Here is a 144179-nt window from a genome sequence, read left to right on the forward strand (position 1 = left end):
CCCTGTTTCACAATCATGGGAGGGGGGTATGCACATCTCTGGTAACGCCCACAATAAAACATTTATATATCTTCGGGCACTACCACAAGCATGCCAGACCCGGCCTTCCTCCCAGCAGCCCCTGGGGCATCCTCGGGTGGGGTCTAGAGAGACCCTCCCTCGGCACTATCTGGAGGTCACAGGCCTTCACCTTCATATTGTGACATACAAACCTACAAATGCATCATCTGACACATGTATGCTGTGGGCATGTATGCTGCTATGACCTCCACCCGGATCCAGCAAGTTTGAGTGACCCTCGAAGACTGGGAGTGGATGAATTCAGAGCGCACGCGTCGAATTTTAACTATGGAGGGGTCTTCAGAAGGGGAACCAGGTGGTATTTTTTTGGGGGGGGGCAGGGGGGGGGTTCTCCTGGAGTCCACAACCCCACCCTGGCTCTTGATGCTAAAGTGTGTGACCTGTGACATGGGACAATGAGACAAGGGGGGCCTGAGAGGGGAGAGAGGCCTGCCTGCTGCGCGTGCGCCCGCTGTTTGGAGCTTAAAGGGGCGATCCGGAGAATGACGTCACAAGGCAGCTGAAACCAAGCTGACGTCATGAAACAAAGAGAGACAGCTGCTGCAACAGCTGTTGCTGTGTTTGTGAGGAGATGCAGAACTAGACAACGAGAGCTGCCTTCTCTTCACCGGAGCCCCTTCATGTTTTCACGAGACCCTCGCAGGTGGGGGCCAGCAGCCCCCTTGCACCAGGCCAGACACCGGCGTGGCGTGGGCGCTTTAAACTCACGTCTATGCATTCTCAGTTTTGGTGAATTTGATGTAGCCATGACCTTATGCATTTTAATATACCAGATGAACAGGAACCCTATGACGTAGGCCCCGATAACACAGTCAATTTTGTGTTGACCTTTTAAAAATAATCAATAATAATTTATTTTGCTTAAATTCATGTGAAAACCAACTTAAGTCAGATAACCCTTAATGTCACTTTCGTTTTTTTTTCTTCAGTGAACATGCGCTGCCACCGGGCATTAGAGAAATGTTTTAGATAGATAGATAGTTTCAAAACCAAACATCAAATTAGGGCCCCGGGGGCTCGTTTGGAGCCCGGCTGCTGGTGCCTGGAGCCCCCGCAGGGCAGGAGGCGCCTCAAGGCACTGATGCCTTTCTTTGATGCACCGCCTGTCACGTGATTTTGTTTTCACAAAACACAATACCAAAGGCCTTGACTTGCAGGCGTTTCCCTCCCTGAGCATGGTGGCTGTTGTGCAGTTTTCCTGCCCTGTTCTGCTGTGTAAAACCTGGAGCTCCTGGACAGGAGAAACGAGTGACAGCTGCCCACTGTAAAGTGTGCAGGGTGAGTGGCGCTGTGATCTGGTTAACTTATGCAGATGGAGCCAAGTGAAGGCTTTGCAGCTGTACATCCAGAGGCATATTTATGCTGGTTGGTTGGTTGGTTGATAGCTTTATTTCGATATGCAAATATCATAAAAGCATTACAAAGGAAATATATAAAACAGCACATCGTAAAGGACTGTACATTTAAGAACATGACAAATAAAACTTGCAATTTTATCAGGAATAAATTAGTTAAAAGTGGATTAAATTGATATAGACAGTCTTTTTAAGCGGATCAACCATGCCCATTTAAAAAATTTGGATACAGCACAAACTATGGGAGAGGATGTATCAGTTAATAAAATCCGTAAGGCCGCCATATACTGGTGAGTTCCCAGTTGTCTACAGAGAGGTTTGAGCCAGTGGGTTCTTGGGCGGATGTAATCAGGACATTCAAAAAAGAAATGAGCCACAGTTTCGGGCCTAGTTGTACATAGGGCGCAGTGGGGTGATGCCTGCACGGGCAAATTCCATCTTGAGAGGAGGTCTGCTAGTGGTAAAGTGCCTAGTCTGAGTTTAGTATAAAGTGCCCGGTCCGCCGAGATTGTGATTATGTCCAGGTAAGGCTCAAAAGCAACAATATCTTTTATTTTCAAGTAGGCTGCGGTGGAATTGCAGTGGCGCGGGTTGCTGATGAGCTGGGCAGAGACCCGTTCCCAGTATAGTTTTTTTAGGGTCGCCTTCGGCGGAGCAGAATGTGTGAACCAGCAAGACCCCAGACCTAGGTCTCCCAGGAGATTTTTGATGTCCCTGAGCCACTTAATCTTGTGCCAGCCACCCATACCCATCACCTCTGACAACCCGTCCGCATATGTTTTTAGTTCAGGGACCCTCCAGAGACGAGCCCAAAGGAGAAGAGGCCGGAGGCGAGCCTGGTCCTTGATTGATTTGCAACCCACGTCCAGAAGCACCGGAACTGTTGGAGTGCTCATCGAGATGGCCAAAAGGTCCTTCAGGAATTTGTTATCAGCCTTGGTCAAAACCTCCATGTTGCCAAGGCCCCATAGCTCAGCCCCATAGAGAGATGCCGTTACAGCTCTGGCTTTGTAGATGTCAATTACTGGAGCTACACATTGTTTAGATGAATTGTGGTACTCCTTCAACAAAGCTCCCCCCACCCTTTTATGGGTGATGGTCATTTTATTGATGTGGGGTGTCCAGCTCATGACATCGCTCATGCGAATCCCCAAATAGTCAAATTCTGAAACTCTCTCAAGGGGAACGGAATTCAGTATTGGAGGGCGGCCAAGCTTACGGGGGGTGCATAATTAGATATTTGGTTTTGTCCACATTGATGACAAGTCCTCTTTTTGTGCAGAAGTCCTGAAAGCGGTTCAGAAGCTTCTGGAGGCCCTGGGAAGTCTTGGAGTTAAGGAGGGTGTCATCGGCAAACAACAGGGTTGGAATCCTCACGCCCCCCCAATGAGGTAGTGTCTGCAGGTTCTTCAAGCAGGTGCTCTACCACACCATTCACGTACAGGGAAAATAGGGTGGGAGCTAATACACAACCCTGCCGGACGCCCCTGACAACCGGGATCCTATCGGTCTTTTCCCCGTTCTGTCCCCATCGCACCTGGGCATAGTTGGCATTGTGTAGCTTGATGAGGAGCATTAGGATGTAAGGGGGCATCCCGAGACCATACAAAGCCCTCCAGAGTTCCTCCCTAGGAACCAGGTCAAAGGCAATCTTCAGGTCTATAAAGGCCAGGTAAAGACTGTCTTTGCCCAGTTCCACCACCTTCCAGTGAAGTAGCAGGAGCCTAAAGACTTGCTCAATAGTTCCTGTACCGGAAAGAAAACCTGCTTGCAAGTCGGACAATATGTGATTTTCATCCACCCAATGGAGAATCCTCCCCAAAATTGCTTTTCCCGCCACCTTCTGGATTGAGTCAATGAGGCCTATTGGCCTATAATTCCCCGGTTGGTCCCGACAACCCTTTTTGAAAATTGGGACTACCTCTGCCCCTTTCCAAGACTCAGGGACAGGGCCTCCCTCTAAGATAGCATTCAGGAGGGCAGAGATCAACGAACCCCATTCGCCTGGATAGGCTCGAAGAAGATCGCCTGGCAACCCATCCGGGCCAGCTGCTTTTAGTGGTGTTAGAGATTTAATCAGATTCGTAACCTTCCGTGCAGTAAAGAGGTCAGTGACTCTATCCAGAGGAAATGGGGGGAGGGGGAATGGGTCGTTGAGTGTGCCTTCTACAGAGTATAGAGCCTTAAAATGGTTAAACCACGTCTGGGCCGTAATAGTGCAAGTCCTCAAGGTGTCATCTGGACGATTTCTACTGCTCACCAAGTCCCAAAAGCCTTTGGCATCTCTCCCTCGACTTGCGGCCAAGAGGTCCTGCCAAAAGTTATCCTCGCATTCCTTCTTGGCAGTTTTCAAGCAATGTGAGTATAACCTTCTGGCCTCCCTGGTCCTAATTTGGGATTTCGATTTTACTGCTTCAACGAGCAGTGACTTAGCTTCCCTGCACTTACGGTTATACCAGCCCCGTCTGTTCCGGGGACGTAATTTCTTCCCGTTGAGACTAGATGGAACAATAAATAGTTTACTTAATGCCTGGGTTAAATTACAAAACCTGTCGGACAGCTCCACCGGCCCACCCTCGGGAGAGTCAAGATTATCTAAGGCTATGGCTAAAAGCTGCGTTATGGTGGATATTTTCTCAACCGATAGCGTCAGCTTGTCCCACTTCAGCTGTCTACCACAGTTCGAGACAGCTGTCTGGTCCGGGATAGTGGCACGTGCGGGCGGGCCCCCTAAACCTTCTCGCCACCAGGGAGACAAGGCAAGAGAGAGCAGGTTGTGATCGCTCTCAACGGAAGGTATGATCTCCATGTCTTCCACCGAGCTCCATAGGTGGATGTCAAGCAGTATGTAGTCAATTCTTGACATATGGCTGGGCCTATTATATGTGTGAGCTCCCACTTTATCAGATCTGGTCCTACCATTTAGGGCCCTCAGATCAAACTCCATTGTGAGGGAATTAACCTGGAGTTTTAATTGGGCTAAGCTCTAGAGCCGGTATCCCCCTCCTACAGTCATCCTCCTCCTGGTCTTGGGTGACTTCTGAGCCAAGAGGCTCAACCGTGCAATTGAAGTCACCTGCCACCAGGGTACAAAACTTGTAGGGGGAAGATCGAAGCAAACCCTCAAGGAGAGCTATAGTGGAGGATTCTCTGCCACCCTTTGTACCCCGTGCATAAATATTAAAGATGTTGAGAATAACACGTCCCTTGGGGCTTTTTAAGGTGATATTAAGGAGATCCGGACAGTTTGTTTGAAGCTCCTCTACCCTGCAGTTAAGCGAGGAAGCTACTCAAACAAGGAGGCCACCCGAAGGACGTCCCCTGCCGGACTCTGGATAGACAGCAGGTATGTGGTGGGATGAGTACCCTACCTTGTGTGAGGGCTCCCTACTCCAGGTTTCCTGAAACACACATATGGAGTACTCCTCCACAAGTGCGTTCCAGTCGGGCAAGGCCAGCTTCCTGTCTAGACCAGCCATGTTCCAGCTGAGAACCCTAATAAGTGGGTCCATCACAGCTGCAATGCTACTGGACCCGACAGTACCGTCCAAATCTGCCTCTACCAAAGGGGGATGGGCAATTTCAGGTTCGTTTAAGTCCCTCCCCTCATCTGGTTCCCGTCTAACCACTAGGGTAACCTGCTTCCCTAATGGAGTCGGTGGGCCAATCCACTTTACAGATGGGTAGAATGGTTCTTCAGATATTTGGACCCCCCGAGCCTCCACAAGGGAGTCGACGAGTCAGAACCCCCTGGGACCCCAACTCGACCTCGGCCATACCACATGCGGCTGGAATAGAGTTGTTGCAGGATGCCATTGGCCACCGGCGCTGTTTTGGAAGGTAACCACGGGGGGTTGGCCAGAGCAATTCGTAACCGGCCGCGGGTAGAAGTATGTTAGGTCAACCGCGTCAACACCAGGACCAACCGTGACCTGCCCCGAATTGCATATTGAGTGGGCAGCTCTCATATCTTGAAAGTTGACCACCACACAGTCGCCCTCAAACAGTTTTTTCCCCTGTCCAATACATTCCACCCTGTGCACACCAAGAATCAAGCCATCCACACCCAAGGGAAGGGGTCTATTGGCTTTCAACCAGTGGATGACTTTATTCTTTAGTGCCTGATGGGTTTCCAGCTGAGCGTCCCTCAAGGCAGGAACCTTGATAAGGACAGCAACGTATGGTTGACACTCAGGGGGGAGATTAACTGGGGGACGTTTTCGAGCCACCTTCTGTGGTATAACCACAGGGCTAGGGGTTTCAGGTAGGCTCGTAACTGTTTTTGCCTTAGATACCGGGGCAACTCTCCTGGCATCAGTGGTTGGGAAGGCTGGTCGTTTTAACTTAGTGCAGGCCCCTCCCTAAAGCAGCTTCTTTTGGTCAGGTTTGGGCTTTGCATTCCTCACTACTGGGGGGGGTACTAGCATGAACCTGGGCAACATGGGTAGTAGATGCCTGTTTTACACTAGCAGGGGTCACAGATGTCGAAGCCTTCCCTGTAACTACTGCAGGAGCAGACCTTGGAGATGATATTGCCTGAATTAAGCCCCCTGGATCCCCTTTCCCGTCATTCCCACCCACAATGACCTGGTTTTAGATTGTATTTTGATGAGAGTTTTCAGGGAGAAGAAGTTGTCCCGGGTAGTCTGTTCGAATCTATCTAGCCTATCCCCCAGACTCTTGTACGCTGTTGGTGGTCCATTCCTCCCTGCTGGTGTTAGATCTGCCCAACAGCCTTCCTGCCTTGGCCCCTCGCTGCAGACCGCGAAGCGGCACCCGCAAAGTGGGTGCGGCGAGCAGAGGCGGTAGCAGCGGTATCCCGTGGGATAGAGAGGAGGCAGGGCAGTTCCTTCAGTCCGTGGCTCCTTCGTCTCTCCCAAAGTGGAAACAGCGTTTTGGTTGTCCCGCCGGCAAGTAGAGGCACACGCCTTAGTTATTGGACAGGCGGGGGCGTGTCTCACTGGGGGCGCGGCCGAGCACACCTGAGCGGCGCAGGGACTCTTAGTCTTCTGAGTCCCTGCTGCACACGCCCGCTGCTGGTGGTCCAATCCTCCCTGCTGGTGTTAGATCTGCCCAACAGCCTTCCTGCCTTGGCCCCTTGCTGCAGACCGCGAAGCGGCACCCGCGAAGCGGGTGCGTCGAGCAGAGGCGGTAGCAGCGATATCCCGAGGGATAGAGAGCAGGCATGACAGTTCCTTCAGTCCATGGCTCCTTTGTCTCTCCCAAAGTGGAAACAGCGGTATTTATGCAGGAGTTATGTCGCTTGTGTGCCACACAACGGGGTGCACGAGCAATGCATGTCCTAGGTTTGATTTCTGAAGCGCGCTAGGCCACCTTACATTGACCTGAGTAACGCTACCCAGCCCAAATAGCTGCACTGTTAGCCAGCCCCAGGGAGGCTTACCATGGGTGCTGCATAGGTGTTCCCACCCGCCCACCCATGGGTTTTGTGCGTCCCCAGATGTCCCATATGTGTTAAACCTGTGATTGCACCGAAATGCAATGCATTCTCAGAGAGGAAATAGGTTTATTTCTCATCCGTACTTCCTCTTTCTACGTGTGTTGCACCCATAAATAGATGATTATGGCCCGTGGGATTGTTTTGTGCCGTAAGGTGCGAGTTCCTGCACAAAAACAATCCCGTCTGCAACACATGCACCCCATGGTGCAAGGGTGCCTGTGCAGGCGCGAGGCAGCCAGTGCACAGGCACCCCATGGTGCAAGGGTGCCTGTGCAGGCGCGAGGCAGCCAGTGCACAGGCATCCCATGGTGCAAGGGTGCCTGTGCAGGCGCGAGGCAGCCAGTGCACAGGCACCCCATGGTGCAAGGGTGCCTGTGCAGGTGCTAGGCAGCCAGTGCACAGGCACCCCATGGTACAAGGGTGCCTGTGCAGGTGCTAGGCAGCCAGTGCACAGGCACCCCATGGTGCATGGGTGCCTGTGCGGGCGCGAGACAGCCAGTGCACAGGCACCCCATGGTGCAAGGGTGCCTGTGCGGGTGCTAGGCAGCCAGTGCACAGGCACCCCATGGTGCAAGGGTGCCTGTGCGGGTGCGAGGCAGCCAGTGCACAGGCACCCCATGGTGCAAGGGTGCCTGTGCGGGCGCGAGGCAGCCAGTGCACAGGCACCCCATGGTGCAAGGGTGCCTGTGCAGGTGCTAGTCAGCCAGTGCACAGGCACCCCATGGTGCATGGGTGCTTGTGCGGGCACGAGGCAGCCAGTGCACAGGCACCCCATGGTGCAAGGGTGCCTGTGGGGGCGTGAGGCAGCTGGCGGACGGAAAGGACAGGAATGGTCCTATTATGTTAAATGGGGTGCATCCCTGCCCTTTTCCTTTCACGCAGTGCAGCAAGCGGGCAGCGCTGAACTGCGTGAACGCTGCATAAATATCCCCCCGCCTTTCCGTCAATAAATAGAGCAGATGAACCGGAAGCCTGATGAGTGGAGACCGAGGCTTTCTAGCCGTGCTATCTCTCAGCCAAGCTCTAAAAGACCCCGGGAGTCTGTTCATGCAGCACCTCAGAGGCTGCCCTTAGGGCCAGAGGGTTCTTGCGTAGGTGCCGCACACGTAGGGGCAGATTTAAAATAACTTGTGCATACCTGTATATCAGCAGGGATGATGCGCCACTTATTGTGCGTCACGGCAGACACCTTTTGCGCCACCATGGATGCGCTGCATTGACAGTGCGGCGCACCATGGGGCAAGAATAGACAGATGCGTGACGCATCTGCTGCCGTAAAGGTGATGCGTTGCTGGAATTGCGTTGCAAGCTCAGCACAGCTCCAGCAAGGCTTGGGGTGCCCCTATCCCTAACATGCTGCGTCAATCCTTACGCCTGCTTCAAGCAGGCACTGGGTTTTGACGCAGCATGGCCATAAAATTGACTGAGTGAAATCTTGTAGCTTTCACTCAGCCATTTTAGGAGGCTTTCCTGTGCCGGAACGCCCCCCTGCGCCGGAACGCTTACATGTCACAGGGATTTACAACATGACGCATCTCCCTATATGCAGAGGCAGGAGGTGCCTGGAGTGGTGTAGAGGCAGGAGGCGCTTTAAGTCATGCAGAGGCTGGAGGCGCGACAATTCTGCGCCCAGCTGCACTCCCGCGCCTCCACCGCTGCCGGATCAGCTATGATGGATGCGGCGCACAATAGCTGTTTTCTGAAGGGCCTTATACATATTAATAGTATTGATAAAGCTGTTATAAATATGCCTCGTCACAGCGCTGCCATAGAAACCCTTTATATGCAATCTTCCCGCTCGCAGCTCGTGCCACCTTCTTTGCTCATATTACCTTTAAGGGCATTAATGTCGCTTTCTGCAGGAATCTGACATCAAAGGATGTTTTTCAATCCTGTGTCTCAGAATTAATTAGCAGAAAAGCTGTTTCGGCGCTTGCCTTGTGGTGACACTAGTTGCCTGACTCCCAGATTGCGTCCTGGATGAGGGTCCCTGCGGGGCGTCATGGGTCAGAGGTCAGGCCCCTCTCGAGCGAGAGACCATGTGTGATTGGCTTATGTTCTGCTCCTCTGTGGAATATTTGCATATTCAGCAGCCTGTGTTCGTGAGAGACTGCAGGGTTTGTATCTGTAGCGCTGACACCTGTTTATTGCCATTTTTTTATTGATGGCGCTTCAAGGGTGCACAACATATGTTTCACAATATCCCCCCTTCCCCCGCCAATGTATGTCCTGGGTCTGTTCTGCTCTCTCACCCCCTCCAGCCATTCAGATGGAAATTTAATAGAGAAGGTACTCACCGCCCTAGAGTACATTGTTACAACTAAGAAGTGTAAGTACTCACCGTCCAAGAGGGCCTGGTTACTACTGAGCAATGTTCCCTCTAATTATTTTTGTCTCTGTGCTGCAGTGACATGTTTGTGTGTACTTTTTTTGACAGTCTTCAACATCTACATGACACCGCTCGCCAACATCGTCCGATCACACGCCCTCAACATCATCTCCTACGCCGACGACACCCAGCAGATCCTCTCCCTCACCAAAGTCCCGGCCACCGCCAAAACCAACTTCCACGCAGGGATGAAGGCCGTCGCCGAATGGATGAAGAGCAGCCGCCTGAAACTGAACTCGGACAGTATGGAGGTCCTCATCCTTGGCACTACCCCCTCTGCCTGGGATGACTCCTGGTGGCCGGCCTCGCTGGGAGTTGCGCCGACACCCACCGACCACGCACGCACGCAATCTGGGGTTCATCCTGGACCCTTCCCTGTCAATGACCCAACAAGTCAACACCGTCCCCTCCTCCTGCTTCAATACGCTCCGCATGCTTCGCAAGATCTACTTATGGATCCCCTCTGAAACCAGAAAGACGGTCAACCAGGCCCTCATCACCAGCAGGATGGACTACGGCAACGCCCTCTATGCGGGAACCATGGCCAAACTCCAGAAGAGACTCCAAGGCATACAAAACGCCTCCGCACGCCTCATCCTTGACATCCCCTGCAACAGCCACATCACCGCCCACCTGAGAGACCTGCACTGGCTCCCCGTCAACAAGAGGATCACCTTCAAGCTTCTCACTCATGCTCACAAAGTACTCCACAACGCCGGACCAGCATACCTCAACAAGCGACTCACCTTCTACACCCCCAACCTCAAGCTCCGCTCACCTCACTCTCGCCACCGTCCCACGCATCCACTGAACAACCACCAGCGGAAGATCCTTCTTACACCTCGCCACCAAGACATGGACCACCCTCCCCATCCACCTTCGACAGACCCAGGACTTGCTGACCTTCAGGAGACTCCTCAAGACCTGGCTGTTTGATCAGTAGCTTCCCGCCCCCCCCCCCCCCCCCCCCACCCGCCAAGTGCCTTGAGACCCTTGCGGGTGAGTAGCGCGCTTTACAAATGATTGATTGATTACTTGATTGTTTTTGTGCGTGGAGTGATATTAGGAAAAATTATACAACTTTCTAGTGAAAATAGAAAGAACACCTCCACAAACATTTAAAAGTTGAATACTTCCTTCAAAGTACATTTCCCTGACAAATTGTCCATTAAGCATTGGCAGTGTGCTGCACCCTGCACTTACAGATATTCCCCTCACCCTACAAACACACAATACATGCTGAAAACTTGCACTCAGACACATACTCACCCTGCACTCAAACAGACTTACAAAGGCTCACCTCTTACCCTACATTCACACAGACACATTACTCACCCTGCACTCAAACAGACTTACAAAGGCTCACCTCTTACCCTACATTCACACCGACACATACTCACCCTGCACTCAAACAGACTTACAAAGGCTCACCTCTTACCCTTCATTCACACAGACACATTACTCACCCTGCACTCAAACAGACTTACAAAGGCTCACCTCTTACCCTTCATTCACACAGACACATTACTCACCCTGCACTCAAACAGACTTACAAAGGCTCACCTCTTACCCTTCATTCACACAGACACATTACTCACCCTGCACTCAAACAGACTTACAAAGGCTCACCTCTTACCCTACATTCACACAGACACATTACTCACCCTGCACTCAAACAGACTTACAAAGGCTCACCTCTTACCCTACATTCACACAGACACATTACTCACCCTACATTCAGGCACTTTACTTCCCCCGAATTCAGATGCGTTCATCAACACACAGGAATTCTGCATTCACAGGCACATTATTCACTGTACCCACACTGGGACACACTGCTTATACCACACTAACACCGACACATGACTCACTATACATTCACAGGCACACCGCTCCATATACAGCCTGCCAGCCATCCTTGCACCCAGATCTCCGTATGCACAGCAATGACACTGCTCATGCTGGCACTGCACCCATTCAGGCAAGCCGCTTGTATAGTCATAACGGTACACCCCAACACAGCATTCACAACACACACTATTCAACCTGCACTCAAACACACTTTGCTCTCCCAGCACAGACTGAACACTTCCTCATTGTTACACAGGCACCGTGCAGACCCCGAGGGCATTCGCACAGTTAACCCCGCACTTATCCAATCACTTTACTATACACTTCTAAAGACCTTCGCCCCTTCCAACATGCACTATACACAGCACCAAGGCTGCACTCACTGTAAGTTCCATCCCTCCGCCTACACTCAAACTGGTATACCTGCTCATCCAGCCCTAAACAATCACATTGCTCAGCTGTGCAAAGGAAAACCTTTCACCTACACTAATACAGACATACCCGTATCCCTGTACTAACAGAGGCAGACAACTCACCGTGCACCCAGCCAGAGACACTGGGGAGGACTAGACACAAAACAGCACCTGCGAAGCCCACCCTGCAGGAGCAGGAGGAAAGGTTCCAAGGGGAATTCAGTTTCACCCCTCCCCCTCCCCCCTTCCCCCTGTTAGACCTCCATGGGTGCAGAAGATTCGATATGAGAGTCAACATAAAGTCCTTTGTAAATGAATAAAAGTATAGAGCATCTTGAATATTATAGGCAGCAATGAGGACAGCATCAGTGAGTCGAGCAGGTAATTAAAAGCAACCCTAGCAAACTATGGGAAGATACCATTACAAAAAAAAGAGATTGTGCAGGGAGGGGATTCCCTGGTGAGACATTGGTAAATAAGGGAACTGGGGATAAGAGAGCTGTGCAAAAAAGAAGAGGGCCTGTCCAGGGTTTATAGCTGTCACAGTCAGCTGCAGTGATGGGGGAGCTGAAGATGAGAGAGCCTTCCTTGAGAGAAGCTCTCACACAAAGAAAAGGATATTAAACCGCGCTCATTTCTTTCCAGCTCAGGATTTTTCTACCTCCCTAGTTGAATCAAGTTGAACATCACACTGTTATAAGCTGGGACGGTACAACATCTTTTAAAAACAAGCATGTAAATAAAACAGCTGTGCTTTTAACCCCTTCACTAAGGGGGCGGGGCGGCAATACGGCAGGCGCATGCTGGTGAAGGAACCGCTCCGTCACCAGCGTCGGTTGCGCTGTGCTTATGACGGAGCGGTTCCATCATGGCCCCGCCCGCTCAATAGAACGCTCGGCGCAGGCGTGGAATTCGCGCCGCGCAGGAGCGACGGGCGGGCCATGACGGAACCGCTCCGCACCACCGCAGCTGATGACGGAGCAGTTCCGTCATCAGCAGGGGAGGGGTTAATATAAAAATTGTGGTACACACATAAACATGTTCCTTATTTTCACACTTGCAGGGTGTGTAAATCTTGTGTCTGCTATGGCAGTTTTCAAAAACAATTTGTAACAATTTTTTCTTCTTTGAATGATGATAGCGGGTCCAGGGAGTCACACCTGTTCCAGGCTTGTTTAAATCCAAAGTCAGTAAGAAAAATAACACCTTTACTCTAGGCTCATTAGCAAGCCACCAAGAGCACCTCTCCTGTCGGCAGGAGACTCCTCTGTTTTGCGCGCTCCTTAAGGCCCCCTTGCGCGGTGAAAATTACATTGTGCGTGGCCACCCAGGTGTACTGCTTATAGGGAACATAGCTACTGAGAAGTGCAAATACTCAAAACCTAAGAGTACCTGGTTACTCGTGAGAAGTGCAGGTACTCACCACCCAAGAGGTCCTGGTTACTACTGAGAAGAGTGGGTACTAACCACCCAAGAGTACTTGGCTACTGCTCAGAATTGCAGGTACTCACCATTCAAGAGGGCCTGCATACTAATGAGATGCGCAAGTACTCACTGTTCCAGAGAGCCTTATTACTAATGAAAAGAACATGTACTTACCGTCCAAGAGCGCCTGGTTACTGCTGAGAAGAGCAGGTACTCACCACCCAAGAGGCCATGGCTACTGCTGAGAAGTGCAGGCACTCACCATCCAAGAGGTCCTGGTTACTGCTGAGAAGTGCAGGCACTCACCATCCAAGAGGTCCTGGTTACTGTTGAGAAGTGCAGGCATTCACCATCCAAGAGGTCATGGTTACTGTTGAGAAGAGCAGGTACTCACCATCCAAGAGTGCCTGGCTACTGCTGAGAAGTGCAGGTACTCACCAGCCAAAAGTGACCGATTACTGCTGAGAAGTGCAGGTACTCACCATCCAAGAGTGCCTGGCTACTACTGAGAAGTGCAGGTACTCACCAGCCAAAAGTGACCGATTACTGCTAAGAAGAGCAGGTACTCACCATCCAAGAGTTCTTGGTTACTGCTGGGAAGTGCAGGTACTCACCATCCAAGAGTGCCTGGTTACTCCCGAGAAGTTCAGGTAATCACCATTCAAGAGGGCCTGCATACTAATGAGATGTGCAAGTACTCACCTTCCCAGAGAGCCTGCTTACTATTGAGAAGAACAGGGACTCACCATTTCAGAGGGACTGGTTACTACTGAGAAGAGCAGGTACTCAACACCTAAGAGTACCTGGTTACTTGAGAGAAGTGCAGGTACTCACCACCCAAGAGGTCCTGGTTACTACTGAGAAGAGTGGGTACTCACCATCCAAGAGTGCCTGGTTACTACTGAGAAGAGCAGGTACTCAAAAGCCAAAAGTGACCGATTACTACTGAGAAGTGCAGGTACTCAACACCTAAGAGTACCTGGTTACTTGAGAGAAGTGCAGGTGCTCACCACCCAAGAGGTCCTGGTTACTACTGAGAAGAGTGGGTACTCACCATCCAAGAGTGCCTGGTTACTACTGAGAAGAGCAGGTACTCAAAAGCCAAAAGTGACCGATTACTACTGAGAAGTGCAGGTACTCAACACCTAAGAGTACCTGGTTACTTGAGAGAAGTGCAGGTACTCACCACCCAAGAGGTCCTGGTTACTACTGAGAAGAGTGGGTACTAACCACCCAAGAGTACTTGGCTACTGCTCAGAAGTGCAGGTAATCACCATTCAAGAGAGCCTGCATACTAATGAGATGTGCAAGTACTCACCATCCCAGAGAGCCTGCTTACTATTGAGAAGAACAGGTACTTACCGTCCAAGAGCGCCTGGTTACTGCTGAGAAGAGCAGGTACTCACCATATCAGAGGGACTGGTTACAACTGAGAAGAGCAGGCACTCACCATCCAAGAGTGCCTGGTTACTACTGAGAAGAGCAGATACTCAAAAGCCAAAAGTGACTGATTACTACTGAGAAGTGCAGGTACTCACCATCCAAGAGGTCCTGGTTACTGTTGAGAAGTGCAGGCATTCACCATCCAAGAGGTCATGGTTACTGTTGAGAAGAGCAGGTACTCACCATCCAAGAGTGCCTGGCTACTGCTGAGAAGTGCAGGTACTCACCAGCCAAAAGTGACCGATTACTGCTGAGAAGTGCAGGTACTCACCATCCAAGAGTGCCTGGCTACTACTGAGAAGTGCAGGTACTCACCATCCAAGAGTGCCTGGTTACTCCCGAGAAGTTCAGGTAATCACCATTCAAGAGGGCCTGCATACTAATGAGATGTGCAAGTACTCACCTTCCCAGAGAGCCTGCTTACTATTGAGAAGAACAGGGACTCACCATTTCAGAGGGACTGGTTACTACTGAGAAGAGCAGGTACTTAAAAGCCAAAAGTGACCGATTACTACTGAGAAGTGCAGGTACTCAACACCTAAGAGTACCTGGTTACTTGAGAGAAGTGCAGGTACTCACCACCCAAGAGGTCCTGGTTACTACTGAGAAGAGTGGGTACTCACCATCCAAGAGTGCCTGGTTACTACTGAGAAGAGCAGGTACTCAAAAGCCAAAAGTGACCGATTACTACTGAGAAGTGCAGGTACTCAACACCTAAGAGTACCTGGTTACTTGAGAGAAGTGCAGGTACTCACCACCCAAGAGGTCCTGGTTACTACTGAGAAGAGTGGGTACTAACCACCCAAGAGTACTTGGCTACTGCTCAGAAGTGCAGGTAATCACCATTCAAGAGTGCCTGCATACTAATGAGATGTGCAAGTACTCACCATCCCAGAGAGCCTGCTTACTATTGAGAAGAACAGGTACTTACCGTCCAAGAGCGCCTGGTTACTGCTGAGAAGAGCAGGTACTCACCATATCAGAGGGACTGGTTACAACTGAGAAGAGCAGGCACTCACCATCCAAGAGTGCCTGGTTACTACTGAGAAGAGCAGGTACTCAAAAGCCCAAAGTGACTGATTACTACTGAGAAGTGCAGGTACTCACCATCCAAGAGGTCCTGGTTACTGCTGAGAAGTGGAGGTACTCGCCATCCAAGAGGTCCTGGTTACTGCTGAGAAGTGCAGGCACTCACCATCCAAGAGTGCCTGGTTACTATTGTGAAGAGAGAGAACTCACCACCCAAGAGGTCCTGGTTACTACTGAGAAGAGTAGGTATTTAGCACCCAAGAGTACTTGGCTACTGCTGAGAAGTGCAGGTACTCACCATTCAAACAGGCCTGTTTACTACTGAAAAGTGGAATTACTCTCTATCCAGGAGTGCCTGGTTACTGCTGAGAATTGCAGGTACCCACCATTCAAGAGGCCCTGGTTACTGCTGGGAAGTGCTGGTACTCACCATCCAAGAGTGCCTGGTTACTACTGAGAAGTGCAGGTAGTCACCAACCAAGAGTGCCAGATTACTACTGAGAAGAGCAGATACTCACCATCCAAGAGTGCCTGGTTACTACTGAGAAGAGCAGGTACTCTCCACCCAAGAGGTCCTGGTTACTATAGAGAAGAGCAAGTACTCACCAGCCAAAAGTGACTGATTACTGCTCAGAAGTGCAGGCACTCTCGATCCAAGAGGTCCTGGTTACTGCTGGGAAGTGGAGGTAATCACCATCCAAGAAGTCCTGGTTACTGCTAAGAAGTGTAGGTACTCACCATCCAAGAGGTCCTGGTTACTACTGAGAAGTGCAGGTGCTCACCATCCAATAGGTCCTGGTTACTGCTGAGAAGTGCAGGTACTCACCATCCAAGAAGTCCTGGTTACTCCCAAAAAGTGTGAGTACTCACCACCCAAGAGGTCCTGGTTACTACTGAGAAAAGTAGGTATTCTGCACCCAAGAGTACTTGGCTACTGCTGGGAAGTGCAGGTACTCACCATGCAAGCTGGCATATTTACTTCTGAAAAATTGAATTACTCACTATTGCGGAGTGCCTGGTTACTGCTTAGAATTGCAGGTACTCACCATCCAAGAGGTCCTAGTTACTGCTGATAAGTGCAGGTACTCACCAGCCAAAAGTGACAGATTACTGTTAATAGGTGCAGGTACTCACCACCCAAGAGGTCCTGGATCCTGCTGAGAAGTGCAGGTACTCACCATCCAAGAAGTCTTGGTTACTGCTGAGAAGTGCAGGTACTCACCATCCAAGAATGCCTGGTTAGAACTGAGAAATGCAAGTACTCACCGTTCCGAGGAGCCTGCTTACTATTGAGAAGAACAGGTAATCACCATCCAAGAGCGTCTGGTTACTGCTGAAAAGAGCAGGTACTCACCATCTAAGAGGGACCGATTACTACTGAGAAGTGCAGGTACTCACCATCCAAGAGGTCCTGGTTACTGCTGAGAAGTGGAGGTACTCACCATCCAAGAGGTCCTGGTTACTGCTGAGAAGTGCAGGTACTCACCATCCAAGAAGTTCTGGTTACTGCTGAGAAGTGCAGGTACTCACCATTCAAGAGGTCCTGGGTACTCCTGAGAAGAGTGAGTACTCACCATTAAAGCAGGCCTGTTTACTACTGAGAAGTGGAATTACTCACTATCCAGGAGTGCCTGGTTACTGCTGAGAATTGTAGGTACCCACCATCTTAGAGGTCCTGGTTACTGCTGGGAAGTGCAGGTACTCACCATCCAAGAGTGCCTGGTTACTACTGAGAAGTGCAGGTACTCACTGAGAGTGTTATGTTAAATGTTATGTTAAAATTACTTCTAAAGCGCACTTACACCAAACGGTTTCATGGCGCTGTGAGCGGGGGAGAAGCAGAAAGTCAGCAGTGAAGGTTAATGGACAGATAATGTGCAACTCATAGGCCTGGCAGAACAATAACGTTTTCAGGCGGGATCTGAAGTGGGTATAGGAAGTGGTTGATCTAAGTTCCAAAGGAAGTGAGTTCCAACAGGAGGGGGGAAGAAAAGAGAATCTGAGGCCACCGTGTTTCTTACGGATAAAAGTAGGGGTTGTGAGTAGAGCCAGATGGGAGGAACGAAGATTACGAGAAGGAAGATAGCGGTGAAGCAGGGAAGAAATGAAGGCTGGACCAAATCTGGCCAGTGCTGTAAAAGTGATGCAGCCTAGTTTAAATTCACTGTGTTTAGCCACTGGGAGCCAATGAAGGCTTTTAGGCAAGGGGCGGACATGATGGTGTCTCTGTTGATAAACAATTAGTCTAGCAGCCTGATTTTGTACCAGCTGCAGACGACGAAGCTGGTAAGCAGGGATGCCAACGTAGAGTGAGTTGACAAAGGGCCAGAGGGGCCAAGGTTAGAGCCTCCGTAGTTAAGAATCGGGAGATCTTACGAATTCTGCGGAGGTGGAAAAAGCAGGAAGATACCACTGCCCTAATCTGGGACTTCATGGAAAAGTCTTTGCAAATTATGACCCCCAGGCTTTTTCCAGAATTAACAGGGCAGGGAGGGGAACCAAGGCGGGGGGCCAAAAATTAGAGTTCCATGGGTTGGAAGTAACTCAGGTCAAGATGAACTCCGTCTTGTCGGGATTGAGTTTTAGATAATTGGCCTCCATCCAATTACTGATGAGGCACATGGTGGACTGGAAATTATGGATTGAATGGTCTGAGGAGTCGATATCGAAAACCAGCTGGATGTCATCTGCATAGTTAAAAGCAGGGACCTTGCTTCCACGTAAGGACCGAATGAGGGGAGTCAGGTACAGGTTAAAAAGAAGGGGGGAGAGGGAGGATCCCTGGGGGACACCACATGCCAGCTTAACTTTTTCCACAGAGAAGTTGGAGAGGCAGACGGCCTGGTGTCCGTTGCTGAGGAAAGAGCAGATCCACCTAAGGGCCAGCCCCTGGATGCTGGCGTCGGAGACACGGTCGATTAAGATGTTATGGTCGACCGTGTCGAAGGCAGCTGACAAATCCAAGAGCACTAAGGCCTGGCTGGTCTTAAGATCTGCTCCCCTCCTAAGTTCCTTCATAACTGAGAGGATGGCTGACTCAGTAGAATGAGCTGGCCTAAAGCCAGCTTGTTGCGGGTCAAGGAACTGAGAGCGTTCCATGAATGAACAAAGGAAGTTAATGACATGGGCCTCAAGCACCTTACTGAGGTAAGGGAGCAATGAGATGGGACGAAAGTTGCTCATAAAGGAAGGGTCAGCATTAGGTTTCTTCAGAATGGGAACAACTTCGGCTATCTTAAAGGAGTCGGGGACCAAGCCAAGTCTGAGAGAGTTATTGAGGAGTGCCAGAGGGGGTTTGAGACAGGTGATGAAAACTTCTCGTAAGATGTGAGGAGGACAAGCCAGAGCCTACCTTTTTTAGAAGAGCAAAGAACTTGTCCTCGGAAATCAAGGGTAACTGGTCCACTATATAAGAGTTTCTAATAGTTGGTACAGAAATAGAGGGTGGTATGGAAGAAGGGCTGCTACTTTTAATCGTAGCGATTTTATCCATAAAAAATGAGTTGGGGGAGTCACAGAGAGTTTGAGAGGGGAGGGGCTTAATAGTCACTCTATCAGGGTGTGAAAGCTCCTCAACTATAGAAAATGTATCTTTTGTCTCAGTAGCGGAATCGGTAATCTTCAGGGAGAAATAAGAAGTTTTGGCCTGGAGAATAGCTTGTTTATAGTCTTTAAGCCGAGCCATAAATAACGTTTTTTTACCAGGGGCGTAGTCTCGCCTCCAGCTGCGTTCGGCCTGCCTGAGTGTGAGTTTCTTATTTTTTCATTAATCTGAGAACCATCTCTGGGTGTCATGGGGGCGTTTTAGTTTAATTCGTCTGAATGGTGCAACAATGTCACTGGCTGATTCAAGCCAGTGTTTAATACTAATGGCCTGACTGTCTAAGGAGTCTTGCTCAACGGGGAAAGAGGCACTAAGTAGGGTGTATAACTCATTAAGATTGGCCCTGTTCCAGTTTCTAGCCATGTGATTCCCAGTGAGGGCATGTTTTGTATGGGGAGCACAGGCCAGAGAGAACGTGATGATGTAGTGATCTGACCATGGGCACGGACAGATAAGGGGTTGAGTAATATCCAGATTGGACGTCCAAACTTGATCTGGGACGTGCACTTTAACATGCGTAGCGGACTGTATATGTTGAATGCAGTTCATGCCGGATAGGAGGTCAGCGAAGTCAGAGGAGCTAGAGCTCTCCCTTACATCTCTGGGCCAGTAATTAAAATCGCCGATGATCAATATTTTAGAGTTATTATTAGTTGGGATAGCATATCGGCGAACAGAGAGGAGAAACCAGGCATATGTTGTGGGGGACGGTAGACAAGGACACAAATAAGAGGGGACAGGGAAGATTCAAGTTTTAAGATGAGGCAGTCAACTGAGGGTATGCTAGCAGCGTTTAAGCCAGAGAACCTAAGTGAGTGTTGGATGATGGCTGCGACCCCGCCTCCCGACTTCCCAGAGGGTCTGTTGGCTTGGAGAATATAGTAGCCCGGGGCAACTGCCACAAGAATGTCTGGGGTCGACTCCGCAGTGAGCCATGTTTCCGTCACGAAGAGTATGTCAGGTTTCTCTGAGTCCAATAGCTGAAAGATTTCTAATTGGTGCTTGACCAGAGAGCGGGTATTTAAGTAACTGAGTGTTAAGGTGGAGTTAGTTTCTCCTCTAACCGGAGGGGATAAAAGATCTCGCGGGTCAGGAGAAATAGAGGGGGGGTGAGCTACTACAGTGGGGACTGTAAGTTCAGGGAATAAGGTCCTAGGGCTGAAAACCCCCAAAGAACCGAGACGTACTTGTGTGCTGGGGCTAAGAGGCCAATGGTTATGGAGATGCATCAGTGCAGAGGACGTATGGGAGATGAAATGGGCAGAGTTCCATGCCCCTTGCCCCGGTCGGCCACGTACCGGTGCAGACGGGCTTGCCTTTAGCGCACCTTCGGCGTGCAGGTGGCGTGCCAGCTGCGCGCATCCGCTGCGCGTCCGGGGAGGCATGAGCAATATATAGCCTAGCTCCTCCTCCAGCTAGACCGCAGCCTATGGTCCTGCCGGGCTCAGGGACTGACCTAAAATGGCGCCCTGCCCTCCACACAAACGGCAATGCAGCCGCGATGGACCGGGGCAGGGGAAGCACACCTCGCAACAGATAAGGGAGGGGATAGAGAATTAATGAAGAGGCAGTGATTTAAAAATGGTAAAACAACTGATTTTAAAAGCGCAAATGGTGCAATAGGAGCGAGCAAGTGGCGATCAGGTGAGGGTAAAAGAGAGCAGAAGAGTACACAGTAAACTAGATCATTACTTCCAGCGTACCTCGCAGTCTGCTTTCCAGCACTCAAACGGTATCGTAGGAGCTGCCACCACCTACTATTACCGCAGCGCGCCTCACCCTTTCGGCCAAGATTTAGCCTAGACCCTCCTCCAGCTAGACCGCAGCCTATGGTCCTACTGGGCTCAGGGACTGACCTAAGATTGTGCCCTGCCCTCCATACAAACGGCAATGCAGCCGCGATGGACCGGAGCAGGGGGAGCACTGCTCACAGCAGATAAGGGAGGGGATGGAGAATTAATGAAGAGGCAGCGATTTAAAAATGGGTGCTTGGTTACTACTGAGAAGTGCAGTTAGTCACCATCCAAGAGTGTCAGATTACTACTGAGAAGAGCAGGTACTCACCATCCAAGAGTGCCTGGTTACTACTGAGAAGAGCAGGTACTCTCCACCCAAGAGGTTCTGGTTTCTATTGAGAAGAGCAGGTACTCACCAGCCAAAAATGACTGATTACTGCTGAGAAGTACAGGTACTCACGAGAGGTCCAGGTTACTGCTGAGAAGTGCAGTTACTCACCATCCAAGAAGTCCTGGTTACTGCTGAGAAATGCCGGTACTCACCATCCAAGAAGTCCTGGTTTCTCCTGAGAAGTGCGAGTACTCACCACCCAAGAGGTCCTGGTTACTACTGAGAAGAGTGGGTACTAACCACCCAAGAGTGCTTGGCTACTGCTCAGAAGTGCAGGTACTCACCATTCAAGTGGGCCTGTTTACTACTGAGAAGTGGAGTTACTCACTATCCCGGAGTGCCTTGTTACTGCTGAGAATTGCAGGTACCCACCATCCAAGAGGTCATGGTTACTACTGAGAAGTGCAGGCACTCACCATCCAAGAGGTCCTGGTTACTGCTGGGAAGTGCAGGTACTCACCATCCAAGATTGCTTGGTTACTACTGAGAAGCGCAGGTACTCACTGAGAATGCCTAGTTACTACTGAGAAGTGCAGGTACTCACCATCCAAGAGTGCCTGTTGTCTACTGAGAAGTGCAGGTACTGACTGAAAGTACCTGGTTACTGCTGGTAAGTGCAGGTACTCAGCATCCAAGAGTGCCTGGTTACTACTGAGAAGTGCAGGTACTCACTGAGAGTGCCTGGTTACTACTGAGAAGTGGAGGTAGTCACCATCCAAGAGTGCCTGGTTCCTGCTGAGAAGTGAAGGTACTCACCATCCAAGAGTGACTGGTTACTGCTGAGAAGTGCACTCACTAACCATCCAAGAGGGCCCTGTTACTACTGAGAAGTGCAGGTACTCACCAAGAGTGCCTGGTTACTACTGAGAAGTGCAGGTACTCACCATCCAATAGTGCCTGGTTACTACTGAGAAGTGCAGGTACACACCATCCAAGAGTGCCTGGTTACCACTGAGAAGTGCAAGTACTCACTGAGTGTGCCGGGTTACTGCTGGGACGTGCAGGTACTCACCATCTAAGAGTGCCTGGTTACTACTGAGAAGTGCATGTACTCACCAAGAGTGCCTGCTTACTACTGAGAAGTGCATGTACTCACCATCCAAGAATCCCTGGTTACTACTGAGAAGTGCAGGTACTCATCATCCAAGAGTGCCTGATTACTGCTGAGAAGTGCAGGTACTCACCATCCAAGAGTGCCTGGTTACTACTGAAAATGCAGGTACTTTCCCATTGAAAGTATTGCAGTCCTGCAGAGAAGTGCAGGTTCTCAGCCAGCCACGTTTAAGAAGTGCAGGTCCTCACCCATCTACATTTAAGAAGTGCAGGTACTCAGTACCAGACAGCACATGCCCAGTTAAAGCACTGACACCCAACCCACCTCACTCTTACTGGTTACACACACCTGGTCCTCTCCTTTGCAGTTTAAAGACCTCAGTTTTCTAGAGCCCCTCACTGGATCGACCCTCTTCTGCCGCACCCAGTGCGTCCCCCAACGCCGCAGGCTTTGTATATTTTCATTTTGGGAATAATAAAAATAGAATTGGCCTGTGGCACTACCAGCCTGCCGTCTGTTGCATCCATGTAAGGGAGTGCTGGAGCACCAGGCAGTCTGGGCCTTACCCAGGAGATGCCAGGGGGGGCTTGCATAGCTTCTCCGCTGTTAATGGGTGGAGGTCCTCTAAGCGAATAGGGAGGGCCTTCTCCCCACTCTTTCCTCATTTATGACATCTTACTCTGCCAGGTCTGAATAGGATCAACCCTTGTACAGATGATGAATCTTTAGACGCTGTAGTGAAGGGGGCCTGAAAAAATGGTCTGGATTGCGGAAGCCCAGAGTCCCGCAATCTGGGCGCTCTGTCTCAACGAGACTGAGGTTTTGGAGAGGAGGGCTCTCAACTCTCGTTTGACATCCGGGACCTTCTGCGCCAGCAACAATAAATGTGCTGCATCACATTTTTGGGGAAACCCATGAACTCCACAAAACGTAAGTGGTTTAACATAGACGTCTTCACATTCAGAAGAAAACCCAATTGCTGAAGGAGGGAAATAGTCCAGTCGAGGCGATAGAGGAGGAGATATTTCTCCTGGGCCATGAGAAGAAGATTGTCCAAATAAATAATGAGGCAAGCCCCTTGAGCTCTCAGGAATTCCAAAACAGTTTTCATCAAGGAGCGGAGGTCAGCCCAAATTGTAGAACAGAATACTCGAACCAACGGTTCCACTATTGAGCCTGGAGGAATAGCCGATGTGGGGTAAAATTTGGCACCATCAGATAGGAGTCCTTCAAGTCCAGGGACAAACCATCCGGTAACCGTCTCTGAGTACATCTCTGTGAAGATTGATACCCTCCATCTTGAAATGATGGTAGCTAACCCAGCTGTTGAATTCCGGGAGGTTCAAAACCAACTTTTGACCTCACTCTTGCTTGGGGATCAGAAAAACAGGGCTGCAAAATCTCTCCGGATGCCGATGAGAAAGGGAGAGGGCTCCTTTCTGAAGGAGATTTTGAATGTCCTCATCTAACACTGTCTGATCTGAAAGGGGAAAATGATACAGGGAGGAAACCATTCAGAGAGGGTCCCATAGAACTCTGTCTTGTACCCTTGCAACATCTGGAGGACCCAGGCATCTTGAGTGAGCATTGTCGAAGTGTGAAGAAACAAGCAAATTCAACCCCCCCACTCCCCAAAGTTGCTTCTGAGGCCGAAAACAGGCTCACCTGTAATGGAAAGCTATGATGGGTTGTAGGTGTTGGCTCGGATGGCGCCTCTGCCGTATCCGCTCTACCGCAGCAAGAGTGCAGGAGATAGAAGGAGGAACCTCTGCTAGTGTCCTGCTAGGAGGATTGCAACAAAGAAACAATGTCCTGAGAGGTAAGGATCTATAGACAGTTAAAACATGCATGCACATAGCATTACTTGGAAAGAAAGAAGGAGAATACTCGTTGGTATGACAAAAGATAGTTAATCATCTTTATATTGTAACATTAGTTCCATGGTCGGATGTATACAGTTGAAAACAGCACTGCATAAATTGAATTGGTGACAACCATATAAAACTTGGTGCATAAAAGTGTACAAAGTGCAGGTGGCGACGCAAGTGAAAGTGAACAGCGTGGATGGCGCAGTGTGAATGAGGTGCAAATAATTTACAGTGAGTGGCTCAAAGGCGCCTGTGACAGCGTGATATCACAGTAGGCAAAGGTTCTTTCAATTAATTGTGGAGCCACAAGGGAGGAGTGCGCCTATTATTTAGGCTGCTAGGTCGACAGCGTTTCGATCCATGTTAGTTTGGATCATCCTCAGGACTTGGTTGTCTGTGTTGGGGCGTGTTGGAATGGGATCCGGATAATGTGAATCCTCTGTTTAGCAAGTATCCACGAATAGGAATCGTAGAAACTTATGGAACCCAAATCAAGGATCGTCTGCGGGCTGCAGGAGGGCACTTAGTTAATCTGTGCACTGATCGGCCGTGTGGTTCAGCCATTTTCAAGCACGTACGCTGACATCTGACATTTTCAGAATATATGTGATCTGGGTTAAACTAAAATAGATCCCCTGTAATAACGATCACCCCTCATAACCAAATTACAATGAAAGCGACTCAGTGCATTCCGCAAGTCATTAGGCTGCACCGCACTGAGTCACTTTCAGAGCACAGGAATGCGACATATTTACAATGATATGTCCCGTTCCTGTCCTCTCCCCTGGTGGACAAACTGCTGCCATGCACCGGCGCAGGCACCCTTGCACCATAGTGCAAGGGTGCCTGCATCGTGGGGAGACTGTTTTTTTGGAGGAAGGGTCACCTTCCTGCACAAAAACAATCACTACAGGCATTTTCCTCTTTCAATGCATGCTGTAGAATGGAGGAATGAAAACATTTCTCCTCGTTGTGCCTCCCTACACCTCCCCTGGGGAGGCGTAGCATTCACACGCATTTCCAGATTTACGATTCCTCGTAAATCTGGAATTGTGTCTGGTTTCATGGGTGTTGCGTGGGAACACCCACAGCAAAACCCATGGAATGCCCCTTCAACGCAAAGTGCTGCGTGTAAAGGGGCCATATTTACAAGGAGAGGAAAAGTCACGCAGCGTGGCTTTTCCTGTACTTGTAAACATGGAGCAGTAAAATGCGACACCTGTGTGTCACAAAAAGTGATGTACTGGTGGCGCAGGGGACTTGTAAATCTGCCCCTTAATGTTTAGTCTATAGTGTCCTGGCAGCAGATGGAGGGGGCCTGGACACCCCATCTTATAGTTCAATTGAGATTTTGTGCACGGTCATAATAATGATTCTGAGCCATGCACAGGGGTCAGCCGGGGTTCATTTTATGGAAATCCACTGTAGGCGCATGTCAGCAGCCAATGGGTAAGAAGCCTTCTCCGGACACATAATGCATATTAAAATACTTGCCTCAGGCAAAAATGTTTTAGACCCAGAGGCTCAAAGGGCTCGTGAAAACATTACATGCAGGAGCCCTTCAGAGGCGGCGACAGGCCGTGAATTATAATCCTATTACTGCACAGCCAAGAATGGACTCCTGCCTGTGTTAACGCGCAGTTTGTGCGCATAGTCCTAACCGCCAGGTCCCTGGGCAGACACTCAGGATAACATATGATTTCTGCATATTACGAATCCTTCAAAGTCCTGGTTACCGCTCACTTTCCAAACTGTTAAGTGAGTCCCTGGGGCTCCGGCCTTCTCCGCCTGCGTTTTCGCGTTGCCTGGAGACTGACTATTAGATGTTTTTACTCTTTCGCATAGAATAGGCTGTAGCAGCCTTCCCAGCCTGGTGGCATGTAAAGGAATCACGCCACACGCGGAGCTTGGTATTACACGTCTTTATTCTCTAGAGTGTAACTGGTAACTGACACGTACTGCTTCATGAATTGTATTAACCAATCTGTGAGAAATGGGGTTTCTGGTTGGCTAGTGAATGCACCTTAGTCAGGCAGAACCCATCACTCTAGGCAGGACAAGTCCTATCCATACCTAGATAACCTATGCTCACCGTCTGGTAGCTTGGCACAGAGCAGACAGGCTTATACTCAGAGGCAATGTGTAAAGCGTTTGTGCAGCACACTCACACACAAACACAAGGAATACACCAGAAAAGAGACCGCACACAGGATTATATTATATATAAATATATATTGTATATAAGTTAGGTAAGAGGAAAAACACATAAATCACTCACTGCCACCATAAGTACATGGGGCGCAAAATATCACCGTAAGTAGAGGGTGCAGCTGCACTTTATACGGTCATCCGGCATGGAACGTATCGCACAGGAGCACCTGCGTGCCGACTAAATGTACTATGATCATTTTAGGCAGTATTCCAAATAAAAGCGACTTCCCAGATGGGGCCACCGTTGAAGATCTGCCCCATTATGCTGAACCACAGAACAAGTCCTCTGAGGTATGGACCAATGGGTGAGGGGGCGCTTTCAGCATTATTAGATATTGCGACAGCGATTGAGGATGTGTCCTCTGTTTCCAGACTCATGGCTCTTCGTTACACCACTGACCAGAGAGAGTTATCATTCTGGATACCCTCCTTTTCAAGGAGCTACATTTCACGTGCTGCTTGTGGTCAATATTAACTTTTTAAGCACCCATACAACTTCAAACTTTGAGCTGGAATACGGAATTCACAACCTGGAGAATTCTGAGTCTGATGAATAAACCATGTCATTTTGGGTGATTACGGTCCGCTTCGTCCTGAGGAGGCCAAATCATGTCGAACCTTACCATCTAGGACCAGCACTATTCATTATATCAAAAAACAGATACAAACCCTATTGGGTCAGACCACAAAATGAATGTTGCAGCCAATTAATTTGTGAAATGCAGTAGATGGTCCAATAAGAATTTGATGCTGGTACCTGTAGACGGTCTGTCCTATTAGTACCATTAAAATAGCTAGCTATCCGTCATTTGCAGACACCTATTTCACCTAGTACATCTAGGCCCAGATGTAGGTAAATCTGATTTACCGACTCTAGAATACCGAATTTTACAGATTCGGTATTCTAGATTCGGTAAATCAGATGTAGGTAAAAATTTGGTACGTTTTTACCGAATCTGTATGATTCGGTAATTACCGAATCGGTATTTACCGATTCGGTAAAATTACTGATTTGCAAGGGTGACAGGGTGTCACTTTGACACCCTGTTGCACCCCTGATTTTGCCTTGTGTGCCATGTGACACACAGACATGCCCTTAGGGCATGTCTGTGTGCCACATGGCACAGGTGTACATGCACAGATGTGCATGTACACTGGAATTCGTTATTTACCATGTAATACTATTACATGGTAAATAACGAATCGGTAATGGCCTGTGGCACTGTTTTCAGTGCCACCTACATCTGTATTTACCGATTCAGTAAATTTACCGATTCGGTATTTTACAGAATCAGTAAATTTACCGAATTGGTAAATATACCGATTCTGTAAATTAAGCCTACCTACATGTCAGATCCCAAATACCGGTTCGTAACGGCCGAAATCGGCCGTTACCGACCGGTAATTGGCGACCAACATCGGGCCCTATATGTTTTGTTTACCGTATATCAGAATATCCCCAGGCGTTAGACAGGATCCGGAAACTTTCGCGTAGCAGTATCCTTGCGCGTCGGTAGGCGTCGTCTGTGGCTCCACGTCCATCGTCGGCGCCATGATGACATCAGAGTACTTAGATGCCGCCCTTGCGCGCTGACGTCAGTTCTTATACACAGCATTTCCATGCCAGAAACGCAGAGCCATGATAAAAACCAACACTGGTGACATGAAACTAGGGCCCTGAAAGGGGATGACTTTAACCCTAGATATCGGTTCGCAGAATGGGGAGGATGGGTGTGGCGGTATGAAATCTAATACTAACTATTGTTTCTTACAGATATATCATTACCGAAGGTAAGTAACTTGTGCATCTGAAAGAAACAGGTTAGTATTAGATTCCTTACCTTAGAATAGATACCCCAGCAATACCAACCCCGGTGGTGGGTCTGCAAACCAATATTCACACCAGAAAGTCCTGGAGGACGGAACGGCCAAAGAAGCCATCCCTCTGGACTTGGCTGTCCAGACAGTAGTTTCTTGCGAACGTGTGCAGCGAGGCCCACGTAGCTGCCTGACAGATGTCCTGCAGGGGGACTCGCCAGCCCAGGGCAATAGTAGCCGCTGTGTCCCTAGTGGAATGGGCACTCCGCCCAACAGGAGGCTCCTTCTTAGCTAAAGAGTAGCATGCCTTGATGCACAACACGACCCACCGAGAGATGGTCCGTTTGTGCACCACCCGTCCCTTCTCAGCGCCCACTTAACCAACCAAGAGTTGGTCATCTACCCGGAACTGGCGTGTGCGATCCAGATAGAATGAGAGCGCACGTTTTGGGTCCAGACGGTGGAGCCGCTCTTCCTCTTTAGAGGGATGCGGAGGCGGAAAGAAGGTGGGCAAGGTGATGGACTACCCGATATGGAAGGCTGTGACTACCTTGGGCAGGAAAGAGGGTCTTGTCTGCAACACAACCTTGTCCGGATGGACAGAAAGGAAAGGAGGCTTGAAGGAAAGAGCCTGGAGCTCACTCACTCTCCTGGCAGAGGTGATGGCAACCAGGAAAGCAGTCTTAAGCGTAAGAAGAGGGAGAGGACAGTTATGAAGTGGCTCGAAGGGAGCGCACATCAGAAAAGTAAGTACAAGGTTCAAGTCCCACTGAGGCATCACGAAAGGAACAGGGGGAACATATGAGTGATGCTCTTTAAGAACCTATTAATAACCGGGGACATGAACAAAGAAGGCTGATCCGGTAGCCTTAAGAAGGCGTAAAGGGCAGAAAGGTAGCCCTTGATAGTGCCCAGAGCAGAGCCCTGCTGGGCATGAGAAAGAAGGAAGAGGAGAACCTCAGAAAGAGGGGCAGAAAGGGGATCCGCAGCCTTTGCTGTGCACCATGCCACAAATTTGTTCCACCTGCAGGCGTATACCGACTTTGTGGATGGACGCCTGGCTGCCAGAATCACATCACAAACTTCAGGAGGCAAGTCCAATGGCCTCAACTGTCGCCGCTCAATCTCCAAGCATGGAGGTGGAGACTGGACATATTCGGGTGGAGGACCGTCTCCTGCTGCTGCGACAGAAGGTCCTCCCGAAGAGGCAGACTAATCTGGGGATCAACAGACATGCTGAGTAGCTCGGGATACTAGCATCTTCGTGCCCAGTCCGGAGCCACAAGGATAACTTGGGCCCGATTGCGTCTCATCTACTTCAGCACTCTGGGCAGAAGTGGTACAGGCGGAAAGGCGTACAACAGACTGCAGCTCCACTCGCGACGTAAGCGTCGCCGAGCAAGTGCCGCCTTGGAAATTCCAACGCACAGAACTGATGACATTGCGCGTTCTCTTCTGTGGTGAACAGATCTAACCAAGGCTCTCCCTACTGCTGAAAGAGGCCTTGCGTCATGTCCGAGTTCAGACGCCATTCGTGATCCATCATGCACCGACGGCTGAGTTTGTCCGCCCTGGCGTTCAGGGAACCTGTTAGGTGTTGAACCACTAGGGTCACGCCCTGATGTTCCAGCCACTGCCAGAAGCGCAGAGCCTCCTGTCATAGGGTCCACGACCCCACCCTGCCCTGTTTGTTGCAGTACCACATGGCGGTGGTGTTGTCCGTTAACACCTGCACTACACTCCCCCGGACAGAGGGGAGGAATGCTTTCAGTACAAGTCGGATCGCCCGCAGCTTCAGAAAGTTGATGTGGAGTCGGGACTCCGCCAGAGACCAATGGACTCTGATCTCCGCCTCTCCCATGTGGCCCCCCCAGCCCTGGAGGGACGCGTCTGTCCAACTACGTGCTCCAGGTGGGGTAGGGAGAGGGATCTGCCGCTGACCCAATCGCTGTCCGTGAGCCACCACTGCAACTGTCTTGCAGTGCTCTCCGAGATCAAGACATGGTCAGACAAGTTGCCCTGATGCTGGGCCCACTGAAACTTCAGGTCCCACTGCAGAGCTCGCATCCGCCACATGGCGTGATGCACCTCAATGATGCAGGAGGCCATCAGCCCCAGAACCCGCAGCGTCAACCTGACCGAGACTCGGGATAATGGCTGAAAGATTGGAATAAGAGCCTTAATATCCTGAATCCGCTGCTCGGGAGGATAAACCCAAAACTGCGCTGAGTCTAGAACCGCTCCGATGAAGAGGAGCTTCTGAGAGGGGCGCAGGTGTGACTTCAGCACATTGATGGAGAACCCCAGCAGGTGCAGGAGGTCGGCCGTAGTCTGGAGGTGGCTGACGACTGTCTGGGGCGAGCCCGCCTTCAACAACCAGTCATCGAGGTAGGGGAAGATTGAAAGCCCTAACCTGCGCAGATGAGCTGTGACCACCGCCATCACTTTCGTGAACACCCATGGGGTGCTGGTAAGGTCGAAGGGGAGCACGGTAAACTGAAAGTGCTCGTGGCCTACAGTGAACCGCAGGTAACGCTGGTGGGCTGGCAGGACGGGGGTATGAAAATAAGCGTCCTGCAAGTCCAACGCTACCATCCAGTCTCCCGGGTCCATGGCAGCTAAGACCTGAGCTAGAGTCAGCATCTTGAACTTCTCCTGCTGGAGGAAGCTGTTGACGTTCCACAGGTCCAAGATAGGGTGTAGGCCCCCTTTGCCCTTCTTGGGTACCAGAAAGTAGTGGGAGTAACAACCACACCCTACTTCTGGCCCAGGAATGCGCTCAATGGCCCCCTTGGCCAAGAGGGCCGTAACTTCCTCAAGTAGAAGTTTCAAGTGATCCCCCAACACGCGTTGGTACTGCAGTGGCATGGCTGGAGGGGTCGCCTCGAAGGGGAGGGAGTAGCCCCTTCGGACGATTTGCAGCACCCACTTGTCCGATGTGACAGTGCGCCAGTGGAGGTGGTGATGGCGAACCCTGCCCCCCACTGGTGTCACATGGGCCTGAAAGCTCGGGCTAGGAGGTTTTTGAAGCGGATGCTGCAGGGGCGGGTGTGGACTGGCCTCGCTGTTGTCCCCGACCGCCCCCACAGTGGTTTCCCCGTCCGCCACCGTGCTAGACGGTAGTCTGCGGCCCGTGACTGGCAGGACATGTGGGAGCGCCCCTTCCTTAGCCACGAAAGGAGCGAAAGGCAGCCATTTGCTGGTGCGGGGCCGAGAGGAACAAGGATTTGGCCATAGCCCTTGAAACCTTAAAGCGCTCAAGTGCATATTATGTCCACTTCAAGATTTAGCGGGGAGAACGCACTGGGCCCCCCGCATACAGTGAAGTCAAGGACAGCTGCCCACGAACATGCGCTGTAGTTGCGGGAAACACAGGGCGCCCACAGTACCTGTGGGAACTAGTTATGGCAGCAGGAGCAGCTTCAGGCCCTGGAACCAAGCTGATGGACAGCTCCCCAGCCAAGCAGGCACTGCAGCATCACCTCCTACTGCAGAAGCAGTGGCTTCTCCTTGCTTGAGGTTCCAGTGGAGGAAAGGCAGGCACATTTGGACCCACAGACCAGCTATCTCAGCGGGGTGTCTCTGCTCCACTTCTCGTCCCTCCATGGGGTTTTGTTGGCATCTGCTGTGTCTCTCACCTACTAGAGAGGGCGACATGGTGAAAACAAAGGGAATATGGGTATCCTTGGACACAAAAGAAAGTGCTCGACATGCAACTGGGAAATAACTTCTTTTTAAGGTAAAAATGCTCCATCACACTATCTAGAGAACCTGGGGTAGCGCTCACCACACGCTGATTAAAAGGTTGGCGAGGGCCAGACTCAAGAGTCCGACAGAAGTTTTCAGGTTTTGACTTAATGGAATCTTCTGAGATCCCAGAAGAACAGGGAGGGGGGAAGCCAACCAGTCCCTGGAGAGCACTGGGGGCACATAGAGCAGGTAGGCAGGCAGCAGACCAACATATAAGGCCAGATTCAAAGTGGCAGTCCCTCCTGCAGCCCAGCAGTCAGCAGGCCAACACAACAAAGCAGATACTCCGCATGGTGGTTCCTCCTGTCAGCATCACAATGGAATTGTGCATTTTGTAGAGCCAATAGCACCTGCTTACAAGTCCAAGTACTGTCTGGTTAGATCAGGGTCAGGGAGCGGGAGGCAGCAGGGCAAAAAGCAGAAACGCAATCCAGATGAGTCATTTAAGCAGCACAGCAGTTAGCAGGCAGCAGGGCAACTAGCAGAAAAACAGTCCAGCTGAGCCCTTTAAGCAGCACACCAGTCTTACTGACAGGGGTTCAGCTCTAGATTCAAAAGTGCTTCAACAACATGGGGTCAGAGACCCAGTTCTTATACTCAATAATGTCTTTGATGTATGGGGTGACTTCACAAGAATCCTTAGAAGTTCACAACAATCCTGTTCAATGCAGTCCTGGCTCCAGACGCTCACTGGGGGGTAAGTCAGCACGTAGTGTGAGGGCAGGACACAACCTATTCAGATGTTGATACGCCCGGCTTGTCCGTCTCCTAGGCCAGGGAGACGATCAGTCTGCAGATAATGCATCTGTATCCCCTGTCACACCCAGACATGCGTTGTGTTGTGGCTGTCTGGAAGGTATGTACAAAGGGTAGCTGTCACCCAGCTAAGACGTGGATTGGAGTCAGGCTGCAAAACACAAAGGGGCACATTTCCGTTGCCTGATGCATCTCTGCAAATTGGCAGAGAAGCTCCAGGAAAGATACGTCACGCAAATCCATCCTTGCGCCACCCATGATGCGCCGCATTTACAATGCGGCGTACCATGGTGCAAGGAAGGGCAGATGCATGATGCATCTTTTGGCTTACGGGCGGCGCATTGCTGGAGTCGCGGCGCAAGCACGACTCAACTCCTGCAATGCACAGGGGCCACCCATACATTACATGGTGCGTCACTCCTTACGCCTGCTTCAAGCAGGCGTTAGGCATTGACGTAGCAGCTTTGGGAAAGTGACTCAGTGAAATCTTGTAGATTTCACTGAGTCACTTTCCAGGGGCGTTCCTGTGATGGAACGCCCCCCCACCACCCCCCCACTGCACCGGAACGCCTACATGAAACCTGTTCCGTAGACCCGGCTGGGCGAAATGGGGCAGAAACATGTTGACTCAAACTAAAGTGATATAAAGAGATCCAGTAACACGATCTGCAATTACACCCACTCAATTTTTTAATGACAAAACCTCACCATACGCCAATTAAAGCCGTTTGATGTGAAGTCTTGTTTTTTAGATACAACCCTCCCTCTCTTTGTTTGGGCGTGCCCATATATCTCTGGACACTACTACTTATTCCAGTGGTTGCCTCAGGCTTGAGGCTGGCATATAGCACAAATTTGGACACCCAATGATAATGCCATAACGCATAGGTGGGGCGGAAAAACGATATACACCGCACAGTTAACATAGCGTTTATGAGATGATTCAATTTAACCTACGGTTACGTAGTTACAAGTGTCCATTCTGTCACTTGGTTATGTGGGTCTTTGAGTAGGATCATATTTCTATCTGCATTGGTAGCAGCACTAATTAGCTCCATAGATATGCCTGCTGGTGTACTGGATCTCACAATGAAGTTAACATAGGCCTCAGCCACTTTAGAATGGGTAGCCTGATACTGTAGAGGTACTCTATATAAAGAGTAGGATGGTTTTGGTCTTTTCCTGGCTGGTGCACATTAGTGAAGTCATCCTCTTGCAGTCGAAACACCCACCTCTCAGTGCACGGGTGCACCTTAGCCTTTAGATTGTCAAAAATAGGGAGTAGTGCTTGGTCATCAGTGACATGCGTAAAATGTTTTCCATATAGAAACACATGAATTTGTTCACAAGCCCACACAACAGCAAATCTCTCTTTTTCCGGTTGAGAATAAGCTTGTTCAGTTTATGACAAACTCCGGGTAACATACCCTACAATGCACCTTTGCGCATTTGTATGTCCACTATGTTGTGCAAAAATTGTGCCCAAACCGATTGGGCTGGCATGCACAACAATCTCTGTATGCAGTTTCAGAACAAAGTATGTCATTTTAGTATCATTTTCAATTGCATGTTTGATTGCCTTGAAACTCTGATTGCACTCCTGTGACCACTGAAATGAAACATTCAGTTTTGTCAAGTCTCTCAATAGGGCAGTCAGACTGGTAAAATCATGGATGTACCTGGAGCAGTAACTGGCCATCCCAAGAAAGGAACGCACCATGGCCATATCTTGTGGAGGAGTGGTGGATAACAAAGTCTGAACTTTGGTTGGGTCGAGAGTCATCTCCCCCTTCAGAGAAAGTGGGCCCAAAGAATTTAAAATTTGTTTTGTGAAACTCACACTTTCAGCATTCAAAGTATGATCTGCATCAGCAAGTAGACATCATACTTGGGTAAGGACAATGTCATATTTTTTGTGTGGCCCCAAAATATTGTATATCATCACTATAATTGAAAGCATGTGTGACAGGCCATGTAATGCAACAAATGACATCTTGGAAAAGTTATGCAGCAGAGGACACTCTAGAACTCAATCTTTTGTATCTGAACAAACCCACATGAGTTGAAAACGTAGTAATGTACCTGCAATTTTCTTCCAACTCCAGCTGATGATACCCTTTCATAAATAATCAAGACACAAAAAGTCTTCTGCACCATTCAACAGGATAATCATATTCGCAATTTGTGGACCTGGATGTCCTCTTTCAGTCACTTTGTTTGCTTGATGCATGTCAACACAAATTCGAACAGAACCTCCAGCAGTCTTCTTTAGGTATCACCACAATGGATGACATCCATGGCGTTGGACCAGTAGAGTGCTCAAGGATATCGGGTTTCATCAAAGTCTCAATTACTTTTTCCTATGCTTCTAGTAGATGAAATGCAGTCTGCCCATGTTGTTGAGCAACAGGACAAAAGTCCTCACTAATGTGAAGCTGCACTTTCATTGGCCTAAGTTTTCCTAATCCATGGAACAACAACAGAAACTGATTCACTATGTTGTGATGAGCATTGACGTTGTAATTCACAGAAATGAGTCCCATGTCAGCAGCAGTACAGAAACTGAGCAATTATGCACTCGACAAAGTGCCCTGAAAGATGTGGATTGGGGCTTGCACATTTGTCTTTTTGTGTTTCATGGTCGGCATGAATGAACATTGACTTTGTAATGGTGTCAAGGCTGCACACTTGTATAACTTTGTTTTCGTTGGTGTGAGAAGGGGCACTCGAGAATGTTCATTGTACTTTTTGGCTGGCATGATATTTATTGATGCTCCAATGTCAAAGATAAACAGTATATATCAACTATTTACCTTCAATTTTATTTTGGGACAATGTTCAAATGAATGCTGCGATTTTACTTGATGTTCCTTTTGTGACTGGTATTCTTCCTTGTAGGAAACCAAACCTACTTGCGCACGTCTTTCAGTAGTCAACATCGACATTGCCAGTGCTTAATTTGTAAAAAAATATAAGTGCCGGGGCTCTTGTCAGCAGGCCACTGCAGCTTGCAGCACACTGCCCCTGCCATGCTGCCAATACCAGTTCTTACAGAGCTACGAACCATCACACTCCTACAAGTGTGACAATTCTGACTATTTCAGGCCCTCAAAGCTATAAGAATGACTTTGTCTGCAGGTAATAGTAATTTTTCATCTGTATTGAATTATTAAATAACTGTTTTTGTGGTCAACTCTAACAGTGCCGCCTTGTGGCTGACTGTCACAAGCACTGGTGTTGATACTAAAGTGCCAGTGCTGACCACTGGAAACGACTAGCTCACATATGCACACACATCTTCTGTTTCTCAACAGTGAAGAGAAAGAACCTTTAGACGATTAATTAGATAACAATTGGCCTTTTGCAGTTTCTACTTCACTCAAATGAAGTTGCTGTTTACTTCGGTGGGCATGACTGGAATGTTTCGGGCACCTTCTGGCAGTCATTTTGTCTTCACAACATGATGCACTCATTTTTTCTCTCGCTTTACAAACTGGTCCAAAATGGTTCTCTTTCTCACGGCGTTTAGATATCTGTCCAATGGTCGGACATGTACCTTTGTGTGGAAAGGAAAATCCACATCAATAACACAACTTCTTTTTCTTTGGAGACATCAGTTTGTGACTTTCTACCTTTTGCTGTATCTTCCTCTTTGCATTCAACACCAATTCCCTCCAGCCTCTATGTCAGCAGCTTGTTCATCAGCATGTTCATCCGCTCTGGCCACCATGAGCACACGCTCAAGAATGAGCGTTTCTCTCAGTATTCGACATCTGAAGGAATTGGAATGTCAACTTTGAATGAATCTGAGCCGTATGGCTTCTTTATCATTGAATTCATTAAATCTGCAATACTTGGTGAGTGATTCAAGTCTTTCAGCAAATGCATCTATCATTTCACCCTCTCTCTGCCTCTCTTGGTTGAAGATGCACCTTTCAAAGTCGACATTCTGCACTGGATTGAATTTGGTGTTCAAGAATTTTTGATTTGACGTATGAAGTTTCTTCACCTCTTGTTATTTTCTTTATCACTTCTTTTACTCTTTCTCCTGCTTTGTTTGTAAGATATTTGATGATATTCTTGTCATTTGTTATGTCCTGTGCATTAATGAAATTGTCAAAAGCTTCGATCCAAACAGTGCATCTAGCGTCAATGTTCTGCTTTTTGGCGGTTTCAATTGAAGACGGTGGTTTTAGGAACACAGCGGTAACATACTTTGTGCTGCTGTATGCAGTTGCTGCCAGGATTATGTGTTGTTCAGGCCACATTTGACCTTTAGCCCCTTCTGACCCGGTGTCACCCCTGCAAGCATTAGCCCACTTATTAGTATTTGGGTAATCGTGCCCAAATGGAGGTCGTTGGCACCCTCTTTTTCCTTGGCCATGAGTAATGGCTTTGTCTCTGTCGCTTATTCCACTCCACTCTCTCCCTTTTCCATGATAACTGGTTTTCACTGCCTTTATTTTTTCTCTTGAAATGAGCTGTCACTTCTTGTAGCACATTCTGTACCTGATTATCGCTACCTTTAGCGTTACTTTGCCTTCACGGCTTCTAAATTCTAATTGCAGTGTTTTTTTGCACTTTGCTGTCACTGTTTGTTGCACATTATTGTACTGTAAGAATGATGGCTCTGTATTAAGTTTTTCGCTCATACCTCTTATCTCAGTCGTATTAGCAATTTTCTGACCAACGACAAATGACATTTTATGTAAGGCTTTCACTCCTCTGCCTGAAGCTGTGCTTTGACTCCACATACCTCAGCCATCGACTCTCACTTCAACTGAGGCACACGTGGCATGCACAACCAGTTTGCTGGACCCCTGCAAACTCTCTGGGAGAGCACTTTTGAGTCTGCATGTTGCGGCTTTTACGTATCACTTATCTCGTCTCCAGTTGCAGCGTCCTCCCGAGCCCTGTATCATAGGAAGGAATAATGCCACACACGGAGCTCGGTGTTACATGTCTTTAATTCTCTAGAGTTTAACCATTAACTGACATGTACTGGGTCATGAATTTTGTCAACCACACCCAATCACTTACGTCACTAGACAAACCTAGCCCGTGAGGGACCATAGGGGTCCTGCGCTCTATAATACACAAGACACTACATGGGTAACTCACACTATGCTGCTGTGAAGTGTCTGTGTCTGTATGTGTAAGTGTTTATGCTCATGTGATTTTGTGTCTTTGATTGTGTAATTGTGTGTGTGTGTGCATGCTTGCGTGTTTTTGTTTGTTTGTGTGTGTGCATGCTTGCTTGTGTTTGCATGTTTTGTACTAGTATGTGTGAGTGTGTTATGCTTGCTTCATTTTGAATACATGTCTGTCTCTCAAAATGTAGACCGTAGGGTTGAAAGTCTCTCTGCACTGGCTTGCTCCTCATTTCATCATTCTGGCAGGCCTGATAATTTCCTTTGTTGTATAGCATTTTAGGACCCTAGTGTAATTTTCCCGATTCATGCCCTTATATAGGTATAAATCACCTTGTCCTCATATAGGCATAGGAATCATAACCATATTTAGACATAGCCCATGCGGTCCAAATACAGGCATGGATACTTCCACTAGATCCAAAAAGCCACAACGATTTCTTGGAAAACTCACCTTCAGCAGTCAGGGACTTCCCCTTGCTTGAATATTGATTTGTCCAAGAACTCATGGAGTTTGCAAAGAACTGCAAGACTTTGATGACGTTATTATGTCCAACCTTACGTCAAACTCAGCACCTTCAAGGTATACATATGCCCACACTTGCCCTAGCAAACACACAGTGGTTTGGAGCAGTTCGACTATCTACTTGCCCGACACAGCTTGCTGCAGCAAGTGACGAAGGAAGCCGACACTCCAGCAGATGCACTGAGAGAGACGCTGTCTTTTCTTTTGCCGAGAAATCCAGCTCCAGTCTTTCCAAGCTCCCCTTGCGGGGTGTTAGGAAATCAAGTCAGAGACAGAGGGATACCAGACCTCCTTCATTCTAAACCAAGGTATGGAGCTGATTGGACCCTAAGAGAAATCTTGGATAGATTCTTGGCAGAAGAATACTAAACCTATGCTACACCATACTTACTTCTTCCATCGTACTAGACTTAGGTTAGGTACATTGGGGTAGGCGTATTTTGGAAGCACCAGTTGAGTACTTGTAGTATTTATTATTTATGTATGTATTTTATGGCTTAGAAACCATATCATGCTTTTACAGTATTATTTCATAAAACTCTTCTTGCTGTGCGTATTATACTTTAAAGGCCAGTATTACAATTGTAGTAGTTCATTTCTTCTGCATGAGAAAGAAGACTGTTCAATAAATACCTTTTTATTGAAAACGCCCCTCTCTCTATTTCTCTGCACCTCTGGTGAAGTGAAGCATGCACTATTGACTGAGTGAAATATCTATCTATTGTTCCCGCGACTCTGAAGATATGTTTTATCTTGGGGAAACAAAGTTGTCATGTTTATGCAGTTTTCAGAAACTAATCCCTTCTTGTTTATTCGAGAAAGTTTCTAGTGACCTCTGAGCTACCTGGCACTCACAATTAAGTCTAATATATTCGATAGAGACCTTGTTGAGCTAAGTCCTATGTCACATCTATAGGATATATTATTCCAATGCTCAGAGCCTATTGGGAATCTAGGAACTACACTACATGGTGCCCAACATTTGGTAAAGGCACTAATTTATCGCTAGATACTAGAGTAACTCAGTCGTGCTTTTCACAGAGACCCCTTTTCCCCGTAAAATACTCCAATAGACATCTGGAGTGAGTGAAAGGATAAAATCCGCCAAAACTGAGTAGGACGAAAAATCCTATGTATTAGTTTTCGGTTTAGTTCAACGTGGAAAGATACAGTGTTCCAAAATATTGTGCACCTCATCTTTGGTTCCTAGAAACTTGCTCTGCAAAACTTTCATTAAACAATGTTACTTAACAACGACAACAACACAACCGGTGGAGCTGCAGCAGCAGCCTGACCAGGTTTTGACGTTACAGGGTTTAAAGAAGACAACGATGATGCAATAATCATCCCGGAAAATTTAAGGAAAACCATCACTATAAAGCTTATAACAAATGGCCTATCATCAAGAGGTGGTAGAGTAATATTTGTCATAGAGGCACATGAATATCGGCAGGCAGACGTATTCTATTTAAGGATTATCTTCCCAAAGGCAAATCCATCAACACATGTGTTCCACTTCTACAAGATAGAGGAACCTCCAACCAAATACACTCCTTTCGAGGATATTGAAATTCCATTAACATACAAAGAGCATGCGCTCTGGTTTAAAGGCGCCCTACAACATCAAAATCACATTACCAGGCTCGGTCTACTAGGTAGACCAGGAGCAACATGGCCGGTGCTAGCCAGCTATACACCACATCCTGACATTGAAAGAATGACAAATGTAGAACTATTAGTTCAATTAAACAATTAATAAAAATCCATAGACAATTGGTTCAATATGTCATGCGAACTCTAACAGTACAACCTGCTATAAGGATTCCACAACACACCCCTCACCAGGGTAACACAAATAAAATTACACCACAGGCTACACAATCAGTCATTCGTAAATTGCCTGCAAAACGGGAACAAATTCCATTCTGGTTAGCTAAAAAAATTAAGTATGAGCGAATTTTGCGAATCAGTGGTTCGCAAATTCGTGCGAAATCGCAAAAAATGCACGAATTCACGAATTTCCCCGCGAAATCGCGGATTTTTTGGCAATTTTTGCACCATACTTAACTGGAGTACTTTCTACTGGCTAATCAGTAAGTGCTACCTCGTTGGGTAAATATATAGTGCTTTTCCTGCACTACAGCTGTGTAGGGCCAGAAAAGTTGCCTCCAGTGACCATGTGTGTGTAACTTTGCCATCGCACCGAAGGGCGCCGGGGTCCCTCGAGTGAGCTGTAAATAGATCCATATCCCCGGTTTTCCCCTCTTGTGAATACATTTGCCTTGACATTAGCAGCAACGGCAAACCAGCTTGCTCGCTTCACATCATCTATCATCCACCAGGTGACAACCTCATCTTCACCGAACACCTCATGGATATGATTTCAACTAACAACGGGCGGCAAAATACACAAATATTCCTTGGTGATTTCAATCTCCACCGGAATGACAAAAACGACGCAGTGGTCAACAGTCTCAAAAACTTCCTTGACAATCTAGCCCTCACCCAAACTTGCAATAGCCCTACACATAATAAAGGCTCAACCTTAGATCTAATAATCTCCAAAAGTGACTTCATTCAGTTGGAGTCGATACAACCCTGTGACTGGTTGGACCATCATATTATCACCTTCTTCATCAATGAAACAGTAAAATTCAACTTGGTTCAGTCCACAAAATGAAAGATTTGGAAAAGAGACTTGAAAAGACTCAACCCCGACACACTAACCTCCTCAACCTTCTTCGGCCAACTGCTGGCACCTCAGACGTCCAGGATCTCACCAACTACTACCTCAACTGTATGACCTCGATAATTAATGAGGTAGCACCCCTTCAACTAAAGAGAGTTTCCACTAAAGACTCTAAGCCCTAGTACAATGGCCTACTTAATGAGGATAGACGGTTGCTCAGAACTTTTGAACGTAACTGGAGATCAGTCCTGTCTACTATTTACCTTAAGTTATTAAGGAAAAAGAGTAATGCCTATTAAAAAAAAATCAAGCGCACTAAAGCAGACTTCTTCAGCCACCAACTAGACCAAGCTAGAAATCACCCCCCAAAAACTTTTTAATTTAATCAAAACTCAGTCTAAGGAAGCACCTTAAATGGCGACAAGACGCAGCCTGACCACATCCCAACTGTGATGAGTTTTCTGCCTTCTCTAATCAAAAGACTGACAACATCGAGAAGGATCTCTTAAATAATCTATTATACTCTGTGCCGTATTCGCAAACCTCCCCTTTACTACCAACTTCGCCACTCCAAATCCCCTCAAAACTTGACCTTAAGAACGAAGCTGCCTGGTCATCCTTCAATACCTACACTGAAGAGGCTTTATGCAAGATTCTCAATGCCTTCAAGCCTTCCAACACCTCATCGATCTTCTCCATGCAAAGGCTGTTAAAGACGTAACACCTTGGTTTCTACCTCTATGGACCAAAATCATTAATAGTTCACTGCAACAAGGCCGCATCCCAGACTCCCTCAAAGTTGGACAGGTTTCACCCATCCTAAAAAAAACAACAGCTGACCCCACGGACCTTAACAACTACCGTCCTATATCCAATATTCCTACCTTGGCCAAATTACTTGAAAAATGTGTACACCACCAACTGACTAAACATATTGATCACTTTGACCTTCTTAACAATCACCAATCAGGCTTCAGAGCAGGTCAAAGCACTGAATCAGCCATGACACACATTATTGGTGATGCGCTACAAATCCTTGACCAGAACGGATCATGCTTACTCATCCTATTAGATCTATCTTCAGTCTTTGATACGGTCAAACATGAGAATCTGCTTGATCTTCTCAAACTTAAAATGGGTCTATCAGGGTCAGTGTTAAATTGGTTTACCTCTTTTCTCCATAACTGAACACAAAAATTCAAGGGCAACCACACTCTGTCCAAACCAGTAAGGCCGGGATTCCCGCAAGGATCCTCATTATCCCCGACATTGTTCAACCTGTTCATGGAACCACTCACTGAAATTCTACATGCGTCTAACGTGCAATATCATATGTACGCTGACGATACACAATTTTATCTTAAGATCAACACCCTAGAAGGCATTAAACAGCTTAATACTACACTTATGAACACCCAGACATGGTTGGCAGAAAACTATCTCAAACTGAACTCTAAAAAAAAAACGAATTCCTCTTTATAGCTCCACCTGCCAAAATTCCCACTATTCAAGAATTGATCCAACATCTTACTGCACTCAACGTTCAACCAACCATTGTTGACTCAGCGAAATCTTTGGGAATAACTCTGGACAGTAATCTCACTATGCAGAAACACATTAGCAACGCTGCAAAGGGAGCAAACTTCCAGATAAACACACTGAGGAAGTTGAAACCCTTTCTGCCGGTCAATCACTTCAAGCTGGCTGTATAAGCTCTAGTTATACCTCATGTGGAATATGGAAGTGCCTCTTTATGTGGCCTTCTAAAAGCTACAACAGCTCCCCTTAGAGCCTCAATAAACGCTGCAGCGAGACTCATCACTGGCTCGAAAAGAAGTTCCCACATTTCCCTAGACTTAAAATCATTGAATTGGCTCCCGCTTGAAGCAAAAATTCATCTAAAAATAGCGTACATGACACATAAGGCCTAACATTATGATGCACCCAGCTACCTCGCACAGAAACTGACAATCTCTAGTGGGTCAAGGTCCTCAAGGAGTGCAGACAACCTATTGGCGCCCGAACAGGCACTTTCTACTCATAAGGGAGGGGGGGAAAACTGTACCATGAGACATTGGAGCTGCAGAGCAAATGTCAGCATCAGAAATCTGTCTGTCATAGACAAGCTTCTCTCTCTTACAAGAAAGTATACAAAAATATCAATAATGGGAACCTAACAGATAGAAAGCAATGCACTACAACAAGTCTTCTAACTTAGAAGGCAAAAATAAGACAAAAGCTTAACCATTACAGAAACAATTCTATCCAACTGAAGCTTGCATATTACAAAAATAGCTCAGTGGGTTGCACACATGAATAATAGGCTGTAACTGCATATTGGTTAAACACATTAGGCTAACATATTCACAACATAAATTAAGACATAATTTAAGACATTCTGTAACAGGAAAACTACAATCTATCAACTGAAACCTCAAAGATTCAACTAAAAGAAAACATATAAACGAATCTTCTCGGGAATGGCGCCCAGGATTTGAACTACTCTTCCACCAGAAATCAGATTGAATGTCTCTACTGTCTCTTTCAAAAAGGAAGTAAAAGCTATTCTCATGGCAACATTCACCTGATTACAGACTAAGTAAATCTGGAGATCAATAGTACCCTCATTAGTATTCCACTCTTTTGTTAAGGATCCAACTAATCATCCTAGTCACTTTATTCTTCCCTTGACTTGAATTAACCGTAATGTTCCAGTTATGTACTCTACGGTTTTTCCTTTAAGCACAAACTGTTTATGTCATGCGTGATCTTTCATCCATATAATTTCCTTTATAATTTGTCATGCTATTCGTGATTTTCCCTCATTTATTGTTATGTCTAATTAGCTATGATTACTGGAAAGCGCTCTGATATCAGCAAGGATCTTGTCTGCGCTATACAAAACCTCAAAATAAATAAATAAAATAAATAAATAAATCAAAATATAAACTCGAAGTGATCAGAGGACTAAAGACAATGGCGGACCTCGTGAGCATTAATCACAAAATACAACGAGGGGACACAGCCAAAATTATTGATAAGGATCAAATACAAAATCTAACTCAATCACAGAAAGACAAAGGGACCATCTGGTTCCCCGCAAATAAATCTGATCAACTTCCCCAGCTCTCCATGATTCCCTCAAGAAGAGAATTTGTGGTAGTCACGCCAAAATCCTGCCAGCTAGACGGGCCAGCAAATGGCACTATATCTAAAACTAATCAGTGCCCCCCACAGACAGAGGAAACCTATCCTCTGACTATCATTCAAAGTGCATCACAACAATTAGGATCAGTTACAACGTTAGACTCAAGTACCCACCAGGCGAGTCGAAATAACATAGTACAAAGAGAAGAGCAAAAACTCAAGGCATGTAGTGTGCGAGTAACCAGCTCCTCCCCTCAACATTGGCCATTTACTCATCAGAAAGATGCATTAACCTTGACGACTGCAAGTAAACTAGATAAAAGCCCACCACTGGGGCATAGCCAGGTGATGCCCTAAGACGACCATCATAATTCGAATGGTGACATGTCCTTTTTAGCTTTTCAAGAGTGGGAGGAATTAGTTGCCTCATACAGTCACGATCCAAAAATCACAACAAACAGCGCAAAGACAGAGTCTAGCGACAAAAGCAAAGCGATTACAGACACATGCTGGGCAATAGTATTAAGCACAATGCAATATTCAACTGCAGCGTTACAATATCAATCCCACAAAATGGATTTACAGCTGACAGTGCTTCAAATCTTAGCAGACTTTACTTCCGCAATTGATAGGAAGTTGACAGATTTAAATGAACTGATAAAGAGAGGGCAAGAAGCGGCCTTTCATGGCAAATTTCAACAGCAAGAATGTACCTGTGCCCCAATTGTGGACAAATTATCCATGTTACCAACTCTATTAGGCAATTCTTTAGCCACCAAGAAAGCAGTAACAACTGAACTACATATAGCGGCAAGCCGGGATTCACCTACAAAGGGGGACATAAAAACAGAACCCCAACACACCGAGACTTCGACTGTAAACAGGACCTACAAAACAGGAAAGAGCGGGCCGTGCAAAACTCCATAGCAGATACTACAGAAAAACTTGTCGTGGAATTATTTGAATCAACTGACAAAAACACATCAACAAATACTTGTCATAGGAACAAAAGGAAGGGGGAGAAAAATAACTACTCAGTCTCAACACCTGGCCAATCGGCTTCCACTGCAATTGATGCAGCGCTACTCTGGAAATATTTCCTAAAACCATATCACCTTTCCCTGAACTACCAATTCATACATCTACTCATCAATGGGGCCCATAACACTGCGCGTTTCTTACAAAACACTTACATCCTACTTCATGGATCGGTGAAATTCAAAGGAGAGCTGCTGTATCATGGCGGAGTGTCTAAATCAAAAATTAAGTGTTTATACTATTTACATCTGCAGTTTAAATGAGTTTTACCATGGTTCATTAACAAAATATTTTATTCAGACACACCACCTTTATGGTCGACAGATCTGCTAGTAAAAATTAGGCGTAGGAAAATACAAGACCAGCTTAATTCTCAGTTTATCTAATTTTTATTAAAAGCAAACTTTAGAATGTCTGACATTTATTCACTTTATTAATTTCTTTTATTCAAAGTAACTTTAAAAAAAAAAGTTTATCTCAAACTGTTATATTTATTTTATTTCAGAAATTCAGATATAGACATTATTATTTACGTTTCAGAAGGCAAGTATTTAGCAAAAGACAGATAGTTCTCAAAATTCATTTTCTCCTAACTTCCCTAACTAATACCCTCATCTAAGGCTCAGTTTTCATTCAAAGAAGCAAACATTTATTCAAGAAAATCTTACATCTCAGGAAAATCAGCATCCCGACAGCATCTCAGGAAGAATTTGAAGACGAGCATAATTTTAAGTAAAATCAGGGGTTTTTATACACTATTTTACTAACTTTATTTATTTAAAATGTAACTGTCAATATGAACTCAGATTCTGATTGGACAAATTTGGGGTGGATGAGCATCATCTCATCGCTTTAGCATCCAATTTCCGACGTGTCAACTGAATTTGAAAGAGTCCTTTGTTTAAGAAAGTCTTTGGCCTAGGCACATCCTCAACTGGCAACTCCATATAATTTTCTCACGTTCAGCAACTCAAACGTCCTTCCTCATGACAGTCATCAGGACTTCCAGGGCATATTGGCCTTGAACTGGCTTCGTTCAAGCACATGCAATACAGGAACCCTATGTGAAGGGTCCAGAGACCTGGTAGGTGTTGTATGGTTACTGCTTACTAAGTCAGTGTGTACCAAAAATGTATAAGAAAGAAAAATTTCTTTCTTGAGTCCCCTCACTCACCGGGGTTGCCCCACGGTGACATGCTTCATCATTGGGGCCATCCCAATTCTCTACGAAAAGGGGCGTGCTGCGACAAGGCGACTACGCTGGAGCACTGGTTTTGTGAGATGACTATGTGTGGTGCAAGTGTGGTGATGGTGGAGTGGGTGTGGAATTAAAAATACCGTGCTAGTGGGCCTCAACAATTTATTTTGCTCCTAGTGTGGTATAAAAGTTAAAAAGGGGTAACACTGTATTCTAACTTTTACTGAGCTAGATCAGTGTTATGGTCAACATGTTTCAAGCTCCCCCAAGCTTTTCTTCAGGACCATACAGGGTCCAGCCCTGTATTGCCACTCCTGTTTTTCAAATGAAAAAATGAAAGAAAGTGTTGCTAAAAACTACTTATCAATATTAACCGCTGTTGTTAATAAAACATGCGTGTTGCTGTACATACGTGTTGTATTCTACTTGGAATTATTAAAGAGTGTTAGATCACACCCCATGGTCTTAGGCAAGGGCAGGAACGCCTCGTGGAAACATTGTTCCTATCGGCAGACCCGCTCGGTACTACCTGATGCTTCCTCACCCGACCGCATACTGCTGTGAGGCGGGGAACGCGGTGTATTTGAAACACGCGAGCTTCCCGTTCAAGCACAAGCAGCTCACATTCAACTCGGACTTGGGCTGCACATGCTCAGTTCATCGTCTATTCGCAGTTAATAGAGCAGCCATATTTTCACTAAGCCTCACAAGCCAGAATGCGTATTATTATAGAAACAAACACAAAATAACGTTGAATATGGAACTATAGCCCTTCTCTTTACCCCCCCCCCCCCATACTAAGGTTTCCCTGTTAGTTATAACCTAGCAAACAAGCGACATAGATCCAATTTATACTCACATATCCTTCAGGTTCTGTCACAAATATATGCACAAAATGCACATTTATGCCCGTTTTTGATTAAATTAAAGTTTTGCATTAATAAACAAAATGACGACATTACTAAATGAGTCAGTTATAGTTTTCCATGCAAGCAGATTAGTATTCCCATGTGTTGTATGTGTGTGCATTCTATACTATGTTGGTTAATATTTTTCACACCACACAATTAATAAAGGTTACTGTTATGAGGAAATGACTTCACGAGGGGTGTACAAAATTTTGTTTTTCCACCTCGCTCCATCACAATCATTAGTCATGAATGTCAATACCACAAACTTTCAGCGCTCCCCATTTCCATTATTGGAAGAAGGTATAAAGGACGTGTCAACACAATCGCAAAAAAACACCACAAGGGGAGTTGCATATCTCACCAAAAATCAAGCATATAAAGGGAAGTGCTCCAGTAAGGACAAAAAGCAGCCTTATCAACCAATTATCAATAAGTCCAAAAACCCACAGTACTGTTCATAACGCCTCACGCAAATCTCCGTAAGCCCGCTGCTTATCATCGGAAGATGGAAGACCAGCAAAATCTCAGCCCATGAGTAGAGAATTCCACCAACCATTATTAAAAAACCTAGAGCATAATAGCGACATGCAAGGAAAAACGTGGAAACCCCACGTTCAATGACCAATCAGTCATGACAGAACAGATAGCAAAACAAACGACGTCAATACCTTCAGGTCACACCAGCCCACAGCCTCCATTGGAGACAGCCTTGAGCCCTCGACCCAGGAGTCCATTAAAGAGGAGGAGACAGACGCAATCATTTTCTACCCCCCCCAATACAAGTCGCAAGGTCGAGCAGACATCTTAAATAGAGGGAATGTTCTACGACTTTTGTAATCTATTCCAAAATTTGCCAACATCAATACTTCCGACTTATTGTTTGTAGGGTTTTTGCCAAAAACTGCCTGACAAGCTCTGAAGCTTCCAAAACGAGATGGAAAATGCCAGAGATGGCTAGTAGAATCATTCAAGAAAGCAAAAGACTTCAAAGCTGGGGGATTGTTTTAAAACCAGTGCCAAAACCACCACTATACCCAGCTCAATTTTTAACCACTGATACTAATAGTCAACATAGATCGTCTCCCTCAGTCCTAAGGGGAGCTAGGGGCTGCTCCCCAATAGAAGGCCAATCTCTTCTAATGGAAACTATACCAACGCACGAAAGACAAGGCTTACAACATACAATATTGTTAGCGCAACCAAATTGACATTGGATGCCTATTCCATCGAACTTTCAACCGGGTTATAATGAAGGTAACATATGCATTTGGAATGTTAATGGCCTATACTCCAAACTAAACGACTATGACTTTTTAAATTATCTCAAATCCTTTGACATCATTCTACACCAGGAGACTTGGGAAGACGAACCCTTTGATTTACAAGGCTATACCACCAGTTTCACTCCAGCCACTAAGGGTTCTGCTTTTGGACGCCGCTCAGGGGGTCTACTTCTCTCTTCTATAACAAAAATCGAAGAAACGCTCCCCTTAAAAATGTATATTACCCCTCCAAGCTGTATTCAGGCTTCAATAGTTAAGTTGATTTTCATCCAGACTGTTCAGAAGGTAATAATAATAAACATCTACCTACATCCCAAATACAAACTAAAAGCATCCAAGGAACTGATCAAAGAAGTTACAAGAGTAATGGAAGAAGAGGACACAGATACCGTCATCTTGGCTGGCGATTTTAACATGCACCTCTTAGGGAACAATGAGAACGATGATTTCATGCAAGACCTGACTGGTGAATGGGGAATTCCTACTCAAGGTCCCTCGAAGAAAACCAAACCAGTAAAGAGCTCAAATTTCCTCCTTTTGGAATTAGAGCACCTGAATTTGAGGGCAGTAAACGGTCGTGTAAAGGGGGATAATCCTACCGCACCTACATATCATTCAGCCAAAACATCTTCTCACTTAGATTTTACATTTACTACGTTATCCATGTTTAACAAAATAGCCTCCTTCCAATTAGGCAACAATGAACTTAGTGATCACATGCCACAAGAAACGCACCTTCGAGCGGTTTCAACTTTATCTTTGGAGGCCGATAAATTCATTGTCTCGGTAGGAACAACCAACCTTAAACGAATAAGGAGTAACTCAATAAACATAGAAGCAGTATCAATTACAGCTAAAGATGTCCTCAATCAAGAACAGGATAACAAAACTCAACCGTTGGAAGGCCGGGAGAAATTTGCTTGTCCCTTGGAGACACATTTCCGACTAAAATGGGTCAGAAATGAAAGAGCGGAATCCTCCAATGATGACAGCAAGGAGCCCAGTTTCTAAGAAATTGAAACAAACAATAATTCAAGCATTACGGCAACTCCGGAAATCACCAGGAATTCAGAGCTTACAGCATTGTCTTCATGACTCGAAGGCCCTTCTTAAGCGAAGAAGATGGAACAGGAAAAGAACCGTGAATAATGAATTTTGGGCTAAACTCATTCACGATGCGAAACAGAAAAATAGTGCCAAGTTCTGGCAATCTGTTAATACATAACATCGTCCGAATCATCACAGCATCAACTCTCATATTACCGAAGTGCCTCCCAACTGAAAGATGCCGCTGTGTTCTGGAAACTAATCGATAAAGGTACGCGGAAGGGAGCTGATGCGATTCCTAACCACATCACAGAACATAAATGGCATGCTCATTTTCTTGGCCTGTATTGTGACCCTGGAAGCACCTCATCTCTACATAATGAGAATCTCCCATTGCAATTGCAGGGCCCCACAATAGACGAATGGTCCGAGGGCTCTAGACCAGATGAACCTTTTAAGACCAATGAGGTCTCCTTTGCTATAGCTGGGCTAGCTTCAGGAAAGGCGGCGGGTCCCGATGGCCTTCCTGGTGATCTTCTTCTGCAGGAATTAAAATTGTGGGCTGACTTCATCTTGCTTTCGATGAATCTGATTGCTAGAAGTCATCCTGTATTCAAACACGAAAGAGGGGCGAGGGTCACATCAGTTTATACTCTACCACCCAAGACCCCCAAGAACCTCAAATATACGCACATGAGGGGTGTATAGAGTGGGTAACGTAAATGAAATATACAAACAGAGAGGGCCCCAAAAGGGCAAATCACTCTATTTGAGAAAACTGCCCTCACTCACATACCAAGGTATGTGACATGCTTCATCATCGGGCCTGCTTGCAATACGCCCTGGTGTATCCCCACACAGGGCGGAGCATAAGGGAGGGGGAAAAAATAATACATTTCTCTTAATACGACATATAGTCATGACAAGTAGACATAGACAACACGTAACACATAAGTTTGTGAAAGTCGTGCAAACACCAAGTGATCTTCCAAAGGGCCGCTCTGTGGTTACCATTCACCCTTATTTTGTAAAACGCCTGTCTTATGAGAGCCGCTAGAGTGCAGCAGTGCGCAACCAACGAGAGCAGTGAGCAGTGAGCCGCAAGCCGAGCCGAGCCACGAGGAGGAGAAAGGCGGAGGCTCTGCGGCGATCTTGCGGTGGATCTTGCGATCCTGTGATCTTCAGGCGGACCTGCGGCGGACCCATCACTGGGTGTCAGACAGCGGGAGCTGGGGACAAAAGCCGCGAGGCAGAGAGTGGCGGCGGCTCCTGCAGACCTGCGGCAGCGCAGAAAACGCCCCAAACAGAAGCCAGTGAAAATCGAGAAGCCATACTGGTGTCACGGGAGGGCTGAAAGCTTGAAGGCTTTGAAGGCGAGGAGCAGTGCAGTGCAGCGGCAGCAGTCGGCATGCGAGGTGAGAGGAAGCGGCAAGCACTGTGCATTGTATGAAGTTTTGAAAGTCATGCCATAACGTAACAACGCACCGCAGCGCTTAGACAGCTTGAACTGCCCGGACTGTCCCCCGCAGAGCAAATACGGGGGGGCTCAGTGAAGAGCAGCTACTGCACGAACTGCGTGCCCCTGCGCGCTCCTTTTACGATAAAAAGAAGACCAATCAACTGTTAATTCTGTATGGAGCTTACAAACATCTAACTGATTATTTTATCTTGAATGAAATTACAATCTGAAGTGGCCCATATCGACTGCCATTCATCTATTAAACAATTTAAATAGACAAACTTTCACTGGGAAATAGACTTACTCTCCTTGATACACATCCAGTGGTGAAAAAGAGTTCAAGCCAAGATCCTCCCGGAGCAATGAGATCCGGTAAAGTAAGAAAGTACACTGCTCCCAAGCGAAGGAAGTCCAAGCAACTAGACGCAGCTGGGGTTCAGGGCCACGTCAAGCACACCCCAAATCCTCAGAAACTCAAGAGCCTAACTCTACGGGATTATTTTAGAAAGACCCCGTCTAAAACCGCAGAACTAATACAACAATCAGAACAATACCCGCAAGCCTTGGAGGCAACCACCTCTACAACCTCTGACCACCAAGGGATTGACCTCAAAGCAGCACTGAAAAACTGGGCATTCAACACAATGCCAGCAAAAGAGCTGCAAGATATTTATTTTTTCGGGTCCACCTGCACCACCCAAAACAGGGCAGACACCCAAACAGTTTCTCTCACTCCGGAGATGCCCTCCACCCCTCTGGCAGACGACAACGGGACTGCTCTTCCACTGCAAACACAGCTGGAAGACTTAATGTGTTCAACAGAAGCTTCTCCCTTGCTGATACAACTTCCACATTTCCCGATTAAGCCACTCATGGGCCTCCCACAGCAAACAACGACGGCCCAAATCCACGGGCAAGTCGGGCCACCGCGATTTAATGATAGCTGCCAACCTCCAAACCCACTAACCTCACCAATAACAAAAACATTAACAGAACCAACAGACGAAAGTCCATTACACAAGTTATCTTCACCTTTTGGCCTAATAAGAACTCTATGCCAAAGCCAATTAGCGCAGAAAGCAGCAAATGATCAATCCACGCCAAATCTGTCACTTTTCTTTAAAACCACCCCAAACTCCTCAAATCCGAGTCTCACTCTGGATGACAAACCTAACACAGATGAGGACACCACGACCAGCGCTTGGCCCCAACTATTGCAGACCCTGCAACAAATTGTGACCGCACTCAACTATCACTCAATAAAATTAGAAGTCCAAATGGATCTACTAAACACCTTGGCACTCTTCACGTCAGGGATTGATGGTAAACTAGATCAATTGAATTCATTAATCTTAAGAGCGCAAGCATCCGCAAACTTTGCACAACCAACGTGCTGCTGCTCTCCAATTATCAACTCCCTTTCCCTGCTCCCAGATTGCCTTTCCACAGTTATCAGGGAAGTAAAGCAGTTGAGGGGGGGTAACGTGTCAGCCATATTGCAACCCACTAAACATCAAGAACAAGACAATCCACTGAAGGATTGCGAAAACAAAAACACAAAAACAAAGGAAGAAGAAGCGGATATTAAAGGATCCATCAACCACCTTCAACCGATGAATGATCACTTTCATAGCGCTCTAATAAATCCAACCCCGATGGTTGAAAACTGTACTCTTCCATCATCAACTGGGCTCATAAATCAGCATGTTAAACCTGAGGCCAGACGAATCAACAGTCCTGATTCCTCGCCCGTTCCATCAGTCCTGGTCACTCCCAGACCTATCCCCCCTGCAGCAAAAGAGAGCGCAAACGTCAACGAAAAGCGAGGAACAAACTCAGGGCTAACTCCAACGTGGCCCATCAGAACCTCTTCCCCATCTTCTCGAAAATAAAAAATCCTCTTTAGAGCCCAGCACAGTGGCACCAACAATAAACCCAACAACAACCTCGAACGGACCAACTGTGGACTTACCCATTCAACAACTGGCGAGGAGCCCTCAGATCCTAAGCACATCAACAATCGCCTTGGCAATGAAAACAGAGGGTAGTGACCCTGCATCAAGCACAAGGGTGAGTCCAGTCAGGTCAAGCACAAGGGTGAGTCCAGTTAGGTCAAGTAACACTGAGCAAGAGACAGCGGCAGGTAAATCTCAGCCCCTAATGGATCTTCCCCTTTCTGGAAATAAAAAAACAACGTCAAAATTAAGTCTTACCAAAACCATTTGCAATGACATAGCTGCACGGATCAGACACGGATCAGACATACTTCACAATTAAAACAGGTTCCCTTCCAACCACCACAGAAGCCACATCAAAACAGATCTGATGTAACAATTGAAAAACTGATCCCCAAACCCACAACTCCACCTGAGCCGCGAAGTGACAACCAATCGTGTTACCGGATTTTATTAGCCCCCGAGTAAAAATCTAAGGGGCGGCACGATATTCTCAACAGATCAAATCTGCTGAAATTAGCGGAAGCCATACCGGGGCTAGTGGGCCTAGATACGAATAACATCGAATCTATTGAATTTCTTCCCCCACGAGGAAATCAACCCTCTGAGGTCACTGTTGTTACTTTCACGCAGGCAGGATGGGCAGGAGCCTTTCTCGAACACAAGACCACACTGCGGAATTGGGGGATTAGAGTGCACCCTTAGTCAACGCCAGGCTATCCAATCACGCTGCTATCAGGAGCAACTACATCCAACAAGCCGGCCTGCACTAAAAATACAGAGCATGGGAGGCCGCTCTCCGTTCTAAAAAACGCCTCAGGGCCGGGTACAGAATTTAAATGCCCTGAAACAGCGGCGAGAAGCAATGACCCAGACCACGCCTGGGGATGGCTGCCAGCAGCACTGGCCACAAAAAGCAGAAACTGACCACCTGCGACAAGACCATTAGCAAAAACATACAATTCACTAAAACCACTCCCTTCGCCAGGGGTACAACAGCACAATGGGGCCAGTGGCAAGGGGGAGCCACTTTTCTCACTGTGCTCATGGAACATCTGTGGCCTACACCAAAAAATCCTTAATCAAGACACCATGTCCTTCCTGGGGGAACACGTGGCAGTTGCCCTGCAGGAAACTTGGCAGTTAGAGCGTCGCCCCATTGAAGGATTCATCGAATTTCGGAAGCAGGCTTTGAGGGATAGCCGCTTCGGTCACCCTAAAGGCGGGCTCTCCATATACATATCCAACAATCTAAAAGGTGAACTGAGTCAACTTAACTTGAAAGAAGACTGGCTATTGGGGGTCAAAATTAAACTACGGAACAGACAGCGATTGCTCCTACTTATAAATGTCTATATTAATCCTAACACCTGCACAAAAAAAGACCACTTGGCCAGATTTTGCGAAACTATGAACGATATAGCCACAGAATATCCCAACTCGGATCGCATCATCACTGGAGACTTTAACACGAATATTTTCCACAGGAGTACAGCAGACTCAGAAGGCCCCAATCTGACCAGTATTATTGAGGATGTCCCCCAATCTAAACCCCCCATGCAAATTTCCAATACACTAGGCGAGACCACTGTGTTAAGACTCTACAACGCAGGATATCTGGTGGTGAATGGAAGATCAGCAAGCGATTCCCCCCCAAACTGGACCTGGTCAAATGGAAGAACAAAATCCTACCTGGATTTCGCTATTTGCAAGTCGGATTTCCTGTCCAATCTGGCCAGCTTCTCTGTTCTGCCAAGACTTGAGAGCGACCACAGGCCATTGGTCGTTTCCTTTGCTACAAACTTAATTCTCCATAAAAAGGCACCATTCACATACAAAGGAATATATTACGACAACCTAAAACGCCTGAAATGGAATGAGTCTAACGGACAGTGCATCCTAAAAACAAGCAAGGATTTTATCACGTGTGCTCTTGACCAAATGGCCTCCCCAACAGCAATATGGTCGCAGTCATGTACACACTTGATCAGACTTTATCCAGGGACAAGGCAGGGCCTAAACCGCACACCACCAGTAGGAGCAACAGCACTCCCCATGATACAAACACTAAAAAGAACGAGAAACAACGCATTGAGGTTGCTCTTAAAATCTCCAGAGAACAGCAACCTCCTCGACACATATCGTCATGCCCAAAAGGCATTTAGGAGGGCAGTTACCCAAGAGAGAAAGGACCAGGAATCTCAATTCTGGGTCAAACTGGTATGGGAAAGTAAACGGCAAAATTCAAAGTCATTTTGGTCACTTATCAACAATATCGATCGAAACACAACATCATTCGGATCAGCGAACATCCTGGAAGCAGACTGGATCTTGTACCTAACAGAGCATTTCCAGGCACAAGATAACCCTGACAGCCCTAGATTAGCATAATTTGAAAAAACACATTTCACATTTTACCCGTAGTGAACCCTGATATAACAATGAGGGTTGGTAGAGAGTCCCAGACACTGACGGCCATAGAAGCTTACTGATAAAGCCGATCGGTGAGAAGGGAACACTCAGTCAGGGGCCGGGCTTACCACAGGCACCATATTGGCCGTTTGATGAGTGATGAGTGATGTAACAAAGCTCCTGAATATGCTCTCTCCATTGGGGGTAATAATATCTAAACCTCAAGCTGGATAACTGCCGTTTTAGCAGGATATAACCCCCTATATAGTACTTCACTGTTAACTCACTCACATTCATTATTAACTCCCCAGGGTCCTGAATGTGGGTGTTCGGGTTAGTTGTCATATAAACTGAAGAACCACTCAGAATTACAGGGAGGACAAGATACAGAGACACTCGTGTGCCATGGAAACCTCCATTTAGCAGTAGGGGCTTATCGTCATTATCAACAGAATTCGCTAGGTGATGGAAGTAGACCGCCTAATTTGTTAATGGCAATCTACTGTCTGCTCAGTACCTGCCATGGGATGTCATCATTAAGTCCTACCACATGACTCCTCAATCGATGCACCCATCTCTGCTCCCGCCGGAGCAGAAGATTTTGGTCATCTGCTTGGTGTCTGCCTAGTTGGATTTTTTCGATGACGGTCCACTCCAAGTCATCTATACCATGTCCTTTTTCTTGAAAGTGAGCTGTGAGTCGAGTGTTGGTCTTTCCACATCTTATTGTACTATGATGTTCTGTAATTCTCATGCGCACTTTTCTACTTGTCATCCCCACGTACCTTCGTTGGCAGGGGCATGTAATCAAGTATATCACTCCCTGGGAGTTACAGTTGGTATGGGATCTCTGTTCCCAGGGAGTGCGAAGGCCGAGGTCAATGGTTTTAGAGTTGCGTGTGAGGTGACAAACGCTGCATGAGCCGCACCTAGTGTGACCAGTCAGTCTTGGTAAAGCAGGTAGTGTGTTGGTTTCCCTCACTCCCCCCAGATCCCTGGATCTGGTATGAACCAGGAGATCCTTCAGGTTTTGACTGCGCCTGAATGAGAAGAGTGGTGTTTCAATGATCATCCACCCGGTGTTGAGTATTTTCCAATTCTGCAGGACCAGACGTTTTATTTGGTGTGATGCCGTGTTGAAGGTTGACACAAATACTGGCTTTTTCATCTCAGATCTAACAGTTTTAGTGAGTAGTAACTCTAGATTGGCATTGAGGGCCCTTTTCTTAGCCTTTTTGATCACTTTTTGTGGGTAACCCCGTTGTTGTAGTTTCACAGTCAAAACCTCTGATTCGGCCACAAAATCCTCCCTATCCGAACAATTACGACGGATACTGAAGAATTGTCCCACTGGTAAATTCTTCCGTAAGGAGCGAGGATGGAAGCTCCCAAATTCCAATAAGGAATTCTTGTCCGTCAGTTTATGGAAGACCTTGGTCTTTAGGGTGCAGTTAGTGGATTCAATCACTAGGTCCAAGAATGGTAAATGGGTTTTAATGACTGTTGAAGTGAAGTGGAGGAACGGATTCCGGGCGTTGAGCCACTCCAAAAAGTGGTCAACAGATGTTCTCTCGCCTCTCCAAATCACTAGGACGTCATCGATGTAACGACGCCACAATCGCAGGTCGTTCGCCCATGGGCCATTGGCATCAAGGATTGTCATTTGATCAAAGGCCCCCACATCTAGCCCTGCTAAACTAGGGGCAAAGACACTCCCCATTGAAGTTCCATGGGTTTGGAGATATAATGACCCCTCAAATTCAAAGAAGTTCCTGGTCAAGGCAATTTTGGCCAGATGTAAGATGAATGTCTGTGGTGTTTCATAGGGCCACTCCTGTTCATAGAGTAGTGTTTCCAAAACCCTGAGGGTTTCCTGTTGCAGTATATTTGTATATAGGGCTTCGATGTCAAGCCCTACCAGGAATTCTTCTATCTCTTTCAACAAATTCAAAACTACTAGTGTGTCTCTTAGGTAGGTGGGTAGTTTCGGGACCATAGGTTTCAGATAGAAATCCCAGAACTCATAGAGGGGTTCCAGCAGGGACCCCATCCCGGAGACAATGGGTCTCCCGGGAGGGGGTCGCACTGCTTTGTGGATCTTCGGCAAGGCATAGAAATACGGAGTCCTCGGTTGTTTTTTCACAAGGAACTCCGCTTCTTGCTGTGTGATCCAATCATTCACCTTGGCCTCCTCTACCATAATGACAATTTCTGTGGTGATCTCCTCCGTGGGGGTCTTGTCTCAATTTTTGATAAGTTCGCGGGTCGGCCAGGAGGCGCAGACATTCACCTCGATAAGCCTCAACGTCCATGATTACGGTCGCCCCGCCCTAATCTGCAGGCTTCAAAATAATTTCTTTATTTGACCCCAATTCCTTCAGTGCTTCCTTTTCCCGATTCAAGAGGTTGGAGAAGTGACCTGAGTTTGCCAGATGTAATGATTCCAAATCATGGATCACTGCTGCCTCATGTGCGTATATTAGAGGTCATCCTGTCCCCGATTCCTGGAAGGGCACTGAGGCGGTAGTAATATATTAAAAGGGGAATAGGGAGGATCCTGCCAACTACAGGCCGATTAGTTTAATCAACGTAATACAGAAGATGGTTGGCAGGGTCCTCCTTATGAGGATAAGGTCATGGGTGGATGATGGCAACGTGCTTTCGCATTTTCAAGCAGGTTTCAGACAGAAGGTTGGCATGATGGATCAAGTCTTTAGATTTTGTATGATACACTGGAAAGTAGTGGTCATTGGGAAAGGCAGTCTATATCTGGCCTTTCTTGACCTTAAGATCGCTTTCGACTTGGTTCCTCGTGCCAAGCTTTGGCAGGTGCTGTCTGACTTAGGTATTCCACCTTTGATTCTTGACTTCATCAAACACCTCCATGAGGGAAACTACGCCAGAATCAGGTGAGGTAACCAGGGACAGTTGACGGAAAGGTTGGCAGTGAACAGGGGGGTCTGTCAGGGTTGTGTGTTGGCTCCAACTTTGTTCTCTCTATTTGTTAATGGGGTGGTAGACCATTTGAGAGAGGACCCAACCGATGCTCCAACCCTGGCCGGGGAGAAATCTCCTACCCTCCTTTTTGACAACGATTTGCATATAGCCATGTCTGAACTGGGGTGGCACAGTGGGCTAAAGAACGGTGATGGATTAAACCCAGATCTTTTGACTGGGTGTGAGTGTTTGATTGATTCGGATGCTCCATCCATCACCACCCCCTTTTGTACCACTTTTGGCCGCCATAAGTGTGGCAAGGTATGCTCAGACGTGAGTCCCTTGCTCACTTTGCCACTGGATTCAAGCAAGCCGAGCTGAAGACGGCTGGAATGCCAGAAACTGGTCCTCGGAAGCTTGTTTCCGGTCCAGGGAAGACATGGCTTGGCAGTTCGGGCTGGATTGTTCCCATGAGGCACAGGGTCAGACTGATTTGCATATAGCCATGTCTGAACTGGGGTGGCAGAGTGGGCTAAAGAACGGTGATGGATTAAACCCAGATCTTTTGACTGGGTGTGAGTGTTTGATTGATTCGGATGCTTCGTCCATCACCACCCCTTTTGTACCGCTTTTGGCCGCCATAAGTGTGGCAGGGTATGCTCAGATGTGAGTCCTTTGCTCACTTTGCCACTGGATTCAAGCAAGCCGGGCTGAAGACGGCTGGAATGCCAGAAACCGGTCCTCAGAAGCTTGTTTCTGGTCCACGGAAGATATGGCTTGGCAGTTCGGGCTGGACTGTTCCCATGAGGCACAGGGTCAGACTGATTTGCATATAGCCATGTCTGAACTGGGGTGGCAAAGTGGGCTAAAGAAAGGTGATGGATCAAACGCAGATCTTTTGACTGGGTGTTTTTGATTGATTCGGATGCTCCGTCCATCAACACCCCCTTTTGTACCGATAGGTGAGTGTGGACTTAACATGTCAATCCACCTCCCATTGTGAATATAGCTTAGTCAAGTTTGAAGCAGGTGTTAAATTCCAGCGATAACCGCGGTTAGCGCGGCTTTTTTATCACTTGACCTGCATTGATAATAGGGCGATGTTGTGTTGGTGACGGTTTCCATGAGGATTAGGTGAGGAATGCCTACTTTACGTGTCATTAGTCATAAAATTGCTGACATGCAAAGTAGAAAGAAAAAGACAGCTAACTCAAGGAAACTCGCGCTAATGCTACGTTAGCGAGTCCTTGTAAATAGTGAGTTAAAAAAATCACAGCTTTTTCGGCGCTATGAGCCGATAAAAAAGCGCCAATATGTCTATTTATAATATGTGCCTATATTTACATATGTGCAACTTCTCTAATTTAGGGGCATATTTACAAGGTCTTTTTCTCAGCATTTTTGGCTTAAAAAGCAAAAAAGCGGAGATAAAACTATTGTCCTAGACAAGAGGGTGCTAACATGCATATTTGGATGTTAGCACCCTTTTTCCCAATGCCTCCTTTTGCATCTCTAATGAGATGCAAAGTAGGCGTTATTGGGCAGTACAACCTCTTAAATATCGCTGATGTTCACATCGTGATATTTTCAAGGCTGCTCCAGCATTTTTAGCACACGTTCGTTTTTGTAGAAAACCACTGGGGCATATTAGCAAGGGTTTGCGATAAATATCGCAAATCGCGCTTAGCGCATATTTTTTTTATCGCTGTCTATTGCTGGATCTTATCGCGGAGATAGCACGTTATTACCAATGTTTTTCTCCAATGCGATAAAAGATCAAGCGGTAGCGGCGAAATCCACCAAAAACACAAGTAAAACAGCGATAAAAAATGTATTACTAGCGTAAAACTTGCTAATAGGCAGACGTGGATTCAGCCTTAGAATCCACCTCCCATATAGTATAATGCCTAAGTCAGGTTTTTTGCAGGTGTAAAATTTCCTGCGATAACCCCGGTTAGCGTGACTTTTTATATCGCTAACCGCTAACCGGGCCCTGGGCCTCATTGCTAATAGGTGTTAGGTCTGTTAGCGGCTTTTTTCGTGGTCTTTTAGTCGGGTACGCCTACTTTGCATGTCATTAGCGATAAATATGGCTGACATGCAAAGCGGCCCCCAAAAAGGTCACTTTTGCCAGAAAGCTGTCGCTAACAGCTGTTAGCACCAGCTTGCTGATAGGGCGATAAAAATATTGCCGCTTTATCGGCCAAAAGTGCAGCTAAAGCGGCGATATGGCCATTGCTAATATGCCCCACTGTTTTCTCCATAAAGTAACATCTGGTAAAATGCAGACTTACCGATCCCTAACATTGGGGTGGATTCTGCTGATACAAGCCTGTGGATTGTAACAGCAAGGTTATCGCCGTTTTGCAGGGAACATCGCTGAAAAACCAGCAATGTTCCCTGCAAAACAGCGATAACTTCGCTATCTCTGGAATTGTTATTGCTCTGGAGTAACGTTTTAGTTAATAACGCTCCACCAGGACGATAAATACCAGAGATAGCCTGCGATAAAAAAATTAATGCTAAGCACGGCCACCGATAAATATCGCTGGCCTTTGATAATATGCCCACTGGTGTTTAAGGAGCATATTAGCAAGGGCACTATCGCCGCTAGCTGGACTTTTTCCCGCTAAAGCGGTGATAATTTTATCGCCCTATTAGCAAGCTGTTGCTAACAGCAGTTAGTGACAGCTTTTAGGCGATAGCAACCGGTTTGGGGCCCGCTTTGCATGTCAGCGATATTTGTTGCTAATGACATGCAAAGTGGGCGTACCTAACTTGTTAGCGACTGAAAGCAGTCGATAACACAGCTATTGCCTATTAGCAAGGCAGGCTGTGCGATTAAAAAAGTCACGCTAAGCGCGATTATTGCCAGAACCTAACGCCTGCTCAGACCATGACTTAACCTGTTAATCCACTGGGAGGTGGATATTCAGGTTAAGTCCCCATTAGCGTTAATGCCTGAATATCGCTGGTTTTCCAGTGATAGTCACGCATTGAGCCGCTATCGCCCGATATTTTATCGCATAAGAGATAAACATTTGCTAATAGCATGTTATCTCTGCGATAAAATCCAGCGATAGGCAGCGATAAAAAAAATGCGCTAAGCGTATTTAGTGATAAATATCGCTATTTGTTGCTAATATGCCCCTAAATTCTTTGAGTGATGAGGGCCTGAGACAGGAGCGCCGGCCTCTCCCAGGCGTTGGGGGTGGGGGGGGGGGGTCAGCAGTGAAGATGGCGCTGGAGAAGTGACACATGCATGTCACGCAGCAGCCACTGAAATAATAACACATGCAGCTCAGAACTCTGAAAAACCATCAGAACAAATCGATGCGGCCGCTGGTGTGAGGCAGATCGAAGTCAGACGGTACGCCTGATTAGACAGCTCTAAATACATAATCAATGGCTTGGAGAAGGCGGGGAAATGTTTCCACTTCAAAACTTCTACCCTCGCGAGGCTGAAGTGAAGCCGACCTGCTCCCCCACTCCCCCCCAGGAGACTGTCCGGAGCCTCCTCATTGTAAGAGGAAAGGGAGATGTCCCCTGAGCCTGGAGGCGGGGGTCTTGTTCGGTTTCGGCTCTACCTCCTGTGTGTTTATCACCAAGAGTGGGGCCCCTCTTAAGGACATCACATGTGACACCTCCTCCTGCACCAGAGATCTCTGGGGATTCATCGCTGTGACAAGAGAGAGTGAGATGTTCACATTCTGCATCAGAGTACTTAAGAGATTCATTACTGTGAGAAGAGAGAGAGTGAGATGCCCTCTCCTGCACGAGAGGACTCTGGAGATTCATCGCTGTGAGAAGAGAGAGTGAGATGTCCTCTCCTGCATGAGAGGACTCTGGAGATTCATTACTGTGAGAAGAGAGAGTGAGACGTCCTCTCCTGCATGAGAGGACTCTGGAGATTCATTACTGTGAGAAGAGAGAGTGAGATGTTCACATCCTGCATGAGAGGACTCTGGAGATTCATCAGGTGAGAAGAGAGAGTGAGATGGTGTAGGAGAGCAGGATCTACTTCCTATGGTTACCCTCACTTTTTGCTGGTGTTTCACTGTTTTTCGACTTTAGTCTGGCTGGGGCCCTGCTATTCACAACCCCAGCCTAGCTGTTTCCTCTCTAAATCGATTGCATGTACTTTAGGTGCAGTCCATATTGGATACTGGGTTACCCTTGAGAGTCCCTAGTATATGTTACCTTAGGTACTAAGGGCATAGGTACCCCCAGAGGCCTACCAGGGGCTGCAGCATGTATTGTGCCACCCCTGGGAAGCCTTCCAAAATGGCACCATAGGTCTGCTACTGCCGCCTGGGTAAGGTGGTTACCTATATCTACCTTTAATCACTGATATATAAACCTATCAGTCACCGATATGGCAGGTCTTATCAATCCTGAATGCAGGGTGCTTGTTTTTGTGTGAGAGGGTGCCCATGCATGAGCAGGGCCCCTCTGCAGCTTTCGGAATCTATTCTCTGGGGCTGTTCTGTGATGCATTTAGGATATATAAAGGGGTCCCTGACTAAACACACAACACTTACAAAACATTGCTTAGTTAATTGAATAAGCCACAAATGATGGTAACCAGTGTTTTTATTATCACTGTACCAGTAGAGAAAAAGCATTAATATCACGATTGTTAGTGCAATATACAAAATTCAAAAAAACACCCACCAAGGAGGGGGGGGGGGGGGGAGAGTGCAAGGGAAGGGGTTATTTTATACAAAAATTAGTTAACTTCACTAATCAAAAGGTTCATTAGGCACCAATACACAGCTGGAAAACATTATTGTTGATCCATACTTTTGAGATCAAGGGAAACACACATGTTAAACAAAGGAACATATCATATGCAACAGAAACTCCCATGATGATTATCATTATCAGTTTTGGGTTGAGGAGTTCTTGGAATCCTGGTTTCCCGTCAGACACGCGTTGACTTTCTCACGGACCGACCACGGACGGCGGTCCCCTTTTGCGCGATCCACACCGTGGACGCGTTTAAACAATCATACTTCAATTACCGAGGCGATGTGCCGTGACTGCGCCTTCGTGAGATTTTGATGGTTTTTATCTCCCTGGACGGACGCCCGCGTCCCCAGTAAAGCGGCCATAATCCTATAATCTATATATTCTGCCCTGGCGTCTATAACCAGGACTCAGCCCCACTCCTTTTTCCTCCACTTCCCCCCACGTCCTGATGAAGACCCGCGAGTAAGGATCAAGTATCCTACACCTTTGGGTCGAAACGTAGACTACCATCTACCTCCAAGAACTCCTCAACCCAAAACTGATAATGATAATCATCATGGGAGTTTCTGTTGCATATGATATGTTCCTTTGTTTAACATGTGTGTTTCCCTTGATCTCAAAAGTATGGATCAACAATAATGTTTTCCAGCTGTGTATTGGTGCCTAATGAACCTTTTGATTAGTGAAGTTAACTAATTTTTGTATAAAATAACCCCTTCCCTTGCACTCTCCCCCCCCCCCCCCCTCCTTGGTGGGTGTTTTTTTGAATTTTGTATATTGCACTAACAATCGTGATATTAATGCTTTTTCTCTACTGGTACAGTGATAATAAAAACACTGGTTACCATCATTTGTGGCTTATTCAATTAACTAAGCAATGTTTTGTAAGTGTTGTGTGTTTAGTCAGGGACCCCTTTATATATCCTAAACGTATTACCCAGGTCCCACTGACTACATGGGTTGAACCCCTCCATTTAATATATGTTCTGTGATGCAGCCAGATCATATACTCTTAAGTGCATTATAACCGCACAGTAAATGTTAACTTTGGAACGGCTGAGCAGAAACATGTTGTGTTTGGTGTCAAACACTTTGGAATCATTCCTACCCCCCCCCCCCCACACCAGTCCTGGCAGCGGGGGCCTAATCACACCATACTAGAGGAAGAATCAGGTACACACCCGGTACTAGTTTAAAAGAGCTCTGGCATCACAGAATGAATGCTGCAGCCACAGACACGGGTCTGGTCTCCTTCTGCTGGACAAAGCTCTGGCAGGGTAGGCCTGATCAATAGGTTTTCTGTCACAGGGAGGTGGCCCCCGACAGGCTTTAGTGTATTGAGGCTGCTGGGTGGGAGCACTCCAAGAGTGCTTTGAAGTCTGCACTGGGGGCACATTTGGTGTCCCTGTGCATAACCCAGTTCAAACTGGTTGCAGGGGCACTCAGCCCCTGCTCTTGTGAGAAACTGGACAAAGGAAATGGTGGAAGAGACCCCACTTTCCAAACCCTCCCATAGGTGGGTCCCCAGAGTTAGTCCAACCCCTTCCTTGGGTATAAGAAAGGGACCCCTGACTAGAGGACTTTAGATTACACCTGGACAAAACTCTGCTACAGAAATCCCGGAACTTCGACGATCTACACGACTAGATCAGTGAAGAATCTCCCTTGGAGCAAGGTTGTTGCTCCCCTGCTTGGCAGGCACCAAAGACGCAACTGCCCGGTCTGCATATCTGAAACTCCAGCCTGACTCCGAAGTATTTACAGTCCAGGAGGTACATGTCCAGACTTCCCCGAGGCCGACCTGAGTCCCCAGCAAAGCAGAGCCCATGCCCCTCTTGAGGACATCCCCTGATGTCTCTTCCAACAGAGCCCCATGCCCCACTCAAGGACACCCCCAGATGTCTCTTGCTGCAGAGCCCAGCTCCCCTCTCAAGGACACCCCCTGATGTCTCTTGCTGCAGAGCCCAGCTCCCCTCTCAAGGACACCCCCTGATGTCTCTTGCTGCAGAGCCCAGCACCCCTCTCGAGGACACCCCCTGATGTCTCTTGCTGCAGAGCCCAGCGCCCCTCTCGAGGACACCCCCTGGTGTCTCTTCCAACAGAGCACAGCGCCCCTCTAGAGGACACCCACTGATGTCTCTTCCTGCAGAGCACAGCGCCCCTCTAGAGGACACCCCTGATGTCTCTTGCTGCAGAGCCCAGCGCCCCTTTTGATGACACCCCAGATGTCTTTCCCAGCAGAGCCCAGCACCCCTCTTGAGGACACCCCAGATGTCTCTTGCTGCAGAGACCATCGCCACTCTAGAGGACACCCCCTGATGTCTCTTCCTGCAGAGCCCAGCGCCCCTATCGAGGACACCACCTTATGTCTCTTGCTGCAGACCCCAGCGCCCCTTTTGAGGACACCCCCTGGTGTATCATCCTGCAGAGCCCAGCGCCCCTCTCAGAGACACCCCCTGGTGTATCATCCTGCAGAGCCAGCGCCCCTCTTGAGGACAACCCATGATGTCTCTTCCTGCAGAGCCCAGAGACCCTCTCGTGGACATCCCCTGATGTCTCTTCCTGCAGAGCCCAGCAACCCTTGCATGGACACTCCCTTGTGTCTCTTCCTGCAGAGCCCAGCGCCCCTCTCAGAGACACCCCAGATGTTTTTTACAGCGAGCCCAGCGCCCCTATCAAGGACACCCCCTGATGTCTCTTCCTGCAGAGCCCAGAGACCCTCTTGTGGACACCCCCTGATGTCTCTTCCTGCAGAGCCCAGCACCCCTCGCATGGACACTCCCTTGTGACTCTTCCTGCAGAGCCCAGAGACCCTCTCGTGGACACTCGCTGGTGTCTCTTCTTGTTGAGTCAAGCGCCCCTCTCAAGGACACGCCCTGATGTCTCTTGCTGCAGAGCCCAGCGCCCCTCTCGAGGACACCCCCTGATGTCTCTTCCTGCAGAGCCCAATGCCCCTCTCGAGGACATTCCAGATACTCTTACGGCAGAGACCAGCGCCCCTCTCAAGGACACCCCCTGATATCTCTTCCTGCAGAGCCCAGCGCCCCTCTCGAGGACACCCTCCTGATGTCTCTTCCTGCAGAGCCCAATGCCCCTTTTGAGGACATCCCAGATGTCTCTTACGGCAGAGCCCAGCGCCCCTCTCAAGGACACCCCCTGATGTCTCTTGCTGCAGAGCGCGGTGACCCTCTCGAGGACACCCCCTGGTGTCTCTTGCTGCAGAGCCCAGGGCCCCTCTAGAGGACCCCTGGTCTCTCTTCCAACAGAGCCCAGCGCTACTCTCGAGGACACCCGCTGGTGTCTCTTCCTAGAGAGCCCAGCGCCCTTCTCTTGGACACCCCCTGATGTCTTTTCCGGCAGAGCCCAGCGCCCCTCTCGAGGATACCCCCTGATTTCTCATGCGGCAGAGCCCAGTGACCCTCTCGAGGACACCCCAGATGTCTCCTGCTGCAGAGCCCATCGACCCTCTCATGGACACCCATTTGTGTCTCTTTCAGCAGAGCACAGCCCCCTCTCGTGGACACCCCTTGATGTCTCTTCCTGCAGAGCCCAGCACCCCTCTCGTGGACACCCCTTGATGTCTCTTCCTGCAGAGCCCAGCACCCCTCTCGAGGACACCCCCTGGTGTCTCTTCCGACAGATCCCAGCGCCCCTCTCAAGGACACCCCCTGATGTCTCTTCCGGCAGAGCCCAGCACCCCTCTTGGGGACACTCCATGGTGTCTTTCCCTGCAGAGCCCAGGGCCTCTCTCGAGGACACCCCCTGGTGTCTCTTGCTGCAGAGCCCAGCGCCCCTCTCGAGGACACCCCCTGATGTCTCTTCATGCAGAGCCCAGCGCTCCTCTCGAAGACACCCCCTGATGTCTCTTGCTGCAGAGCCCATCGCCCCTCTCGAGGACACCCCCTGATGTCTCTTGCTGCAGAGCCCAGCGCCCCTCTCGAGGACACCCCCTGATGTCTCTTCATGCAGAGCCCAGCGCTCCTCTCGAAGACACCCCCTGATGTCTCTTGCTGCAGAGCCCAGCACCCCTCTTGAGGACACCCCCTGATGTCTCTTCCTGCAGAGCCCAGCGCCCCTCTCGAGGACACCCCCTGATGTCTCTTCCTGCAGAGCCCAGCGCAACTCTCGAGGACACCCCCTAATGTCTCTTGCTGCAGAGCCCATCGCCCCTCTCGAGGACACCCCTGATGTCTCTTCCTGCAGAGTACAGCGCACCTCTCAAGGACAACCCCTGATGTCTCTTGCTGCAGAGCCCATCGCCCCTCTCGAGGACACCCCCTGATGTCTCTTGCTGCAGAGCCCAGCGCCCCTCTCGAGGACACCCCCTGATGTCTCTTCATGCAGAGCCCAGCGCTCCTCTCGAAGACACCCCCTGATGTCTCTTGCTGCAGAGCCCAGAGACCCTCTCATGGACACCCCCTGATGTCTCTTGCTGAAGAGCCCACTCCCCTCTCAAGGACACCCCCTGATGTCTCTTGCTGTAGAGCCCAGCGCCCCTCTCGAGGATACCCCCTGATGTCTCTTGCTGCAGAGCGCAGTGACCCTCTTGAGGACACCCCCTGGTGTCTCTTCCTGCAGAGCCCAGCGCCCCTATCAAGGACACCCCCTGATGTCTCTCCCTGCAGAGCCCAGCGCCCCTCTCAAGGACACCCCCTGATGTCTCTTACAGCAGAGGCCAGCACCCCTCTCGAGGACCGCCTCCTGATGACTCTTCATGCAAAGCCCGGCGCCCCTCTCGTGGACACTCCCTGGTGTCTCTTCCTGCAGAGCCCAGCAACCCTCTCGAGGACACCCCCTGGTGTCTCTTCCTGCAGAGCCCAGCGCCCCTATCAAGGACACCCCCTGATGTTTCTCCCTGCAGAGCCCAGCGCCCCTCTCAAGGACACCCCCTGATGTCTCTTCCTGCAGAGCCCAGAGACCCTCTTGTGGACACCCCTGATGTCTCTTCCTGCAGAGCCCAGCACCACTCTCATGGACACCCCCTGATGTCTCTTCCTGCAGAGCCCAGAGACCCTCTTGTGGACACCCTAGATGTCTCCTGCTGCAGAGCCCAGCGACCCTCTCATGGACACCCCCTGATGTCTCTTCCCGCAGAGCCCAGCACCCCTCTCGAGGACACCCCCTGGTGTCTCTTCCTATAGATCCCAGCGCCCCTCTCAAGGACAACCACTGATGTATCTTCCGGAAGAGCCCAGCAACCCTCTTGGGGACACTCCATGGTGTCTTTTCCTGCAGAGCCCAGCGCCTCTCTCGAGGACACCTCCTGATGTCTCTTCTTGTAGAGTCAAGCGCCCCTCTCAAGGACACCCCCTGATGTCTCTTCCTGCAGAGCCCAATGCCCCTCTCGAGGACATCCCAGATGTCTCTTGCTGCAGAGCCCAATGCCCCTCTGAAGGACACCCCCTGATGTCTCTTCCTGCAGAGGCCAATGCCCCTCTCGAGGACATCCCAGATGTCTCTTCCAACAGAGCCCAGCGCCCCTCTCGAGGACACCCCCAGATGTCTTTTCCAGCAGAGCCCAGCGCCCCTCTCAAGGACACCCCCTGATGTCTCTTGCTGCAGAGCCCAGCGCCCCTCTCTCGAGGACACCCCCTGATGTCTTTTCCAGCAGAGCCCAGCGCCCCTCTTGGGGACACCCCAGATGTCTTTTCCAGCAGAGCCCAGCGCCCCTCTCAAGGACACCCCCTGATGTCTCTTGCTGCAGAGCCCTGGGACCCTCTCGAGGACACCCTAGATGTCTCCTGCTGCAGAGCCCAGCGACCCTCTCATGAACACCCCCTTGTGTCTCTTTCAGCAGAGCACAGCCCCCCTCTCGTGGACACCCCTTGATGTCTCTTCCTGCAGAGCCCAGCACCCCTCTCGAGGACACCCCCTGGTGTCTCTTCCTACAGATCCCAGCGCCTCTCAAGGACAACCACTGATGTCTCTTCCGGAAGAGCCCAGCACCCCTCTTGGGGACACTCCATGGTGTCTTTTCCTGCAGAGCCCAGCGCCTCTCTCGAGGACACCTCCTGGTGTCTCTTCTTGTAGAGTCAAGCGCCCCTCTCAAGGACACCCCCTGATGTCTCTTGCTGAAGAGCCCACTCCCCTCTCGAGGACACCCCCTGATGTCTCTTGCTGTAGAGCCCAGCGCCCCTCTCGAGGATACCCCCTGATGTCTCTTGCTGCAAAGCGCAGTGACCCTCTTGAGGACACCCCCTGGTGTCTCTTCCTGCAGAGCCCAGCGCCCCTATCAAGGACACCCCCTGATGTCTCTCCCTGCAGAGCCCAGCGCCCCTCTTGAGGACACCCCCTGGTGTCTCTTGCTGCAGAGCCCAGTGCCCCTCTCGAGGACACCCGCTGGTGTCTCTTCCTAGAGAGCCCAGCGCCCCTCTCTTGGACACCCCCTGATGTCTTTTGCGGCAGAGCCAAGCTCCCCTCTCGGGGACACCCCAGATACCTTTTCCAGCAGAGCCCAGCGCCCCTCTCGAGGATACCCCCTGATGTCTCTTGCTGCAGAGCCCATCGCCCCTCTCGAGGACACCCTTTGATGTCTCTTGCTGCAGAGCCCAGCGCCCCTCTCGAGGACACCCCCCTGATGTCTCTTGCTGCAGAGCCCAGCGCCTCTCTCAAGGACACCCCCTGATGTCTCTTCATGCAGAGCCCAGCGCCCCTCTCGAGGACACCCCCTGATGTCTTTTCCAGCAGAGCCCAGCGCCCCTCTTGGGGACACCCCAGATATCTTTTCCAGCAGAGCCCAGCGCCCCTCTCAAGGACACCCCATGATGTCTCTTGCTGCAGAGCCCAGCGAACTCTCGAGGAAACCCCCTGATGTCTCTTCCTGCAGAGCCCAGCTCCCCTCTCGTGGACACCCCTTGATGTCTCTTCCTGCAGAGCCCAGCGACCCTCTCGAGGACACCCCCTTGTGTCTCTTTCAGCAGAGCACAGCCCCCCTCTCGTGGACACCCCTTGATGTCTCTTCCTGCAGAGCCCAGCACCCCTCTCGAGGACACCCCCTGGTGTCTCTTCCTACAGATCCCAGCGCCCCTCTCAAGGACAACCACTGATGTCTCTTCCGGAAGAGCCCAGCACCCCTCTTGGGGACACTCCATGGTGTCTTTTCCTGCAGAGCCCAGCGCCTCTCTCGAGGACACCTCCTGGTGTCTCTTCTTGTAGAGTCAAGCGCCCCTCTCAAGGACACCCCCTGATGTCTCTTGCTGAAGAGCCCACTCCCCTCTCGAGGACACCCCCTGATGTCTCTTGCTGTAGAGCCCAGCGCCCCTCTCGAGGATACCCCCTGATGTCTCTTGCTGCAGAGCGCAGTGACCCTCTTGAGGACACCCCCTGGTGTCTCTTCCTGCAGAGCCCAGCGCCCCTATCAAGGACACCCCCTGATGTCTCTCCCTGCAGAGCCCAGCGCCCCTCTCAAGGACACCCCCTGATGTCTCTTACAGCAGAGGCCCGCACCCCTCTCGAGGACACCCTCCTGATGACTCTTCATGCAAAGCCCGGCGCCCCTCTCGTGGACACTCCCTGGTGTCTCTTCCTGCAGAGCCCAGAGACCCTCTTGTGGACACCCCTGATGTCTCTTCCTGCAGAGCCCAGCACCACTCTCATGGACACCCCCTGATGTCTCTTCCTGCAGAGCCCAGAGACCCTCTTGTGGACACCCTAGATGTCTCCTGCTGCAGAGCCCAGCGACCCTCTCATGGACACCCCCTGATGTCTCTTCCTGCAGAGCCCAGCACCCCTCTCGAGGACACCCCCTGGTGTCTCTTCCTATAGATCCCAGCGCCCCTCTCAAGGACAACCACTGATGTCTCTTCCGGAAGAGCACAGCAACCCTCTTGGGGACTGTTAGACGGACCGGGAGGGTCGGCCGAGGATAAGGGGAGAGGTCTCCGGGGAGAGCCGCCCCCAGCGATCGTACAGACAAGTAACTTCCCCCCCACAGACGTACACCACACAAGGGTAAGGTTCAACGATACTTTATAGGCAATTCTTCAAGTACGGTAAAATGATACAAGGAGGTCTGGACTCAGGGGTCCCCTCGATTCTGGTCTCTGGATTGGGAAAAGGGTAGCGGGACAGTCTTGTTACCAATAGATGAAATAGCTCTCAATCCTCGAGCTCGGCGTTCTAGATGGTCGGGCCGCGGCGGAGCCAGCAGGTCCCGAGATGGATGAAGGAAGCGACGGTCCGCGGCGGAGCCAGCAGGTCCCGATGAAGATGGTAGTTACAAACGGTCCGCGGCCACGCCAGCAGGTCCCGACGACGATGAAGGTTACGAAGGTTGCGGCAGCGCCAGCAGGCAGGACGATAGTTCGCAAGGCAGGGCTACGGCAGCGCCAGTAGTCCGACAAGGATGAGTTCTTCTCTGCGTCTCTCGACTCCAGGATACAACTGCCTTCCTGCTCTGGAGCTGCCTCAGTTATAGGGCCGTCGCCCTTTGATGTCCGGACCCTCGCACTTGGAGGTCGGGGGGTCCAGGATGAGGGAGTTCAGACACCCAGCAGGGGGGTGGAGCCGGCGCCCGGGGAGGCTGGGGGCGAGCGGTCCCTGGCGGGGGAGAGCCATCAACACCTCTTTCTCCCATTGACCTGCCAAGTAGTCCGCTCACCTCCTGGGTGGATGGTGGTGCCGGGATGTCTGAGGCCTGGCCAGGCCCAGGGTTAGGGTCGATCGGAGGCCACGCGGCCTCGTGGTGCATTGTCCAAGATGGCGCCCAGGTCGGCCACGCGGGCCAGTAGTGGATCGGGCCCAAGAGGTCGAGATGTTCAGAGGCAGGGGTCCCGGAGGGGACGGAAAACGTGAAGTGGTGGTGTGTAACACTTGAGGGACCGGGCTCGGGCCTGGTCGGGCAGAAGGGAAGCGGGCCCTTCATGTGGCCTGTCCAACATGCGTCCCCCCCAGCTGAAGGCGGGGAGAGTCACCCATCCTCTTGGGGACTCTCCTCGGCGAGGCGGAAAAAGCGTGACAGGCCATCCGCGTTGGCGTGGTCTTGTCCAGGTCGATGTTCCACAGTGAAGTCCATCCCCTGTAGGGAGATGGACCAACGTAGCAGTTTTGGGTTCTCCCCCCGCATCTGCATCAGCCACTGCAGGGGGCGATGGTCGGTCTGTACCCGAAAGTGTGTGCCAAAAAGGTAGGGCCGGAGCTTTTTGAGGGCCCATACCACGGCGAAGGCCTCCCTCTCGATGGTGCTCCAGCGTTGTTCTCGAGGCAGGAGTCGCCGGCTGATGAAGGCCACTGGCTGATCAAGGCCTTCGGGGTTCAATTGAGACAGGACCGCCCCAATGCCGTGGTCTGAGGCATCCGTCTGGACGACGAATTCCCGGCTGTAGTCGGGGGCCTGGAGCACAGGGGCGGAGCACATGGCGGCCTTCAGTTGTTCGAAGGCTGTTTGACAATCTGGGGTCCAGTTGACCTTCTGTGGTTGATTTTTGGACGTGAGTTCTGTGAGGGGCCCCACTATGCTACCATAGTCCTTCACGAACCGTCGGTAATAGCCCGTGAGTCCCAGAAAGGCGCGTACCTCGGTCTGGGTGATGGGGGGCTGCCAGGACTGGATGGCCGCGATCTTGAGCTGTAGAGGGGCCACCAGGCCGCTTCCCACCTGGTGTCCGAGGTAGGTCACGGACCCCTGACCAATATGGCATTTGCTGGCCTTGATCGTGAGGCCAGCTCGCTGAAGGGCCTGTAGCACCTCTCGGAGGTGGTGGAGGTGGTCGGACCAGTGGTGGCTGTATACAGCGATGTCGTCTAGGTAGGCGGCACTGAATCCTTCGAGTCCGGCCAAGACCTGATTAACGAGTCGCTGAAACGTTGCTGGGGCATTCTTCATGCCGAAGGGCATGACTTTGAAATGATAATGGCCGTCAGGAGTGGAAAACGCAGATCGTTCTTGGGCCCGGGGTGTGAGGCCGATCTGCCAGTAGCCCGCCGTCAGGTCGAAAATGCTGAGGTAGCGGGCAGCTCCCATGCGGTCGATTAGCTCATCTGCCCGGGGGATGGGATGTGCGTCTGTTCTGGTGACCGCATTCAAGCCCCGGTAGTCGACGCAGAACCGGAGTTCCGGTGTGGTGCCGGGGGTGGCTGCTTTGGGGACCAGTACTACTGGGCTGGCCCAGGGGCTGTCTGAGGGCTCAATGACCCAGAGCGTGAGCATCTTGGTTACTTCTTCTTGAATGCAGGCCCGTACCCGATCTGGTACGCGGTAGGCCCGGTGGCGGATAGGGGGGCTGTCCCCCGTGTCCACGTCGTGCACACACCAGGAGGTGACACCGGGGGTGAGGGAGAACAGGCTGGCGAACTGCAGCAGGAGGTCTCGACATTCTTGGCGTTGTTCCAGGGTGAGGGCCTCCGAGAGTCGGACCCCGTCCACGGAGCCGTCTTTCTCTCGAGTACGTAGGAGGTCAGGGAGGGGTTCGGAGTCTTCTTCGGCTCCATTGTCTGTGGCCATCAGGAGGCTGAGTTCTGAACGCACGAAATGGGGTTTCAGTCTATTAGCGTGGAGGACCCGGAGGGGGTTCCGTGAAGATTCCATGTCGATGAGATAGGTGACAGGGCCCTTGCGCTCAACTACTTTGAAGGGCCCCGTCCACTTGTCTTGCAGGGCGCATGGTTCGGTGGGGGACATCACCCATACTTGTTGGCCGGGTTCAAATTCGATGGAGGAGGCATTTTGGTCATACCACTTTTTCATGTCCTCTTGACTGGCCTCCAAGTTTGCTTTTGCCAGCTCTCTGAACCGTCGGGTCTGGTTGCGGAGGGTTAGGAGGTATTTGAAGACATCTGGAGGGTTCTTTAGAGGGGGCATTTCCCAGCCTTCCTTGACTAGGCTGAGCGGCCACCGTACGGGGTGTCCATACAGCAGTTCAAACGGGCTGAAGCCGAGGGACTTCTGGGGGACCTCTCGATATGCGAAGAGGAGGCACGGCAGCAGCACATCCCACTGGCGACGGAGGGGCTCTTCCAACCCCCCAATCATCCCTTTGAGCGTGCGGTTGAACCGCTCAATGAGTCCGTTTCCTTGAGGGTGATAGGGGGTCGTGAATCGGTAGGTGACCCCACACTGTTGCCAGAGGGACTTCATATATTTGGAAATAAAGTTCGTGCCTCTGTCGCTGACGACTTCTCGGGGGAAGCCCACACGGGAGAAGATCCCCATCAGGGCCCGGCCGACTACCGGGGCTGTCACAGTTCGCAGGGGAACAGCCTCGGGGTAGCGGGTGGCGTGGTCCACCAGTACCAGGATGAACCGATGTCCTTGTGCTGTACGGGGGTCCAGGGGCCCCACAATGTCTATCCCGACCCTCTCGAACGGGGTGGTGACCACTGGAAATGGTTGCAGGGGGGCTTTTAGTTTGCGGCCGCTCTTTCCACTGGCTTGGCACGTGGGGCAAGATCGGCAATGCTGGAGTACATCATTCCTCATTTTAGGCCAGAAGAAGTGGGTCACTAGGCGGCTGTAAGTTTTATCCTGACCCAGGTGTCCAGCCAGGGGGACATCGTGGGCCAGATTTAGCAAGAAGTCTCTAAAACGGAGGGGCACCACTAGCACTCGGCAGGCCCCCAACTCCGCGATCCTTTGTTCACTGTATAGCAGATCATTGTCCCAATAGATCCAATGTGTTCCGGAGGTATCCCCTGCGCTCTGGGCGAGGGCTTGTTGGCGGAGTCCCTCGAGGAAGGGACAGGTCTTCTGCTCTTGGCGAAACTGCTCCTGTGTGGGCCCCCCCTCTTGATGCCACTGGTCGAGGCCAGCGAGGTCCGGAGGTTGAGCTGGTTCTGGGGGGACGGCACGGTCGGTGTCTTCGACTGGAGCGACCGGGGGAGGAGGCGCCGGCCATTCGGGTTCCTCGGGTCGGGGATTGGCACGGGCGGCCATGGACCGGGTGGTGACGCACGCCCAGTCCGGGATGCCTAACATCCCTAGGTGTTCTCTTCGTTCTACGGCTGCCCACGGAGAGCTTTCAAGGTCATTTCCCAGGAGGCAGTCTACGGGGGCATCATCTCGGACCGTCACCTTCAACATGCCAGAGACCCCTCCCCATTCGAAAGGGACGCAGGCCATCCGGCACAGACTCTCCGAGTTATCGGCTGAACGGACAGGGCAGAGAATGTTTGGTAGGAACTGTTCTGGGGTCACCAGGTGACAGCGGACGGCTGTTACACTGGCCCCGGTGTCACGGAGGGCTTCGGCCTGGCGTCCATTGATGCTCACCCATTGGCTGTACTTCCGGGTGTTAGCGGGTAGGGGGACCCGCGGGACCATGTCTTTCCCCCCTAAGCATGCTAGAGCCATGGCGGCTGGCTCCCATTCTTGATGCTCTTGCTCATATTCTTCCTGCTCTTCGGAGATCTGTTCTTCCCCCAGGGCAGCAGCAGCCACCTGGCGGGGTCTTGGGCTCTGGTACTGTGGGCAATTTGGGTCGTTTGCATAGTGGCCGACTCGTTGGCATCGGTGACACGTGACATTGGCTCTGTATCCCGGTCGTGCCGGGGTGCTGCCCCGGTTGGCCGGGGGGGTGGTGCTGGTAGTGGGGGCGGCCGGAGCGTTGTCTCTTCCTCGTCCTTGGCCCCCTCCTCCTCCTCGGGGACGGTGCTGACCGTGGTTGTTCCGGTTCTGTTCATAGGATCCATTTCGGCCCACTCTAGTGATTTCCCACCGGTCAGCCTCGGCTGCGAGCTGCCGTGGATCAGTCAATTTGCTGTCAAGGAGGTGCTGCCGGAGCTCAATGAAGCAATTGTTTGATAGATGCTCCCACACCATGAGATTGAAGAGTTGTTCGTAAGTTGTGACATTGCTTCCTTTGATCCAGCCTTCGAAGGCTCGGCTAAAATAGTTCACGTAGTCCACCCAAGTTGTACCCGGGATGCGGGTGCAGTCTCGGAACCTCTGACGGTACATCTCGGGTGTGAGCCCATAGCGGGTGAGGAGGGCAGCTTTCATGTGGTCATAGGAGGTCATCAGATGGTCCGGGAGCTGTAGCAGGGCATCGCGGCCCTCATTGAGGAATCTCCCCCATAGACCGGCTCCCCAGTCGATCCGGTGAGCGGTCATAGCGATTTCGTAGGCCTTGAACCATTGCTGGATGTCGTCCTCTCGGAAGTATTCTCGTACAACATCCTTGGGGATGTGTACCTTCTTATCGGTTGTCCCTGGGGTGCGGGGTTGCTCGGGCACCCCTAATTCTTTGTTCTGTTTGCGTAAGTCTATCTCAGCTAATTTGCGCTCGTGTTCATATGCCAGTCTTTTTTCCTCAAGCTCCCTTTGTCTCTGTTTCTCCTCTCTTTCTTCTCGGAGACGCATATGTTCTAAGCTCAGTTTTTGTTCGGCCAACTTAAGTTCACCATCCATTTTGAGCCGGGCCATTTCTAGTTCATGTAGTCGTGTTCTTTCTCGTTCCTGGATCTCGTTTTGCGAGAGACCCGTTCTTCGCTCCTCGGGGGCCGTGGTGTCTTTTTCTACTGCTGCGGTATTTTGGTCCGGGGGTCTGACGGCCCTGGTTTCTGCCCAGGACTCCAGGGCATGCTTGAAATCATCTTTGGTACTTAGACCGGTGGTAGCGATACCTAGTTCGATGCAGAATTGTTTCAATTCACGATGGCTGTATTCTTCCAATTTCTCCATCTGAAATTTCTCGGTGGATCCGCTTTCTTTGGTTGTCATCGTGATTTCGTCGTGGGGTGAGCTACTCTCTGTACGATTATGCGGTGATTCGGATCGCGCCGCTGGCCACCAATGTTAGACGGACCGGGAGGGTCGGCCGAGGATAAGGGGAGAGGTCTCCGGGGAGAGCCGCCCCCAGCGATCGTACAGACAAGTAACTTCCCCCCCACAGATGTACACCACACAAGGGTAAGGTTCAACGATACTTTATAGGCAATTCTTCAAGTACGGTAAAATGATACAAGGAGGTCTGGACTCAGGGGTCCCCTCGATTCTGGTCTCTGGATTGGGAAAAGGGTAGCCGGACAGTCTTGTTACCAATAGATGAAATAGCTCTCAATCCTCGAGCTCGGCGTTCTAGATGGTCGGGCCGCGGCGGAGCCAGCAGGTCCCGAGATGGATGAAGGAAGCGACGGTCCGCGGCGGAGCCAGCAGGTCCCGATGAAGATGGTAGTTACAAACGGTCCGCGGCCACGCCAGCAGGTCCCGACGACGATGAAGGTTACGAAGGTTGCGGCAGCGCCAGCAGGCAGGACGATAGTTCGCAAGGCAGGGCTACGGCAGCGCCAGTAGTCCGACAAGGATGAGTTCTTCTCTGCGTCTCTCGACTCCAGGATACAACTGCCTTCCTGCTCTGGAGCTGCCTCAGTTATAGGGCCGTCGCCCTTTGATGTCCGGACCCTCGCACTTGGAGGTCGGGGGGTCCAGGATGAGGGAGTTCAGACACCCAGCAGGGGGGTGGAGCCGGCGCCCGGGGAGGCTGGGGGCGAGCGGTACCTGGCGGGGGAGAGCCATCGACACCTCTTTCTCCCATTGACCTGCCAAGTAGTCCGCTCACCTCCTGGGTGGATGGTGGTGCCGGGATGTCTGAGGCCTGGCCAGGCCCAGGGTTAGAGTCGATCGGAGGCCACGCGGCCTCGTGGTGCATTGTCCAAGATGGCGCCCAGGTCGGCCACGCGGGCCAGTAGTGGATCGGGCCCAAGAGGTCGAGATGTTCAGAGGCAGGGGTCCCGGAGGGGACGGAAAACGTGAAGTGGTGGTGTGTAACACTTGAGGGACCGGGCTCGGGCCTGGTCGGGCAGAGGGGGAGCGGGCCCTTCATGTGGCCTGTCCAACAGGGACACTCCATGGTGTCTTTTCCTGCAGAGCCCAGCGCCTCTCTCGAGGACACCTCCTGATGTCTCTTCTTGTAGAGTCAAGCGCCCCTCTCAAGGACACCCCCTGATGTCTCTTCCTGCAGAGCCCAATGCCCCTCTCGAGGACATCCCAGATGTCTCTTGCTGCAGAGCCCAATGCCCCTCTGAAGGACACCCCCTGATGTCTCTTCCTGCAGAGCCCAATGCCCCTCTCGAGGACATCCCAGATGTCTCTTCCAACAGAGCCCAGCGCCCCTCTCGAGGACACCCCCAGATGTCTTTTCCAGCAGAGCCCAGCGCCCCTCTCAAGGACACCCCCTGATGTCTCTTCCTGCAGAGCCCAGCGCCCCTCTCTCGAGGACACCCCCTGATGTCTTTTCCAGCAGAGCCCAGCGCCCCTCTTGGGGACACCCCAGATGTCTTTTCCAGCAGAGCCCAGCGCCCCTCTCAAGGACACCCCCTGATGTCTCTTGCTGCAGAGCCCTGGGACCCTCTCGAGGACACCCTAGATGTCTCCTGCTGCAGAGACCAGCGACCCTCTCATGGACACCCCGTTGTGTCTCTTTCAGCAGAGCACAGCCCCCCTCTCGTGGACACCCCTTGATGTCTCTTCCTGCAGAGCCCAGCACCCCTCTCGAGGACACCCCCTGGTGTCTCTTCCTACAGATCCCAGCGCCCCTCTCAAGGACAACCACTGATGTCTCTTCCGGAAGAGCCCAGCACCCCTCTTGGGGACACTCCATGGTGTCTTTTCCTGCAGAGCCCAGCGCCTCTCTCGAGGACACCTCCTGGTGTCTCTTCTTGTAGAGTCAAGCGCCCCTCTCAAGGACACCCCCTGATGTCTCTTGCTGAAGAGCCCACTCCCCTCTCGAGGATACCCCCTGATGTCTCTTGCTGTAGAGCCCAGCGCCCCTCTCGAGGATACCCCCTGATGTCTCTTGCTGCAGAGCGCAGTGACCCTCTTGAGGACACCCCCTGGTGTCTCTTCCTGCAGAGCCCAGCGCCCCTATCAAGGACACCCCCTGATGTCTCTCCCTTCAGAGCCCAGCGTCCCTCTTGAGGACACCCCCTGGTATCTCTTGCTGCAGAGCCCAGTGCCCCTCTCGAGGACACCCGCTGGTGTCTCTTCCTAGAGAGCCCAGCGCCCCTCTCTTGGACACCCCCTGATGTCTTTTGCGGCAGAGCCAAGCGCCCCTCTCGGGGACACCCCAGATACCTTTTCCAGCAGAGCCCAGCGCCCCTCTCGAGGATACCCCCTGATGTCTCTTCATGCAGAGCCCAGCGCCCCTCTCGAGGACACCCCCTAATGTCTCTTCTTGTAGAGTCAAGCGCCCCTCTTGAGGACACCCCCTGATGTCTCATGCTGCAGAGCCCAGTGACCATCTCGAGGACACCCCAAATGTCTCCTGCTGCAGAGCCCATCGCCCCTCTCGAGGACACCCCCTGATGTCTCTTCATGCAGAGCCCAGCGCCCCTCTCGAGGACCCCCCCTGATGTCTCTTCTTGTAGAGTCAAGCGCCCCTCTTGAGGACACCCCCTGATGTCTCTTCCTGCAGAGCCCAGCGCCCCTCTCGAGGACACCCCCTGATGTCTCTTCCTGCAGAGCCCAGCGCCCCTCTCGAGGACACCCCCTGATGTCTCTTCCTGCAGAGCCCAGCGCACCTCTCAAGGACACCCCCTGATGTCTCTTGCTGCAGAGCCCATCGCCCCTCTCATGGACACCCCCTTGTGTTTCTTTCTGCAGAGCACAGCCCCCCTCTCGTGGACACCCCCTTGTGTCTCTTTCTGCAGAGCACAGCCCCCCTCTCGTGGACACCACCTTGATGTCTCTTCCTGCAGAGCCCAGCACCCCTCTCGAGGACACCCCCTGGTGTCTCTGCCTACAGATCCTAGCGCCCCTCTCAAGGACACCCCCTGATGTCTCTTCCTGCAGAGCCCAGCCCCCCTCTCGTGGACACCCCATGATGTCTCTTCCTGCAGAGCCCAGCACCCCTCTTGGGGACACTCCATGGTGTCTTTTCCTGCAGAGCCCAGCGCCTCTCTCGAGGACACCCCCTGGTGTCTCTTCTTGTAGAGTCCAGCGCCCCTCTCAAGGACACCCCCTGATGTCTCTTCCTGCAGAGTACAGCGCACCTCTCATGGACACCCCCTGGTGTCTCTTCCTGCAGAGCCCATCGACCCTCTCATGGACACTCCCTTGTGTCTCTTTCTGCAGAGCACAGCCCCCCTCTCGTGGACACCCCTTGATGTCTCTTCCTGCAGAGACCAGCACCCCTCTCGAGGACACCCCCTGGTGTCTCTTCCTACAGATCCTAGCGCCCCTCTCAAGGACACCCCCTGATGTCTCTTCCTGCAGAGCCCAGCCCCCCTCTCGTGGACACCCCTTGATGTCTCTTCCTGCAGAGCCCAGCACCCCTCTTGGGGACACTCCATGGTGTCTTTTCCTGCAGAGCCCAGCGCCTCTCTCGAGGACACCCCCTGGTGTCTCTTCTTGTAGAGTCCAGCGCCCCTCTCAAGGACACCCCCTGATGTCTCTTCCTGCAGAGCCCAGCGCCCCTCTCGAGAACACCCCCTAATGTCTCTTCCTGCAGAGCCCAGCGCCCCTCTCGAGGACACCCCCTGATGTCTCTTGCTGCAGAGCCCAGCGCCCCTCTTGAGGAGTCCCCAGCTGCTAATTTCCGGCCTATCTCATTGCTGCCAGCCTTTTCAAAAATTTTGGAAAGACACATCCATCTTCATCTCTCACGTTTTGTCACTTCCAATAATCTTCTTCACTCATCTCAATCTGGTTTTCGCCAAGGCTTCTCCACAGAAACCACCCTATTAGGTGTTACTGAAAACATTCGCCAATTATTGGATCAGGGTCAAACAGCTGCACTGATTTTGCTAGATCTCAGTGCAGCTTTCGATACTGTCTCCCACAGTATTCTTCTCGATAGCCTTGCCTCTTTTGGCATTTGTGACAAAGCCTTACTTTGGTTTTCGTCCTTTCTTTCTGATAGGACTTTCCAAATCTTCTCTAATACTTCCACTTCGAACATTCACAATTCCCCTCACGGTGTTCCCCAGGGCTCTATCCTTAGTCCTCTCCTCTTTAATCTTTATGTTGTTCCGTTAGCTCATGTTGCTCAGCTTTCTGGTCTTAATCTCTTCACTTATGCTGACGACTCTCAGATTGTTTTTTCCTTATCTCAAGCTGACCCTTCTTCACCATCCTCTCTGCAATCCGGTCTTAGAGACATTTCTCGCTGGATGAGCCGTAACTTTTTAAAGCTTAACAGCGAAAAGACGGAGGTACTTGTCTTCGGCAACAAGCCTGACCTTTGGAGTCCGAGACACTGGCCGCCAACTATGGGCGCTCTACCTATTCCATCTGAACATGCTAGAAATCTCGGTGTCCTCATTGACAGGGATCTGACGATGAAAGACCAAGTCAATAAAGTCTCAGCCACCTGTTTTACTATTCTCAGATGGCTGAGAAAGATCTTCTGGATCTTGCCACCTGACACCCAGAGATCTGTTGTGACGGCATTGGTGACCTCTAGATTAGATTATAGTAATGTGCTCTATCTGGGGGTTACCAAGGCTATCTTGCGTCGTCTCCAACTGGTTCTAAATGCTGCTGCCCGGCTCCTGTGTGGATGCCGGAAATATGATCCAATCACGATACGCATTGAGCAACTTCATTGGCTTAATGTTGAAAATCGTGTAAAATTTAAGGCATTGTGCTTTATGCATAAGATTAAAATTGATGTTGCTCCCATCTACCTTCGAGCACTCGTCAAGCCTTATTTACCCACACGCTCACTCCGTTCTTCTTCCCAACATTTGTTCTGCGTACCTAGGTTCAGGCTTTCCAGAGTGGGAGGCCGTTCCTTTGCTGTACTGGGACCCAAACTGTGGAACTCCCTTCCTATGGATTTGCGAACGGAGCAGTGCCATCTCCGTTTTCGCAAAGCCTTAAAGACTTGGCTGTTTGCCCAATAATTCTTTCTTTTCAGGATCAATCTCGTTGTCACTGTCAATTAGCGCCGGGAAACCCTTACGGGTAGCTGTCGCGCTCTATAAGATTAATAAATAATAATAATAATAATAATGTCTTTCCCAGCAGAGCCCTGCGACCCTCAAGTCGACACCCCCTTGTGTGTCTTTCTGCAGAGCCCATCGCCCCTCTCGAGGACACCCCCTGATGTCTCTTCATGCAGAACCCAGCGCTCCTCTCGAGAACACCCCCTGATGTCTCTTGCTGAGGAGCCCAGCGCCCCTCTCAAGGACACCCCCTGATGTCTCTTCATGCAGAGCCCAGCGCTCCTCTCGAGGACACCCCCTGATGTCTCTTGCTGAGGAGCCCAGCGCCCCTCTCAGAGACACCCCCTTGTGTGTCTTTTTGCAGAGCCAGCGCCCCTCTCGAGGACACCCCCTGATGTCTCTTCCAGCAGAGCCCAGCGCAACTCTCGAGGACACCCCTGATGTCTCTTGCTGCAGAGCCCAGCGCCCCTCTCGAGGTCACCCCTTGATGTCTCTTCCTGCAGAGCCCAGCGACCCTCTCGAGGACACCCCCTGAGGTCTCTTGCTGCAGAGCCCAGCGCCCCTTTTTTAGGACACCCCAGATGTCTTTTCCAGCAGAGCCCAGCGCCCCTCTCAGAGACACCCCCTGGTGTCTCTTCCTGCAGAGCCCTGAGACCCTCTCGTGGACACTCCCTGATGTCTCTTCCTGCAGAGCCCAGCACCCCTCTCGAGGACACCCTCCTGATGACTCTTCATGCAAAGCCCGGCGCCCCTCTCGTGGACACTCCCTGGTGTCTCTTCCTGCAGAGCCCAGCAACCCTCTCGAGGACACCCCCTGATGTCTCTTCCTGCAGAGCCCATAGCCCCTCTCGAGGACACGCCCTGATGTCTCTTCCTGCAGAGCCCATCGCCCCTCTCGAGGACACCCCCTGATGTCTCTTCCAGCAGAGCCCAGTGACCCTCTCGAGGACACCCCCTGATGTCTCTTCCTGCAGAGCCCATCGCCCCTCTCGAGGACACCCCCTGATATCTCTTGCTGCAGAGCCCATCGCCCCTCACGAGGACACCCCCTGATGTCTCTTCCAGCAGAGCCCAGTGACCCTCTCGAGGACACCCCCTAGTGCCTCTTCCTGCAGAACCCAATGCCCCTCTCGAGGACATCCCAGATGTCTCTTCATGCAGAGCCTAGCGCTCCTCTCGAGGACACCCCCTGATGTCTCTTCTTGTAGAGTCGAGCGCCCCTCTCAAGGACACCCCCTGATGTCTCTTCCTGCAGAGCCCAGCGCCCCTCTCAAGGACACCCCTGAGGTCTCTTGCTACAGATCCCAGTGCCCCTCTCAAGGACACCCCTGAGGTCTCTTGCTACAGATCCCAGCGCCCCTCTCAAGGACACCCCTGAGGTCTCTTGCTACAGAGCCCAGCGCCCCTCTCGAGGACACCCCTGATGTCTCTTCCTGCAGAGTACAGCGCACCTCTCAAGGACACCCCCTGATGTCTCTTTGTTGGACAGGCCACATGAAGGGCCGCTCTCCCCCGGCCAGACCAGGCCCGAGCCCGGTCACGCAAGTACCACACACCACCATTGCACGTCCTCCGTCCCCTCAGGGACCCCTGCCTTCGAACATATCGACCTCGTGGGCCCGATCCACTGCTGGCCCGCGCGCCCATCCAGGGCGCCATCTTGGACACTCCACCACGAGGCCGCCTGGCCCCCGATCGACCTCAACCCTGGGCCTAGCCAGGCCTCAGACATCCCGGCACCACCATCCACCCAGGAGGTGAGCGGGCTACTTGGCAAGTCAATGGGAGAAAGAGGTGTCGATGGCTCTCCCCCGCCAAGTGCCGCTCGGCCATCGCCTCCCCGGGCGCTGGCTCCACCCCCCTGCTGGGTGTCGGGACTCCCTCATCCCGGACCTCCCGACCTCCAGGTGCGAGGGTCCGGACATCAAAGAACTTCAGCCCTATAACTGGGGCAGCTCCAGAGCAGGAGGGCAGTTGTATCTTGGAGTCGAGAGACGCAAAGAAGAACTCATCCTTGACGGACTACTGGCGCTGCCGTAGCTCTGCCTTGTGCACCTTCGTCTTGCCTGCTGGCGCTGCCGCAACCTTCGTAACCTTCCAATCCTTCATCGTCGTCGGGACCTGCTGGCGTGGCCGCGGACCGTTTGTAACCATCATCTCATCGGGACCTGCTGGCTCCGCCGCGGACCGTCGTTTCCTTCGTCCATCTCGGGACCTGCTGGCTCCGCCGCGGCCCGATCATCTAGAACGCCGAGCTCGAGGATTGAGAGCTATTTCCACCTTTTTGGTAACAAGACTGTCCCGCTACCCTTTTCCCAAACCAGAGACCAGAATCGAGGGGACCCCTGAGTCCAGACCTCCTTGTACCATTCCATCGTACTTAAAGAATTGCTTATAAAGTCTCGTTGAACTTTACCCTTGTGTGGTGTCCGTCTGTGGGGGGGAAGTTACTTGTCTGTACGATCGCTGGAGACGGCTCTCCCCGGAGACCTCTCCCTGTATCCTCGGCCGACCCTCCCGGTCCGTCTAACATTGGTGGCCAGCGGCGCGATCCGAATCACCGCATAATCGTACAGAGAGTAGCTCACCCCACGACAAAATCACGATGACAACTAAAGAAAGCGGAGCAACCGAGAAATTCCAGATGGAGAAATTGGACGAGTACAGCCATCGTGAACTAAAACAATTCTGCATCGAACTAGGTATCGCTACCACCGGACTAAGTACCAAAGACGATTTTAAGCATGCCCTAGAATCTTGGGCAGAAACCGGGGCTGCCGGAACCCCCGATCAAAGCATCGCAGCAAAAACCACCACGGCCCCTGAAGAGCAAAGAACGGGTCTCTCGCAAGACGAGATCCAGGAACGAGAAAAAACCCGGCTACAGGAGCTAGAAATGGCCCGGCTCAAAATGGACATTGAACTTAAGTTGGCCGAACAAAAAATCAACTTAGAGCACCTGCGTCTCCGAGAAGAAAGAGAGGAGAAACAGAGACAAAGGGAGCTCGAGGAAAAGAAACTGGCATATGAACACGAGCGGAAACTAGCTGAGATCGACTTACGCAAACAGAATAAAGAAGTAGGGGTGTCCGAGCAACCCCACACCCCAGGGGCAACAGAGAAAAAGGTACACATCCCCAAGGATGTCGTTCGAGAATACTTCCGAGAGGACGACATCCAGCAATGGTTTAAGGCCTATGAAATCGCTATGACTGCACACCGGATCGATAGAAGCGATTGGGGAGCCGGTCTATGGGGGAGATTCCTCAATGAGGGCCGCGACGCCCTGCTACAGCTCCCGGACCACCAGATGACCTCCTATGACCATATGAAAGCTGCACTCCTCACTCGCTATGGCCTCACACCCGAGATGTACCGTCAGAGGTTCCGAGACTGCACCCGCATCCCGGGTACAACTTGGGTGGACTATGTAAACTACTTTAGCCGAGCCTTCGAGGGCTGGATCAAAGGAAGCAAGGTCACAACCTACGAACAACTGTTCAATCTTATGGTATGGGAGCACCTGTCGAACAATTGCTTCATTGAACTCCGCCAGCACCTCCTCGACAGCAAGTTAACGGATCCCCGGCAGCTCGCAGCCGAAGCTGACCGGTGGGAAATCACCAGAGTGGGCCGGAATGGGTCCTACGAACAGAACCGGAACAACAATGGTCAGCACCGTCCCCGAGGAGGAGGAGGGGGCCAAGGACGAGGAAGAGACAACGCCCCGGTCGCCCCCGCTACCAGCACCACCCCCCCGGCCAACCGGGGCAGCACCCCGGCGCGACCGGGATACCGAGCCAATGTTACGTGCCATCGATGCCAACGAGTCGGCCACTATGCAAACGACCCAAACTGCCCCCAGTACCAGAGCCCAAGACCCCGCCAAGTAGCCGCTGCTGCTCTGGGGGAGGAACAGATCTCAGAGGAACAAGAGGAATATGAACAGGAACATCAAGAATGGGAGCCAGCCTCCATGGCTCTAGCCTGCTTAGGGGGGAAAGACATGGTCCCGCGGGTCCCCCTACCCGCTAACACCCAGAAGTACAGCCAATGGGTGAGCATCAATGGACGCCGGGCCGAAGCCCTTCGTGACACCGGGGCCAGTGTAACAGCCGTCCGCTGTCACCTGGTGACCCCAGAACAGTATCTACCAAACATTCTCTGCCCTGTACGTTCCGCCGATAACTCGGAAAGTCTGTGCCGGATGGCCTGCGTCCCCTTCGAATGGGGAGGGGTCGCCGGCATGTTGAAGGTAACGGTCCGAGACGATGCCCCCGTAGACTGCCTCCTGGGGAATTACCTTGAAAGCTCTCCATGGGCAGCCGTAGAACGAAGAGAACACCTGGGGATGTTAGGCGTCCCGGACTGGGCGTGTGTCACCACCCGGTCCATGGCCGCCCGTTCCAACCCCCGCCCAGAGGAACCCGAATGGCCGGCGCCGCCGCCTCCGGTCGCCCCGGCCGAAACCACCGACCGTGACGTCCCCCCAGAACCAGCTCAACCTCCAGACCTCGCTAACCTCGACCAGTGGCCTCAAGAGGGGGGACCCACGCAAGAACAATTTCGCCAAGAACAGAAGACCTGTCCCTCCCTCGAGGGACTCCGCCAGCAAGCGCTCGCCCAAAGCGCAGGGGATACCTCCGGAACACACTGGATCTACTGGGACAATGATCTGCTGTACAGTGAGCAAAGAATCGCGGAGCTAGGGGCCAGCCGAGTACTAGTGGTGCCCCTCCGTTTTAGAGACTTTCTGCTAAACCTGGCCCACGATGTCCCCCTGGCGGGCCACCTGGGTCAAGATAAAACCTACAGTCGTCTGGTGACCCACTTCTTCTGGCCCAAAATGAGGAACGATGTACACCAGCATTGCCGATCTTGCCCCACGTGCCAAGCCAGTGGAAAGAGCGGCCGCAAACTAAAAGCCCCCCTGCAACCTTTTCCCGTGGTCACCACCCCGTTCGAGAGGGTCGGGATCGACATCGTGGGGCCCCTGGACCCGCGTACAAAACAAGGCCATCGATTCATCCTGGTACTAGTGGACCACGCCACCCGCTACCCCGAGGCTGTTCCCCTGCGAACTGTGACAGCCCCGGTAGTCGGCCGGGCTCTAATGGGGATCTTCTCCCGTGTGGGCTTCCCCCGAGAAGTCGTCAGCGACAGAGGCACGAACTTTATTTCTAAATATATGAGGTCCCTCTGGCAACAGTGCGGGGTTACCTACCGATTCACGACCCCCTATCACCCTCAAGGAAACGGACTCGTTGAGCGGTTCAACCGCACGCTCAAAGGGATGATCGGGGGGTTGGAAGAGCCCCTCCGTCGCCAGTGGGATGTGCTGCTGCCGTGCCTCCTCTTCGCATATCGGGAGGTCCCCCAGAAGTCCCTGGGCTTCAGCCCGTTTGAACTGCTGTATGGACACCCAGTACGGGGGCCGCTCAGCCTAGTCAAAGAAGGCTGGGAGATGCCCCCTCTCAAGAACCCACCAGATGTCTTCCGGTACCTCCTAACCCTCCGCAACCAGACCCGGCGGTTCAGAGAGCTGGCAAGAGCCAACCTAGAGGCCAGTCAAGAGGACATGAAAAAGTGGTATGACCGGAATGCCTCCTCCATCGAATTTGAACCTGGGCAACAGGTATGGGTGATGTCCCCCACCGAACCCTGCGCCCTGCAAGACAAGTGGACGGGGCCCTTCAAAGTAGTCGAGCACAAGGGTCCTGCCACCTATCTCATCGACATGGAATCTTCCCGGAACCCCCTCCGGGTCCTCCACGCTAACAGACTGAAGCCCCACTTTGTGCGTTCAGAACTCAGCCTCCTGATGGCCACAGACAATGGGGCTGAAGAAGACTCCGAGCCCCTCCCTGACCTCCTACGGACTCGGGAGAAAGACGGCTCCGTGGATGGGGTCCGACTCTCAGAGGCCCTCACCCGAGAGCAACGCCAGGAGTGTCGAGTCCTCCTGTCACAGTTCGCCAGCCTGTTCTCCCTCACCCCAGGTGTCACTTCCTGGTGTGTGCACGATGTGGACACGGGGGACAGCCCCCCTATCCGCCACCGGGCCTACCGCGTGCCAGATCGGGTACGGGCCTGCGTCCAGGAAGAGGTAGCAAAAATGCTCACGCTCGGGGTCATCGAGCCCTCAGACAGCCCCTGGGCCAGCCCTGTAGTACTGGTCCCCAAAGCGGCCGCCCCAGGCACCACACCGGAACTCCGGTTCTGCGTTGACTACCGGGGCTTGAATGCGGTCACCCGAACAGACGCACATCCCATCCCCCGGGCAGATGAACTAATTGACCGCCTGGGAGCTGCCCGCTACCTCAGTATTTTCGACCTGACGGCGGGCTACTGGCAAATCGGCCTCACACCCCGGGCCCAAGAACGTTCTGCCTTTTCCACCCCCGATGGCCATTACCATTTCAAGGTCATGCCCTTCGGCATGAAGAATGCTCCCGCAACATTTCAGCGGCTCGTCAATCAGGTCCTGGCGGGGCTCGAAGGGTTCAGCGCCGCCTACCTAGACGACATCGCTGTATACAGCCACCATTGGTCCGAGCACCTCCACCACCTCCGAGCAGTGCTACAAGCCCTTCAGCGAGCTGGCCTCACGATCAAGGCCAGCAAATGTCAAATTGGTCAAGGGTCTGTAACCTACCTCGGACATCAGGTGGGAAGCGGCCTGGTGGCCCCTCTGCAGCTCAAAATTGCCGCCATCCAGTCCTGGCAGCCCCCCATCACCCAGACCGAGGTACGAGCCTTCCTGGGCCTCACGGGCTATTACCGAAGGTTTGTGAAAGACTATGGTACTATAGTGGGGCCCCTCACAGAACTCACGTCCAAAAATCAACCCAAGAAAGTCAACTGGACCGCAGATTGTCAAACAGCATTCGAACAATTGAAAGCCGCCATGTGTTCCGCCCCTGTGCTCCAGGCCCCTGACTACAGCAGGGAGTTCCTCGTCCAGACGGATGCCTCCGACCATGGCATTGGGGCAGTCCTGTCTCAAGTGAGCACCGAAGGCCTTGATCAGCCAGTGGCCTTCATCAGCAGACGACTCCTACCACGAGAACAACGCTGGAGCACTATAGAGAGGGAGGCCTTCGCTGTGGTATGGGCCCTCAAGAAGCTCCGGCCCTACCTCTTTGGCACACACTTTCGGGTGCAGACCGACCACCGACCCCTGCAGTGGCTGATGCAGATGCGGGGGGAAAACCCCGAAGTTACTACGTTGGTCCATCTCCCTACAAGGGATGGACTTCACTGTTGAACACCGGCCTGGGCCAGATCACGCCAACGCGGATGGCCTGTCCCGGTTTTTCCGCCTCGACGAGGAGAGTCCCCAAGAGGATGGGTAACTCTCCCTGCCTTCAGCTGGGGGGGACGCATGTTGGACAGGCCACATGAAGGGCCGCTCTCCCCCGGCCAGACCAGGCCCGAGCCCGGTCACGCAAGTACCACACACCACCATTGCACGTCCTCCGTCCCCTCAGGGACCCCTGCCTTCGAACATATCGACCTCGTGGGCCCGATCCACTGCTGGCCCGCGCGCCCATCCAGGGCGCCATCTTGGACACTCCACCACGAGGCCGCCTGGCCCCCGATCGACCTCAACCCTGGGCCTAGCCAGGCCTCAGACATCCCGGCACCACCATCCACCCAGGAGGTGAGCGGGCTACTTGGCAAGTCAATGGGAGAAAGAGGTGTCGATGGCTCTCCCCCGCCAAGTGCCGCTCGGCCATCGCCTCCCCGGGCGCTGGCTCCACCCCCCTGCTGGGTGTCGGGACTCCCTCATCCCGGACCTCCCGACCTCCAGGTGCGAGGGTCCGGACATCAAAGAACTTCAGCCCTATAACTGGGGCAGCTCCAGAGCAGGAGGGCAGTTGTATCTTGGAGTCGAGAGACGCAAAGAAGAACTCATCCTTGACGGACTACTGGCGCTGCCGTAGCTCTGCCTTGTGCACCTTCGTCTTGGCTGCTGGCGCTGCCGCAACCTTCGTAACCTTCCAATCCTTCATCGTCGTCGGGACCTGCTGGCGTGGCCGCGGACCGTTTGTAACCATCATCTCATCGGGACCTGCTGGCTCCGCCGCGGACCGTCGTTTCCTTCGTCCATCTCGGGACCTGCTGGCTCCGCCGCGGCCCGATCATCTAGAACGCCGAGCTCGAGGATTGAGAGCTATTTCCACCTTTTTGGTAACAAGACTGTCCCGCTACCCTTTTCCCAAACCAGAGACCAGAATCGAGGGGACCCCTGAGTCCAGACCTCCTTGTACCATTCCATCGTACTTAAAGAATTGCTTATAAAGTCTCGTTGAACTTTACCCTTGTGTGGTGTCCGTCTGTGGGGGGGAAGTTACTTGTCTGTATGATCGCTGGAGACGGCTCTCCCCGGAGACCTCTCCCTGTATCCTCGGCCGACCCTCCCGGTCCGTCTAACACTCTTGCTGCAGAGCCCAGCGCCCCTCTCGAGGACCCCACTGATGTCTCTTCCTGCAGATCCCAGCACCCCTCTCGAGGACATCCCTGATGTCTCTTCCTGCAGAGCCCAGCACCCCTCTCGAGGACACCCCATGATGTCTCTTCCTGCAGAGTACAGCGCACCTCTCAAGGACACCCCCTGATGTCTCTTCCTGCAGAGCCCAGCGCCCCTCTCGAGGACACCCCTGATGTCTCTTCCTGCAGAGTACAGCGCACCTCTCAAGGACACCCCCTGATGTCTCTTGCTGCAGAGCCCAGCGCCCCTCTCGAGGACACCCCTGATGTCTCTTCCTGCAGATCCCAGCGCCCCTCTCAAGGACACCCCTGAGGTCTCTAGCTGCAGAGCCCAGCGCAACTCTCGAGGACACCCCCTAATGTCTCTTGCTACAGATCCCAGCGCCCCTCTCAAGGACACCCCTGAGGTCTCTTGCTACAGATCCCAGCGCCCCTCTCGAGGACACCCCTGATGTCTCTTGCTGCAGAGCCCAGCGACCCTCTCGAGGACACCCCCTGATGTCTCTTGCTGCAGAGCCCAGCGCCCCTCTCGAGGACACCCCTGATGTCTCTTGCTGCAGAGCCCAACCCCCCCCCTCTCGAGGACACCCCTGATGTCTCTTCCTTCAGATCCCAATGCCCCTCTCGAGGACACCCCCTGATGTCTCTTCCTTCAGAGCCCAATGCCCCTCTCGAGGACACCCCCTGATGTCTCTTCCTTCAGAGCCCAGCACCCCTCTCGAGGACACCCCATGATGTCTCTTCCTGCAGAGTACAGCGCACCTCTCAAGGACACCCCCTGATGTCTCTTCCTTCAGAGCCCAATGCCCCTCTCGAGGACACCCCCTGATGTCTCTTCCTTCAGATCCCAATGCCCCTCTCGAGGACACCCCTTGATGTCTCTACCTTCAGAGCCCAATGCCCCTCTCGAGGACACCCCCTGATGTCTCTTCCTTCAGAGCCCAGCACCCCTCTCGAGGACACCCCATGATGTCTCTTCCTGCAGAGTACAGCGCACCTCTCAAGGACACCCCCTGATGTCTCTTCCTGCAGAGCCCAGCGCCCCTCTCGAGGACACCCCTGATGTCTCTTCCTGCAGAGTACAGCGCACCTCTCAAGGACACCCCCTGATGTCTCTTGCTGCAGAGCCCAGCGCCCCTCTCGAGGACACCCCTGATGTCTCTACCTGCAGATCCCAGCGCCCCTCTCAAGGACACCCCTGAGGTCTCTAGCTGCAGAGCCCGGCGCAACTCTCGAGGACACCCCCTAATGTCTCTTGCTACAGATCCCAGCGCCCCTCTCAAGAACACCCCTGAGGTCTCTTGCTACAGATCCCAGCGCCCCTCTCGAGGACACCCCTGATGTCTCTTGCTGCAGAGCCCAGCGACCCTCTCGAGGACACCCCCTGATGTCTCTTGCTGCAGAGCCCAGCGCCCCTCTCGAGGACACCCCTGATATCTCTTGCTGCAGAGCCCAGCGCCCCTCTAAAGGACACCCCTGATGTCTCTTCCTTCAGAGCCCAATGCCCCTCTCGAGGACACCCCCTGATGTCTCTTCCTTCAGAGCCCAATGCCCCTCTCGAGGACACCCCCTGATGTCTCTTCCTTCAGAGCCCAATGCCCCTCTCGAGGACACCCCCTGATGTCTCTTCCTTCAGAGCCCAATGCCCCTCTCGAGGACACCCCCTGATGTCGCTTCCTTCAGAGCGCAGCACCCCTCTCGAGGGTACCCCATGATGTCTCTTCCTGCAGAGTACAGCGCACCTCTCAAGGACACCCCCTGATGTCTCTTCCTGCAGAGCCCAGCGCCCCTCTCGAGGACACCACTGATGTCTCTTCCTGCAGAGTACAGCGCACCTCTCAAGGACACCCCCTGATGTCTCTTGCTGCAGAGCCCAGCGCCCCTCTCGAGGACACCCCTGATGTCTCTTCCTGCAGATCCCAGCGCCCTTCTCGAGGACACCCCCTGATGTCTCTTGCTGCAGAGCCCAGCGCCCCTCTCAAGGACACCCCTGAGGTCTCTAGCTGCAGAGCCCAGCGCCCCTCTCGAGGACACCCCCTGATGTCTCTTGCTGCAGAGCCCAGCGCCCCTCTCGTGGACACCCCTGATGTCTCGTCCTGCAGATCCCAGCGCCCCTCTCGAGGACACCCCTGATGTCTCTTCCTGCAGATCCCAGCGCCCCTCTCAAGGACACCCCCTGGTGTCTCTTGCTGCAGAGCCCAGCGCCCGTCTCGAGGACACCCCTGATGTCTCTTCATGCAGAGCCCAGCGACCCTCTCGAGGACACCCCCTGATGTCTCGTCATGCAGAGCCCAGCGCTCCTCTCGAAGACACCCCCTGATGTCTCTTCCTTCAGAGCCCAATGCCCCTCTCGTGGACACCCCCTCATGTCTCTTCCTGCGGATCCCAGCACCTTTCTTGGGTTCATCCTTGAGCTTTGGAAGAGGGTAAAGTGCCTCAGTGGTAAAGTTGCAATCTTGCAATCAATCTGGTCGCTTGTATTCCAATCCTGGCCACATGATTTGCCCTCCAATGGGGTGTTTTAGGGCAGATCACGTTAGATGCCGGTGTGACGTACTGTAAACGTGCTCTGTACTCCTGTGCAGTGTGGAAACACTGCACACTTTGCTGCTCCCGACACAGGGTCACCACTCTCCCAGCGTCTTTATTCTGGGGTGAATGAGACCACCACGCATGCTGCTGGTGAGGAGAGAGATCTGACCTTTGACCCGGTCCCAGGCACGCTGAGGCCTTCAGCCTCGCAGGGACGTGCTACGGAGAAATCCAACCACGAAGCGTCGGCCGTGTAAATAGTGTTTAAAACACTTCAACATCCAGCACTGAAAATACTCTACAACCATCGATCCCTCCGCCCTGGAGCGGCTCCCTGATTGCGGGGTGTTGATTATACAGCGCTCGACAGACAATCAGTGTCCCATCAACCCTTCCAGAACAACAACAACTAATCTGCGTTACAGGGGATGGAAAAGAAGTGCGAACACCTCTGAGTGCAAAATTAATAACAGTTCATGTCAGGTGAGTGGCACTTTGTTGACTCACTGGGGAGGGTTGTGGTGTTTACTCTCAAATGCACATCAGCGTTTTTTGCGTCGGAAACTTGGCCAAAGTAACGCAAATAACTATAGACAAGGCTTGCAGCAGAACCTTACAGCTCCTTGAGGCCGGCCTCACAGAGGGTGATTGCCGGTAGGTTTCCCAGGTGTGCCGCACTGGACAGCACACAGACAAGGTGGGAATCACATTAAAGCATGTTTTTGTACTTATTTTGACATTTTAATGGAGGTGGGTGGTCACTGCGCCTTGAGACCCTCATGGGTAAGTAGTGCGCTTTACGAAATGCCTTGATTGATTGAATGCAATTAAAGGTCGGTTTTTAAACGTCCCAGTTGTCTCTGGTGCATTCGTCACTCTCTCCAGCCCCCCCCCCCCCCCCCCCAGACATTACTGCACCCAGCTCAGCACTGGGGCGAGAGAGAGACAGAAAAAGAAGAAAGGCAGGAGATGCAGTGATACAGCCAGACTGGAACTGGGAGCCAGGTTCAAGTCCCAGCGTCAGCTCATCATCCTGTGACTCTGGGCAAATCACCTACAGGCACATGCATCAAATGATCGCAAGCGGTGCGAATCGCAAAGATCGGCCGTTTGCGATCGCAAAATCTGCTTTTGGAATGCATGAAGGGTGAAAGCCCTCGCAATTTGAGAATTCGCAAATATTTGCGAATTCTCAAATTGTGATTACATTTAAGGAATCGCATTTTGCGATTCCTTAAATGCAATGCATGAAACTTTAAAAAAAAAGCGATTTTGCAATTAGGGGGAGCAAATTACCATGAGTTTGAACCTCATAGTAATTTGCAAAAACTTTGAAAAATGCACTTTTGTGCATTTTTCAAAATTTCATGTTGTGCACACACATGACCTTAGGGCATGTGTGTGCACAACATATGTGCACAGATTAATTACAGGGGTGCAACAGGGTGTCCTTTGGACACCCCTGCACCCTTGAAATCGCATTCTCAATTTGCGATTCGCTAATTGCGAATCGCAAATTGAGAATGTCTTCCCATTCATTCCTATGGGCCTTTAGGCCCATAAGAATGAATGGGGATGTATTCCTTAATTGTGACTCGCAATTTGCGAGTCGCAATTAATGAATATTAGGAAATCGCAATTTATTTAGCGATTTCTTGATGCATTGTATTTTGCAATTCCTTAATTGCGATTCCTTATTTTTTGCAATTAAGGAATCGCAAAAAGCAATATTGATGCATGTACCTGCTAGTCTTCAGGTGCCCAAAAAACATGTGTAATGTACCCTGGTCTGCATTGAAAGGGCTCTAACGCCTTTCGGGCTGTGTAAAACTGCAAAAGTATGACGGAGGAAAGGAGTTGAAAGACACAATGGATGGAGAAAAACAGAGAGGAAGGAAGCGGAGCTGATTTGGACGTTTTTGCCAGTTCAGCCTTTAGTTCCCAGTCAGACTATAAATAGATGAAGCCATTTGAAAAGTCTCACATAAAAGAGCCCAATTAAAGTCACAGAACATCTCGGTTTATTACATCCTTTACAAGTTCTCCTGCACGGCCAGTAATATGAAAGGGTCCTTTCAGGAGGCAATAATCCCAGCCTTAATGTCTTTATGAGCATCTACATTTACAGATCACATAAACTTTAATTTGTATAAGACTGCAGGCCAGTGTTAGCAGCCCAGTCAAGCCAGGCTCTGACCTGGAGGGGCGTGGCTCTTCAACTTTAGATAAAATGCTGAATCATGGCCAGAAGATGTGATTGGAAAAGGAACATCATCCAAGTTCAATGATTCCAAAAGCTTGAATTTCACTCCTAGAGTCGGGGCTGCACCAGAGCGCTGACACTTTTCAGACACTCACCCACAGGCACAGATCTGAGTTGAATCCATTCTTTAGCTAGGTTCAGTTAGTCTTTATTCGATAATTTTCAATCATAAAAGACAAAATAAAAACATAAAAAGTGTCAATAAAAGGGACAACACCCTAAAAACATACAATTCATACAAAACTTAATATCAATAATTATCGAAAGTCCTAACAAATACTATAAGTTATAATGTATAAAATCAAACCAAAATAAACTGTTTCCCTGCAATTACTCACAAGTAAAAGGCCTATTCACATTAACCCACTCGAATGCTGGATCTAGTTCATGGAACAGCCTCCATATTTTTCCTTCTCAATGCCCAAGACCAGCTCAGAAATTTTGCAATAGCGATAACAAGATCTGCTCGAGTGGTCGTTACCAGGATACGCATAGCTGTCATACAGGATCTGGTGCCAAGATTGGAACACAGTGGCTTAAGCCACCTACGACGGGGGCCCTTATAAGCCGGGCACACGAACAGTACATGAGTTATTGACTCTTCCTGAGTAGGGCAAAAAGGGCAATTAATATTCACGGCCTTATTCCATTTTGCAACGAAAGATCTCAGCGGAAGAGTGCCCGCTCTGAATTGGTGATAAAGTTCCTGCCACCAGTTTTCATGATCAAATTTCAGTAAAGTTCTGCTCTCGCTACAAACTTATGATCAAAGAAGACACCTGTGAGGGAAGTACCGCCCACCATTGACAGGGTCTTCTTAGTGATCATATCCCAATAGACACTTTATTATCATTTTTATTGGGGAATGTATTCCCTGTTGGGTCATCCACAGGTGGCTAAGCCCTTATCTTCTGCAGCCATATGGTTTTTGATGATGAATCAGCGTTCCTGACTTGCATTAATGCATTAGCATAGGGTGTCAGTTCTGGAGCGGTCTGAAGCCTCCTCCAATAGGCTAGGGGTCTGAAACCTGCCACCTCATCAAAGGAAGTACAACCTAAGTCTAAAAGCAAAGGCTTGCTGGGGGGGGTTGATTGTGGGAGCACAGTCAAGGATCTCAGAAACTTATTTTAGATCGCTACAGCTGGCCCTACAGGTTTAGTGTTTGACAATCGATGTTCCTATAAAAGGGCTCCAGCTAGCTGGTTATGCTTAAGAACTATCAGGCTGATTCATCATTGTGAAATTTTGCGAGTCTGAAATAGCGATAAATAAGGAATCGCTATTCCAGACTCGCAAAACAGGATTCCTACAACTTCCTTATTTGCGATTAGCTAATTGCTAATCGCAAATAAGGAATGACTCCCATTCATTCCAATGGGCCTAAAGGCCCATTGGAATGCATGGGGAGTCATTCCTTATTTGCGATTAGCAATTAGCTATTCGCAAATGAGATTGCGATTTCAAGGGTGCAGGGGTGTCCAAAGGACACCCTGTAACACCCCTGAAATGTAAATTTACACAGATGTTACACACACACATGTCCAAAGGACATGTGTGTGTGCAACATGCAACTTAGAAAAATGCATTTAAATGCATTTTTCTAAGTTTTCGCTATTTACCACAAGGTTTGACCTCACGGTAAATAGCGGCCCAAAATTGCGAATTCGCAATTTTTAAATGTTTCAAGAATAGCATTTAAGGAATCTCTAATAAAGATTCCTTAAATGCTATTCCTCGCAAATTTGCGAGTTCTTAAATAGCGATTTTTGCATTTGGGATGATGAATCCCAAATGCAAACATTGCGCTCGCAAAGAGCCAGATTTTCAGAATCTGGCCCTTTGCGAGCGCAATTTTGCTTGATGAATCTGCCTGTAAGACATCTAGTTGGGGTGCCCAGTTCTTCCTCCTACCCATAGTCACCCCAAGATAAGTAAAGGTATCGGTTTGTTCCAATGGTGCATTATTCATTACTGCTTTGCCTTTAATAAGTTTGTGTTTGTGCAACACCATGAACTTGGTTTTGTGAACATTCACTACAAGTTCATGGTCAATGCAGAAAACTGTAAATCTATCAAGGGCACTTTGTAGACCAGACTGAGGTTTGGATTAAATTAAAGTGTAGTCTACAAAAATTAACAGTGGGACCTTTGATCCGGCAAGAGTTGGAGCATCAGTTGGAAAGTTAGAGTAATAAGCGATAACCCAAGTTATAAATAGGGAGAATAGGGTAGGGGCCAGGACACACCCTTGCCACACTCCTTTGTTGACAGGGAAGCGATCAGTTAGTTCGTCCTGTTGTCCCCACCTTGCTTGAGCATAATTCGCCTCATGCAATTTAATAATGAAACTGAGGATTTCTAGGGGCATCCCCACCTCCTTTAATGAGTCCCACAGCTTATGACGTGGCACTAAATCAAATGCTGATTTTAAATCAACAAATGCTGCATAAAGGGTTCCCCCTGCTAAAAATTCTGTAGTCCAATAAATCATCGTAAATCTAAAGCCTTGGTCAATGGTGCTGACGTGCGGTCAGAAACCCGCTTGATAGGTAGATAATACGTTCTGATCTAGTATCCAATCATTTGCACTACCTAGCCCAAGTCTAGAGACTATTTTCTGTAAGGTGTCAATTAGGCTTATTGGCCTATAGTTGCTAGGACAGGCACAGTCGCCCTTTTTATATATGGGAATAATTTCGGCTCCACGCCAAGTGCCAGGTATTGGCGCACCTCTGGCAATAGCATTTACGATGATAAAAATATATTCTGTCCAGATCCTCCTATCCAGTTTGTAAAGGTCAGCCGGAATACAATCCGGACCGGGAGCCCTCCCTGCAGGTACCCCATCCAGAACCCTGTCTATCTATTCTTTATTGAATAATAGGGGTGCCGCTCGCATAGAGGTCTCACAGAGTGTCCAGCATTTTTGCCTGATATCCGCTACAGGAGTAGCCCTTCACCTTACCAACTGACTTTGCCCACAGAGAAAGGAGACTAACACCGGCGAGGCCGCAGAGGAGGCGAGAGGCGCGGCCCCGGGACTGCGAGGTACAGCGTCAAGCCCACCAGCTGTTTCCTCTTCCCGCATGGGCCGCGCCCCCTCCCAGTGCCCCGCCTCCACCAAGGTGCTCATAACCTCTTGCGGCCCCCGCTTCGCGGGAGCAGCTCGCATAGAGGTCTCACAAAGTGTCCAGCATTTTTGCCTGATATCCGCTACAGGAGTAGCCCTTCACCTTACCAACTGACTTTGCCCACGGAGGAAGGAGACTAACACCGGCGAGGCCGCAGAGGAGGCGAGAGGCGCGGCCCCGGGACTGCGAGGTACAGCGTCAATCCCACCAGCTGTTTCCTCTTCCCGCGTGGGCCGCGCTCCCTCCCAGTGCCCCGCCCCCTCCCACCTCCCATAGTCTTAAGCAAGGACGCTAACGCGCATCGTGGGACGCGCGCGGGTCGCAGCCCGGGGCGAAGCCCGGGCCAAGGGCGGGCCCGTTTAAGCCAGTTCAAGCCTGAGCAAGTCTGGTCTGGGCCTACCCCTTTTCATCTTGCCTCTTGACTTTTTTCCCCTGCATCCTGGTAGCTTTCTGCCATCACCTATACCCACACCTACCCACGAGTAACACAGCGCCATTATGACCACAAGGGCCATGAGGAGTAAGACGGCTCAAGGCGTGGGTCAGGTGACCGGTCCAATCGACCAATTTATCACGAAAGCAAATGATGCAATCAACCAAGGGATAGTCCTTTTGGAAAGACGTGTTTCCCAAGACCTTGCTGCAGCACGAAGATCCTCAATGGGCCTTCTGACTTTAGCCAAAACACCTATCCAACAAGAATCTAATACCCCACTTTTGCTAGACATTCGTGCAGAACTACACACTATCCCAATGAGTGTTGATCTATCTGTCACTCACCTATCTCTTGGGGAAGTCACCCTGGGAGATCTGGAGAAAACACCGACTCTGGAGATTAGTCCCACCCAAACGGCTCCGTCAACCCTGATAGAGTCGCAACCCCTGATAGAATCGCCATCTTTAGTAGTAGTTTCTCCTACTAAAACTGATAAGGAGTCAAGGGAGGGTGCCATTCCCAAACAAGATAGCACAAGGCCAGTAGTTAAAAACAAGCAGAACTGTCCACCTAAGCATACAAGGTCCAAAAAATCCCCCCCGTACCAAACATCAAAATAACGCTACCAATCCCTTACCGGTTAATGTGGATGACCCCTCTGTAACAGCTGCATCGCTCGATGATGCTCAGAGGGGTTATGCTGTTGGCAATATAAACCACTTTGAGCTTAATGCACAAGTACTAGCTACAATTAAGGATCTCATAAAATCTCAACTGTTACCCATCGAACGATCCTTAAATAACATCGAGAAGCAAATTGCCAGACTAATCAACCATACTAGCCATTTAAAACCTCCTACTACCACTTTAGCCCCTCCAGCCCCCACAATCGCCAATCAAACTAAGGCAGCCACTGTACAGAAACCTGCACCCCCATATTTAACACACAAAACTCCCTTACCCACAGGTAAAACCCCCAAAACTCCTACCATCACACAAGCGATCCAAACAGATACTAAGGGCACCACTAAGCAAGTACAGGGAAAGCCAGTACCAACTGCCGACCCCCCTAAAACTAAACCAAAGCCCCCCTCACCCAAACCTTTGGTTGTCCATCAGGCTGATGATACCACTAACAAACCAGCTAGACCAAAGAGGCCAATCCATCTTCCCCCAGAGGCAACCCCCTACACTGTGATTCTCACGGGGGTCCCAGAACTAGAGGAAAATACGAGTGAATCCACCTGGTCCCTAAAAAATAAAGTCATGCAATGGCTTAATATTAACAGACCCCTTCCTTTACATCTTAAGAGTAGACTCTCCATGGTACCTAGGGTTACCTGGATTGGGGAAACAAGGAAAAGAACACAGGGGGACTGTATTATCATTCATTTTGATGACCCAGAGACAGTCAGATATATATGTTCCTGGTCGACCTTGGAGAGAAAGGGAGGTATAGACACTAATCGTCTGTCCTTCTTCTACCCTCCAAGGATTCCTCATGAACAAGATTATCCCCTTAGTTGGAACCAATCTCCAGGTTGGAGCTGGTCGCAAGTAGATACGCGTAATAGGAGGAGGGACTGGGATCATTATCCCTGGAACCCAAGAAGAGAGCAACCCTATGCAGAGGGATGGAGGGATGGAGGAGGGCACCAACTAGTAATTATTTTTCACTCCTAGAAATGGTTGACTGACCATCAAACAACCAAATATTCACTAAGAACAAGACTAAAACCCCCCGTCTCCTGATAGCTTAGGGTCATCTCCAAGCCAATCTGGGGAACCTGGTTTAGAACGACTCACTCCGGGTCCCACTAATATGTCCCTTCCCGGGCCTGCCATCGCACAAACTGATGAATCCCTGGCCCCCCTCTCACCCTCAATTCTAGATCCCCCATCAAATCACTCTGATCCTAACCTATATATGTCCATTTTAACTTGGAACATAGCTGGTCTTTCAAACAAAGCAAAGGACCCAACCTTCTTGAATTATATAAACACCTTTGACATCATAGCGTTTCAGGAATGTTGGGACCTGACTCCTACTAATTTGGATGGCTACAGTACACACTTTACCCCAGCTATCCAGTCAAACAGAGGTAGACCTGCGGGAGGTCTTTGCTTCTACGTTTCAAATAGACTCAATGTATCGTTAGAACGCGTTGAGCCCGCTCTACCTGATCCTAGTTCAAAGTCCTTTGGTCCCTCTCTACAGGCCTTCAAAATGTCTGGGAAGGAGGCTGTCAGTTCTCTCATTATAAATCTATATAATAGCGCACAGAGAGATGACCAATCAAAATTTATTGAGTTTCTCTCCAAACTTATAAAGAAGGGTATGGGAGGGTCCTGTTCAGACAGACGTTTAGTCATATTAGGAGATTTTAACTGTCATCTATGCCCACACAGTGGAACTAGGGTTTGTGACCTAAGAGCCCCAAATGGTGAACATACTACCCATTTCGAACATTCAACCATGGGATCCCAACTGAACAATTTACTACATGAATGGGATCTGGGCTTCTTCAATGACTTAACAGTGCCCCCGACCGACTTACAACCTACATTTCATGGAAGGGGATCGCTCACGACAATAGATTTCATCCTCTTGTCTAACAGTCATCAAGGAGATGCCCGAGAAATCAGGAGAGAGGAGCTGGTTTTGAGCGATCACTACCCTATTAGTGCCAAAATATACTCCCCTTCCAGTGGAAACAAGCTTGGGAGCGATATAGAAAATCTGTATTCACACTCTATATCTCTTTCATCGAGGAATGGGTACATCATAAAATGGGCAAAAATCGACACATCGAAATTCCTCGAAAATCTGATCAAATCTGACCCTGATCTTTTGCCTAGAATACCCTTCCAATCCAGATGAAATCATCCTTGCATTTGGCCAAATCGCCTTACAAATCAGGAACAATTTGACCAGAAAGTATAATAAAAACGTGTCCAAGAGCTGTGGCTGGTTTGACCACGAGTGCTCAAACACTCACAACATTCTGAAGGCTACCCTTAATAAATCTCCAAAAAAACGGGTGGAAATAAGATCCGCCCGTGCTGCTTATAAACAGGCAATTAAAAATAGGAAAAAGGAATTGAAAACGGCTGCCTGGGAAGCTTTGTTAAAAGCAAGTACTTTAAGAGACAATACGGCCTTTTGGAGGGAGGTCAATGCCCCCTTTTTCAATGATAGGTCAACAGATCTCATAGAAATTGCCATCACGGAAGAAGTTTGGATAAATCACTTCACCGAACTGTACAAATTAGATGACCAGATTGAACCACTTAACCTTGAAACTCCACCAACGGAGAGTTATGAGTCGCAAAGCAACCACGCAGAGTCGTTCCCGCTCTCCATCTTCTTTAACCACTCAGAAGTGGAATTGGCCATTCTTGAAAGCTCTAATGCCAAAGCGCCCGGCCCGGACGGAATCCCAATAGACCTATTCAAAAATAACATCCAACTGTGGGCACCAATTGTAACAAATGTCCTTAACTCCTACGCCCACAAAGGATTCCCCACAACCTGGCAAGAAGTGATCATAATACCTATTTTTAAAAAAGGCGAAAGAATGGACCCAAAATGTTATAGACCAATTTCCTTATTGGACTCCATGATGAAGGTGGCTGGGAGAGTCCTGTTGAACCAACTGCAATCATGGGCTCAGGAAAATAACATTTTGTCTAAATTCCAATATGGGTTTGTTTCTGGTCTCGGGACAGTGGAACAATGCTTAAACTTAGCTCTGATCATCGACAAATATGTGATGGCAAAAAGGTGCAATATATATATGACCTTCGTGGACTTATGCTCTGCTTTTGATTGCCTGAACCACAGTATACTTTGGACTACCCTTACTGAAATGGGAGTTGATTCCAACACACTTGCCTTCATAAAAGAACTATACCGAGGAGCCGGGGCCAAGTTTCGCTATGGAAAGGATGTAACCTGTACAAGTAAGTTTCCTATCAAAAAGGGGGTCAGGCAGGGTTGCATCCTTGCCCCCTTTCTTTTTAACCTGTATATTAACAGCGTTGCCGATTGCCTGGCCAAACTAGATGTTGACTATCCTAAAATAAATGGCCTCGCAGTCCCAATTCTTTTATATGCGGACGACGCTGTCATCATGTCCAGGACCCAACTAGGGCTTCAAAAAGCATTGTCAGCCTTTTCAACATTCATGGGAGTGAGAGGTCTTAAGATCAATGTAAGCAAAACTTTTACTATGTGTTGCAGTAAAAAAAAAGAAGAACATTTCTTGCAATACATTTATTGATGCATCCAAGATCAGCCTCACGAAAACTTTCACTTATCTTGTCATTCTTTTTAGTAGTACAGGCTCATGGAAAAACGCTGGCCACACTCGAAACTTGGCTTTTATCAGGCAAATTGGTGCCTTAAAGAAATTCGCCACAAAACTAGGTGGGAAACCGGTTAGGATTTTGTTGGAAATATTTGCAGCTAAATGCGTCTCCACTGCAACATATGGAGCTGGCATCTGGGGTCTGGCGGATTGTGGAGAGATACAAACCAGCGAGAACGCATTCTTAAGATACTTGCTGGCTGTTCCCCGATCTGTTTCTACCACAGTCTGTCACAATGAGCTCGCCCGAGTACATATTTCGGATACAATCAAAGTCGCACCAATTCTGCTATGGCACAAAGTATGGTCCTCGGAAAAAACGGTGCTTAACCAAGATGTAATTAAGGACTGTATGGCCTTAACTGATTCAAGAAAAATACCTTGGCTTGCATATGTACAGAAATTTTTAACATCGTTGGACCTGGCTAATTTATACGTCAACCCGACCATGTGCCAAACCATTTCTAAAAAGGACCTTAAGGCTCGCTGTTTGGGTTTACTTGTTGACAGGCGCTCCTATCTCGAAGGCAATAAATCATCGATTTCTTACCACAATCTCTTACTTTATTATGTTGGCATTCCCCTTTATCTTTCCCCGATTCTTTCAACCTACACGAGAATGTTGCTAACAAGGATGAGGACGGATTGTTTTTACCGCCTACTAACATTCCCCACCATAAATGACTGGTCTACTACTCTGGTGGCTTGTCCTTGTGACAATGTTTCCAAGCAATCCAACATTCACGTCCTTTTATTTTGCAAATTTTATGAATGGGGCAGAAAGAAACATCTTCTCCCACTCTTGAAACTGTGGGGCTTAAGACAGTGTAGGCCAGCCTTACTCAAGCTATACATGCTCGAAGATGAACTTACAATTACTGCAGCTGCTAGCTTTCTGAAATTTGCAGTAAGGTGCAGAGTGTCTATGAATTGACTGACTTCTGATCCCCGACAGCCATAATTTGTATAATTTTATACTCTTTCTTCTATACCTAAATTTCACGTTTTATGCTTGAGTTTTGAACTCATTTTTATCATGCTGTATTAAATGTGCTTTTATGATTTTCCTTTGCTAAAAATCGAATAAAGCTATATTTGAATTGAATTGAATTGAATTGAATTGAATAATAGAACAGCCTCAGTAATAATCTCAGGGTAATTAGTGCCAGTACTGAGGGAGGAAGCAAATTTGCCTTGAAAATGCTGGACCCATAATTCGGGAGCAACATTATTAACTGGAGTAGTCCCAGTCATGCCGCTGCCCCATTTAACCAGTTGCCAGAATCTGGTCGAGTTCTTCCCATTGCTGGCATTGGTTAAACTCGCCCATCTATCCTCATCAAAATCATTCTTCGCCTTCATTTGTGCATCCTTGTAGTTTGCCCTTGCTTTCCTAGCCTCTTGAGAAGGTCCCATCTTAATTGAGTTTGAGAGATGCCTAAATGTAACTCTGCCAGCCTCATTATACCACTTTGCAGATTTATTTTTTATAGGGTGCCGATGCGGCATCCTGTTTCTTGTAAAACAGAGTCTTCTGTTTTAGAAAAAGATCCTCATGAACCTTCATGAGATCTAAGAGACAATTACCATGGGTATCTAATGAGCCCAGCAGTGCTCGAGTCTCTTCAGTAGATGAATTAATCTTCTTTTGAATACCTTCATCCTCTGAGACTACTGCCCATTTTTAACCGGCAGCAGTCCTGAGACATATCACTTCCTCTATTGTGGTTACCATAGCATCCTTTGCGGGGTCCAATCCCATCCTAGTTAAGGTCAGTAGTAATGGATCATGATCACTCTCCGGTCTGTGGTTTATCACCATATCCACAAGTCTAGGCCCGAGCTCTAAGCTTATAAGAATGTAATCTATCCTACTACTTCTGATCCCATTACAGAATGTGTTCTGCCTTCCATATCTGAGAGGGTTCTCCCATTGTTAGCTCTAATCCTTCGCTCAAGGGATAGACGTTTCAATTGTAGCGCCGCCTCAGTCCATTTATTAATTGGTGTCAGTGCTAGGGACGGTATGCCCCAGTTCGGATCTTCCTCCATACAAGGGAATAATCATCTAAGCCTAGAGGCTCAAATGTACAATTTCGGTCACCCACAATAACCAAGGCATTTGAGCTATCCAGTCCATCCATAAATGTTTCTAAGAGGGCGATAGTTGGTGACGCTCACCCCTCCCCCCCCCCCCGCAATCCCTCTCGCATACACATTAATTAGTATGAAGTCCGGCTCACCCTCTGAGCAAATCTTAATAGTAAGGATGTCAGGGCTATCTATTGATAATTCCTTTATTTGGAGCGATATCTGTTGCTTAACCCATATAATCAATCCCCAACTAGGTCTCCCCTTTCTGTTTGCGATTGCTGCGTTGCCAAAGGCCAAATAGCCTGAACGGCAAATCGTATCTAACGACCAGGTCTCCTGAAGAGCAATAAAATCGTACCCTTCTATCAAACATGACCAATCAGAGGACAAGGTTTTGGGGAGTAAGCTTGCGATATTCCAATATAGCAAGGAAATTGCGGGAGGATGTGAGCCCTTCGAGCTAGCCTGAATTAATCGGGGCACCATACAGGGCTGGTTTTTATCCTCCATTAGATGGAGTCCATTTTTTGGGCTTAGAGGAACAATAGGGGAACAAACAGAACACGCTACCTGGGTCGGCGTGGGTGATTGCAGTCAATCGCATCAATCTAAATCGGATAATGGGGCAAATCTATTGGACAGAGGGACCTCATTTGGTCATTTAACTAAACCAGGGGGTACCCAGTGTGGCCTGCCCATCTCTTGGCATTTAAGGACATTAATGAAATTGGGCCCTGGTTTATAGAAATACCCTAGTGGTAAAATAGTCACTCTATCCATAGATCTACCCGTCATCCCTCCCAGTTCTTCCAGCAAATACTTTGTTATATGCACATTATTGAAATCGACAACAACCCAATCACCATCCCCTTCCTTCCTGGAAGGACCAATCCACGATACACGTCTAGCCATAATCATATGTTTGTCAACACCCTCCTCCCAAATCCCAACATCCTTAGATCGGGTTTTAAACCAATACAGGACTTTAAACAATAATTGGTCAGTAGATTCAGACTGTGCTTCCCGCAGGGGTGGAACGTTTTTTAGAACAACCACTAAAGGAGTTGCTGCCAGGGGCAGGTTGAAAACTGGGGGATTCATTTGCACAGCATTATGTCCCAGGGCTCTAAGCCCTTCTATTTCGTTGGGTGAGCAGGCTTGTGTATCCAGAGGACGATTTTTGTAGTTATTATCCTTATTTAAGGCTGGTGCTGTTACAACTTTGCCATCACCCGGGGTGCTCACTAGTGATTGGGTGAATTCACTGACAGATTCCCTGGATCGCCATCACTCCAAGGCATCGGAGCTGGCTTTGTAGGTCTTAGTGCAGCTGAATTGATTGAGAATCCTGGGGCAGTTGATTTCGTGGTTGTTATACTCGGAAACTTAGAATTGACTGTGTCCGATGGTAAGACCATGCTCCCCTGATTGCGGTTTATATTCATAGCAGTTGGCTTTGGTTGAACAGAAAAACCCTCAAGGGCAGAGAATCCTGTCGTAGCCAACGATTCAAAAATAACTAAAGGTTCCTCAATCCTTCTCAGTCTGTGTGTGATAGGAGTTAGCAGAGTTGATAATGATTTCTCAATTCCCCTCCACAGTACTTGATCTGAGTCCAGGCTCGGACCGCCCAAGGAGGCGAGGTACAGCCAGAGTTGGCCAGGGCAGCGGTATCGGGTGTGCCTCCCTCATCAACAGAGACACGGCCTCCATTTTGATTTATCCTTGGCGCTTTAGCTGGGCACGGCCTTTGAGGGCCTCCTCCCCTCTTCCTTCTCACCGCAGGGTCAGGAGTGGTTTGATTAGTGCTATTATTTTTGGTCGTTGACCAGGCTGATGTTCGTACGGTCATACTGGTAGCGGTGTTGGGCTGGTGGTGATTTTACAGAGTCCTCTGTTGGCTCTGGTGGAATAGACGCAGCGTCGCTCACCCCATTATAGATCGAGGCATGGCAGAGTTTACAGCACGGTGAACTGGTGAACAGCTGTAGCAATTGGACCTAAAGACGATCTTTTGTTTAGCTGTGGGTCCAAAGATAGACGGCGCTCAGTTATCTCAATCTCTTTTTCTAAAACAGAGGTGGCCCTTAATATACATTGATCTGGCGTCCCCACCACTCTACTGCCCTGGATGGAGCCCATCCTCTTCCCCTCACGTTTGCTCATCTTGATGTAAAGAAAAGAATCCAAACCCAAGCAATCAGCCGTATCAAGCATAATCGTTCAAAGTGTGTACTAAATCAGCAAAACTGACCTTGCGGAGTGAACTGGTTTAGAGGGGGGCCCAGCCTAGCCTCGCCCGGTCTCCGGCTCAGACAGGCCGGCTCTTGGCCCAGGCTAGGCCCGGGGCGCGCCTGCGTACATACCGCGGAGCGGGAGCGGCCAGGTCTTAAATACTCAGCACAAACCCCAAGCAGGCTCAGGTGCGGGCAAGGTCCACAGCCCCCTGGGACTTGCAGTCCTCCTCCAAAATAGCGATGCTCACTGCGCCACCCCACTTCAGACACAGTCATATGCAAATGAGTCTTTCCCCAATGCCTCATGGGAGCAGTCCAGCCCAAACTGCCAAGCCAGGTCTCCCGTGGACCGGAAACAAGCATCTTGGGACCGGTTTTGAGGTAATCAGCTGTCATTAGCCAGGCTAGCTTGAATCCAGTGATCCAGTGAGCAAGGGACCCACGTCTGGGCATACCCATCCCACTTAGGGCGAACAAAGCAAACATGAAGTAGATGATAGACGGATAGCAGAAACTTTTCAGAATGACAGTTTTTGTAAAGGTGACTGAAATGCACGAATTTCCACCTCGAGTTAGCGTGAGGTGCAAGTTATGAAAGTTTACGCCTTAGTCCAGCTGAGAACGTCTGGAGGGTGCGATGAACCCTCCAATCAGACACCACGGAGGCAACTGGACTGGAGGCAACTGCACTGGATGGACCTGGTGACGTCACAACAGCAGACGGCGGTGAAGATGGAGGCTGTGGGGGATGGAGGGAGTCCAGCTGGGGTTGAGATGGACTCGCTTCCGGATTTGGTTACACAAAAAGCATGAAATAGGCCCAGGGCCTCCTACAAGATGCTCCTGTGGAAAGAGCTGCTGATTCACAGGAGAGCTCACAGGGTGAGATGCTGCGTGTACGAGCACGTTATCATTGCACCCCGCACATCAACAAACAAGAGCTGTAAACAGATACATGGGGACAAAGGGGAGCAGATTTACAATCCCCTTTTGACACTTTTGGGCCGCCGTTGTGTCACTTTGTGACGCAGCGGCGGTGTAAAAAACTGCAGCCAATTTACAAGGTGATGCATCTTGGGAAATGCATCACGTTGTAAAGCCTTGCGCCACATGATACATACATCAGGTATAATATATGCATAATGTAGGCAGGGGGCATTCCCATGCAGAAAAACCTTCTAAAAGTGAACGAGTGAAATCTACCACTGCGTCAAAACCTTCCACCTGCTTATAGATGGCTGAAGGAGTGAAGGAGTGTAGTGGGAATAGGCCTCAAAATGCATTGCTGGAGTTGCGTCGTGCTTGAAACACGACTCCAGCAATGTGTGACTTTCGCCCTAACAGATGCATCAGATTTTCTGACGCATCTGTCAATCCTTGCACCATGTTGCACCATATTGTAAATACGTGGTATCCATGGTAGCGCAGGGGGTTCCCAGGGTGATGCAGGGAAAGTGAGGCATCTCTACAGATGCATCACTTTCTTGTAAATCTGCCTCAGGATCTTCAGAGGACACCCAGGTCAGTGCTCCGAAGAGGCGTACGAGCCTCTGACAAACAGCCCTCAGAGGACACAACACTAGGAGCAAACCAGTCAAAGAACTGACACGAAAATGAGCGCCTTTCATCAGTGAGAGACGCAGCACTGGTCGAGCATCGGACACGCCTGCATGAACAAAATGATAAAGATAATCAGCCCTTGGTGGCAAGTGTAGGAGAGTATGGTCTGCTTCCTATGGTTACCCCCACTTTTTGCTGTGATTCACTGGTTTTTCAACTTAAGTCTGGCTGTGGCCCTGCTAATCAGGACCCCAGCCCAGCTGTTCTCTCTCTAAATTGATACCATGTTCTTTAGGTACATACCAGATTGGTTACTGGGTCACCCTTGTGAGCCCCTGTATAGTGTACCTTAGGTACCCAGGGCATGGGTGCACCCAAGGCCAACCAGGGCCTGCAGCATGTATTGTACTAACCCTCGTTGGGCTTCCAAACTGACATCACAGGTCTGCAATTGCAGCCTGGGTAAAGTGGTGTAATCACCCCTACTTAGATATAGTATACCTATATCTATATATATATATATATATATACATATATACAGACACATATTAACCTATAAGTCACTCCTACGGCAGGTCTTGACAATCCTGGAGGCAGAGTGCTTAGTTTTGTGTGAGAGGGTACCCTAGCATGAGCTGAGCCCCTCTGCAGCTTTCAGAACCATCTCCTTATAGCTGTTCTATGATACAGCCATACCATATACTCTTAAGTGCATTATAATCCTCGCGGTTAATGCTAACTTTGGTTTGGCTTTATCAAAATATGTTGTCTAAGGTATCAGACACTTTGGATTCCCCAGACAGGCTTTAGTGTATTGGGGCAGGGTGGGTTGCATTCAGTGAATGCTTTTCTGACACTGCCTGGGGCACACTAGGTGCTCCAGGCATTTCCCAGTTCAAACTATTTGCTGGGGCACTCAGCCCCAGCTCTGGCGTGAAACTGGACAAAGGGGAAGGGGTGTAACCTTCGACATTCCATATCGACTGGAAGATGGAAGAAATCTCCTGTGTGGTCAAAGAGTGACCACCCTGTTCAAACAGGCACCAAAAGCATCTTTGCCAGTCTGTATTTTTGAGGCTCCCACTGGATCCCGAAGAATCTGCGACACAGGACATGGACTTCCAGACATCTCTAATGCTGATTAGCGCTTCCAGCAAAGCTGAGACCTGTAGCAGACCTGAGACACATGGGACCGGAACTCCTGACATCCTGCATCTTTGCAACTGCACCTACTTCCCGAGGTATTCCGAAGTTGTGCATTGGGGTATTTGAAGCCCCTGCTCCAAGCGCCTTTTGCACCAAAGCTCAGAGGCCTACACTCCCGAGTGTTCAGTGGGCCCGCTTTGTGTATTTCCACTCGAGGCTCCTTCGCGGTTCCTAGTCCGTTGGCTAGTAAGCCCTCATGAAGGACAATCTTTGATTTTTTTAGCTTTCCTGGTTGCTCCAGATGTGCTCCCACTCCTCTCCAAAGGAGGAGTCCCACAGACCTTGCTGGTTTTAACCGAAGCCAATCTCCATATCTTGCATGGGTTGCTGTTGCCAAGGCTTGTTGGATCCAATCTGGATTCTGACACTGCAACACTCGACATCCTTCATGGGACAGCTACTTTCCAGTTCTTGGTTGTCGTTGACACCTCCTGGTCCTCGTGGCTGTAGAGTCAAGCTTCACCTCTTTCACCTGAAATCACCCGACATCGGCTGGCATCGTCTCCTCACCATCCTGGTCACTGGCTAGTGACCCAGACTCTGTCCCTTCTGCTTTCAGGTTCTTCACATCTCTGATCCACTCATGGATCCACCCGGACACTTTTCCTCCGGTCGCCTGCAGCATTTCTTTGCAGCTCTCCGTTGGAATCGACGACGAAACACGACATCAAAAGACACCTATGCACCTGGCTTTTCTGCTGTCGTGGGTCTTGACTCTCGAAGTGTCTAAGTCTAAAAGGGTTCAGTCGTAGTTCACCTCTAGGTGCCCTTAATCTTTAAAATTGTAACTTGTTCGTTTCCCATAGAAAGTCAATGGTGATCCGCGGCTGTGTTTAGACACTGCACGCTTCCCCCGCGGGCCTCCTGCACCCTAACCTTTGGTGGTTCCAGGTAGCCCCAGCAGTTCTACAGGCCCTAGGCCTGCTTTCTAACTCTCACGTGGTTCTTATACCACTATTTTAGTATATGGTTTGTGAGGCCCCTAGGACATAATGTATACTGTGCAACTTATTGTATGCTAATTAAGTTCCTTGTATTGTACTTTTACCTCTGACCTCATAAAGAGACCAGAGGGGTTGTGTTTAGATTACATACTTATATATTTTATATATACCTTGTGTGGTGTGCTTTCATTTGGTCATTCAAGAGATTATAATTGGTAAAACAACTTACTTAACTCGCCTCTAAGTCTTAGCCTGAAGGCTGCTCTCCGCAGCTACCACTAGGATAGCTTTCTATAAGGTTGACTTTAAACCTACCATCATTAAGGGTCATTTGGACTGGTGCAAGGTGCCCACTAGAATAGTGGACATCATATGCCAGGCCAACTCCTCACAGGAAGAGTGACTGGGGAAGCATCAGACAAAACATCCTGGCACACCACAAACCTCGATGGGGCAGTACCTGCGTCGTTAAAATGCAGGATACTGAGGCACTGTGGGAGGTGTCCCCAGAGCACACAAGCTGGCAGAGAGCAAAATATATCAAGTCACTCCAGCAGCAAGTGATACATTCAAGTGCACAACACTTGCGAAACCTTCACTGCCCAGGCCCCAATGGAGTTCCCTTTCTAGTGCTAAAGCGCTGTCCCAGATTTTCCAACTTCAAAGCACTCCATTGTCTGAGAAGAGGGGCAGTGTTGCTCTGTGCCAAGTCCACTTGGGAAGCACTTCTACCCTACCCCACAGTCCCTTATAAAAGAGACAAGCTTCTCAGTCTGCCGCCATGTACTGGGGTGTTCTCACCCCCACCCCTACAGGCCTGGAATCTCACCCTGTGGCGGGGTTTCCAGACCACTTTTTGATGCACCATTTGATTTCAGCTCTTCGACTTGTGGCCATGTGAAGGGAGCAAACAGCGTGTGACACACGGTGGAACCATGTGTGTAGGCAAGTCTGCAGCCAGCAGGACATGATTTATATATGGACATATTACATGTAGGGAATCATTGAATGCTCATGGTAACCCAAAAGGTAATTCAAATGGGAACCTTGAAGAAGCAGAATTATTGTGATTCTGGATTTGTCTGGCAAGCCATTTGTCAAAAATGTACTTACACCCTTAAAGGGTTGGGCATGGACAAGAAGATTACGGTGGAAGACTCTGGCGTAGAATGGACTCCTTGGGCCCGATTCACAGAACTAACTTAAGACAAAATCCTAAACTTACTACCATTTTGGCCTTCACAGAAGCACTTACTCATTTTGGTATTCACAGAAGGCACTTACTCATTTTGGTATTCACAGAAGTTAGGAGTCCTAACTTTAGGACTCCTAAATGCCTTCTGTGAATACCGAAAGTCTTAAAGTCAGGATTTTTCTCAGTTTAGGAGCCCTAAAGTTAAGACTCCTAACTTTAGGACTCCTAAATGCCTTCTGTGAATACCGAAAGTCATACAATTTGGATTTTTCTCAGTTTAGGAGTAGTAAAGTTAGGACTCCTAACTTCTGTGAATACCGAAATGAGTAAGTGCCTTCTGTGAATACCAAAATGGTAGTAAGTTTAGGAGTTTGTCTTAAGTTAGTTCTGGGAATCGGACCCCTCAACTTTATATGTGTGGCTACTAACAGGTACATATGACCACCCTAGGACTCAGATACCTTACACTGCATGAATACACCTCTGGCATGTCTCTCCGAAGTTCCATAAACCTACTTTGTGGCACAAGTTAATATGATGTGATCCTGAGCTACACTTAGGGGCATAAATATGAAAAAATCACAAGTGCAGCAAGCGACCTTACTGCGCTGCGTGATAAGAAAAAAAGCGGAGATATGCGCTGTACTTATCATTGTACTGTCTTTTCCCTGCGCTGGCGCACAATGTGCTGCCGGGCACCAATGCAGGTTAGCAGGATTGCTTTTGTGCAGGAAGGGGCCCCTTCATGCAGAAAAAACAATCCCTGACGCATTTTCCTCTTTCGATGTGCGCTGCAGCATGCTCCACACACAGAAAGAGAAGAAGAAACAACAAAGAGAAATAAAGATATTTCTCCTTGTTGGACCACAGGTGGGGAGGCGTACAATTCTGACACATTCCCAGGTCTGTCGAATCCAATTGGAATGCGGACGATCTCATATCCGGAATCCATACTAAATTACGCCACAGGAAGCGTTCAAGAGTTGGAAAGGAAACCTTTACCAGTGTCACAATTTAAAAGCGATGAACAAAGATCCATTTTCGAAATCAAATTTTCCACCAGAAGTTACAGAATTAGGAAATCCATTGTAAAGCATTGGCCACTACTTGCACTTGAGGAAGACTTCAGAGGTATTTTCACAATCAATCCAAGATTTGCATATGTACGCACCAGCAATATCAAAGAATTGTTAAAAGAAAAGGAAAACGTAATAGCAACAAGATATTGAGGTACCCTTCCATGCCATAACTGTGGCACTTTTAACGTCATAATTAAGGGAAAGGAAATATCGCACCCAACAAGGGAAATTCCCATCAAACTCCGAGTCACAGGAACTTGTGATAGCAGCAACTTAATATACATGCTAAAATGTCCTTGCGGACTCGTTTATGTTGGTAAAACCGAAAGAAAAAGAATAACGCGAGTGATCGAACACAAAAGCAACATAAGACTCAAAAACACCAAACCTACAGTTGCCGTTCATTTCAACCAGTGTAATCACAATCCAAGCCAGCTGCGTTTTTGTATTTTAGAAAATGCGCCACTGTTGCCTGGAAGAGACAACTCTCAGCATTTACTGAGAAGAGAAATCTTTTGGATAAACCACCTTTCTATGTCACAACCAAAAGGCTTGAATGAACGTTTAGAATTCAGTTGCTATCTATGGATGCGTCGTCACCTCACATGCACGAGAGTGGGCCATATGACCATTTTGTCATTTTTTTGCCATTATTTACCATTTTTTGCCAGTACTCACTATTGTAGAGAGATGTTTACTTATCCTTTTCCATATTGGTTTGGTAAATGTTTCTGACATTTCAGTCAGTACTTATTGTTTAGCGTCTCTAAACTGTTTATCATTGTTAGAATCATTGTTTGGAATTCGTATACTTAGTCACACAAATTCAAAAAAACACTTTATTTTCTGTCTCTAAAGTATGTGTTGCAAAAGTATTTCTATCTATTATTGTTAGAATAAAATTTGATATTTGTTCACTTGGTCACACGATTTTCAAAAAACAACTTTATTGCACATCAAGCACCTTGAACACTGGTTTTTCACGTCAGTCTTTTCTTCACTATCCCATGGGTAGCGGTTTATATACATCGCAGTGTTTCTTCACTGCTCATGATCACATGGCCGCCACTTTCCTCTGATATCTTTTACATCGCGCGACATTCAAGTAAATGCATGAATACGAACACGAGCGTTCGCGTCCGACTATCAGCTGACGCTAAGCGACCCTGCGGGTTTCCGCTCTTTCGTCATAATGTGCATTTGATAACACAGTTATGACCTTTATTTTATGTTATTTTTGCATGAGAACACCCACGCTCCACCTACATAATGCCCTCATCACACAGTGTAACGCAAGTGAACAACTTGCACTGCCTTGTGTTACTATAGATTTTATAGATAGGGTCACGTAAGGGGGCCTTGCCTGGCCTCACAAATCTCATTGAAGGTTGTGTGCCCCATGCATCTTCTTGCGTGTTGCGATGCAACACAAAATCTATATTAAATTTGCCCCGCAGGCTCAGATCCTCAAAGGTATCAGAGAATTCAGCGCAGCACACAAATATCCTGTGCTGCGCTTGTGTGACAGGAAAGGAGCAGGAGAATGCCAAATTAAAGAGATAAAGCTCTCTCCTCCCCCTTCGAAGCACCGGTGCAGATTTTAGATGCCGTGCACCAGGCACACACCTTAGCGCCCTCATGCTAGGGTGCGTGCTTGAGTCTGGCATAGGTTTACTTCCTGTACAAAATACTATGGCCAGGTAAGTTCAAACACTTTCCCCACTTTGTGTGGGTGCTGTAGAGTGCAGGGCACATGCAAAGTCATAAAAAGAAAGAAGAAATGAGAAATTTCTCCTTGTAACGCCTGCTTTTCAGATGCATTCATTTTTGCTGCTAAACTCTTTCTGCTAATGTTAGTAGATAGTGCTTAGAGGCAAAAAGCATGGGTGGGTGCATGGGGACGCCTTGGTGCCACCCAGGTGACGCCCCCTTGAAGTAGTACTTTTGGGTACTTTCCAGCGCAAAAGAAGCTTTACAATCGAAAGAGAATTAGGAAAAAAAAACATTTTGTGCTGGTCAGCATCACTTTTGTGAAACTAGCCCAGTGCAAAATGTTTGAGAATCTGGGCTCAGCTTCAATTGAACAACAGACACCCGTAGGGAGAGCAAACCGAGGTTCAAGTGGCCTTATGGACGGGTTCCTTTAGGCCACACTTTTATTTTCTCTCTGCGCAGCAGGGTCCTTGTTTATAAGGCAGTGCGTCACTTTTACGCCGCCTGAGTGTCACTTTTTGTGACGCACCAGCAGCGTAAAAAATGTGCCTTATTGCACCATATTTACAAAGTGACGCATCTAAATAGATACGTCACTTTGTAAACCCCTGCGCTACATTATACCTGCGCCAGGTATAATGTATGCGGGGGGCGTTCTGATGCAAGAAAAGGTCATAGAAGTGACGCAGTGTCCTAGAAGTGACGCAGTGAAATCTATAAGATTTCACTGCGCCACTTCTAGGACGCAAATGCGTAAATTTCTTACACCTGCTTCTCAGCAGGCGTAAGACTGACACAGGCCCTTTCACACGGGGCTTGCCCCATGTGAAAGGACACATTGCTAGAGTTGCGTCACTTTTGTGACACACGCCAGCAATGCATCACTTTTGCGCCATACAGATATGTCAATAATTCTGACATATCTGTAACTCCTTGCGCAATGATCCGTCATACTGTAAATATGATGCATCATTGGTGTCGCAAGGAGGGCGCAATAAAAAGTATGGCATCGCTGTTTCCACGCAGCGATGCGTCACTTTTCATAAATGAGGCCCCAGGTCTCCTACAGTCTGCAGAAAATCCGCTCGGTCCAGCCAGACCTAGGTGAAAAGATCTCCCCTGTTGATGTTTGAAGAAGATGTCACCCTCGTTGGACTCCAGTGGAAAAGACTAAACTTTGAGAACTACGCGGCAGCAAAGAAGCTGCTCATGAACACCATCAAATGTAACACTATTGTATTTGCTAACGTTCAGAGGAGATCACCGTGTTGGGGACTCAGGCTCATATTCATCATCGATTGCGTAGGCCTCGCGTCATGCGGGGTGATGCAAGGTCAATGCAATCCTTAAGTCGGATTCACCAAGCCACGAAAGGCCACCTTGCGTGACCGGCGTAGCTTGGTATATTCCGAGTACAGCGAGGCAACGCGCGTCAATGCCTTGTGTTACTCTGCCTTGGGAAAGAGCTCCATATGTGGAGCGTGGGTGTTCTCACATTCTGGTAGGGTGGCAGGCCTGGGAATGCCTCAAAATTGTGGGGCAGATTTACGAGTTACAGCAGGGATGCGTCAGAACAGATGCGACACGCAATTCCCACCCTGCGCCACCACAAATGCATCACATTTGCAATGTGGCGCACCGCGACGCAAGGATAGGGCGATGCGTGTCGCATCCTGTGGCGTAAAGGTGGCTCATTGCTGGAGCCGTGTCGCAAGCGCATTGCAGCTCCAGCAATGCTCAGGGGCTCCCTATGCCTAACATGCTGCGTCACTCCTTACGCCTGCTTCAAGCAGGCGCAGGGTTTTGACGCAGCATGGACGTAAAAGTGACTTCGTGAAATCTTGTAGATTTCGCTGCGTCACTTTTACGAGGCGTTCCTGTGAGGGAATGCCCACCCTGCCATGGAACGCCCATATGAAACCTAACGCAGGATTCATGTGGTGCAGGGGTTTACAATGGGACGCATCTCCCTAGATGCGTCACGTTGTAAATAAGGCACAACGTGGCGCATGATTACACCGCTGCTGCATCACAGAAGTAACACAATGGCGACATAAATGTGGCACATGGGGCTTCTTTCTTTGCCGCGGCACATAAAGTCGTTTCAAACGTGTGTCCAGTCTTACTGGATAATATTCTGACTCCCCTGTGCTCTTGGGCACATCCACAGCGCGTGCTGCAGAGAGGGGGGGGGGGGTGCCAGGCGCTCTCAGGCTTTCCTTGGTCTGTCCTCCCTGAAGCAGCCCTCTGCTCGGGCAGCGCCGGTCTCACTGTGACCCTGAGGCCCCAGGGTTGCCGGATGAGGGTCTCAGCCTGCAGGAGTCTCTTATGTCTGGCGGGTCCGGGGGGCTGCGAGGGTTGAGAGGTGTGAGGGGGCGATAGAATCCGGGGTGCAGATGGAAGAGGTCTGTCCTACAAGCTTTAAGCCCTGCGAGGAGTAGCCCGGATACCTGGCAGAGAGATGGCGAGGAAACGATGTATGTTTAACTGCATCCCAGTCAGTAAAGGGGGGCCTCTCACTCCCGCGGACCTCTCTGTAATGAGAGTCCGGGGGTGAGATACAACCCCGAGGACACGGCCTCCGCCGACGCCCTCAGCTCTGTATATAGATGCGCAGTCCCAGGGAGCGGTCCTTGTGAACACTCACCTAACTCGAGAGCTGCCCGTGGCCCCAGAGAGCTGTGCACAGTACCAGAGAGCTGTGCAGAATACCAGAGAGCTGTGCAGAGTACCAGAGAGCTGTGCACAGTACCAGAGAGCTGTGCACAGTACCAGAGAGCTGTGCGCAGTACCCGAGAGCTGTGCAGAGTACCAGAGAGCTGTGCACAGTACCAGAGAGCTGTGCGCAGTACCCGAGAGCTGTGCAGAGTACCAGAGAGCTGTGCACAGTACCAGAGAGCTGTGCAGAATACCAGAGAGCTGTGCACAGTACCAGAGAGCTGTGCAGAATACCAGAGAGCTGTGCAGAGTACCAGAGAGCTGTGCACAGTACCAGAGAGCTGTGCGCAGTACCCGAGAGCTGTGCAGAGTACCAGAGAGCTGTGCACAGTACCAGAGAGCTGTGCACAGTACCAGAGAGCTGTGCGCAGTACCCGAGAGCTGTGCAGAGTACCAGAGAGCTGTGCACAGTACCAGAGAGCTGTGCGCAGTACCCGAGAGCTGTGCAGAGTACCAGAGAGCTGTGCACAGTACCAGAGAGCTGTGCAGAATACCAGAGAGCTGTGCACAGTACCAGAGAGCTGTGCAGAATACCAGAGAGCTGTGCAGAGTACCAGAGAGCTGTGCACAGTACCAGAGAGCTGTGCGCAGTACCCGAGAGCTGTGCAGAGTACCAGAGAGCTGTGCACAGTACCAGAGAGCTGTGCGCAGTACCCGAGAGCTGTGCAGAGTACCAGAGAGCTGTGCACAGTACCAGAGAGCTGTGCAGAATACCAGAGAGCTGTGCACAGTACCAGAGAGCTGTGCAGAATACCAGAGAGCTGTGCAGAGTACCAGAGAGCTGTGCACAGTACCAGAGAGCTGTGCGCAGTACCCGAGAGCTGTGCAGAGTACCAGAGAGCTGTGCACAGTACCAGAGAGCTGTACACAGTACCAGAGAGCTGTGCGCAGTACCCGAGAGCTGTGCACAGTACCAGAGAGCTATGCGCAGTACCAGAGAGCTGTGCACAGTACCAGAGAGCTGTGCACAGTATCAAAGAGCTGTGCAGAGTACCAGAGAGCTGTGCACAGTACCAGAGAGCTGTGCACAGTACCAGAGAGATGTCTGTAGATCTAGAGAGCTGTCCTCAGAACTATGGAGCTGTTCTCAGCCCTTTGAGCTGTTCTCTTCCTACTAATGCTACTATAGCCAACAGTGAGCTGTTCTCAGCGCTAGAGGGCTGTCCTCTGTAGCAGGGAAATGTCCTCAGCACTAGAGAGTTGTCCTCTGCACTAGACAGCTATTCTCAGCACTAAAGCTCTGCCCTGGACACTTTAGAGCTGTTCTCAGGGCTAGAGATTTGTGCGCCACAGTCTACAGCTGCCCTCATCCCCAGAAACCTGTCCTCAGCACCAGAAACCTGTCCTCAGCACCAGAAACCTGTCCTCAGCACTAGAGAATTGTCCTTAGCACTAGGGAGCTGTACTCAGCACTAGGGAGCTGTCCTCAGCACTAGAGAGCCGTTCTTATCAATAGAGAGCTGTCCTCAGCACTACAGAGCTGTCCTCAGCACTAGAGAGCTGTCCTCAGCCCTAGGGAGCTGTCCTCAGCCCTAGGGAGCTGTCCTCAGCACTAGAGAGCTGTTCTTATCAATAGAGAGCTGTCCTCAGCACTAGGGAGCTGTCCTCAGCACTAGAGAGCTGTCCTCAGCACTAGGGAGCTGTCCTCGGCACTAGAGAGCTGTCCTCAGCACTAGAGAGCTGTCCTCAGCACTAGGGAGCTGTCCTCAGCACTAGGGAGCTGTCCTCGACACCAGGGAGCTGTCCTCGACACCAGGGAGCTGTCCTCACCACTAGGGGGCTGTCCTCACCACTAGGGGGCTGTCCTCACCACTAGGGGGCTGTCCTCGACACCAGGGAGCTGTCCGCCACATTAGAGAGCTGTCCTCAGTACTAGCGACCTGTCTTCAGAACTATGGAGCTGTCCTCAGTGCTACTAATCCTATGGAAGCCGCGAGAGAGCTGCTCTCAGCACTGGGGAGCTGTTTGCAGTATTGTTAATGCTATGGAAGCCATCAGAGAGCTGTCCTCAGTGTTGCTAATACTATAGAAGCAGTCAGTGAGCTGTTCCCATTACCAGAGACATGGTCCTCAGCAAAAATGAGCTGCTAATGACATGGATGCAGTGAGTGAGCTGTTCTCAGCCCCTTTGAGCTGTACTCTTACTACTAATGCTACTATAGCCAACAGTGAGATGTTCTCAGCGCTAGAGGGCTGTCCTCTGTAGCAGGGAAATGTCCTCAGCACTAGAGTGTTGTCCTCGGCACTAGACAGCTATTCTCAGCACTAGAGCTCTGCCCTGGACACTTTAGAGCTGTCCTCAGGGCTAGAGATTTGTGCGCCACAGTCTACAGCTGCCCTCATCCCCAGGAACCTGTCCTCTGCACTAGACAATTGTCCTCAGCACTAGGGAGCTGTCCTCAGCACTAGAGAATTGTCCTCAGCACTAGAGAGCTGTCCTCAGCAGGAGAGAGCTGTCCTCAGCACTAGAGAGCTGTCCTCAGCACTAGAGAGCTGTCCTCAGCAGGAGAGAGCTGTCCTCAGCACTAGAGAGCTGTCCTCAGCATGAGAGAGTTGTCCTCGGCACAAGTGATCTGTCCTTAGCACTGGGCCGCTGTCCTCAGTGTTGCTAATGCTATAGAGGCAGTCAGTGAGCTGTCATCAGCACCAGGGCGCTGTACTCAGCACAGGGGAGCTGTCCTTGGTATTGCTAATTGTGAGAAGTTGGCCTGGCATATGATGTCCACTATTCTAGTGGGCACCTTGCACCAGTCTAAACGACCCTTTTTGATGGTGGTTGTAAAGTCATCCGTATAGATCGGCTATCCTAGTGGTAGCATGGACCGGCAGTCATAGGATAAAACTTCAGAGAGCATGTGAAGCAAGCTGTTTTACCAATTATAATCCCTTGAATACTAAATGAAAGGACACCACACAAGGGATATATCAAAGATATATGTATTTATTTCTAGCACAACCCATCTGCACTCTTTATGAGGTCAGAGATCGAAGTACATCACAAGTTACTCATTAAGCATACTATAAGTTGCACAAATACAGTTCTGCCCTAGGGGCCTCACAAACCATATACTAAGTAAGTGGTGTAAGAACAACTTCAGGAATAGGTCTATGGCCTAGGGAATCGCTGGGGCTACACTAGACAACCAAAGGTTAGGAATTGGGAGACCCATGGGAGACACATGCAGTGTCTAAACACAGTCGTGAGTTACCATTGACTTATAATGGAGAACAAAGAAGTTACAAAGTTACTGAAAAAGGACACTTCTGGATGGACTACGCTAAAACCCCTTTAAGCTAGGACACTTCGAGAGTCAACACCCATGGGAGCACCGAAGTGCTCGATTTACCTCACCGAGGCAAGCCGGGTGCATAGGTGCCTTTTTGAGTCGGGTTTCGTCGATGTTTTCTATGGAGATCTGCAAAGAGAGTGCTGCAGGCGACCAGAGGAAAAGTGTTCCGGGTGGATCCAAGGGTGGATAGGAGATGAAAAGAACCTGAAAACAGAGGGTACAGAGTCTGGGTCACTAGCCAGTGACCAGGAAGTAACCAGACGATGTCGACCTGATTCAGGTGAAGAGGTGAAACTTGTCTTTGCAGCCACGAGGACCAGGAGGCATTGATGATGACCAGGAGCTGGATTCTAGCTGTCTCAAAAAGGATCTAGGTGACTGCCATGTCGGTATCCAGACTGGACCCAAAAAGCCTTGGTAACCGCAACCCACACAGGAAGTGAAGATTGGCTTTGAGTCAGAACAGCAAGGTCTGGCGGGATTCTCCTTTGAAGGGAAGCTGGGGAAAGCCTGGAGCAACCAGGAAAGCAGTTTAGTTTTAAAGGTTCAACCTCAGCTGGCTCACTAGCCAACGGGCTAGCAACCGGGAAGACACGTCAAGCTGAAATGCAGGAGCAGACCCCATGCAGCACTCGTGGAGTGTGGAGGACTGAGCTTGGGTGCAAATGGTGCTCGGGTCTGGGGCTTCCTAAACTCGAATGCACAACTTCGAGGTTGCCTCGGTAGTTGCACTGTTAGCAAAATGTAGGATGTCCAGGATGTCCGGTCCCCTGTCTCTCATGTCCGCCACGGGTCTCAGCTTTGCTGTGGATGTGGATCGAAGTCGGAGAAGTTTGGAAGTCCAGTTCCTGAGTAGCTGAGTCATCAGGTTACGGCGGGAGCATCGACAAAGCAAACCGGCAAGTTATTGGTCGTGCCTGTTTGCACAGGGTGGTCACTCCTTGACCACAAGGGAGATGTCTTCAGTCTTCTAGTTGGTATGGAACGTCGAAGGTCCAAGAGTTTGTATCAAAGTTTCTTCCTGGAATAATCTAAAGTCTCTAGCTCCTATCTTTATACTGATTTTAGGGGCTGCATTACCTGCTAGGTCCCTCCTATGGGTGGACCCTGAGAAGGGGGTGCTTACACCCTTTTCCCTTTGTCCAGTTTCGCGCCAGAGCGGGGCTGGAGTGCCCAACAACTGGTTTGAACCGGGCTTTGCATGGAGCACCTTGTGTGCCCCAGGCAGTGTCTGGAAAAGCATCTTTCCATTGAACCCACCCTGCCCCAATACATTAGAGGCTGTCTGGGGAGGTGCTAGCACCTCCCTCGACAGGAAACTTATTGTCCAACCCGCCCTTGCTGGAGTTTCTCCCAGCTGCAGGGAGGTCAGACTTGTGAGGTGGCAGCAGCATCCATTTTGTGATGCTGAGGCTCTGGTTAACTTTAAAGTAATTACATGTCTTCTCCCTCTAGAAGGGTGGAATGCTACCCCCGCCGCCAGGACTGGAGGAGGGGTGGGGGTAGTATTCCAAAGTTATTGACTTCTTGCACAACATGTTTTAATAAAGTCAAACCAAAGTTAGCATTAACCACAAGGATTATAATTCACTTAGGAGTATATGGTATGGCTATATTATAGAACAGCTATAAGGAGATGGTTCCGAAAGCTGCAGAGGGGCTCAGCTCATGCCAGAGCACCATCTCACATAAAACCAAGCACTCTGCCTCCAGGATTGTCAAGGCCTGCCATAGGAGTGACTTATATGTGCATATGTGTCTATATATAAGGGTAGATATAGGTATACTACCTTGCCCAAGCTGAGTGTTCAGCCTGTGGTGTCAGTTTGGAGGGCCAGCCAGGGGTGGAATAATACATGCTGCAGCCCCTGGTAGGCCTTGGATGTGCCTATGCCCTGGGTACCTATGGTACACTATACAGGGGCTCACAAAGGTGACCCAATTCCCAATTAGGTATGTACCTAAAGCACATGGTATCAATTTATAGAGATAATAGCTGGGCTGGGGGTCTCATTAGCAGGCTCACAGCCACACTAAAGTTGAAAAACCAGAGTATCACAGCAAAAAGTGGGGGTGACCATAGGAAGCAGACCCTGCTCTCCTACACTTATCCTAAGGAAGCATTGAGTGAGCTGTTCTTTGCCCTAGGATTCTGTTCTTAGTCATAGTAATGCTACGATAGCCATCAGTGAGCTCCCTCAGCACTGGGGAGATGTCCACAGCACTAATGAGCTGTACCCAGAAGAAGAGACCTGTCCGCAGTACTAGAGAGCTGTCCTCACAACCAGAGGTCTGTCCTCAGAAATAATGAGCTGTCCTCGTCACCAGATAACTGTCCTTAGCACCAGGGAGCTGCTCTCGCGGCCAGTGAGCTGCCCTCAGTTCCAGTAAAGTGTCCTAAGCTATGTTGATGTCATGGAAGAAGCCAGAGAGCTGTTCTCAGCACTGGGCCGCTGTCCTCAGTGTTGCTAATGCTACAGAAGCAGTCAGTGAGCTGTTGTCAACACTAGAGAGCTGTCGTCAGGACTAAAGAGCTGTTCTCGGTGTTGCTAATCCCATGGAAGCATTGAGTGAGCTGTTCTTGGCCCTAGGATTCTGTTCTTAGTCATACCAATGCTACCGAAGCCATCAGTGAGCTTTCCTCAGAACTAAGGAGCTGTTTTCAGTACTAGGGAGCTGAGATAAGCACTAGAGAGCTGTCTTCAATATGAGAGCTCTGTTCTCATCAGCAGAGAGCTGCCCTCATTACCAGAGAGCTGCCCCCAGCAATAATGAGCTGTTAATTGTATGGAAGCAGTGAGTGAGCTGTTCTTAGCCCCGGGAGCTGTTCTCAGTTCTACTAATGCTACAATAGCCATCAGTAAGATGTTCTCAGAACTACTAAGCTGTTCTTATCAATGGAGAGCTGTCCTCAGCACTAGAGAGCTGCCATCAGCACTAGAGAGCTGTCCTCAGCACTAGGGAGCTGTCCTCAGCCCTAGAGCGCTGTCCTCAGCACTAGAGAGCTGTCCTCAGCACTAGAGCGCTGTCCTCAGCATTAGACAGCTGTCCTCAGCACTAGAGAGCTGTCCTCAGCACTAGACAGCTGTCCTCAGCACCAGAGCGCTGTTCATATCAATAGAGAGCTGTCCTCAGCACTAGAGAGCTGTCCTCAGCACTAGGGAGCTGTCCTCAGCACTAGAGAGCTGTCCTCAGCACCAGAGCGCTGTTCATATCAATAGAGAGCTGTCCTCAGCACTAGAGAGCTGTCCTCAGCACTAGGGAGCTGTCCTCAGCACTAGAGAGCTGTCCTCAGCCCTAGAGAGCTGTCCTCAGCACTAGGGAGCTGTCCTCAGCACTAGAGAGCTGTCCTCAGCCCTAGGGAGCTGTCCTCAGCCCTAGGGAGCTGTCCTCAGCACTAGGGACCTGTCCTCAGCACCAGAGAGCTGTCCTCAGCACTAGGGAGCTGTCCTCAGCACTAGGGAGCTGTCCTCAGCACTAGAGAACTGTCCTCAGCACTAGGGAGCTGTCCTCAGCACTAGAAAGTTGTCCTCAGCACTAGGGAGCTGTCCTCAGCACTAGACAGCTGTCCTCAGCACTAGAGCGCTGTCCTCAGCACTAGAGCTTTGTCCTCAGCACTAGAGGGCTGTTCTCAGCATTAGGGAGCTCGACTCTGAACTAGGGAGCCATCCTCAGTGCTGCCAATGATACTGAAGCCGACAGTGAGCCGTCCTCAGCCATAGGGACCTGTTCTATGTATTACTAATGCTGCAGAAGCCATCAGTGAGCTGTCCTCAGCGCTAGAGATCTGTCCTCCACACTAGGGAACTGTGCTAAGTGCTGTTAATTGCTATGGAAGCAGTGAGTGAGATGTTCTGAGCCCTGGGGAGCTGTTCTTAGTACTTCTAATGCTATAAAAGTTATCAGTGAGGGAGTGGTTCTCAGTGCTAAAGACCTGTCCTCAGATTAGAGAGCTCTCCTCAATACCCGAGAGCTGTCTTCAGCACCAGAGAGCAGTGCACAGCACTAATGAGCTGTCCTTGTCACCAGAGAACTGTCGTCAGCACTGGAGTGCTGCCCACAATACCAATAAAGTGTCCTCGCATTAGAGAGCTATCCTCATTGCCAGAGAGCTGTCCTCAGCACTAGGGAGCTGTCCTCCTCACCAGAGGGTTGTCCTCAACATAAATTTATTAATTTATTTATTTATTTATTTATGGGATTTTTAATGTGCAGCTACTACCCTGAGGTGTCTAGGCGCAGTGAGATACTCTAAGATCCAATAGTCAGGACACGATCTTATTGATTGAAGAGCCAGGTCTTCAAAGCCTTGCGCAGCCAATGAGGGTTGGCGCAGTTTTAATGTCTAAGGGGAGTGAGTTCCACAATATGGGAGTTGCTACCAAAAATCGTCTGTCGCCCCATGTAGCCGTTCTTGTACGGGGTACAGACAGTAGACAGCTTGCTGCTGATCTTAAATTCTTTTTAGGGATATACACCTGAAATGCCTCCTTTAAGAACTTCGGTCCAGTCTGATGGATAGCCTTATAGGCGATACAAAGAGCTTTGAATTTGATCCTGCTCTCCACTCTTAGCCAGTGGAGATGGCGTATGGCTGCCGAAGTGGAGTGGCGCCTGGGAATGTTGAGCAGGATCCGTGCTGCCATATTTTGGACAGATTGAAGCTTATTCAGGATGCATTTATGCGTGTTGAAAAAGAGAGCATTTCCATAGTCAAGCTTGGAAAACACTAAGGTGGTAATCATTGTTTTTCCTGCTGATGCTGGTAAATACGGCAGGAGTTTTTTTATCTTTTTCAGCATGAAGAATGCAGCAGAAACCACCTTGTTGACATGATATCCAAACGATAGCTTATTATCAAAGATCACTCCCAGATTCCTGACCTTGGTAGCTGGGACCGGGGGAGGGCCCATCTGACTGGGCCACCATATCGGGGACCACTTTGGGGAAATATTACCGAAGGTCATAACCTCAGTTTTCTCCGCATTAAGTTTTAAACAGTTACTGTGCATCCATGATTGTACATCCAGTAACCCCTCCTGAAGCTTAGCTGCTACCACTGGGCCGTTCTTATGCACCGCCAGCACAAGCTGGGTGTCATCTGCGTAGGTGGTTAAACGCATCCCATGAGATTTTATGACCCTCGCCAAGTCTGCGACATAAATGTTAAAGAGCGTAGGACTTAACGAGGATCCTTGAGGGACCCCACAAGGCAGTTCAGAAGTCGGTGAGTAATGGTTACCCAGTTTGACTGCCTGCTTACGGTTAGCTAAAAAAGAAGCTATAAGATCTTTGGCCAGATGGTTGATTCCAAGGGCTGCGACACGGTCCACCAAGATGACGTGGTCGACCGTGTCAAAGGCCGCCGACAGGTCCAACAGAATAAGCACTGCCGCTCCTCCCGAATCCATGATGTCTCTGATTTCATCGGAGGCCTTTATCAGTGCTGTCTCAGTTCCGTGTCCCCTCCGTAACCCGAACTGAGTCTCATCCAAGAGTTTGTTTTGCTCAATAAACTCTGAAAGCTGTTGGTTCATAATGGCCTCCACGATTTTAGCCGGGAAGGGAAGGCAAGCAATAGGTCTATAGTTGGCCGTAATGGTGGGGTCTAAAGAAGGCTTCTTAAGCAAAGGTTTGACAATGGCCTTCTTCCAGGTCTCAGGGTAGACACCGGTTTTGAAGATGGAATTACAAATATCGGTGAGCGGCTGCGTGATGGTATTATGTAATTGATTCATTATGGTAGGAGGACATGGATCATGCGGAGAGCCGAATTTGATCTTAGCAACAAGCGTGCTGACCTGATCTTCAGTGACTGACTGAAACTGAGCGAGGAAAGGGCGAGTAGGCACTAGATGAGTGGATGGATCAATGGTTCTTCCCACCGGTTCTTTGGAAAAAGTGGAATAGATATCCATCACCTAAGTGGTGAAGAATGTAGCCAGTGAACTACAAAGTTCCTGCGAATTCTCAATTACGGGTCCAGCCGGAGGATTAGAGAGAGAGCTCACCACTTGAAACAACCTCCTGGCTGAGTTCTGTGCTTGCTCAATTTGAACAGTAAAAAAGAGATTCTTTTGCGTAATGACAGCTTTCTTGCATATCGCTAACGCATTTTTATAGACTTGCTTAGCGGAGGGGCTATAGTGCTTTCTCCAACGCCTTTCTAAATTTCTACACTACTGACGTTGGAGTCGCAACTCCTCTGTATACCACTGGGCAGATGGAGTAGCTCTATTTGGGCGATAGAATTTTTCAGGTGCAACTTGATTAGCTGCCTTCAGGATCCAATCCTGAAAATTAGTGGACATAATTTCAGGGTCGCATGAACTTTCCGGGACTGATGACATTAGGAGATTATTGAGGTGTGGAATGTCTGCGTTTTTCCACATCTGCGTCCCTACTGACAACCGGACTTTGGTCTGAGAGGATTTGGAGGGTAACGATTGAATCCTGAAAATAATAGCTTGGTGGTCAATGAGCTGTCCTCAGCACTGGTGAGCTGTCCTCACCACCAGAGACCTGTCGTGAGCACTGTAGAGCTGTACTGGGCACCAGTAAAGTGTCATAAGCTGCATTAATAGCATGAAAGCAGCCTGGGATCTGTTCTCAGCACTAGTGATCTCTCGGTAGCACATGTGAATGCTCCTCAGCACTTTGTAGCTATTCCCATCACCAGAGAGCTGTCCTCAGCACTAGAGGGAAGTTCTTATCACCAGCCAGCTGTCTTGCGCACCAGTGAGGTGCCCTCAGGATCAGTAGTGTTTCCTAAACCGTGTCAATGCATGCCATAGAAGGAGCCAGGTATCTCTCTTTCGAATCTACAACAGTCAGCTGTCCTCCGTACTAGAGAGCTGCCCCTAGCACTAGCGAGCTGTCCTCAACACTAGAAAGCTGTCTTCAACACTAGAGAGCTGTCTTCAACACTAGAGAGCTGTCTTCAACACTAGAGAGCTGTCTTCAGCACTAGGGAGCTGTCCTCAACACTAGAAAGCTGTCTTCAACACTAGAGAGCTGTCTTCAACACTAGAGAGCTGTCTTCAACACTAGAGAGCTGTCTTCAGCACTAGGGAGCTGTCCTCAGCACTAGAGAGCTGTCTTCAACACTAGAGAGCTGTCTTCAACACTAGAAAGCTGTCCTCAACACTAGAAAGCTGTCTTCAACACTAGAGAGCTGTCTTCAACACTAGAGAGCTGTCTTCAACACTAGAGAGCTGTCTTCAGCACTAGGGAGCTGTCCTCAGCACTAGAGAGCTGTCCTCAGCACCTGTGAGTTACACTCAATACTAGTGATCTGTTCCCAGTACAAGTGGCATGTCCACAGCATCAGAGAGCTGTTATGAGAACTGATAATGTATTTAAGCAGCCACCGAGCTGTCCCTAGCACCAGTGAGCTGTCTTCCACCCCTAGGAGCTGTCCCTAGCACCAGCGAGCTGTCGTCCATCCCTGTGAGCTGTCCGCATCACCAGTGAGCTGTCTTCTTCACCCGTGAGCTGTCCTCCTCACAAGTGAGCTGTCCTCACCACCAGCAATCCACATTCAGCACCAGTGCACCGTCTGTGGTGCTGTTTGTGTTTTGGAAGCAGCAGTTGAGCTGCCTGCAGCAAAGGTGACCTGTCCCCAGTATCAGTAACCTGTCCTAGAACCAGTGAGCTGTGCGAACCACGAGCTCACCACGCGGGTGCTGTCCTCCACAGCAGACAGCTGTCCTGTGTACCACACTACTGTCCTCAACAGTGTGCTGGCTTAATTCCTACAAATGTATCCCTCCAGCCACAATCTATCTGCTTGAGTCTCAGACACTGTCCGCCAGTGCCAACATAACCTCTACCCACAGTCTGGTGAGTTCCAGAGGCTCTGAGTAGCAACTAACACTACACTCTTTGCCTTCACTGTGCTGCCTGAGGCCCAGAGACACCCACTATATGTGCTCTCTTTCCCACTCCCCCAGCTTTCCACCACACACCCTTGAGCCCCTCTATCCTTCACTCCCCCAGCTTTCCACCACACACCCTTGAGCCCCAACTCCAACACTGTCCCCCCTCATACCCTTCAGCACCTCAACCCCAGCTCTCAGATCTGGGGGTATCCAGGATCGCCCCACATACACCTCAGTCCAGCCTGCTGTGTGCCAAGTACAAGAAGTGAAAGGACACAGCATGACTCTTCCTGAGGGTCTCTCCCCACCTCGCACCAGGCACAGGAGGCACTGCACCTGCTGCACTCTAGTCTTCTCCCTGACTGAGACTCCCTCATCTGCTGCTCCAATCACCGTTCTGCCAGGACCCCGCATGCACTGATGTGAACCACAAGACAAAGACAATGAGCTGCTGAACATGTGCACTAAATGCAAGCAATTCATTGGCAATACTTGAGTCGACAATATAAGAACTGGGCCCTGTTTTGTGAATAAGGTGATTGCATTTTAATATTAAAGGAATGCAAATTGTTTTTGTTTGAAAAGTTACATTGGAAAGAAAGGCCTCTCTCTGCATGATCACCACGACATGTTTGGACTGATGCTGCTGTTTTTTTGACTCTTGAAGTGCACTGGGTCCTAGAAACAGGCCTCGGTGCCAGTGATCTGACTCTTGAAACGTGTATATCTAATTGATTTATCCACAATTAGCATAACTTAACCTTCCTATGAGACCCTAGTATATGCTACCAGGGGTACCTTGGGCCTGTACATAAAGTGACCTCCATATACTGCAGAAACTGTTGTGCCCCCACGAGTGTGACAAAGCAAATAATTATCATTACCTCCAGTCCACCACTGCAAACTGGCAGAGCACGTTGAACGCAAACTCAACTTTGCTTTTAAACCAAGGGCAAAGCACAAATCATCCACTATTTTTTATTTATAAGTCATGTCAAAGGCAGGCCTACCAAGCCCTAAAGGCAGAGTTCATTATATTAGGAAGATAGACATGTGTTTTATTAACTTTATGTGTCGACACAGTAAAAGCCCGGCATCATTATTTTTACTTTGAAAAGGCTAGTAGCCCTATTGGCGGTGCTAACTTTCAAATTGGACTACTTAATATAATACTTCACGGTATCAAGTGAATTGTTGCAATAAAAAGGACTTGTTGATCAAGGTGAATTCAATGTAACTTTTGCACAAATTGCATCATCAATAAGGTGCCACTTTTGTGCTCAAAGTCTCCAGACACCATTTTCGGTTACACACAAACTGCTGTCCTTAAGACAGCCTTCTGACCTCCTGAAGAGAGATGTGAATGAACCTCAGGAAAGGGAACAAAGGCCCACAGACAAAAGAGATGTGACCTCCTTCTGGCAGGATGTCCAGAGTGGGTCTCAGCTCGAAAGGCGAGCTTTAAAGAAGAAGGAGCCTTTGAAGGGCAAATAGTCGCCACACACGAAGGAGATGTTTCAGAAGGCAGGATGGCACTTTGAACAGGTAGCTCACCAGGAAGATCGATTAGTCACACCATTATGGAAAGCCCAACCTTGGTTTCAAATACTCTTGGAGTTAGCGTGCAATTACCTTCTTCCCCTACCATAGTCTCCGATAATTCTTCAGGGCAACTCAGGGGGAACTGCATCCACTAGTCCTCTCTGAGCAGTTGTACCAGATTGAAGGAAGGTTCAGGTTTCATCCGGCAAGCATAAGCTCCTTCCACCAGGAAACGATATTCCTCAGCACGGGGAGCATGGTTGGGTTGGTGCTTGGAGAAGTATGTGGATCCCATGGAGGCAGAACTCCTTCAAGTGATAATTTTTCTTTGGAAAAAAGCCTCAGAAGGATCATCTTACAGGTCAATTTACAATTTCCAATCCGCAGGTCATACCCAAGTCGGTAGACCGGTTGGAGAACCGGGTTTTAGAACCCAGCGGCGCGAGGGGCATGCCCAAAGTCTTCGAGTTCACCTGTCTTGGTATACAGAGACACGGAATACTTCTGGATGGCGTCAGAGATCAAATGTATTAGCTGTAACTAGTAACAGTAATCCCAGCAATACAACACGGTGTACAACTCAGGAAACTGCTCAATTTTCGTAGAGCAAGACATCACTTTTTATCCACATTTTGCTCATTATTAATGTACACCCACTGCGACAAACACTGACGAATAGAATACTTTTTCCCACACATTATCACATCATAAAAAGCTCGATTTACATTGTACCAACCCACAAGTTATTTATTAGGAATGTCCCAAATTCAATTTCCACGAGCCGGACAAACCCATAATTGAAAGCACTACCCATGTAAGGAAAAGACATAAGGAAAGAAGCAATTCAGATATTGAGTAGGATTAGATATGTGCAAGAGAACTAAAAGGTAACGATATCGTGAACAGTGATTGGCAATTGGCTTCGCAAAAGGTCAGTTTCAGGTGACGTGGTCAGCGTCTTACGGTCCACTCGCAAGTCAGAAAAGGCCTAGTTAATATGTACATGAACAACGAAGCCCATGCAACTTTTGTTTGTTCGGTTACCTCCACGGCCTACGTGAGGGCAACACAAAATGGAGGCAAGAACAAAATGGAACCCATATTCGAAACAAAGTGTCTGAATACGTAATAAACTCGCTAGTCAACATGACAAATTCATTCCATATTAGCCGTACTCACTAGATACGGTACAACATCACCAAAATCGTGACAGAACCATAGCCTCACGGGACAAGGCAGAATTTAACAGAACCTCAGACCCTCCATTTGCCATTACGTAGGCAACAACCCAAACTCACGTCAATCTGAATCTAGGTCTATATCTATTCTCATCAGGTCATCAAGTTATTGCTGTAACATCATCTTATTATCCTTCACTTTTCTCGGGACAGGTCTTCTCACACAGATCGTAGCACAAAGACTACAAATGGCGGGACCACACTGGATGCATAAGCAACACGAGAAAAGGATAGCTAACGCCATACCAAGGAACATCAGGACCTTCCATCCCCATTTGGACAACAATTCCCAAATCCATCCTGTTAATGACCAGTTCCCTTCGTCTACATGTATAGACTCAGCGGTCTTATGTAACTTCGAGATGGCTTGGTACACTGTCGGGGCATTATCTGGTATGAAAACGCAGCAACTAGACCCGATCAATTTACATACCCCACCTCTATATGCAAGTATAATATCTAAAACAATACGGTTTTGTAGTGTCATAAGACGATCCGCTTGAAGCTCGGCTGTAATATTGCTAAGGGCACCACCAGATTCATTTATAGTGGCCTCGACCACTCTCGTAAGATGTCGAATATTCCTACTATTGGCCATAGGACCCAAAAAGGGCACAAAACCCTTAAAGAAATCCCCGGCTTCTTGTGCGACAGTATCATCTGCATCGATGACACCTCTACCATATCTTGTCTTGTGGTAATTGAAAACTGCAGTGTATGTAGGGGGAAGCAAAAATGCCACATAGCATATACCTGAGAAATCAGGTGGCAACCATGTATATGCTCTGTCATAACAAATAAAATACGTGCCTTTTGCTGGCACAAACGGTGGAGAACTCTGAGATGTATAGACGTAAGTGTGAACACATACACTTTTACCAAGCTGAGCTCTCGGATTCTGACCATTACCTTGCAGACAAAGATGACCTCGGTGGGTTATGACCCAAATAGGTGGAGACCTCTTTCGTTTCTCCTTTTCTGTCTGACTAAAGCTATATCTAGTCTTGTTCCAACCAACATATGCTCGTACCTCGTCCTTAGGGATAGAATTATATGCATCCATATCTCTGATCATATCTACTATTCCCCGTATCAAGGCATTGTTACTTGCATTATCTTTGACGGAACGTACAGGAAATGCTTCATTCGCATAAATAAACATTGCTTGGAGTGCCCATACTGACCCATTAGGCGAAAAAGGCAAAACCAAATATGGCATTCCCTTATCTGTCGTATGTGGCATAAGTCCACATACCCAGCAGTTTGTAGTATTTACTACTAGCTGATGCAATAATTGTATAAACGAATTGGTAACAAACTCTGATCTTCGTTTCTGCTCATGTTCAGATAATTTATAAAACTCAAGTGGGGAAACAGTAGAAAAAAGAAAGAGTAGGTTGGGATGTAGATGTAAGCGTATGTTGTATAGTATACACAATCCAACCCACACACCCCAATATAATATTTAAAAGCATCAAGAAACACAATATTAAAAAACATTTGTTACAGATCAATGTACACATTTTCATTTTAGCACCAATTTTCTCAACACCTTTCTCAGACCCAAAAGACTCCATCCTCTAAGGTGCTGCTCACGGCTATTACCTTCTTCACTTAAGTGTGCGTCAAGATCGTACTAACGACCATGAACCACAGACCTTTCATCAATTCGCGGCTCACCCCTTAAGAACTGTACCATGACCCTGCAGCTGAGTCCGGATGGTGACTCAAAAAAGAAAAAAAAGAAAAATAGCCTCTTGTCTGAAAAGGTGTAATTCACAGTAAAAAAAATTCAGATTTTTTATTTGTACATATGTTTATCCTTTCTCTGCCTTAGATTGTAGCGTTCTTTACCAGGCACTGTCTGTTCCCGAAAAAGCACTTCTGGATCCGTTGTGTCTAGTCTCAGATGTGGAGAAACAACAGCTTGTAAAACATCATCATCCTCTCGTTCTTACTGAGTCCATTCCAAATGTGCATCACTAAAGGGTATAAATCTAGGTATTCTTTCGCATTCAGAATCAGCTATACCTCCCCGCACCCACTTATCATACGGTAAGGGTAACGGAACTTTTTTACAATGGGTACCATGTACACAATTCTTTTTACCAGCTACTCTATCAGCAGTTCGAGTTGCTAAAAGCACCAAATAAGGTCCAGTCCATCTAGGCTCCAATTTTTTGGATCGTTGAAAATTCTTCGTCAGAACGTAATCACCAGGTTGGATCGTGTGGCCTGGATCTGCAGTTGCTGTTGGTGGACTGTCATAGACCTGTTGGTGGAGAACACGTAATTTAGCAGTCAAGTCATGTAAGTAATCCACCAACATAGGGTACTCAATTTCACTAAATTTCTAAGGCCTTGGCACACCCCATACATTGGCTGGATGACCAAAAACAATTTCATAGGGACTAAGTCCCACACGAGAATGTACCGTTGTCCTTGTTGACAAAAGAGCCAATGGCAAGGCATCTGGCCATGTAAGACCAGAGCTCGCTTGTATTTTAGCCAGTTTCAACTTCAGAGTGCCATTATAGCACTTGACAAGTCCAGCGGACTGGGGGTGATTCGCAGCATGGAATTTCTGATTGATGCCCAAACCCGCACACACTTTCTTCATGATCTGGCCCACGAATTCACTCCCATTATCACTCCATACCATTCTTGGCAAACCATACCTAGGGAAATATTCCTTGAGCAAAACCTTGGCTGTAGACAAGGCAGTATTATCCTTTAGGGGGTAGGCCTCTATCCATCTGGAAAAGGCACAGACAACCACAAGGACCTACTTTAAGTTGTTGCATCTCTCCATATGAATATAATCTAGCTGTATCACTTCAAACGGATACATCGGAGGAGCACATTGACCAGCTGGAGTTGGAGTTCCCTTTCCAGGATTATACATCAAACAAATCATACAATGCTTCACCACATTCTCAGCACATTTAGGAATTCCAGCATTCTGCCATACTGGAGCCAACAACTTGCATATTCCTTTCGAACTAATGTGAGCCATTCCATGAGCCATAGTAACCACTGGGAGCACATTCGCATCAGGTAACAACCATCGCCTGTGCTCCGACAACTCAACCCAACAACCTGTCGAATCCAACATACCCGTAGTTTCTCTCCACACATTCACTTCCTTTTCCGTAGCTTCAATCTGAATCGACTTCACACTTTCAATTGTGTCTTCACACATTCCTCTATCCGCAATCCATCTTGCGGGACCTGCAACATACATTCGACTCAACATGTCTCTCGCCGTTTCTTTCGCAACTTCATCTGCAAACGCATTTCCTCGACCCACATTATCCACAACCTTTCTATGCGCACTACACTTCACAATCCCAATCTGCTTTGGCAAGGTAAGTGAGTCAAGAAGTTCATTCACCAAATTGCCCATGCTGAATTTTCGTACCATGGGAAGTCATAAATCCTCTTTCTCTCCACAAGCGGCCAAAACTATGCGCCACACCAAATGCATACTGGCTGCCAGTATAAACATTCACTCGCTTTCCTTCTGACAACACACACGCTCTTGTCAGTGCTATTAACTCGGCTGCTTGCGCTGAGTTCTGTGCTATACGTGCTGTTTCAACAACTGTATGTAAAGTTGTGACAGCATATGCTGAAGTCGACTCTCCATTCGGAAGCTTAAAACACGAACGATCTACCCATAGAGTACCATCAGCATTTGAAAGAGGAGTATCTTTTAAATCAACTCTAGCCTTCGTTTCTTCCTCTGTGCGAAGAAAACAATCATGCTGTTCTTGAACATCTGCCCCTACAGAAATCGGTAACAACGTAGCTGGATTCAATGTGTTGCATCTTCTGATATGTACATGGCTAGCCAAAAGTGTCAACTCGTAACCTGACAGACGTGCACTAGTAAGGTGCTGAGTCTTAGTCCTATTTAATAAGGTATCCAGTTCATGTGGGACCATCACAATCAACGTATTATCCAATACCAGGCCAGCAGACTGTCGGATAGAAACAGTCTGCTGATAGCTCTCAGACAACTCGGCAATTCTTTAGCTACCGGATCCAACGTAGATGAGAAGTACGCGCATGGGCGTTGCTTGTCCCCGAATTGCTGTGTCAGTACTGACAACACACAACCCTCTCTCTCGTGTACGTAGAGTGTGAAAGGCTTACTGTAATCAGGAGTACCCAACAGCGGAGCAGAACACAATGCATCACCCAACTCAGAAAAACTTTTCTGACATTCGTCAGACCAAGGAAAAGGATGTGGAGTATTCTTCAGAGTCAATGCCAACAAAGGTTTCGCTAAGAGGGAAAAATTTGGAATCCATTGCCTACAATAGGAAGTGATACCCAAAAACGCACGCACCTATCTTTGTGTGGATGGCACAGTCATCTGAGCAATCGCTTGAATATGCTCTGGGGTCAATCGTCATCCCTCCTTCGACAAGAGATGACCTAAGTAGGTCACTTCTTCTCGGCAATACTGTAGCTTTGAAGGTGACACTTTATGATGAAGGTCAGACAAATACTGTAACAAAGAAAGAGTAGCTTCTTTACAAATCTCTTCATCATCAGCAGCGATCAGTAGATCATCAACGTACTGGATAAGAGTAGCACCTAAAGGCAACACAAAATTATCAAGCTGAGTTTTCAACGCCTGACTATAGATTGACGGACTTTCACAATAACCTTGAAGAGCGCTTTTAAACCGGAAGCTTCGGCCTCCTAAAGAGAAGCCAAAAATATCTCTACTCTCCTCAGCAATCGGAATACTGAAGAAAGCATTCTTCAGATCGATAACAGAAAACCAAGAAGCTGAAGCAGGAATCATAGTCAACAAAGCAGTGATATCCGGAACAACAGGAAACTGTGGTACGACAATCTTATTAACCTCTCGAAGATCGATCACAAACCGATACACAGGTGGCTGAGAAGAGTCAGTACGCTAAAGAACAGGCAAAACAGGACTGTTACACACGTTACCTCTCATTTCTTCAACCACACCCTTCTCAACCAAATCATAGATGATCGCTAAAAGAGCTCTCTCGCCATCACTCGAAATCTTATATTGCGGAATACGAGGTAGCCTAGCATTTGATTTAAGGGTAACAACATAGGGCGGAATCTGCAAGAGACCAATATCATTGGGACCTGTAGCCCAAAGTGTATCAGGAAGAGAACGCAATTCCAGTGGAAGACAATCTTTAGACAAATACATCAGGGAAATCACTTTCTTACCCATTGTAAGATGTACTCCCGCAGGAGAGCAATGTAATGTCACATGTAATCTTTTCAGCAAGTCCAAACCCAACAAATTCTCACCACAACGTATATGTATGTGTCTTGTAAAGTGCACTGCTGCCCTGAGGCGTCGTGGCGCTGTAGACCGCTGGGGAAACCGTCCTGGCTATCCCTGTGAGATAGTCCCTACTGGATATCTCCAAGGTGAAACCAGGCATCCCCAGCGAATGTGGGGGGCCGTTGTAGAGATGAGGCAAGGTAATGCCCAGAGTTGCCGAGTGTGATCCCTGGTTAGAGTAGGCACCGGGGCGAGAATTATCGAGTCCGCTGACCCTGGTCCACGACCCTGCCGCGTCGGGAATGTCACCCTGGTCCCGGGCCGTTCTCTGCTTCCGGGTCTGCCGCCTCTAACCAGTGAGCCACACCACTCCACCAGTCGTTAGAATAAGAGGAGCTTCCAATTCACAAGGACCAATAGCAAGAGGCAAAGGATTAGAAACCATATTACAAACTGGGGCGCCTAAGAATCCTACTGAAACGTTGGTCAAGCCAGACAAAGGTGCACCAGGGAGTTTAGAGTGCATAATAGAACTCTTTGTTGCACCAGTATCCAAAAGAAAAGGTTCTGCCACACCTAATGTAATCACTTCAACATAAGGTCCACTCTGGTCTACTGGAGCTGACACTACTCCATATCTTTGCCCATGGCTGTCCTAGCAATCATCGTAACCAGCACTCTCGCTCTCGACACAATAGTCATCCGCATAGTACTGGGAAGACTGAACAATCGGAACATTCTGTCTGTCAAAACAATTCGTAGAATTCTGAGGGGGAAAGGAACGCTCATTCCGAGGAAACACACAACGTCCCTTACCCATAGGACCTTGCTGGAAACCACCACGACCTCTCTGTCCAGATACACTATTCCCACGTTGTAGCAAAATCGGACAACTACTCTTGAAGTGACCTTCCTCTGGCCTCTGCGTAAATCTCTGCAATTGTGGGGGCTGCTGATACTGAGGCTGATTCAAACGTGGTGGATAAGCTTGCTGCAAAAGAACTTTTGTCTTTAAAACTCTAGTTTTCTTCTCTACTTTATCCTTCTCATCCTTACCCCTATTCTCATAATATTGTGCAGTAGCCAATATCTGGGCTAACGAAGATACAGCCCACGAACTCTCAGAGTCCTTCAGCTTATTACAGAGTTCTGGAAGCAAATTAAAGACAAATTTGTCCACAAACAATCTTTGACCACCTTCAGTGCTCATGTCTTGACCACTATGATCAATAAACGTTTCCTTAAACCTAGTGAAGAAATCAGACACACTTTCGTCTTTCTTTTGTTTACATGCTGCCAACTTATCCCAATTCACTCATAAAGGAGGCATCATAGTTTTCATTAAATCAATAATCCTACCAGGCAATTCTGCAACTAAAGTCTCAGGTTTGGCACCTCCTACCTGCCGACCATCCACAGCAGCAATATTAACCCACATGTCTCCTAATTCTGCCTAATGATCCTCGTGACGAATCTTCGCCCACAAAGGTTGAGGAACTACATTACCCATCAACATGTCTATATCAGCTAAATTCATGACACACGCATCAACTGTCTGAGACAACTCTTTGTAGTAACCAGCAGGATTTTTACGTGGATCAGGTAAGGTCTGCTTAAGAGCCAAGACCTCTGCTCTTTTCCAAGGGACATGTACCCATACTCGCTGAAAAAATGAGCTGGTACACCCTGAATACCCTGATTAAGATTAGCAACAACTTCCTCTCTCCATACAGGAGAGAACTTCTCTCATAGGATACTGTCTCACTTTCCTCCTAACAGAGGAATCAGGTTCGTACAATGTCTGAGGCGGTAGCCTAGACCTGTAAACAAGTATCGTTCCTACGGCGTCTTCAACATCAGATTCCACTATTGTCCCTTTAGCAAATTCTGACTGAACATCAAGCACTTCTTCTGGAATCGGACCCAACTCATTATTTTCCCATTCCTGACGGAGAAAAGCACACATCACATCAAAAAAATACCTTTGCTTAGGCGGCTTCAACTGTAAGAAAACATCCATAACCGCTTGCAAATTATACCTAGAAGCACTCAAAATCCATCTACGAGCCAAAAGATCCAATACTGCTCGCCACCCTTCTGGACAACCTGGCCAATCTCGGACTCAAACAACTTATTGACACCCCACCCACCTTGCCGGACACACGCTCGACCCTATCTTCACCTCCAGCAGACACATCTCAAACGATCACACCACAGCTCTCCATTGGACAGACCACAGCTGCGTTCACTTCAGTTACAAAAAGACCATGAACCACAACCCCCCACAACCTATTCCTCGAAGAAACTTGAACAAAATAACCACTGACCAGCTCTTCACATCGCTAAACCAAAACCCTCCTGCCCTATCATCGGACCCAAACCAAGCTGCCACCAATCTCACACAATGGATCACCCATAGCGCTGACGTATTAGCACCCTGGAAAAACCATCAGACCAAACAAGGTAACAAAAAGGCCCCCTGGTTCAACGATGACCTTAAGAAATCCAAGACGTTATGCCGTACACTCGAGAAAACCTGGAGAAAAAACCCAACCTCTGACAACCTGAGCACCTTCAAGGACGCCACCTGCAAACACCACCAATTGATCCGATCCACCAAGAAAACAGCATTCAAGGATCGACTCGACAACAACGCCCACAACAGCAAGGAACTATTCAACATCGTCAAAGAATTTACCAACCCCACTGCTGCCACCAACGACATCACTCCCTCCCAAGACCTCTGCGACTCCTTATCCTCTTTCTTCCACAACAAAATCGCTGACATACATAACAGCTTTGAAAACCAGTCCAATGAACAGCCCACTCCACCCACCTCCGAACCTAAACAGCACCTTTTCAACTTTTTCGCCTGGAACCCAATCACCACTGAAGACACCATCCGCCTGATGAACTCCATTCATCGCCAACCGACCCATGTCCCCATCACATCTTCAACAAAGCAGACTCCATCATCGCACCCCATCTCCGCGATATAATCAATTGTTCCTTCAACTCCGCTACTTTCCCGGAAAGCTGGAAACATGCCGAGCTCAGCGCCCTTCTGAAGAAACCCACAGCAGACCCCTGTGAACTTAAGAACTACCGCCCCATCTCACTCCTCCCATTCCCTGCCAAAGTCATTGAGAAAGCCGTCAATAGTCAGCTCACCGCCTTCCTTGAATCCAACAATTCCCTCGACCCTTCACAGTCTGGATCCGAGCCAAACACAGCACCGAAACCGCCTCATCGCAGCTACAGACGACATCCGAACGCTACTGGACAACAGAGAAACAGTTGCCCTCATCCTACTCGACCTCTCCGCTGCCTTCGACACAGTATGTCATAGCACACTCATACAACGCCTCAACAACGTCGAAATGCAAGGAAAAGCCTTGGATTGGATCATCTCGTTCCTCGGCGGAAGAACCCAGAGAGTCCGCCTCCCCCCATTCAAATCAGAGGCCACCGAAGTCATCTGTGGTGTACCACAAGGATCTTCACTCAGCCCCACCCTCTTCAACGTATACATGAGTCCCCTCGCACACATTGCGCGCCAACACAACCTCAACATCATCTCCTACGCAGATGACACCCAGCTGATCATCTCCCTCACCAAAGACCCAAATACCGCCAAAACCAATCTACACGAAGGTATGAAAAAAGTAGCCTAATGGATGAAGATCAGCCGTTTAAAACTTAACTCGGACAAAACGGAAGTCCTCATCTTAGGATCATCCCCTCTGCCTGGGACGACTCATGGTGGCCACCGGCCCTGGGCACAGCACCCATACCTACAGATCACGCACGTAACCTGGGCTTCATCCTTGACTCCTCCCTCTCGATGACCAGACAAGTCAACGCCGTCTCATCTTCATGCTTCAACATCCTAAGCATGCTCAAAAAAATCTTCCACTGGATCCCCACCGAAACAAGAAAGACAGTCACCCCCGCACTGGTCACCAGCCGACTGGATTATGGAAATACCCTTTACACCGGGACCACAGCCAAATTACAGAAAAAATTCCAACGCATCCAAAACGCCTCAGCCAGACTCATACTGGACATTCCCCGTCATGCTCACATTTCCGGTCACCTGAAGGATCTCCACTGGCTCCCCGTCAACAAGAGAATAACATTCAGTCTCCTCACCCACGCACACAAGGCCCTCTACGACCTAGGACCCGAATGCCTCAACACACAACTGTACTTCTACAGACCCACCCGCCAACTGCGATCATCCAATCAATCCCTCGCCGCAATCCCGCGCATCCACAGATCCACCATGGGAGGAAGATCCTTCTCCTACTTAGGGGCCAAAACCTGGAATTCTCTCCCCACTCACCTCCGACTTACACAGAACTACCCCTCCTTTAGAAAGCAACTAAAAACCTGGCTATTCGATAAGTAATGCACCCACCCTCCATCAAGCGCCTTGAGACCCTCTGGGTGAGTAGTGCGCTATACAAATTCCTGAACTTGAACTTGAACTACGACTCTGCTTACGTACTGAAACAGAGGTCATATTCAGTGACCCAAAGAGTGGAGACAAAAGACTAGCAACAGTCTCAGTCATTCGCTCTCGAACAGAAGGAGAAGAAGTTGTCATAAGAACAGGAGAAAGAGTGTTTTGAGGTGACAAAGGCATAGGGACAGAAATAGTAGAAATCGGAGATACAGGATTCAGAGATACAGGAGTGTGAGGTACAGGAGTTTGAGGCAAAGCTGGTAGCAAAGCTGGCGGCCCTTGAGGGGGCAGCACCATAGGAGAGAGAACCATCTGTAAAGCAGCGGGTGGCTGAATAACAGTAGGAGGTTGAGCAACAAGAGGTGGAAAAACCGGGGGTAATGGAGGCGCAGTAGCACCCTGCACATAAGGGGGTGGTAATCTCAGTAATCAAGTCATCAAAGGATCTTTTTCAGAGTCCTCAATCTCTTTTGGAAGGTAAGACGGCAAAGCCGGATAACATTTATCGATAGCCATAAAACGCTGTCTATCTGTTACTTCACTCGCACGATCTTCCTCCTCTTCCTTAAACTGTCTAGCAGCTTGTAGTACTGACATATTCTTATCTTTACTATCTCTCTTTGCTTGCTTAATTTCTCGCTGTTTGGCTTCCTTTCACCAAAGGCGGAAAGAGTCAAACATCGCCGGCCGGGCTTTCTTCTTAAATAACGCAACTTCCAGATTATCTAAAATATTTAATTCGAAACTACCATGTTGGGGCCATCGTAGAACACTATCCCTCCTTGTGTAACGAACACATACTTCATTATAGGTGATAGGACCCACTCCGTGTTTTGAATAGAGCTCATAAGTTGGAGTTCCAAGCGGAGGTATCATACACGAATCCTCCAATCGGGAATCCCTGTTGCAACCACAACAAAACCATTTCCTAAATTTGCTAAAACCAGGCATCTTATTGCTCACTAATCTAGCTTCAAACTTCTAGGGTTTATCGACTATTGATACACTCGTAAATATATACGAGTCCCTCAGCTTCAGCTATTGCAATATATGAATCAAAAACCAAGAAACAAAACAAAGTCTTGGGAGCGACCCACTTATACTTAACCAAAATATCTGTCACGCCACCGGAAGACCGTCTATCGTCTCGCTCTACAAATCATCACAAACGGGTCCAAGACAGGGTGACAGTCAGGGCAGCAGTCCTTCATAGCCGTCGGGAAAGCGGGAAGCCTCGCAGCAAAAACCTTCGGACCATGACGACATACAGGGGTCGATGAAGTGGTTGGCCTTCCTCCAGAATTTCCTCACGTGGCTCCTCACGATCCTCGGACTTGGACCGGTACCACTGAAGTCACCCTACGTTGGGAGCCAACTGAAGAACTGGGTTTTAGAACCCAGCGGCACCAGGGGCACGCCCAAAGTCTTCGAGTTCACCTGTCTTGGTATACAGAGACACGGAATACTTCTGGATGGCGTCCGAGATCAAATTTATTAGCTTCAGCTAGTAACAGTAATCCCAGCAATACAACACGGTGTACAACTCAGGAAACTGCTCAATTTTCGTAGAGCAAGACATCACTTTTTATCCACATTTTGCTCATTATTAATGTACACCCACTGCGACAAACACTGACAAATAGAATACATTTCCCCACACATTATCACATCATAAAAAGCTCGATTTACATTGTACCAACCCACAAGTTAATTATTAGGAATATCCCAAATTCAATTTCCACGAGCCGGACAAACCCATAATTGAAAGCACTACCCATGTAATGAAAAGACATAAGGAAAAAATCAATTCAGATATTGAGTAGGATAAGATATGTGCAAGAGAACTAAAAGTTAACGATATCCTGAACAGTGATTGGCAATTTCAGACAACGATCAGCTAGAGAAATTGGCTACGCAAAAGGTCAGTTTCAGGTGACGGGGTCAGCGTCTTACCGTCCACTCGCAAGTCAGAAAAGGCCTAGTTAATATGTAGATGAACAACGAAACCCATGCAACTTTTGTTCGTTCGGTTACCTCCACGACCTACGTGAGGGCAACACAAAATGGAGGCACGAACAAAATGGAACCCATATTCGAAACAAAGTCTCTGAATACGTAATGAACTCGCTAGTCAACGTCACAAATTCATTCCATATTAGCCGTACTCACTAGATACTGTACAACATCACCAAAATCAGGACAGAACCATAACCTCACGGGACAAGGCAGAATTTTACAGAACCTCACGGTAGGTATGCATCCTTCGGTATGCAAACTTCTCAAAGGAATTTGTGTGCTGAACCCTCCTAAGGCTAATTATTCTGTTTTATGAGATGTGTCTAAAGTACTAAATTTATTCAAGAGTTGGGGAGACAATGTTCGTTTATCTAGGAAACAATTATCTTTTAAATTGACAGCGTGTAGCCCCCACGTAGCCACAGCTCTCTTTCGAGCTAGGAAACTCCACACGCTGAGAAGGGTTCTGCCATGTTGTGAGTGAGCAGACTTGGATATTCTGTGTCTGCTAGGTGGCACACTTTGC

Source organism: Lissotriton vulgaris, chromosome 11 (assembly GCF_964263255.1).
Source record: "Lissotriton vulgaris chromosome 11, aLisVul1.2, whole genome shotgun sequence".
NCBI classification, from domain to species: domain Eukaryota; kingdom Metazoa; phylum Chordata; class Amphibia; order Caudata; family Salamandridae; genus Lissotriton; species Lissotriton vulgaris.